General features: G+C 37.1%; 1 protein-coding gene across 2 annotated transcripts; it reads left to right on the top strand.

The window, feature by feature from the left end:
- Window positions 1-583: 583 nt before the first annotated feature.
- On the top strand, window positions 584-107,936 carry HERC2 (HECT and RLD domain containing E3 ubiquitin protein ligase 2). 2 transcript variants are annotated; one of them, XM_005151396.4, is made up of 93 exons: window positions 584-664; window positions 1,344-1,460; window positions 11,639-11,753; window positions 18,637-18,774; window positions 28,655-28,874; window positions 30,468-30,568; window positions 31,360-31,516; window positions 32,369-32,479; window positions 32,800-32,971; window positions 33,556-33,729; window positions 34,326-34,514; window positions 35,131-35,282; window positions 36,089-36,246; window positions 36,735-36,848; window positions 38,195-38,446; window positions 39,367-39,560; window positions 40,100-40,300; window positions 41,576-41,804; window positions 41,880-42,004; window positions 43,310-43,488; window positions 44,407-44,591; window positions 44,935-45,090; window positions 45,285-45,470; window positions 46,572-46,742; window positions 46,849-46,952; window positions 47,067-47,217; window positions 47,839-48,053; window positions 48,927-49,059; window positions 49,169-49,296; window positions 49,412-49,607; window positions 50,179-50,315; window positions 50,817-50,990; window positions 51,073-51,209; window positions 51,299-51,450; window positions 51,898-52,089; window positions 52,932-53,119; window positions 53,633-53,825; window positions 54,419-54,601; window positions 55,144-55,328; window positions 56,926-57,073; window positions 57,169-57,365; window positions 57,610-57,840; window positions 58,274-58,409; window positions 58,965-59,108; window positions 60,587-60,729; window positions 60,931-61,198; window positions 61,562-61,704; window positions 63,006-63,104; window positions 63,198-63,366; window positions 63,479-63,604; window positions 64,069-64,177; window positions 64,318-64,457; window positions 64,945-65,135; window positions 65,744-65,849; window positions 66,028-66,119; window positions 66,699-66,874; window positions 67,746-67,857; window positions 68,803-68,884; window positions 68,985-69,128; window positions 69,709-69,799; window positions 71,056-71,233; window positions 71,680-71,761; window positions 71,844-72,015; window positions 73,270-73,414; window positions 74,140-74,365; window positions 75,297-75,468; window positions 76,034-76,220; window positions 76,970-77,110; window positions 77,469-77,660; window positions 79,313-79,466; window positions 80,169-80,276; window positions 81,369-81,500; window positions 82,044-82,202; window positions 82,294-82,412; window positions 82,807-82,932; window positions 84,412-84,567; window positions 84,712-84,827; window positions 84,935-85,133; window positions 86,248-86,462; window positions 87,449-87,626; window positions 89,311-89,472; window positions 90,600-90,691; window positions 91,561-91,700; window positions 92,785-92,972; window positions 93,624-93,821; window positions 95,687-95,770; window positions 101,542-101,683; window positions 102,446-102,640; window positions 102,741-102,853; window positions 103,754-103,944; window positions 105,077-105,182; window positions 106,128-106,340; window positions 106,935-107,925. In XM_005151396.4, exons 2-93 carry the CDS (start codon window positions 1,389-1,391, stop codon window positions 107,205-107,207), a joined length of 14,520 nt encoding a protein of 4,839 aa, XP_005151453.2. In that variant the 5' UTR covers window positions 584-664; window positions 1,344-1,388; the 3' UTR covers window positions 107,208-107,925. The 2 variants fall into 2 exon arrangements, with proteins under 2 accessions (XP_005151453.2, XP_012985048.2); XM_013129594.2 differs by lacking the exon at window positions 584-664 and having other exon boundaries at window positions 1,389-1,460; window positions 106,935-107,936.
- The last annotated feature ends 2,653 nt before the right edge of the window (window positions 107,937-110,589 follow it).

Raw genomic sequence — 110,589 nt, 5'->3', positions numbered from 1 at the left:
TTCTCACCTGGGCGCTAACAGCTAGAAGCAATTGGCTCCAGTCTCCAGACATCTCCTGCCATTAGGCAGTTCCTGCTTTCTTCCTTAGCATCATTCTTGTGTGTAATAGCATCATGTCCCCTTTTCCAGCCTCGACTCCTTCAAGCTGTTTTTGACATTTTCTTTGCGTCTGAACTGCTCACTGTTGACCCTTCTGCACTGAAATATGTAAATGCCGCTTTTCTTTTTAGAAACGAACTCAACAGTATAGTTTGCAGATAGCCCCTAACGGGACTTACAAAAAACAACAACCCAACCCAAGGGTTTTTAATATCCGCATCCCACCCGAGCCCCTGCCGTTCCGCTGCCCACCGGTCCGGGCGCTGCCCTGAGGCACCCCGCAGCCCGCTGCTCCGGGACAGGATGTCCCGCCTCCCGCTCCTCTCTTGATTGGCCGAGCTCTTTGCTGGCGCACTGGGGGCTGAGTCGCGAATTGGCCGCGTTTCCCGTGTCTCCAGTACTGAGGGAGAGAGGGAGGGACCGGCGAGCGGCTCTGCCGGCGGAGGAGCGGGTGGGGGGTGGGCGGGCTAGGGAAGGAGGGGCGAGGATTAACCGGGACCGAGCGGGCGGCGGTACAGGGAGGCGAGAATCAAGAAGCTGCCGCCGCCGCTGTCGCGGCTGGCCGGTGAGTGCGAGGGAGCTTGGCGGTGGTGGGGGGCCGGCCGGCGCGCTTCCACCCCTCCCCGCCCCGTGTAGCTGGCCGCAGTAGGCGGCAGGGCGGCCCCCGCGCTGTGTGCAGGGACCCTTGCCTGGCGGGGCCCTCCGCCGCCCGGTGGCCCCCGCCCCGCGTTATCGCCGCGGCTGGGGGCCGTGTGGTGCGGTGACAGCGAAGCGTGAGAGAAGGCGGACGGGGGGTGCGCCTGGGAGAGAGGGTTGCCTGTGGCGAGGGGGAGCCCCCAGGCCTCGGCTGCTGCCGGAGAGAAGGGGGTGCGGGTGCCCCTGGTAATCGCTTTATGTTGGCCTGCGGCTTGCGTAATCTGCGATCAATTATTTATTTTATGCACCACTTACGGGTCTGAGGGACAGCGTTAGGCCTCTGATGTAGCTGAGCGCAGCGGAAGGGAGGTTTCCTTCCACGGGTGGTACAGGGAAGGGAAGGGAAGTGGAGGGGTATTTTTGGGGTTTAAATAGTGTTCTTAATGTATGTGCCTCTCCCTGTGGGATTTCGCAGGATATAATCGAGGAAGGTCCTTATTCACGATACATTCGTGAAGATCAAGTGCAAGACACCCTAGTCTGAGCAAAAATAACCTTGTGTGGTTTACTTCATGTGCTAGATTGGTATTTTTCTTATCCTGTGGCAGGTTGGGCTGCTCAGCCAGCCTGGAGAGAAGGCTGGAGAAGGAAACATGTCTTCTGAACCTTTTTGTCTGGCTGCTCAAGCAAGGTTTGACTCCAAATGGTTGAAGACAGACTTACAGGTAAGGGGTTATATAGTTGTGTTGCACTGTGACCTTTCAGGTGCAGATCAAGGATGCTTTTAGTGTAAGTAGCTGACAGAAAACGGCAGCATTGCTGTTGAGGTAGATGTGTAGAGTTTGGTTTTCTTTTGTTTTATTTTTGGGTTTTTTTTTGTCAGTATGCTGATTTAGAACTGATATTGCAGACACACTAACTTATTTTTTTGCTGCAAACAGATCTGTATTGTAAGGCCTACCCCTTTGGCTTAGAAACAAGTGGGACTACGTATGTATATTATCTTTGCAGAGTGTCAAGCCGCATAGTTGAACATGTGGCATTACTGCTAGATCTATAAATCCTTCATTTAGGTTGTTGCTAAACTTCTTTAGTGCATATGGGCTAGCAGCTTTAATGCACTGGACAACTGAAACAGAAGATGACGGAAATTAATTTATAGTTTGAAGAATTCAGATTAGGTTTTACTGTAGCTGTTCATATAATGGGTACAGGCTTCCTTTACATTTTGTCCTTTTTGAAGGGAGTTAATTTTTTGTTGCAGATACATGGTAGAAATGGGCCTTATCTTTGAAATGTGCTGGTGTTTGGTGAAAGTTTGGTTTTGTTTTTTTTTTTTCCTTAGAAAATGGTCTGTTCAGGTATCAAAGTTGTGTGATATGGGTATGAGCATGCTATTGTGTCTTCCTGATTCAGGTTTGAAAATTAAATGGAAAGTATAAAGAAGTAGAGAGTTTTGGGTCAGATATGTTTGTTTTAGATGAAACGGGTAACTAGGGTTAAGTCCTTGTCTTGTCAGTCTTCTTTCTACCTCCAGATGTTGCGTATAGAAACCTTACTTTGAATAACCTTTCCAAGTTCCTGCTCAAAACTTTGAAATTCTTGTTTGGATGGGCCAGCCAATGCTATTCTTTTGTTGCAGATTAATAATAGTAAAACATAAAAAAAACCCCATCCTGAGTGACTTTACTGTGGATTACATGCTGATAGTCTGAATAGTTGAGTTCAGCTGTTCTTCTGGTTAGGCAAGGGTCTTTGTCCTCATGCAGTTGTAATTCAGAAGCAGCCTTTCTCCAGTATTTTACATCAAACAAGATAAATCATAATCAGAAGTGGCAGATACAGAGTTAGAGACTGTATTATTTAGTGGGTCTTGTATATAAATGGTATGAAATGGCAGTTAATGCTCTTGATTTGGCTAGAATAGTTCTATTTTCATAATTTATTCTTACCAAAGTAAAAATTTTGATCCGACGTTGGCTGTTTTGGCTAATGTAGTAAATAAACGTAATAGAGACAAAGTTGAAACATAGTAAGAAATACAGAAATATATTTGTGTTCCCTGAAGCCTGACTTTTAAATTACAAATATGTTGCTTCACTGATTGTAGAATAGAGAAAAATTTTAGCTTTAAAAGTGGCAATCAGCTGCTGATTATGCACTGCCTATTTTTCTTCTCTATTATATAGGGTGAAAAATGTGACCATGTGATCTGTCAGATTTTTTCTGTCATTTGTAGTGCCTTTTTTCTACATCTCTTCTTCTGCTTGTGTAAACTCTTTGACAGCTTTCAGTTGTCATCCAATCTTTAAGGATTATTTTCAGCTGAGTGTGTATAAATGCAGTGAAATATTTGTCTTTTATGAGACTGTTGTTTAGTTAATGTGTTGTAATAATTCCTTTTAATAATAAAAATCTTAATTTGTAACAAATTTCTATGAATAAGCTCTAAGTAGGAGTTCTTTACAAGTAATAACAAGCTAGACTCTAATTGCAGGGGTACTCCCTTTGTTTTCTTCCAATCATGCTGTAGTCAAAATTAGGAGATTAATGAAATAAGAGAACAGTAATCATTTGTGATCTGCTGGACACAAACATCACTTCTGTGGAATCTGAAGAGTAGCCAGGCCTCCTGGGTATAATTTTCATATTAGGTTAACTGTTTTTGGTATGACACAGGTCCTTACCACAGAATTCTACTTGGATGTATGTGTTCAGTATTTTAAACAACATGTATATGAATCTTGAATTGCTCTTTTTTAATTTATTAAATGGCAGATATTTTCTGTCAAGTAAAGGGGTTTTGGGCTCTGGGGAATTTTTCTGTTGGATGATGGACTACTTTAGCTGCTGGTTGACTAGTGTGACCTAGCTACGTGTGAGATTTCTTTGTAGGTATAAATCCTATCTCTTGATCCTTGATCAGTTTTATGTGTACTGAATATACTGATTTCCTACAGTATATGCTTTTACCAGCTGACTGTAGAAGGGCTTTATTGGGGTTCAAGAGACTGTCAACAGGAATTGAAAAGATGAGCCTAGTACCTAGGAGAGGTTTAAAGAAAGACATTTCTTTGATTTATGTGAATCAAGCTGACTACAAATTAGGATTTGGAATCGGACACTGAAACTCTTAATATTGCAGCTAGATCCTTAAATTTTCACTGTACAGCAGTGCAAGAGTGGGTAAAAGTCCTTCAAGGACCAGAATTGTACTGGGGAATTCTTAGTTTAGGAGACATTAGTTTGATTAGTCTTTAGAACCGACTTTTTGGTTTTAAATGTTCTTTGTTCTGCACAATGTAGGGAGTATAGCTAGAATTATAAGTGAAATGTTTCATTTGATGGGCTAGCAGTTGCCTTTCTTTTTTTTGGTCACTGTTGCCAGAGAGTTAGTTTGCTTTTTAGAATTGATGGCTGTGGCAGTTATTGTGGATTAAGCCAGTGAAATCTCTCTGAAAATCATGGGATTCTTTTCTGCTTTAGTACAAGACAATGTAACATTAATAATGTAATATATGGTATTATAATACTATGTGTATTAATAAGTCTATAATATAGTGGTATTAGTATAATAAGAAGAGAATGACACGTGGATTTTAGCATGGATTGTGTTTAATCACCTGCATGCGTCACCATTCCAGCTGGCATCCAGGCCAAATTTAAATGTTCTTCCTCAGTTTTGGGATGTTGCTGTTCAGAGACAAAGCTAGCGTGATCTAGCATGTTATTACTGTTCTTAAGACAATATTGAAGACACAAGTCCTTTTGTAATAACAGTCAGCCTCTAGCCTGCAGAATTAACTGATGTGGAGTGTTAATGGAACTTTATTGTAACAATATATTCTTACTTATATAAATTTATCTGAAAGTAATCAAATTATTATAGGAATCCAGAATGATTTACAAAGACCCAAGTGGACACCATAACTATGCTGTGTCTTTTAACTAACTTGGTAATTATTAACCTAGTATTGTACGATTTAAGCTGCTAGTATAATTTTGAACTGAGAAGTAATTGCTTTATTAAAAATCTAAATTTCCTGGTGGAGCAAAGTTAAGATATATGAAGTTGTCTGACAAAAACACAAACTGTTGTAGCTGCTGAAAAATTAGGGTAATTCAACTCAATATGAAGTAACATCAGTAGTACAACATGTAACGTGTATAACATCTCCTATTAATAAAATAATCCTATGAAGTTATGGAACAGGTGAATTTTAGTGCAGGCCACTTTTTCACAGGTCATGTTTAATGTAGTTGTTAGAAAGGTTAGTGTATCACTTAAATTTCTAGTTTTATTTTCTTTAGATTTGAATTAACATATTTAAAAACACCTACCTATTTATGTCTGTTACTGGTAGAAACCATCACATTTATAGTGAAAGCTTTTGTGTAATGGGAGATCATGTTTTAATGGCTGTTTCTAAGGAAGACATTTTTTAAGAAAAGGAAAGCATGAAGAATCTAGAAATTCTTCAGGAAGAGAAGATTAAAATTGTTTACTTAAACCTAGATACCCACTTTGCTGAGTCAAACTGTGCTTAAAATAATTCCGATTCAGTAGATGTACTGTCCTACTAATTTAGAACCTTATGCAGAGAATTTTAATCAGTAACATCTAAATAACAAAAAACCTAGAATTGCTGTCAGTTAATGGAATGCATGTGTGCATTCAAATGGTGTTTAATTAGTTTGCCTATTCTAGATCCTGCAGGGAGCTGTGTTGTGCTTAATAGCAGGGGTTAGGGTGAAAAATTTTCATTTTCCTGTAATGTGGAAAAAAACTTTAAGCAACAGTCAAGGTGCCTGCGAGAGGACTATGATGCATTTTCATCAGTTTTAATTGAGTTCATGGTTGGCAGGCTATTTCTGTCATTTTTTTTTTGTCACAGAATGATAGTAACCTTTTTAAAATGAGACACCCACCTGTAGGAGTTGCATTGGTCTGAAATTGTTTTACCTTCAATTCAAAGTTACATTTGGTGTTTTAATTTTAATGGAAATTCCACTCTTCTGGCATCTAGATCACTGTCTTTGCTTTTAAGAAGATAATGTAAATAAATGCTTTCTTACCTATTAGAAAAACTTAGTGAAAGTTGCTTTCTCTGCTTTGTTGATTTCCTGTTAATTTTCTTCTTAATTTAGGCTTTCTGATAAAAAATTGAAGGGCTTATGTGGAAGTTCTTGTAGCAAACTGCAAATGAGAATTCCTACATTTCTAAAGGAAGTGAAGTTTGCAATAGAGATATTTTTCAGTTATTGAAAAAACAAAGTAATGCTGTTCCTCCAAAATAGTAATTTCCAGAAGGAGGTGTGAGGACCATATGTGGAGTAATAGGTTAGATAAATTAAATTACGCAAATATTTGGGCTCAGACAGAGTTACTGTTCTGCGGATGGAGAAAGAGAATTTATCTTCTAAGTTTGATGGAATTCCATTGTTTTTCTTTGTGTATGACCATTAACTGTTAGTAGACTTTGGAAGCAAGTGGAAGACCGGTAAACTGTTATTATAGAGACCTTGGTAGCTTAGCCTCAAATCCTTTGAAGTAATGTGGGGCTGCTGAACTTTTCTGTCTTTGCTATCAGAGTTTTAGAGCAATATGTTTAGATCTAATGATGTTTTACTGTGCTTCGCCTAGGTGCGATAAGCAGCTGTGGTTTCAGGGCATGTTTCAGCAGGGAAGGAAGGAAGCTAGGATGAAATGCTGAAGAAGACAACAATGAAAAAGGAAACAAGCTGAATGGATTCAAAAAGCAAAATCAACAGAGGGACTTGGGAAAAGACTGTTCTGTGATTTTCTTCACCATTACTGGTGGATTTTTTTTTTTTTAATCTATTTCTAAGGAAAAATGTTTTCATGTAGTCTTAAATACAGCCAGTGTCTAACGTAGAATTAACCAAGTGGAAGAACATATATTCTCTTCCCCAGCCCTTGTCCTTTTGTGTTATTTCCTTTTCTTGGCTTCATTTTTCTTGAGCTCAAGTTAACTTTTATGGAGTCTTCTGTTCTTTCTGCAGAAAAGTGTATGAACAAAATCACAGCTGCTGATTATTCTTAAAATGGTTTATTAAAAGCAAATTGTAGTGCTGCTTTTAGAATTCTCAGAAACTTAACTGGTTATGGTTGCAGGATTTACTTCTCTTCGCATGTAAGGAAATGTTAATGCCAATGTCTTATTCTCTGAATTTGATGGGGATGGATGGGAAATTCACTGCAAGCCCTTTTGGAAGATGGCTGCCGGATATGCCAGCAACCAGACTAGATATCCCTTTGACTTAAATGTTGTACCAGACAGAATAAATTACAGTTTAACTGCAAAGATCAAATTAGCAAAAGATTACATTGGGGGCTGCCCAGTTTACATTATAGTATAAGTCTGCTTAGATCCTTGCTCTTTTGGCTTGGGAGAAGTGAGCAGGGCTGAGGTCTCTGTGGGAAGTATGAATGTGGTGGTGTACATGCCTTACAAGCACAGAGATCTAGATGTTGTCTGGAGGTGCGAACGTTTAACAAATGGTGGAAGAAGACTCTTGGGGTTTGTGAAGGTGAGGTGCGTCGGAGATGAAGGTATATGGCTGTGGTCTTATCTGAGAGGAGGTCAGGAGACATCATGGGGAGAGCAAGGGAGATTTTGGGTATGGAGAATGATACTTGATTTGGTGGAACCTGAACACAGGTTAAGGTTGTAAGGTGGTGAGTAGTGCTGATGGAGCATAGAGCTGCTGTTGTCTCAGTCTTGGGAAGCCAGCGTATAGGTTGTGAGACCAGGAGGGACTTGAATCCTTGTGGGTTTTTACAGAGTGTACATCTCTGGCACTGTTGCTGGTTTCAAATGTTCAATGAAAACTCAATTATTCTTAATTTGTTAACTTACGGAGTTTGCCAAGTTCATCTCTTTAAACATTCACAAATGAAATTACTAAGTTATTAGGGGGAAGGATGTCCATATAAATCAGGCAATCTAATGGGAGAGTGCTAGACTTAACAAAGTACAGGTAGGTGCTCTTGTACTTGCAACCCCAGTATGTCAGAAATAATGACACCAAATGTGTTTTTCTTCTCTTGCACTGCACCATTGACTGCCTTCTGAACTTTCTTCAAAGAACTGAGTGGAAGAAGAGTCACTTTTTTTTTTTGAAAATAGAAACTAGAGAGATGTTTTCCAAATTTGTTCTGAGCAAAGTTCAGTCTTCTGTTGCAGCACTTGGATGTGTTGACAGACTCTTTGCAAATGACTGAATGCAGGAAGAGTTGGTGGTAGCAAAAGAAGGAAGTAATATGTGCTTATGCTGCCTAAGGTGGTCTTAAAACACTGTAGAAAGAAAGGAAAGTATGATTGTATAGTCAAAGTAGATATTTGACTTTTCTACCATACAGTTATTTTCAGCTGATGGTTTTACAGAATAACCAATGGTTGAGGTCAGAAGGTACATCTGAAGGTCATATAGTTTAACTACCCTGCTCAAGCAGATTGACTTAGTTGCCCAGGACTGTGTCTGAATGACTTTTTAATATTTTGAAAATGAGGACTCCACAGCCTCCCTGGGCAGCCTGTGCCACAGCTCTGGCACCCTTGCAGTGAGAAAGTGTTTCCTGATGTTCAGAGGGAACCTCTTATGTTTCAGCTTATGCCCATTGCCTATGATGTTTCCACTGGGCACAACTGAAAAAAGCCTGGCTCCATATTTTTTTATACCTTCCCTTTTGATATTTATATACAGTGATGAGTTCCCCTGCAAGCCTTCTCCAGGCTAAACATTCCCAGCTCTCTTGGCTTTTCCTCATAGGAGAGATGCTCCAGGCCCTTTATCATCTTTGTGGTCCTTTGTGCACTCTCTCCAGTATGCCTATGTCTCGCTTATACAGGGGAGCCCAGAACTGGACCCAGTACTCCAGGTGTGGCCTCACTAAAGATGAGTAGAGGGGAAGGATCACCTCCCTCAGCCTGCTGGCAACATTTCTTCTAATGCAGCCTAAGAACCCATTAACCTTCATGCCAAGGGCTCATGTTCGACTTGGTGCCCACCAGGACTCACAGGGTGTTTATTGCAAATTGCTTTCCAGCTGGAATGCCCTCAGCACTTGTTTTGGTGCCTGGGATTGTTCTCCCCATGTGTGGGATTGTTCAACTTCTCCTTGTTGAACTTCATGAAGTTCCTGTCATCCCATATCTCTAGGCTGTCAAGATCCCTCTTGATGGCAGCATGACTCTGGTATATCAACCACTCCTTCCTGTTTCTGTTGGTTAAGTGAAATATTTTCCTCTAGGGAGCTGTGAAGCTTCTATTACGGTTATAGAATTTAAGGATCATGAAAGTAAAATTGCTGGAATAATTTATCATTTAAAACCTCAGACTTTTCTTTCACTTGAGTATTGTAGTGGTGATTCACTGTTTAATATGTCTGCTCAATGTAAAGTAGATTAACAGTGAACTTGTTACAGTTAGAATCAAGTTGCACTCAGTTATGGCAGGAGTTGGTTGTAAATATTGTTTCTTAATTGTCCTTTCAGTGGGTTGCTTTGATTACTGCTACAAAAAAGCCCAGTTTCTTTACTTTCAGCATGTCTCCTTTTCTCCCTCCCCAACACATATACTACTGTCAAAATGTTAACTGCAACATGAAGAAAAGCAAAATAGTTTATCTGAAGGCTGCTCATGCTGTAAGCTTCCACAGAGGTATCTGGAGAAGGAGGAGGAGCTCCCTCTAACCTATGATCTTGGTGGTGGTTCTATCTTTATGCAACATACAGAAAATTTCTTTGATAAGAATTTGAACACAAACCCAAGGCAGAAAAAAATTGTTTACTTTTTCAGTTCTTAGCTGTTTGAAAGACTTGAGTACACTTTGTGCTATGTGAAAGGATTAGAGGTTAAAACCAAGAATATAATTGTTGATTCTGCTTTACAGCAGTGCTTGCAAAAGTAGGAAGTTTTCTGAAACAAACACTGCTGCATTATGAAGAACCTTGAATTCATAGCCTGCAGGCCTTGGGATTGTAAACTTAAAGGCTGTGACAATAATTTTCGATACAAATGTGATCTGAGAATGTAAAATAAAATGCTTGAAAAGATTGTTTATTGGACAAATATCTTAATTATATGAAAAGCACAATTTATTATGCAGCCCATCTGGAGGGTTGCCTCCCTCATTCTTTTTCAAGCTTGTATTTTAGCATATGTTAGCATTCAACAGGTGATTTTTTTTTTAAAAGTATCACATATGAGCCCAACATATTGGAACAGTTGTGTTTAGCTGTTTTTGTAAGAAAAAAAATCGTGAAAAATAAATTCCTTGGTCACAGTGTAATTCTAGTGCTGCACAATTGATAAACCACAGATAAGCTGAATAATTCCTACCTTGCACTGTCTTTTTCCTTTTATCTCCCCAAGTCTGGGAAATAGCAAGTGACAAGTACCTACAATGTGTTGGCTCTTATTTTATGCTGAAAGAAAAACAACTGAAATCACTAATACGTTTTAGAGTAAATTTCTGAAGTATACAATGTGAAGTCAAACTACGATAGTTTAGTGTGTTACAGTGATGTCAAAACAGGCAACTTGTCTGTATTCCTCCTGTTAACTGTGATCAGCTAGATCAGCAAAGGACTTCCTAGCGATTGTGACTCTTAAAACCTGTAATCCTTAATCATTAAATATCTTTAGGCCATAGATCAAAATAAAGTATAAGCGGACTTCTGCATATAATGATAAATATCTTACAGCAGTTGTGCAAATAGTATTTTTGTATTACCTGTCAGTTAAAACACTTTGTTTTTGAATGCTAGTTGCATAACACAAAGATGCTTTTCAATGAGCCTTCAGCAGGTTTTTGTTTTGTTTTGTTTTTTTTTAATGTCCACTGCACCACTTTGGTATGCTAAAGGTATTCTGTTTTTCAATTTCATGTATTCCCCTCCTCCCTTATGTGATATGTTTGAAAATTACAGCATGATTGTTATGGAGTTTGCTCAGGATGTTGATACTTGTTTTGCAGTGTTTTTGTAAAGTGGAGAACAGCATCAGTAGAAGACAAGTCACCCTGGTTGTTAGGATCCTTCAAGGGAGATAAAAATTCATAAGTCATTAGGGGAAATCATGTTGCAGCCTGTGGTTTCATGAGCCAATCCTGCCATTTGTTCTGTTGCGAGTATTTGTCCTGTTGCATGCATAATGTGTTGGGAAGTGTCTGGGGCGGCCCCTTGCTCTTCCCCCAGGTTTTTGTCTTGGTCGGTTGCATAGTCTGGTTCTGCATGCAACAGGAGGTGTTGTAGCAGCTGGAAGGAAGACGGATGGCTGAGAGAGATACTTTGCACAGCAGGACCAGCTTGAACTGATGAAAATATGTTTATGAATCTGTGCCTTGATGTCGTATGTTCTGGTTGAGTGCCCAGCTCTACAGTTGCTGGTTGGGAGAAGGGACTGTATTGACTTTCCTCACACTTCCTTATATAAAGTTTTGTGACTTTATATAGCTTGACTTTGTTTGGATATCTTTTCTTGAAGGGATAAAGGTGGACACTGCCCCATGTACCTGACCACTGCATGTTATCTTGAATGTGTGGATAAAATCCATGCTTTTGATGAGAGATTTTCACTGAGAGAAAGTTCATCTTGTATTTCTAAGCCTGTCTGAACCTATCTAAAAGTTACTGCTTTGTGTTTTTAGTCTGAAAATAGCATAGCTAGAGAATCAGACATCCTGAAGATTATTTACAGTCACTATCATACACACACCTATCATACACACACACACAATGAATATATGAGTGAGGTGGTATGCGTGTTTTCTTTCTTCTGGCTCCAAATGTAAAATCTGATGTATTAAATGTTAGCTTGAGTTGGCTTGAGATAAAATTGTTGTGTGTAACTGTATGTAATGTATTATTTTTAACAGCTGGCTTTTACACGAGATGGACTATGTGGCTTGTGGAATGAAATGGTAAAAGATGGGGAGATTGTATATCCTGGAACAGAGTTAACACAAAGTGGCGAACTACCTCCAAGAAAAGGTATGGATTTAAAAATTATTTTTTCCTTGTTAATTTTTCTTTTTTTGCATTGTAATGATGAAAATGGAATTCAGATTTCATGCTGTCACAAAACTTTGGTGTGTTGTCACCTATCTGTACAACTTGGAGGCGTTTATGTCTTGAATTAAATACAATTGAAACTGGTTTCTTAAAAGTGTACAGAAGGGTAATGTCTGAGCCTTCAAATGAAGGCTTAAAGGAAGGCTTAAATTTTGTTCCAGCCCTTTGAAATTAAACTTTGTAACTAGGCGTGTTGAGAGAGGCTTGGCAGTGTCCTTTTGTTTGGTATGGTTGGTGTGTATACAGCTGAAGCCTTTGTTTAAAGGAAGTGGACTGAGGAATGGGGTAGAGTAGATCCTACTATTTCTAATTTTGTTTACCATCTTCATAAAGTAGCTAAAAGGTCAGCTGAAAAAACTGTCCACAGTCTGTCTTGAGAGTGTAGTAGGGTTTTTTTGGGTTTCATTTTTCTTTTTTTTTTTGTTGTACTTGAGGGCAGCTCAAATGCTCCCAATCCTGCAAATGTGAGATTGATGCGTCTGTTCAGAGAGGTTACTTTGATGAAGGTGGATTTTGTTTCATGATGGACTATGCCAAAATGAAACAATTCTGCTCTTGCATTTTTTCTTTCTTCCTATTGTAATGCTTTTTTGACCCCTTTTTGAATAGGGAGTTAAACTGGTCAAAAAAGGAAAAGGTTTGTTTCCTAATCTGGCCGAAGTGAGCTCACCAAATGGTCAGATAAGTTTTGTCAGTAATTTATGTGGTCCCAAATAAAAGGCTCTGTCCAGGAGAAGAGTAGAAATACTGCCTTAAGCAGTGAGCTATTATTTCAGCTTCTGTTACTTCCTGAACTGTACTGCTGGATAGGCATGATATTTCAAACCAGTAATGCTCAATTCCTTGTGGAGAGAATTTTTTTGTACCTGTGGTTAGTGTTCCTTAAAATCTGGGGTGGAAGGGAAGTCTTTTTGACTAGAGGAAGTTACTTCTACAGGAAAGAAGCTATAATAAATATTTTGAGAGGAAAGTGAATTATCTGTTATGTTTATGAAGAGCATAAGCTTTGTAGGTTATGAGTAGCTGCATGCTGCAGTAAGGACAAGGATTATGCTTCTAACTGTTTTGGAGTTAAACTTTTTTGTTTTGTCCTGCTGCTGCTGGTCCTTTTGAGTATTGTTGCTGACACAGAACAAAAATATTGCTGATCTTATCAGAAAGGCTACTTCAATAGCTACTCATGAAATGAGTGGAGGTAGTGTAATATTTTTTCTTAGGGTTAGCTAGCTTTATGGATCTTACTAAAAGGCATCATACACCTGATGCAATGAAGGGAAGGGTTATCCCCTAAATGAAGTGTGGGAAATGCTTTCCCAGTCACTGACAGCTCATGAGAAAGGTGTTGTGATGGTCATGGTGTAATGATTCAACACACTCTACAAAAAGATAACAAACATCTGTAATAATATTTTGCTTTACAAAGGAAGTTGCTGCAGTTTCCTCTGGGATTTTTTTTGTGTCAGATACACATTGTATTTAGAGTTGTAGCCCTGCTGGTATTTGACAGAGAACTATTCTTCTTTGTAGCTAAGTAGCCACAGATAATTGGGATTTTTGTTAGTTATGGTATTATAGTGCTGTCAGAGATTCTGCAAGTCAGTCATCTGTGACTTCACATTCATCCACACTTGGGACTGAATAATGATGTGAATTTTTTGTTTTTAAATGCTGGATGTATGTGTGTACACATGACTTCTAAGAATCAAAAAGGTATAAAGTGCAAAAGCCTGTAGGGTGCTGCTGCTTTTCTGTAGAAATAAAGCATCAGTGGTACAAACTACGATGAGGCTTTCAAAAGCTTTCTGATGTCTGTGGTGGTGGTTGGTTGTTTTGTGTGTATATATTGTATTTTTGTAAATATTAAATTTTTTTTTGTTTTGTTAAAGGAAGACTGCTGTTTACTGTTTCCAGTACTGTACTGTGGTGTATTGACCTTAGCCAGCTGCCTGCCAAGCTTCTCGCTCGCAGTCCCTCCTCAACAGGAAAAAGGGAGAAAATGGAATGGAAAAGCTTGTGCATCCATTTCCAAAAGATAAAGCCAGGGAGATCACTTAGCAGTCACTGTCGTGGTCAAAACGGAACTTGAATTGTGGCTATATTTGGTCAATATTGATTAGGTTGTGGATTTGATTTAGATGGGCAGTAGTGAATCATGGAATGAGAAAATTTGGTCAGTTTTGCACATCTGAATATGCAGCTCAAATTGAGTTTTATGAAATTAAAATCTAGATATTTTAGTTTGCTTTGTTGGTAGTTACTTTTTCATAAATGATCTACAAATGTAATTCAAGAGGAGAGGGGAAAAGTACATATAAGTAATGAAATGTATATAAAGTACAGTGCTTTTATATCAACATTTTATATCTCAACATTCAGATTTTGCTGCTAAATTGACTAATTTGGAGATAAATAAGAGAGGTTGCTGTAAGTAGTCCGTTTTATTCAGTCTGTTTTCAGAAGTTCTAATTTATGTCCGTCCATCATGACTGCTTTTCTTTAGCAGTGCTCTAGCTCTCTGTTGGTACTGACTGAGCTGCTCACAAGAGGTACTTCATTCTTTCACTGGATATCAGCAGTGGCAATAGGCCACTGCTATTGATAGGGAAAAACGTTCCTTTTCTCTCTATAAAAATATGCAAATACTGTATTTTTTGTTGCCTGTTAGCAAGAATGTTTGGTTAGGAGTAGCCTCTGTTTTTTCTTTGTGGCACTTGCAGAAGAACTTGTTGATAATTGCCTTCAGCGGAACCTGTTTGTTTCAAAGTATCAGCTGAGGACATAGCTGTGACAGTAGTGATGTCCAAGTACAGGTGAACTTGCAGCATGATATATGATTAGAAGATAATCAGGCTGCCTTCAGGATGTTTGGATGAGATTATTGTCTTGTATACTGGAAGCTATGTACTGAAAATAGTAACGTATTAAATACTGTTATTCTTACTATATTTTTAAGTTACTTTACTGAACCATTACTGTAAATACAAAATCATCAGCTTCATGCCTCTGTCCTGCCTTTGGTAAACACTTCGGGCTTCCTCTTCTGTTCACCATTTCCTGAAAGCTCAACCTTTGTCAGCCTAGTGCAGTTGAATCCACAAAGCTTATTCTGTGTTGCACCTGCAGGTAATAAAGTCCAAATGCCACAAGCAATTCCAGGGAGGCTGACAGAAACTAAATGTTTATGATAAGAGTAACAGTATGTGAGAATTGGTTATGTTGGTTACTGTTCAGAGCATGTATGTATCAAACCGTTGTAGCAAGCAGGCATATAGGCAAGGCTCTGCTTTGAGCCTCCTTTTTTGTGTGAGAGAGAACTTGTTAGAAGTGAGAAGTGTGTCTTTTAGCTCCCTCTTTTCTGCTTCCCAAACCCGTGAATATTGGCTATATCCAGTAGCTCAAGTATTTAGTACTCAGCTGTGGGTTATCCTACTCTGTGTAGGGCAGAGAGGAGTCCTAGTTCTACCCCCTTGGACAGTTTAACTTCATAAGTGTAAAATGTATTGCATATTCAACAGATAATTTAAAGAATGCATTTTAAAATACAGTATACCAGGGAAGAAAAGAAACTTTATTTCCACTTAAGAAATTGGAATCTTCTGTCATCTGGACTTCTTACCTGGAAGCCATGTATAAACACGGCTTACAAATAGTTAGGCATGCATCCTTCCTTTACAAATAACTATCAATTGAAGTTTGTATATGTGTATATATATATATTATATATATTTATATACTATATATTTCTTTTATATATATATTAAAAAAAAACAGTTCTCTGACAGAAAACAGATTGTTTTGTACCGCAGCTGAAATACTTCCTGCATCTGGGGCTACCAAATACTATTTGGGAGTGGTTGTAAAATACAGCCCTTGCCAAAAGCACACACTAACTTTTTGCCTTGTGCATGACAATATCTATTGGGAAACTGTTACAGGGTTTTTCGTTCTACTGGGGGATTCCTAGCTATATCAGCTCATTGGCATTTAAAAGCAGCACAAATTACTACTGTAGCAGGTGCGGGAGGCAACTATGTGGTGTCGGTTATTTCTTAAATTGGATATGAAATGTAAGTTCCACCTTCAGTTGCTTCCTTTTTATCTTCTGTTTATATTGGATTAAGCTCTTGCTGTGCAAGACAGAGCACACTTGGTAAGCTATTGTGCTTTGGTTTGGGAGCTGACTTCTAACTGAGAATGGTTACTTAGTTGCTCTGTTTTGCCTGGCTGAGCATACCTACCTCAGCTTGGAGGTTTAAGCTTCTAAGCCAGAGCATAGTTAAAGAAAATTCTGTAAGGGAAATGCTACATGGTTATTTTTCCCCACCCCAACATTCAGGCTTCAGTCTAAGAAAAATGAATTTAAAACAGGTTGGCACACTGTAGCATGTTCCTGTGTGCATTGTTTTGAAAACTGTCTTATTGCTGGTTATTTTGGCCTGTGCTGACTTCACTCAAAATATCTTCCTCCCTGCCTCTCTTTCAGAAAAATCTTTGGAGTTCCCTGTTTAAAAATCCCTTTCATTAAGTGTAACTGAACTTCCACAGTTATGATGCCTGTGTTGCTGCTTTCAATCTAGAGAGATACCAACTTTGTACCTTACAGAGCAAGTGTTTGGCTTTTTGCAAGTATAGTGAAAAGTCTTTGTGGAACAATTTGACATGGGTTTTTAATGTTTTTTTTTCACATAATCTCCTTCTTGCTTTTTCTCTCATTGCTTCTCTTTTCTGTTCATACAGACCATGTAGAAAAGAAAATCCTCTTTGTGGATTTGCATGACAAGGTTGTTTTTATGCAATACAAAGCTCAAGTTCCCACCTGGATTGGGACCTTCTTTACTAGCCCTGAGGAGCTGGGCAAAATGATTTAGTTTGTAGCCCTTTGTTGTCCTTTGCTGAGGATCTGTTAAAAAATGTAACAGGCTCTCTTACAGCTGCCTGTGAAATGTGGTGTCTTGGCACACCACCCTTCACCCACTAAGTAAAATCCCAGACCCTTCAGAGTATGTCTCTAGATGTGTGGGTGAATGGAGAAACAGTGAGATTACTGTGAGAATATTCTGAACTACTGAGGCCAAACAGGGTCCTTAGTCACTGATTTAACTCTATGATGGAATCTTTATCTTTAGTATTATTTGCTTGTGACTTGGAATAGAAGCAGCTAGATTCAGTCACACTTTGTACATGTGTTATCATACTGATGACTGCTGTACTACTGGCTGTTACTTGGCATTTGAGAGAAATGGTTATACTCTCTCTGTGGTTGCCATGTACAAGTGACTTTGCTATCCCTTTCATAACCCACAATCTTAGCTGCAGCATGCATGCTGCAGTTATGTCTCCTTTTTCACCCTGTTCTCCCTCAGTCTTCATCTGCCACCTCCTGAGCAGTAGTGTTATAGGTAAGGAAACATTGGCTTTAATTTAAAACTTGTAAGTTAAGGCACGTTAAAAAGGTTTCTTTTGGGAGGTGCTATTGTCTACAGTCTGACAAATTTTTAACAAAGAGGCAATCACTGATCTGGTTACAACCAGATTAGGCAGTCATTTTTATTTTTTTTTCAGGCCAGATGGAAAGAATAGTTTAATGTTTTTGTACATTGTTGTATTTGTTTGTTTTGAGGCAGTAAGAGCCTTTTGATCTCCCAAGTGTGGGGTCATGGTGAGTCATATGTGCTGGATCTGGCAACAGCTATAAACCTCTTGCTTATTATTGTCTTCTGAAATATGCTGGTACAAATGCGTTTTGGGTGGGTGGGGTGGGACAGGAAAAAAAGACAAAATTCTAATGCTTATTTGTCTTCTTGTGACTGGGAAATTTTGCGTGTGTGTATGTGTTTAATGTCTATGTAGACTAGACTTGCAGATAGGAATAGAGTACCTGTCATTTTTAAAAGCCTGTTGGAAATGGATTTAAACTCTTAATGGGCGAGTTGCAAATGAGAAATTTTTGGGGATATTTTAGAAAAGAAGATCAAGGTGAGGAAAGGAGTTTCTACATTGGCCCTTAACTGCAAAGCAATCTTGTGTATTGAACTGATGGGGGAGGTATGGATATGGAGATCCATATCCCCAGTATGGATAAGGAGAGACTTCCAGCTGTGTAGTTCTACTGCATTTAGAAAATTGGGACTTTCATGCAGCCCTTGATTACAGAGATAAGTGACTGTGTGTTCTCTCTCTTTATGATGGTAATCTCAAAAACGTTGAAATGCTCTTTTGTTGATTGGGCAGAAAATGATTGTATTATTTTCTTTACTTGCTGGTAATGACAAAGATGTTAGATAAGATTACAGATGTTGAAATATGGGTGCATAAAATTAGTGTAAATGTCAATATATAGCTCCTTGTTTTTGATATTAAGGCAGTTGCCATCTTTTTTTTGTGTTGGAAATGGAATATGAAAACAAATAGTACAGAAATGCAGATAAGTTGGGAGCAAAATCTTACTTGAAGTGCATCCTTTGAAAGTGCATCCTTTGTGACACTGTGTATTGCAAATCCTTTGCAAGTCTTCCATGATGATATTGATATTAAACATACATCCTGCCTTGGAGGTTACAGCTGTGATTTGTGGATTATAAGGTCACTGTTTTATGAAATGTATCATGAGGCCTAGCACCTTTGACAGTTAACATGTTAAAATACTACTTCTCCACACCCTGTACTCTTAATGATAGAGAATATTGCTGTAAACTTGTTGGCTGGGCATTTCACCTGTACATTTCAAACCTACAACTAAATTCAAGGAGGAACTAGCTTAACTGGTCTTTTTTTCTTTCTTTCTTTTTTTTTTCCTCTTTAGATGATAGCACTGAATGCCAAACTGCATCAAAGAAAGAAGAGCAAAACGACAAAGAAAAGAAAGATGAAGAAGAGGCTCCACTGCCCACTTACAGGGCCAAATCAATTGTTGAGAGTTGGGTTTGGGGCAAACAACCAGGTACTGCAGTTGTTTCGGTTATTCTCACTGAAGCACTATGTATTCTATATAGATCACTACTTTTGTATCATCAAGAAGTAACTGGGTGACGTATACTTGCTGACAGATGTATCTGTTAGTGGAGTAAGTTGGATAAGTAGTTAACTGTGATTGAAGTTAAACATTTACTGTAATTACTTTCAGATTTCATTAGGCTTATGACTTGAGTCAATTTCTACCTTTCATCCTGCTTGAAGGAATGATACACTGATTTGGAACAGATGCAGTCATATGGTGAAATGTTATGATGTCTTCAGAATATTTCTTTTTCAGTTGCCGAGACTAAAAAGAAATTGCTTAGTTTTTGAAGCCTGAATTTTCTGCAGGTAATAAAGGTTTAATAGGTGATAGATCTTTTTGATTTCATGGTCTGGTAGCTTAGTTTGAGTGAATCATGGGAGGAAGGTTAAAATGGTTAGTTCAATTAATTGTCTGTCCTGACCTTTGCTGACAGTAGTATCTTGTGTGATGGCAGTGGAAAAATGGTTTTGTGTTCATGTCTTAATATCTTTGAGATACTGATTTTGATACTGAAGCCAGTTGAAGTTCATGACTGTTTATTACTGCAGAGCAGCAATTTGCAGTCTGCCCTTGTCTTTGTTAGAAATAGCAGAGAAGCTTCACTTCAGTGGTTTGTTTTATGCTTCTGGTGCATGACATAGCTCAATTCAGATGTTGGCATGTGCAAACTTTGGAGACATCTGTTGTGCCCCTTTTCTCTTTCCTTCACCCAGAACCTCTTGAAGATCCCTGAAAAAAGTATTGTCTCTTCAGTGCCAGAATCTGCATCTGTGTAGCCCTTTTTGCTAGGGAAGCTGTTTGTATCTGTTGAGCTGCAGGTCAGCTGCCAGTCTTCTGTCCTGTGCTCTGTGCCAGCCAGCTTGCTCCCTTTTCTTAAGGACAGGAGGACAGATGGGCTTGCTGTCACTCTAGACAGAATTTTGCAGTGTAGGAGGAATGAAAAGAATTACCATTACAGTTGCAGGGGGAGTGAGAATTTAATATGTTGAAGAGATGTAAGCTGAAGGTCACTTTATGTTTTTTTTCAGTGTTTGTTGCTGAAGAGTAAAATAAAACTAACAAATATAAATCTAAAGGCTGAATATCTTGCCAAATTTCTTCCAGCTGACCAAGATGCTGGGGACCTGCTCTTGCAGGGGAGGTTGGTCTAGATATCTTCCGAGGTCCCTTCCAACCCTTGGGATTCTGTGTGATTCTGTGACAGCAGCTGGCCTTCAAGCTCACTCTTCAATTATTTCTTAAAAGTTGAAAAAAAAACAGTTGTTTAGGAAAAAAAAAAGGATGTGTGTGTGTGTTTGAAGTTTTCAAGATAAATAACTTACTCCCGTGTATTTTTTTAATGCCTATATGTAGTGTGGTTTATTATCGCACAAATAGGTAATTATTGTAGAAATAACTTACAAAGACTTTGTCTAATAGATTTTTATTCCTTGTTGAAGTTTGCATCACCTAGCCATGACATACGAATCCTTAACACCATGAGCACACAGTTTATTTATAGAAACGTTACAGGTATCTTTCGTACATGATTGTAAGTAACTTTTTGTACTTGTCAGAGAGCTAACAGCTGCTATCGAGCCATTTTGGCTTTTGTGACTTGGTAATTAATTAAAAAAGATAAATGCAGGTAATCAATTTGGATACTTCATGTGTCTCATAAAATGTGGAAAACAGTTTTAAGCTTTTCTTTTGTCATCCTACATAAAAATAAAATGAATCTTTGAACACTTGCCTGTCAAAAGCATGAAGGAAATTTTAGAAAGAGGGATTTTTTCTTAAATATATTGTTGCTGGTCAAGTAAGAATTAAAGACTTACTGTGTTTTCATTACTATTTTATATATCTTTACAAGTAAGGTATAATTTGGACTTTTTTTATAAAAAGAACTGAAGAGGCGTCTGATGTGTTAGGGTGGTGAGGTACTGGAATGGGTTGCCCAGGGAGGTTGTGAATGCTCCATCCCTGGCAGTGTTCAAGACCAGGTTGGATGAAGCCTTGGGTGATATGATTTAGTGTGAGGTGTCCCTGCCCATGGCAGGGGGGTTGGAACTAGATGATTTTAAGGTCCTTTCCAACCCTAACTATTCTATGATTCTATGTCTGCATTTCAGGTCAATATCCTGAACTATTTCTACAGAGTTTAATGATTTACAGTCTTACATTGTGAGATCAATGTATAGACATTAGACAGTATGTGTTTTAGAAGTGCTGCAATACAATCTTACTTTGCCAAGAAGTGTGGAGGACCATGCTATTGCACTTCAGCAGGCTAATCCAGGTCAGTGGGTCTTGTGACATCCCTACCCCAGGAGGGCTGAGAGATTTTGAGATCACACACAAAAACCTGCTCATGAAATCATTGAATTGTGCTGTGAAGCAGTACTTTTTGTTCCCCCTCTTGAGCCTTGTGCTTGTTTTTTGTCATCCTGGCACAAATTCAGGGGAGCAAAATACTTTCCTTTAATTCTGATTTATGCTGAGATCACTGCTTTGCCATAACAGGGCAAAGGGGTCATAGTTTTTTTTGGGGTTTGATTTTGAATGGTCTTAGGCCAAGCACTGTAAAATTGCGTAAGTAGGAATAAATATATTGATAAGTTATTATATGGCTTTAAGTTGTTTTTCATTTTTTCTTGCATCTTAGTGTTCATCCATTTTGTATTCAGCTCCTAACCATCAGTGTTGACCTATTCAGGCATTATTTTTGACATTAATGATGCTTTAAAACATCTTCCCCCATCCTGTTCCTGCCAGGTTGTGTGTTCATTAGCCATTTCTTCTGATTCTTTACAAAATTTGGTTTACTGCTTTTACCAGTTTTCTTTTCTGAAAATGTTTGACTTTAGCATCTCACATGATCCTGAGAGAGTCTGGGTGTTCAACCTTGGATATGGGGAGATGAGAAGAAGAGGAAACTCCTGAAGCAGTTGTACAAAATGTACAGAAAATAGGGCAGTACTTAACTTGCATTTCTTAGTCATCATATGCTTAAGGTTGGTTCTATTGAGTCAAACCAAAGGACAGTCTAACCAACATTCCTCTTGCTGTCAGGAACATCCTGACAGCAACAGCATAAATAGTAGTAACCAAGTGGGTAGTTGGGTTCTGTGTTTATGTTACATTATTTTTAGCATATAGACTTAAGCCAGAGGTGGTGGTATGGTGGAATAAGAATGTGTGCTTAGATCCCCTCCCCTTTTATTTTGCTGAAGCATATGTGTGCATAGCATAACTTAACAGGCTTTAATAATTTCTGATGTTGATTTTTTTTTTTCCATTTTTTTGTCTAGTCCCTTTTTAAACTTTTTAAAATTTAGCATCCGCCGATGTATGTAGCAAGGAGCTTTGTAATTCAACTGCTTGTTACATGAATATTATCTCCTCTTAGTCCTTGACTTGATATTGGCATCTCTTGGTTTCACCTAATGTTCTGTTCTTACGCTGGAAGAGGCAGTGAGTCGTTGTTCCTTAACTTGTCTTCCCCAGCACTGGTGGGATGGGTTTTTTGTGTTTCAAGAATTCAGTCATAATCAGCTCCCAATTGTGTCTTTTCCTCACTGAAAATCTTATCTTATTAAACTTCTTTGCATACAGAAGGTTTTGTAAACACTTTTTTCTCAACCCCCTCTTTCCTCAACCCCCCCCGCCATTTTCTGCCAGGGAAGGTGGGCTTGGAACTAATGGTTACACAATTAAAAGCAGTCATGGCATTGAAAAAAAACTGGTTTTATTCTCCTTTATGGTGACATTTCCTTTTTTAAGAAAATTTCTTGATCAGTGCTTTTTAAATGTAGTTTTGGAAGGGCTAATAAGAGAATGGTTTAGTCAAAGGATGAAATTTGCCCTCTGCTTTGCTTTTTGCTTCTCAGAACTCCTTCATCCCTTTGTTTTACTTTCTTGCCACTTGGAGCAGATTTTAACTAGCCTCATACCCTGCCCCCAACTTGAAAGCTGCTGTCCAGCTCCAAGTATCTGTTTGGTTGCTGTTTATGTTCTTAAGAGATATGTGTATGTGTGTATTTTTATACACAAACATGAGTCTCCTTTCTTGCTACTTCTTTCTATGCACGAGTATTTGAGCATCAATTTAAACAAGTATTGCTCATGATACAAAACTTAGAAAGTTAAGTACCCAGCCATGTAGTGAGATGCAGTTGGAATGTGCGTGCAACTATTCATTATTGCTCCTGCTGAATACTAATAAGGTGACGTCTGCTGTTGGTCATCTTTTGAATAGGGGGGCAGACAGAAGGAAGCTGAAAGTTAAATGCCTTTTAGGAACTACATTCTTCGGTATGAAATAATTTTTGGAGCATATTTAGCCTTGTTTCTGAAGAAAAATGTGTGTATGTGATTATATTTTTGCCTTTCCCTCTGACATAGGAATCCACTCATTCTGTGCCAATGGCTTTTGCATGATCATTAAATGACTGTTAAGCCAAGCCAATTGCATCCTCTGTCTACTCTATGTACAGTGGAAATGACATGTAGTAGAAGGGGAAAGAAGAGACAAAATATAATAATCTCTAGGAAATTCAAGCACCTTAGTTATGCTGCTGGCAGGAATGTGTGCTCATTATAACAGTAGGTTCTTGCCAAATTCTGTTTCATATGTTTTTTGATTTTTGAAGTCTGAAATCTCCCCACACTGTAACATCTCTGTTTGCTTTTAATAAAGCTTGTGACTCAACCAAAGTTCTTGAAACTTTTCAGTTTGGTACTGGCATTTCTAAGGCCCTTAATTTACTAGTTACAAGCCTGTGCTGTTCCCTACAAGGGCTGATGAAATAAGTGTGAACAAACCATTAAGTATGGGCTAATTTTGGGTTTGTGTGTTTTCCTGTGTGTGGGTTTTGTTGTTTTTTTTTTTTAGCTGCTAAGACAGGAGCAAATGTGCTGTTGGACAGTCTACTTGTCTTAAGCTCATGTCAGGTTGGTGTTCTGGCTGTGGTTGAGATGGTTTAAGAAGCTACTGTCTTCAGCTGCTTGTTTTGTCCCCCCAGTTTTGCTGGCTTACCTAAATAACATGTCACTTCTTTACTCTGTTCTGTCAGATGACCTGGGTTAAACACTACTGGTATTTTTCCTTCTAACGCAGAGAACTTCTGGCAGGATGAATTAAGAAGTGAAGACATGTAGTTATGTTAGTTGCTGAGGGGAGGGAGAGATGTGATAAGTTATAACAGAAGATGTTAAAACCCCTCCGTATCTGTAGTGCAGCCAGAAACGTGCCTGACGGTATTTGTCAATTAACAAGTATTCTGCTAATGTTAGTTTGAGAGTTTAAACTTTTATGATACGACTTCAATGCTTCCATTCTGAGTACGGATTAAGTAAGTAATCTGGCTCCACCCTTTGTAAAATAACTGACAAAGCAAAACATTGCAAGGGATGGTTAGCATCAAGGGCTGGCATAGTGGCTTATGAACAATTTTGTGCAAAGGGTTCCCTGTAACCTTCTCAGATGAAATTTGAATCGTTACTATTAATAAACTATTCTCTCATTAGACTATTTAGCTCATTGGTAGTGTTGTTCATACTTGAGGGTTTATTGAAGTCAACTTCACTAAGTTGATTCCCAGATATATTTAAATCTTTCTAAAGATGAACTGGATTTTTGTAAGGATAAATTTACTTATGAAATAAGAGAAGATTTAAAGTGGGAAAATGTGTAGATAAATCTCATTTGGAAATAGTATTTCTTTTAATAAATCAAGACAGTCCTTGGTTCAATTTTGGAATGTCTGAGTTATAGGACTACTGTAACTTGTTCCAGCCTTTACTATGCTTTGCATATGAGCTTTCTTTTACGTTTTGAAATGCTAAATAAGTATGTATAAAATACATGAGTGGAATAATTTAATTTTGGTGGAAAGCTTTCCTGAAGTTGTAGCCATTTGAGATAGTGAAGGCAAAGTGAGAAGGGGGAAAGAAAAGATTTTTATTATAACTAAATTCATTAAAAGAGTTTGTTGTTCTTGCAGGTTATTTTTATATGGTTTGAATCTCATAGAGGGCAAATGATATTTTCCATTAGAAAAAAATATTTTTGCATGCGATTGTTAAGAATACAGTATATTGTAAGGAACAGTTCTTAATATTGCTAGTTTCTGAGTATAAAACATTTTGATTTTTAGGCCAGTGACTTGAGTATTGAGCTCTTTCTAGCCCTTTTTCTTCATAAGAAGTGAAGACAGTTTTGGTATTGTCTTAATTTGACTTTATTTGTTGATAGGAAAGCAAAATAACTTGCTTTTAAAATCGTTTACTTTAGAAAGTGCTATTGTGAGGTTTTGTTTAGTGAAGCATTCCATAGTTTGTGAAACTGAAGATTTTTGTATTAAAACAATTGAATCTTTGAGGTATTTGGAACCCACAATAATGTTAATTATTTTTTGTCAAATTAGCAAGTTGTGCTATCAGATCATTGAGTATGGTGTTGGGTATTTTACAGGCTCTGTCCTGTATATGCTCCTCTTAGGTGCTGCTATGAAACTGTTTTTTTTTTTTTTTTTTCTGCAGATACACAATATTGTGTGTGTATAAAAGGGCCAGCTTTCAATTGGTACTGCAGGATGTGTGCACATTCTGTGTGCTTCTGTAGGATTGTTTTGTAAGCATTCAGAGTTGTTACAGTGGTTTGTGTCATCTATTAGGAAGGTTGGAATGCTTATAATGGCAGTTCTGTGGCTGATCCAAAGTGATCTGAATGGTGCGTAGTTATAGACTTCTAGCGAAAGTTCCCTGTAAAGTAATTGCTGGAGAATTGTAGGTGGGCTCTGTCTGTCCCAAGTGTTTCTTTCTAGTAGTCCCCATGACGTGTTTAATAAGTGTGTTATTTTGAAATGAAGGACTTTTTTGTCTAATTCTTCAACTCTCAGAAATAAATTTAGAGTGTGTCCACATTTAGATTAGTTGCCAGCTAGAAAGGGATGATGAGTGCTGTGGCTCTGTGTTACCTTATAGACTGTGCTGAGTCTGGCACCTAGAGCTTGATTTCTTTAGCACCAAGTATAGACTCTCTCCCTCAAGTGTGTTAAATTGCCTTGTGATCCCCCCCCCATTTTTTATATGGATAGTGAAAAAATAGACCATAATGAATATGCAGAAAGAAATCGCTTGCCAAAAAGAACAATATTAAGAAAAGTCTCTTTGTAAAGCAGAAAGTATGGTCGTTTCTTACTTCATTGTATCCTCGTGGTACTTACAGGTTGATAGGGCTTTCGTGTTCACGGAGGGAAGAAAAAAAAACCCTGTTTTTTCTTTTTTCTGTTGGTTTGTTGAGAGTGAAACTGGCATGTCATATCCTTGGTATGTTCTGTTATGATACTCTGAGGTGCAAGATGATGTTTTTTTTTTTTTGTATTTTTACTTAGAAAATAAAGATTATGGCACACCTAAGATAAGAACAGCAGCCTGAGAACATGTAATTTGTATTTTGTAGAAGCTTTTACTCTGGTATTTTGAGTAATGCTGACACTTCACAATTCAGATTTTTTGCTCAAAATGGTGCTACTTAATGAAAAAAAATTCAGGTGGAACAACCTGGAGGTATACTGGAACTTCAGGAACTTCATTCAAAAGAATGTATCTCCCACGAGTTGAGATAAGAACAGTCCAGTAACTAACAATATATATAACACAAACCACTACTGCTACCACCAGCAATAATAATGGTAAGGGAAATAACAAGGGAAGAAAATACAGCTGCTCGCCGCCTGCCGACTGATACCCAGCTGTACTCAAGCAGATCTAGCCTTTCCAGGTAACTGCCCCCAGTTTATATATTGGGCATGATGCCATGCCAAGTGCAAGGTCCTACACCTGGGTCGGAGCAATCCCAGGCACAGCTACAGGTTGGGCAGAGAAGAGATTCAGAGCAGCCTTATGGAGAAGGATTTTGGGGTGTTGGTTGATGAGAAAATGAGCATGAGCCAGCTTCAGTGTACACTCACAGCCCAGAAAGCCAACCGTATCCTGGGCTGCATCAAAAGGAGTGTGACCAGCAGGTCAAAGGAAGTGATCCTGCCCCTCTGCTCTTGTGAGATCTCACTTGGAGTATTGTGTGCAGTTCTGGTGTCCTCAACATGAAAAGGACGTGGAGCTGTTGGAACAAGTCCAAAGGAGAGCCATGAGGATGATCAGGGGACTGGAGCACCTCCTGTATGAAGATAGGCTGAGAAAGTTGGGGCTGTTCAGCCTGGAGAAGAGAAGGTTTCATGGAAACCTTGTAGCAGCCTTCCAGTATCTGAAGAGGGCCTACAGGGGTGCTGGGGAGGGACTATTCATTAGGGACTGTAGTGACAGGACAAGGGGTAATGGGTTGAAACTTAAACAGCAGGGGTTTAGGTGGATATAAGGAAGAAATTCTTTACTGTGAGGGTGGTGAGGTACTGGAATGGGTTGCCCAGGGAGGTAGTGAATGCTCCATCCCTGACGGTGTTCAAGACCAGGTTGGATGAAGCCTTGGGTGATATGGTTTAGTGTGAGGTGTCCCTGCCCATGGCAGGGGGGTTGGAACTAGATGATCTTGAGGTCCTTTCCAACCCTACCTATTCTATGATTCTATGATGTGCTGTGGTATGGAATACCTCTTTGACTGGTTTGGGTCAGATGCCCTGTCTCTGCTTCCTTCTGGCTTTCCCTCCTCCTTGGCAGAGCATGAGACTAACAAAGTCCTTGGTTAGAGTAAGCATTACTTAGCAAGAACTGATACAGTCATCCTTTAAACTTTCTGAGCAGATTTCTGTGTGGCCATAATGCTAAGGGACATTATAAAAGCCAAATCAAACATGTTTTTGGCAAGCATCTGTTTTATTTATGGATTACTTTACATTGTGATTTGAAGTAGCTGTACATATGTAACTTGTTGATTTTTGACTGTTCTATAGAGTTCTTTAGGGAATTTTATAGGGCTTATCCTAAGGACCTCATAGTCAGGTGGAAAGATGTAAATGGCCTCAGGGAAAAGAATCTAGCATATTATAAAGTTGTGAAATGTGAGTAGCGATACAGAAAACAGGCTGGAGTGGTGGCTGACAACAAACTAAGTGGCTGTGCAATGCAATACAGTGACAGAGAACTCCATTTGAATTTTCTGCTCGGTATGCAGAGATGCATTGCATAGTGGGGACAAAACTTTGAAATACTTCATACAGGTAAAGTTGTTAGAGAGAATGTAAAAATAAATGATTTCCAAACTTTTGTTTTAAAATCTGTATGTTGAGTTGTTGACTGCTTTTTTTTTGGTTAGTGAAGAGTTGCTTCTCTAGTGTTGGAATGTAAGTCAGATCTTTTATTTGCTAATAGCACTTGCAAGCATTTTAAGTTTCTGACATTATTTGTTTCAGAAACTTAGCAGCTCTTGGCAGTGATCCTGGAGCTTCTCAGAGTAGTTTTATAACTTCTGAGCAAATTAAGATAATGTGTATCAGTGCAAAATGAAAGCATATCCTTGTGAGGATTTGCAAAGTTGTTGCCTGCACTTAAGAGAAGTCTGACTCTGAGCTTGGATGATAACAGTTTTGGTTTTTTTTTGAAAGTCATAAGTATTTCCTGTGATATTTTAATTGTAGGCAAGAAATATGGGGGTTCTGACGTGTTTTGATGATAACCTTTGCATAAACACTTTAGTGTGATTGTGATTATTAAATACTGTGGATTAGAAATGTGCACATTAAATATGGAAGCAGGGAGTTTCACTGGATTTTGAGCCTCAGACTTTTGGTTGGTTCACAGTTTTCAATTTGTCTTGATTTTCATGATACTGTGTATAACAAAGATGAGCACCCAGAAAATAATATCTGTCTTTGATTCTCAGACGTGAATGAATTGAAGGAGTGCCTTCAGGTACTAGTGAAGGAACAACAAACTCTGGCCACACAAACAGCTACAACAGCTCTTTCAGCTATGAGGCTAAAGCAGAGGCTAGTTATCCTGGAACGATATTTCATTGCATTGAACAGAACAGTTCTTCAGGAGAATGTCAAAGTTAAGTGGAAAAGCAGTAGTATTCCTCTGCCTGCTGCAGATAAGAAAAGGTAATGACACAAGCATGAACAAGTTAGTACATTAAGGAAAATTATAGAAAGGTGCTCAACCTGTGTGTGAGAGCTTAATGTGATTTATTTGTCCTTGTGAAACATTAGCAGTAAAGAAACTCTTCTTATTTCTTAAGATTGTTTTATGTGCTGTCACCTGCCGCACAGTTTTCCTCTTCAGCTCATGCTTGCTTATACTGTCTCTGTTCATACTAGTGGGTATTTCTTATAATACATTGCTGTAGATATTATTCTTTGAGCTATAGGTATACTTTATTGAGGTATTACTTTTGTTCTACTCAAAAAGTATGGAGAGGCTTATTTCAGAAATGATGCTGGTGGAGGTTATTTAGTTCTAATAACATTAATACATTTTTGTCAATATTCGTTCCATTAAGGCATATCATAAATTTGAAAATACAAATGCATGAAAGTTGAGCAGAGTTTTAGTTAGCTTGGGTGAGAAACTGTTTCAAGAGAACTAACTGAATAAGAAATCTTCTGATAGCTTATTGACCTAAAAATAGAAAAATCTGTCAGATGAGCCATAAAGAATGCTATTCAGTAGCTGAACAAGGTTGCTTGTCTGACAGAATAAGCAGTTCAGCCTGGGAAATTTTTATGTTAGATTGTCTCTAGCTTCTGAAAGGAAAGGAGACAGTAAGTTAATATCAATATTAGTTATTATGTAATTGAAGTTCTGACAATGATATTTTTCCCCTCAATAATCTATTATGTCTTTTTTTTTAGCTCTGATTAAAAAAAGAGCATTAGTATATTTAAGTTATCAGATGATTAAAAATACCAGTTAATTTTTTTTCTCTCTTGAAAAAGTCTTAAGCAGTTCACTTTCTTTTGATGTGAGATTAAAAAGCCAGAATTGTTGGTGTCCTTCTGAGAGGGAGCGGTAAGGAATCTCCTGTCATTACAAAAGAATGCTTACTTAAATGAATGGGATTGTTAGCATGAAAAGTTCAGAGAAAAATATGTGAGCCCAGTGGGTATTAATGAAAGTTCAAGCTATCTCTTCCTAACGCACACCAATACAGAAGCTGCAAAGAAAGATTAATAACTTGAATGGAAAGATAAGAAATGACAACATTGATGGAATTAATGATTTGTAATTGAAGCTTCATAAAGAAAGCCTGTAAGCATGATCTGTGCAGTCCAAATTATCTAGAAATATAAACTTCCTGAGTAGATAATGAGTACATGAAGTATCTTATGTCTCTGTATCTTAAATATATGATCATAATTTCACTCTGAAGAACTGTAGGCATCTTTCTGATGCCAATCAATTATGCCAGTCTAGTTTATTATTTCTCTGGAGCTTTTTAATATTGGGGGTTGAACTGGTTGTTCCTTCAGGCAGTTGAAGATAAGGTTTTGTTGTTGACATCTCGATGTTGATCACCTTCATTTTCAAGAGACAATTACAGTTCTTTAGAAATGAAAATTGTGTAATTATATATGCATGCGTATAGCTAAATTGTAAAACTGTTGAATATACAAATTATACAAATAGCTACTATATAAATATATATTATTATAATCTAAATTACACTAAGACAGTATATATATAATTTTATTTAGTCCAAGACCTGTAGGCAAAGGTGTAGAAGGACTTGCACGAGTCGGATCCCGAGCAGCACTTTCATTTGCATTTGCATTCCTTCGTAGAGCCTGGAGGTCAGGTAGGTCTGCTTTGTAGCTTATTGCTTATTTTCATTAGAAGACAGATGATTCATTAAAGCATCTGTGTCTATTAGGTATTTGCATGGAACTATACATTTGTAAATATTAGATTTACATAATTGTGTTTTATGTTTATGTAGTACTATGCCAAGCAATACCGTTGTTTATCAAAGCCATCGAAGCCACTACCAAGGCTATGTTGTGCTAGGATCCTTTTATGCTTATGAAGGCAAATTGGTATTTCATTAAGAGAATATATTTTTTAATGCCAGGTTCCAGAAAAGTGAGATTTATTATTCAGACAAGGTCGATCCACTAGATTACTTCATGACGGCAACAAAAAATATTTGGGAGCAGTAGTGTCAAACTTGTGTTTAATTAGTGTACTTGACAGTGATTGTCAAATTGCAGAGGTTGGCAGAATTATCATGTGTGTCACTCTATACTGTCTGCTTGTCTGATGGCAGGATGTTTGTCTGAACAAACACTATTTGTTCAGATGGCAGCTCGTTCTTTGTCCAGTCAGCCTTAGTTTCTCTTCCGATTTCCTTAGCAGATGCATAGTGGAATGAGCTGGTTTAAGAGTTGTCATCTTTTTGAATGTCTTTTGTGAAGCAGATAGCTGTTCAGAAATCTTGCAGTCACAATGTTTGTGTGAAATTTGAGAACTTTGTACATATTATCAAGGAACATGTATGCGTGATAAAAAAAAATCCACAAAACATTCTATACAAAAAATTGCATAACTTGTATGTTATGGAGATGTAACTAATATTACTGTGCTCTTTAGGTGAAGATGCAGACCTGTGCAGTGAATTGCTACAGGAATCACTTGATGCACTACGAGCTTTACCAGAGGCATCCCTATTTGATGAAGGGACTGTATCTTCTGTATGGCTGGAAGTGGTGGAAAGAGCTACTAAATTCCTAAGGTCTGTTGTGACTGGGTAAGTTTCTTTTTTTTGAGCATTGCTGAAGTAGCTGTTATATGGCAAACTTATATCTCATAGCAGCTGATGGTATAAGCGTAATAATTTATGTAAAATTAAAAAGATTGCTTTTGCTTTTGCTCATACATGAACTATGGAAATTATGTTCTTTAAATATGATTTAATTCATAGACTCATGGAGTGATTAGGGTTGGAAAGGACCTTAAGATCACTGAGTTCCAACCCCCCTGGCATGGGCAAGGACAATTCATGCTAGACCATGTCACCCAAGGCTTCACCTGTTTAAGAAAAATAAAAATTTGAATATTCTGAATCACTGCATGTAGACTTAACTGAAAAAGTGTTTCATTAGTGTAAACTGTATTTGCATGTAGAATTCTTTGGTAATACAGTATATGTGTACGCTTAATTGTTCCTTTCTAGTGTACTAAAATAATGCAAACTTCTATGAATGTGAGGGGGAAAAAACATTCCTGTTGGACTTAGAGCACTTCCCTGCTATTTCCCTGTTATTTGAGGAATCTTGAAGTTACATTTTTACAATAGCTGCCAGAAATTGTCTTTTGAATACTGGAACTACATTCTTTATGATATCCACTATAAGGATATTTTAATTTCACCTGTAAAAAAGTTTTTCATGTTTTCAACGTATTTAATAGAGCTTGGGCTGTCTCTCAAAAAATTGATCTTGTGTGCAATGTGTTAGCTTTTCTTCACACCTGCTTTCATTGCCAGTTTTATATTTTTCTGGAAGTTTAGTGGTTCTTGGTGTGTTGTAGGTGATTTTGGTAAGCAACCATGTATTGTTTCCAGTCACTTCTTCCTTAATACATACTGTTTGACTTCTAGAGATGTACATGGAGCTCCCAGTACCAAAGGGCCAGGAAACATTCCATTACAAGACCAGCACTTGGCACTTGCTATATTGCTAGAACTGGCAGTGCAGAGGGGTACATTAAGGTGAGAAACTGGTTTTTAAACATCCCTGTCTATTGGAATGGTCTGAGCAGCGCCTGTTTTCAGTTTTCATGTGTTTGGGATTAACGTAATAATTGTTGTTCAAAGCATATTAACTTTTTCAGTAATGCAGTGGTGGTCAAGATCTTATGTTAGCTAGATTGCAAAATCTCATTTTTGCTATACTGGTAATCTGCTTAAAAAGGAAAGCCATGGTGTCTGATATTGCTGAGCTTCAAAATGTGGAAAGTGAATTGTATGGATAACCAAAAAAATGTTTTTAGAAATGCTTATTAATACAATATGTGAACTTCCTCTTTCAGCCAAATGTTGTCAGCAGTTATGTTGTTGCTTCAACTTTGGGATAATGGAACAAGGGAAACGGACAATGAACGATCTGCACAGGGAACAAGTGCACCTCTTCTACCTTTGCTACAGAGATTTCAAAGTATAATATGTAATAAAGATGTGCCCAATACTGAGGAAGAGATTCAGGTACTTGCCCTTTCTAGATAATCTGACGTTATTATGTTGGTATCAAATTTAATTTGGCTGGCTAAAACAATATTAAAATTATCTGAACAAAGTTGGCAGTAGTGCTTTCCATGTACAATGTGTACACACCACTGTTGTTTGATTGTCATGCGTATGTTTTGAGTTTCTTGAGGTAGGAGGATGAATGTCACAGTATAATTAGAGGTAAGTGTTGTGTTTCAGAGTTAATGATTTTGTGATAATTAACTTGGATATGTAGCCAGTTAACTTTTCTGCATACTCATTTTTATTTAGCTGTGTTTGAAGTTAATTGAACTATGACTCTTGGTGAATATTATTGAGGTGGATAAAAGATAGTAAACTAGTTTTATTATGCTTGTAGGTTTCTGTTACATTCACAATCTGACTATATTTTCAATATATGTGTTTGGAATTTTCCTCTACTGCAAGCAAAAGATATACAGTTAATTTGTTTTCAGCTTGTGCAGATACTCAGCATGGCTAAAACATACTGTCTTATCTGTATGTGTAGTAGCATCAAAATACTTCGAGGGTTCTTCTGACTGCTCATTTTTCTCTTCTAGATCCTGACTTACCCTCTGAGTCCAAATGAAAGTTTTCTGAGGTATCTGACTTTACCACAGGATAATGAGCTAGCGATTGATCTGAGACAAACAGCTGTTGTGATCATGGCCCATTTAGATCGCCTAGCCACTCCATGTATGCCTCCACAGTGCAGCTCTCCTACGTCTCATAAGGTAACTGTTTGCAATGTCAAAGTTCGTAAGATATTTTTCCTAAAAGTGTAACTGATTTTCAGTTTTAAAGGAAAACAACTCCTGAGAGTCTTCAGATTTCCTTTTCAATTTTTACAGGGTAACCTTGAGTTGCCTATATTTGTCTTACTTGGATATCTTTTATTATATCCGTGTTCTTTCAGTCAGTCTTGGAATATAATTCTATGGTTTGTGAGCCATCCTTTCTTATGACAACACTGTGGCTAATTCTGCCATATTTTGGGCTGTTCTGTGTGTTTATCAGAGTAAATGCTCAAGGGTTTTATGTAGTTAAAAAAAAAAGTAACTGTTAATCTTCTCAACTTTGAAAACCTCTGAACACGTACTGTAGATATTTATAGCTTATTCAGTACCAGACTGAATAAACTGAATATGATGCATACAAGCTTTTATTTTTGATATCTTTTAATAGATAAGCTTTACTGACTGCTGGTAGTAATAACTATCACAGGTTTGAGTATGTTTGACATAAAAAGCTTTAAAAATAATCTACTCTATGCATTTTATTAAGTTGTATATTTCAGAATTAGTACTTACAGAATTTCTTAATTTTCTAGGGATCTCTGCAAGAGGTCATCGCTTGGGGTTTAATAGGTTGGAAATACTATGCTAATGTGAGTGGTCCGATTCAGTGTGAAGGACTTGCCAATCTTGGTGTTGTGCAGGTTGCCTGTGCAGAGAAACGTTTTCTAATACTATCTAGAAACGGACGAGTTTATACACAAGCATACAACAGTGATACTCTGGTGAGAGTTTTTATTATATGCATTCGAAAATGTGTTCCTTTTCTGTATTATTTCACAGCATAAGTCTGCTTCTTTAACTGTTTAGTTTCTTGGAAGAGTAGATGGAGATGCGCTGATTTTTGTGAGCTTCTGGGATGTTTTTGAGCTTTCAGTAATAGTGGTTTTGATATTTTTGCATTGATTTGATGAAATGCATCTGTTTTTGTAATTTTTATCAGGCTAGAGGTAATGAATACAGTTATAACCACTTTCATTGATACACTTGCCTTGATAACAATTTCAGAAATTGGCAGATGTGAAATGGGTTTTACTTCAGTGATGTAACACTGTGCCCAAACTGTGTAGTTATAGAAGATTTGTAAACTAAGATTTGCCTGTAAGATTAACACCATTCTCATGTATATTGAAGTCCTGATAAGAATGGAACAAAATAACTTCAAAGCATTGTTCCTATCAGGTTGAATAGTAGATTTGACCTTTTTTTTTTCCTTCTACCTTTTGCTTCATTAATTTGAGTGCAAGTTTTGATAAAGGAAAACTATACCTAGTTATTCTAGATAAGTGATGGAAAATATAAGCATTTTTTGTAAGTATATTGCTTTTTCTTGGCTCACAGGGACCACAGCTGGTGCAGAGTCTAGCTTCCAGAAATATTGTGAAGATAGCAGCACATTCAGATGGGCATCACTATCTTGCTTTGTCAGCAAATGGTGAAGTTTTCTCCTGGGGCTGTGGAGACGGTGGAAGACTAGGCCATGGAGATACAGTGTATGTAATAAAAATAATCATAGCAGTTATTTGCCAGTGTTCTGAATTAATAATAAAAACTCTTCTGTGAAGAAGCACGTTCATTATTTGACAGCAGTCTCTGCTATTGAACAGAAGTTGTATTCTCCCTGCATTTTTCCTCCTGGTTCTGTGTTAATGCTGCTTTCTGAGATACTTGCAGATAGAGGGTGCAGTAGTGGTTGCACTGTTATTAGGTCCTTTAATCATGGTTTTATGAATCCACAGCACATTTTCTCTAGAAACATTGACTCCAGTGTCAGAGTGGGGTCACAATTTCCTGTGCAGTCATGTTGCATGTATTTTTTTTCCCTTGTGTTAAACAGTAACGTTACTGTCCTACTTCTGTGTAGGAGCAGTCTTCTACATGGGTATTCTGTGGGGGTTGTACATTAATGTATTTTAGAGTTTGTGTCTTCCTCCAGTGCTGAATTCCCTATAAAAACAAAGCAGTCACTGCACAAGGGTTAGCGGTGTCATGAAATCAATTGTTAATTGTTCAGATAAAGTAATTAAAGATAATATTTATAATAGACAAATATTTGAGAAGACTGCATTAATTTAATTGGAAATAGAAGTCATAGTTGTCAGAAATTCCTTTAGTGGTTTGTATGTTGTTGAACTATCTGAACTTAATTTTTGGCTTATAGCTCTATTTATATCTTTCAACTTCAGACTAATAAGGTTTGTAGGTAGAATTGCAGCAATTGTTTTCTAACAAGCATGTCACTCCTTATATTATCTACTCATCAGATCACATTTTGTGAAATATCTTTTTCTTTAAATAGCCCTCTGGAGGAACCTAAGATGATATCTGCTTTATCGGGAAAGCAAGCTGGGAAACACGTTGTTCATATTGCATGTGGAAGCACCTATAGTGCGGCCATTACTGCTGAAGGAGAGCTATATACATGGGGACGAGGAAACTATGGCAGGCTTGGCCATGGTATGTTACCTGATACCATAAAGTAAATTGCTTGTCAAAGAATTATTTAGTGCCTGTCTCAAATGATCTTTTATCCAACTCACCTAAAGCTAATTTGAGAACTGTATGTGGCTTCAAATGAATTGAAATGATGAAGGGAGGGACTGTCTCAAAAACACTAAATTTCTATGAGCTATGTGAAAAAAAGCAATTAGATTGAGAAGAAAAATCTACTGTGTTCTGTTCCCTTCCTTGTGAAGCAAAGACTATCTCATAGGTTAAACCCGTATTAGATGCCTAAGAAACCTTATGGGAGCTTAAGCATGATGCTCCAGTCTGAAAACAAAACCAAACCAGCACCCTTCTCCCCCCACACAACAAAACACCCAAAAGCAAATAATAAACAAAAAATAAAAATCCAAACCCAAACAATAACCAAACAAGACAAAAACAAAGAACCTACCAGGTCTTCTTGGTATTACTTCTCATAGAACTACTTTGTTTTGAAGGTTCCAGTGAAGATCAGACCATCCCAATGCTGGTCACAGGGCTGAAAGGACTCAAAGTTATTGATGTGTCCTGTGGGAGTGGAGATGCTCAGACTCTTGCAGTTACTGAAAACGGTTAGTAGCAAAATATAGCATAACACTTTAAGCTTGCCTTTGCTTCCTTTCATTCTGAAGATATTTATACCTTAGATATGCTTTTTTCTAGTGGCTTGAATGACGTAAAAAGAAGAAACTGAAATTCCTTTTGGGGAAAGATAAATGCAAAATGTGGAATTGCACATATTATATATGCAGATATATTCCCATGCATAGATATGCAAGTTATTAATTATGAATCTGTATATGTATTTCCTTATATGGCATATATATGTAAAATTATTATGTAAATGTATAATATGCGCACAAAAATTACATACATGTATGTATACATCAAAGTTTTATTCACTATTATGTGAGTGCAAATAACTCATCTTGTCACAACAGCCAGAATTTTGAGGAAGAAAGTTGCCTGTGTTTACCTATGGGAAGTGCCAAAGAGAGACCGTATTGAAATTCTGCTTCCCCGCATCCCTGAATGAGGTGCCTAGGGTGAGACAGGTTCAAAACCTGAATTTCACTGTGTGAGGTTAAGCACCAGAGTTATCCTTGAGAAAGCAGATAGTGCTTGGAAGCTTTTTTAAAATGTAGCTGGTTATGTGGATGTGCAGAATTTAAAAGCTGCAAGATTTACTCATTCAGGAAATGGAAACCCAAATATCTACACCCTATCCCTGGTGTCCTCATTGCGAGCTTCCATTTCTTATCAGAGTACCTTAGGGACTAGCTTATGTAAGTGGGGAACATAAGTACATCAGAATATAAACCAAGACTTTCTTTTTGGACAAGCATATGTTTACCATTCTTGAACCATGATTTTATTCAATGCAGATGTAGAATGACTTGGACTATTTCAAAGTTCCTACATCAGGGCTTAGATTTAGTAGTGTGTTTCAAAAGTACATGATAGACAATGGTACTCTTAATTACGTTTTGTGAAATGGTTGAATGACAACAACTACAAATTAAAACAGGATTCACAGACTCTTTGGCCATTTAATGTGGAAAAAGATTTTGCAAGTTCTTGTAATGCCTTGTAATAAAAGAATTCAGTTTTGAACCACAGGCTTGATTTGCAGTAAGTCCTTACTTCGTATGTTTTTAAGAAGGAATTTCTGTACACAGATGAATTTTCAGTGCATGTTATGTGCTACCCTTAGTTCTGTCAACATGAAAACTTTTATAGTATTTTTCTTCATATATTCATGAAGAATTAAAATTAATTAATTTATAACTGCTATTCTTAAATTACAATTTGAAAATTCTGCTTATTATAGAATCTTATCTAAGAACTTGCTTGTCAAAACAGATAACTTCATTACATGAAAAAGCAATATTTTTGTTTTCTTTCTCTTGATTTAAAGGCCAAGTGTGGTCTTGGGGTGATGGAGATTATGGAAAACTGGGAAGAGGAGGCAGTGATGGTTGCAAGACTCCCAAGTTAATAGAAAAACTTCAAGATCTGGACATTGTGAAAGTACGCTGTGGGAGTCAGTTTTCTATTGCATTAACCAAAGATGGCCAGGTCTACACCTGGGGCAAAGGTGACAATCAGAGACTTGGGCATGGAACGGAAGAGCACGTTCGATATCCAAAACTGCTGGACGGCTTGAAAGGTAGTAACCAGAACTGAAAGTATTCCAAAGTTCTTTTTGCTGTTGTTGCAGTCTTTTATGGGACATTAATGACCTCAACTTTAAGAATGATGGTACCATGTACTCTGTCATGCTCTATGCTAGTTGCATTGAAAAAGATAATGCACATTTCCCAGGACTTCTGCATTTATGCCTTTAAAATTCTAGCAGACTTAGAGACACTATATTATGACTACTTTAAATGCTGCTTGTCTTTTAATCTTACTGCTTTTATTATGATTTAAGTGTTTATGTGAACCTGTACCTTTGCATTGTTATGCAAATGAATATATATTAAAAATACATATTTATGCTTAGATTAGGGCATGTGAATGGAATAAATGACAGTCACAGGCAACAAATAATGTTAAGACTGTGTTTGTGCCAGTAATTTTGACTATTTTGTATTAAAGTGGAGATTAATTCTTGCCTTTGAGACAAACCTGAGTTCTATAGGAGAAGATGAGTAAAAAAAGTCCTTTATTGCTCTGTCATTCCTAAAATTGTTATTCATATATGATGAATGGTCTAACAGAAAGTAACTTCTGAACTGATGACTACCATATAATTTTAGTCTCTGTTGAAAGATCCCCATCTATGTATAAACCTTTCCTGAAAAGCTATTAAGTAGAAGAGATACAAAACAGAAGATTTTTTTTTTTTAGCAAACTTGTCAACTTTTGTACTTAAGCTGTCTCTTAAGAATTTTTAAATATTTCCTTGGTTTTTCTTTTGCTGTACTCTTCCAACCCACTGCTAAGGCAAAGGTGAGACTTTTGTCATCCATAATGTGTTCATAGTGAAGTATGGTTGTAATTAGCACAGTTTTCCTTACCACTGATATTTTCCTGTTAATGATTGTAATCTTTAATTTATGTTTTCAATATTGACTTTCCTATCAGGGAAGAAGGTGATAGATGTGGCAGCTGGATCTACCCATTGTTTAGCACTGACTGAAGATAGTGAAGTGCACAGCTGGGGAAGCAATGATCAATGTCAACATTTTGATACTTTGCGGATCACCAAACCAGAGCCTGCAGCTCTCCCAGGATTAGACACAAAGCATATTGTTGGAATTGCCTGTGGGCCTGCCCAGGTAAGTTTTATTATTGATTTGTTAATGATGAATTGTCTTTGTCTCTGAGACTAGTTCTGTACACTAATCCCAGTCCTTCTTTCTGTGTTTACATGACTTTTTCTTATTATTTCTTATTCTGAATAAATGAGGGCTTGGAAAAAACAAGTCTTACGCAGTTCTTCTGCCAGAAAGGGGTGACTAGCTTTCCTTCTCTTTGGTGTTCTGAGAAGTAGCTATTTACCTGATGTGTTTTTAGTCTGATATAGGAATTGAAGAGTTGTCAGTAGAAGGTTTCTTGCAACAAAGATGGTGAGCTCTCTGGACTGGCATAACAGCAGTTTGGAAAATGTGATAAGAGATTTTTTTTTTCTGGCCTTGGTAGGATTTTGTATATGTTTACAAGGATGGAAGTGGAGGCTTCTCTTCAACAGATGTGCTGATATTATTTCTGCATCTTCTGTTATTGTTTGAAGACAGATGTTGGCTTTACACTCCTATCTGTAATCAGTGTTATGTTATCTTTGGGAAATAACTGTTGATTTTTTTTCTATTTATAGAGTTTTGCTTGGTCATCGTGTTCAGAATGGTCAATAGGTTTGCGGGTACCTTTTGTGGTGGATGTTTGCCCCATGACATTTGAACAGCTAGATCTGTTACTAAGACAAGTGACAGAGGGAATGGATGGCTCCTCTGACTGGCCCCCTCCTCAGGAGAAGGAGTGTATGGCTGTGGCAACATTAAACCTTCTAAGGCTTCAGGTACCTTCAATTTCTTACACATTGAGCAGTCCTTGAGCTAATTGTTTGAGTAATGGATGAAAATAGCAGACTTAATGTGCTTTAAAACGTTTTTATTGATTTTAAAAGTCAAGTAAGTACAGTATCACTTTCTACTTTTTGAAATTTGGCAGCTAATGGTTGGGTGTTTTTTCTTCTTGACAGCTTTTGGATCTCTTTAAAAATGAACCATAAAAATAAAATTTAAGTGGCTTAAGCATGGTATAGTTACACAATAAGCCAATATACTCAGATTTTGAGCATTTCTAGGAATTTTGAACAGCGTTTTTAAGAGTGATAGTCATAGAATCATAGAATCATAGAATAGTTAGGATTGGAAAGGACCTCAAGATCATCTAGTTCCAACCCCCCTGCCATGGGCAGGGACACCTCACACTAAACCATATCACCCAAGGCTTCATCCAACCTGGTCTTGAACACCGTCAGGGATGGAGCATTCACTACCTCCCTGGGCAACCCATTCCAGTACCTCACCACCCTCACAGTAAAGAATTTCTTCCTTATATCCACCTAAACCCCTGCTGTTTAAGTTTCAACCCATTACCCCTTGTCCTGTCACTACAGTCCCTAATGAAGTGTCCCTCCCCAGCATCCCTGTAGGCCCCTTCAGATACTGGAAGGCTGCTCTGAGGTCTCCACGCAGCCTTCTCTTCTCCAGGCTGAACAGCCCCAACTTTCTCAGCCTGTCTTCATATGGGAGGTGCTCCAGTCCCCTGATCATCCTCGTGGCCCTCCTCTGGACTTGTTCCAACAGCTCCATGTCCTTTTCATGTTGAGGACACCGGAACTGCACACAATACTCCAAGTGAGGTCTCACGAGATCAGAGTAGAGGGGCAGGATCACCTCCTTCGACATGATGGTCATGCTCCTCTTGATGCAGCCCAGGATACGGTTGGCTTTCTGGGCTTTACAGGGTATCTGACAGTCACTGAAGATGTGCTACTTTTCTTAGAATACTCTAGCAAAGTAGGAACAGTTTAGGTCATTCTTTAGGTTATTGCAGTTCAGAATTTAGGGTATATAATTAAATATAAGACAGAATATTTGGACATTGGTTTAAATTGAGTGTGTGTTTGGGCAAGGCAGCACTTTCCTTAATTTTATGAACTTACAGATGTGAAAGTTTGTGTCTTGGTCAGTGAACTTATTTTTTCCAGTTTTGATGACTTTCCCCTCCCAGAGTTCACATCTCTTCTTAATTAAAATTTACTTTCTTCCTCCCCCTTTTTTTTCAGCTTCATGCTGCCATTAGTCATCAGGTGGATCCGGAATGCCTTGGCTTAGGTTTGGGCAGTATTCTGCTCAATAGCCTGAAACAGACAGTGGTAACATTAGCAAGCAATGCTGGTGTTCTTAATACTGTGCAATCAGCTGCTCAAGCAGTCCTGCAGAGTGGATGGTCTGTGTTACTGCCAACAGCAGAAGAGCGGGCTAGAGCCCTCTCGGCGCTCTTACCCAGTGCAGGTTGGTCCTAATATTTAAACCCGTTTGTTTGGAGCTTTCATTTCTAGTTCATTAATAGCTTCTTCCATTCTTAAGTTTCAGGAAATGAAATGAATGTAAGTCCAGGCCGTAGATTTATGATTGACCTTTTGGTGGGCAGCTTGATGGCTGATGGAGGCTTAGAGTCTGCACTAAATGCTGCTATTACTGCAGAAATTCAGGTATGTTTCAGCAGCTTTGAAGGTCTGTATAAACAGAATAAGAATATGTATCAAGTGTTTTTTTGAGTTTGTAGATTGATGTTATCCTCTTTTGACCTGAAACTTGAGCCAGTGTTTGTATGGGAGCATGAATCACATTCTCCTTTTTAGTAGTGTGTTTCTTCTTGTTGCCTGGAGTGATGATATCAACAAAGGTAACAAACTTTTAATAAAGCTCTGTAATAGGAGCATAATTTTACAAAGTAGTTTGTACCTTTCTGTGGGATTCTTGAGTTCTTCATTTCCTTGATTTCACCTATGTCTCTTCAGCAGAAATTTCAGCCATAGTACTTGGGAATTCAAAGTGAATGAATTCTTTGCAGCATCTCAAATTTCCATGGGTTCCATTTCAGGCAGGTTTGAATGTGTAGTAGATGCTGACTAGTTATATAAAGGAAGAAAGAAACATTCTGTGTATACTGTCTTCTCCATTAGTTCCTCAGAGACAGGACATCCTCTGCAGAGACTACTTTAAATTGACATATTTATGTGTTGCTGTGAAAACAAAAGTGTGCTTTTCCCTTGCCTCTTTGCTTGTTTTATTCTTCCAAGTATATTTTCTTGGGTTTTTTTTCTCCACTGTTGGTAAATGGGGATGTTTATGATGAGAGGAAATGCATGTATTAATTTTTGGTTTACTGCATAGTCTAGCATGAGCATTTTCTGTTGTATTTGAAGACATGCAACGCCTCTTGATTTTTAACCAAGTCTACTAGGGCACATTTGTTATAGTGTGGGTTAGAGATGCCAGAGCCAACTTCAGGTATATGCTTAAAGTGATCTAGGGGGCAGCATATAGCTCTGCACAGGTTAATTTATGTTGTCTAAACCCTGGGTGGATATATTTCTGTAGAGTTCTGCATGCTATAGCTCAGTAGCAAATCTATTTCAGATTCTTCTGCAGTGGACTGGATTTGTTATTTTTATAGAGTAAACATGCCTTCCGTTTTGAACTGTGCACTAGCTATTGACATGGTTAAACATACGTCAAACAGAAAGCAATTGTTAACTTGGTTTGGTGGAAATTGAGTTTGGTAGCTGTCTGCTCTTTCTTACTTTCACCTCCCTTCCTTTCCTTTTATATATTTTTAAAAATGTATCCCCATGGACTTGTTATAGAATATTCAATACACATTTGTCTGTTAAGGATTGTTTCATTTCTGGCATAGGTAAAAATAACTCTATCATGTTAACATGAGTACTTGCTAGTAAAATGTTTCATAATCACAGTGGCAGTTTGCCCATTTTCTTTATATCCTTTTTTAGGATATTGAAGCAAAAAAAGAAGCACAGAAAGAAAAAGAAATTGATGAACAAGAAGCAAATGCATCAACGCTTCATAGGAGCAGGACTCCATTGGACAAAGACCTTATTAATACTGGAATTTATGAATCTGCAGGAAAGCAAAGTTTACCACTAGTTCAGTTAATTCAGCAATTACTAAGGTAGTTGCTTTGAATTTGTTTTTTACTCTTTTACAGAAGATCTGTTCAGAAGTTTTATGAACTAGTCAACTAAAGAATGACTAATTTTGGTTAGCAGATAGTCTCCTGCTAGCATTTTAGCTCCTCAGAATACAAAATATTGAGCATTCTCCTAGCTTTCCTATAGTTTTGCTATTTTATATTTGCTGAAGAGCAAAGTTCTATACTTAATGACTGATTTTAGGAAAACTTACTGCCTTGCTTTTATGATTTGTGTTCTTCTTCCTGTACCCTGAAAGTCTGTGTAACAAATAAAGGACAAACACTCAAAAGCCTGTTCTTATGAAGTGTGAGATTCAGCACACATTTATTTAGAATGGAATATTTTTCCTTAAGGAGACTGTAGTTGAGGCTGTATGTGGACAGAATTTTAAATTCTTGACACTGAGAATTGTGAATGCACAACCAACAGGGTGCTGAGAACAAAGCTTCTTTATGTCATCTACAGCAGAATTTCATATATAGTATATGTAGCAGGAAGTAATTATGAGACTACTAAGAGATATATTGTGCTTTTTCACTTTAGTTGTGCTGGTAACCAAGTAATTTAATCAGTACTGAGACTCTTCTGAGCTACATAATGTCATGACTTTCATTGCAGCCTTTCAGTAAAGTCAGATTGATTTTTGTAGTGAGTGATTGACAAAAGAACCAGAATTAATGTACTTTTTAGAAATCCTGTAAAATGGAATGCCTTCACAAAAACTGTTGACTTTTGGGGTACTATGATGCAAACAAGGGAACATCCTACAAAGAAACTTTGCGTAGGTTTCTTATATAGCTGTGTGAAACTCTAGACAAAGCTTAACGTGTGTTTCTGTGGACTGTGTTCACTACCAGCTCTCTTTAAGTACTTTACAATACTTTTATACCAATTAGGAACATCGCTTCACAGACAATAGTCAAACTAAAAGATGTTGCTCGTCGCATTTCTTCCTGCATGGACCATGAACATTGTAGCAAAGACAGATCTGCTTCTCTGGACCTGTTGCTTCGTTTTCAGCGGCTGCTTGTTAGTAAACTTTACCCAGGAGATTGTGTTGGGCAGGTCCCTAATACATACGGTAAGTTACTGTACAAAAATAAGCCCCCCTTCTTCCAGCATTTCTATAATATGTTTTTCAGAGGATATTTCTTTCTTTCTTTAACTTGTCTCATTTGTCAGCTTAGTTGCTGAATCTGTCTGAAAAATGTTTGAAAGTAGTTTTTTTTCTGTAAATTTCTTTTCTGAAGGCAACAGGATCTAGATAATAAATTTATGAACTTCTGAAGTTTTAAAAGGATGTAATTTCTAAATGCAGTGCTAATACCGAGTAGCTGCATTGCAGAAGCGTGACAGCTTTTGAAATCTGTCTCTCAAATATGACTATGTGATGGTTTTCTGTACTCTTCCTCCTTTTTACATAGGTCCTGACCTCTTAGGTGTTGGCTCTTTGCTGAAGAAATACACTGCTCTTTTGTGCACGCACATTGGCGATATACTTCCTGTGGCAACCAGCATTGCTTCTACTAGTCATAGGCATTTTGCAGAAGTATCTCGTGTCGTGGATGGGGATTTAACAGGTAGGTTTTTCTTTGCTATCCTCCTTTCCTTTCCTTCACAAATTATAAAGTTGTACTGTAGCTGTTCTTGAAAGCTGTAAATGACAAAGTCAAGAAGGGGAAATTTGGGGAAGGCAAGAGCTTTGTAATGAAGCAGTACTTGAAGGCAGAATGTATTGCTTGGTGATTTACTTCTGGGTTTTTTTGTGTTCTAGGCATTCTTCTTCCAGAATTGGTGGTTTCTGTAGTGCTACTTCTCAGTAAAAATGCTGGATTAATGCAGGAAGCTGGTGCTATCCCTCTGTTAGCTGGCTTGCTTGAACATCTAGATAGATTTAACCATTTAGCCCCTGGAAAGGAAAGAGATGACAATGAGGATTTAGCATGGCCAGGAATAATGGGTATGTACAAACCCATCTGGGTTGTTTATTTATGTTTTCATAAAATAGCTATATAAAATTGGTGACTGTTCATGGGCTGCTCTTGGGAAGGGAATTCTACTTTATAGTACAAATTTTTATTAATCAATTCATACATCAGTATTTATTTCTGCTTGTGAATTCTTAAGGAAGTTATATATAGAGATGAGATTAAGCAGAGTACAAATGCAATTTTTTAAATTAAGTAGTTCAGGTAATTTTGAGTGTGAAAAGTTGTAGTGAAAACAGGAGTGGTATATCTGTGCATCTTGTTACTAAATTCTATCTGTAATGTAAATGGAGAGTAATGTGAAAGCTTTGAAATAAGGAAGTTTTCTTTACCTAGGGCAGTTTAATATAGAGCTGTGTCTGGGATGAAAAGAGAAGTTAAAAATGAGCATTTCGGACTGTAAGCATTTTACTGGTGGAGAGAAGAATGAAATATGGTTGGCATAACTTAAGAGAGCCAAATGTCACACTGCTAGGCAGTAGCGTGTTGGGGAGAGCAAAAACTGAAAATTCAGTTACTGGTCTTAACAGAGAAAACTGATATAATGATGCGTGTGTGCAAACATGATTGTTTCTTGCCTGGATGAAACAACATTTGGTTTGAAATAGTTTACTTGTATGTAGATGGAAGGAGTTGTAACACGTATGTAACCTTCATTCTTTCATATAAAAAAATGATCCGGATTTAGACTAAAGATACGGCCAATGCCTTGTAGGCAAGCATATAATAAAACTGCAGTAGTTTGTTCTGCCAAATCACTGCCATAGTCTGTTGTCCCTTCAACGTTTGTTCTGCTATACGTCCAAACAAAACAGCTGTATAGTTTGGCATTGCTAGGTTTTTTTGATGATGTCACATTGGAGATTAGTTCATAAAAGAATACAGCATAAAGACAATTTAATTGCATGGTATGTAGACAGGAAAATATTAATAGCCCTTTGACTTCTGAGCATATTGAAAGCCTTCAGCCTTTGAACAGAAGTGAAGAATTTGGTTAGGCAACTATTTAAAGAATGTTCAAAAAAACTTTGTTTTTCTGCTGATAATTTCTCTATTCTGTTTCATACCTGTAGGTTCATTTTTTACTGGCCAGAGTTGCAGAAATAATGAGGAGGTGACACTTATACGTAAAGCTGATCTAGAGAACCATAACAAAGATGGAGGATTTTGGACAGTGATTGATGGGAAAGTGTATGATATAAAGGACTTCCAAACCCAGTCTTTAACTGGCAGTAGCATACTTGGTGAGAATCAGCATCTGAATTGAAAACACAGATTACTTCTGTTTCAAAACTAGATTAGATTAACAGCTTTTTAGATATTATACTGACTACCTCATTCTTGCATTAGCTCAGTTTGCAGGTGAGGACCCAGTTGTTGCTTTGGAAGCAGCTTTGCAGTTTGAAGACACACGGGAATCAATGCATGCCTTCTGTGTTGGCCACTATATGGAGGTAAAAATGTTATGTGTTAACGGATACATACCTTCCAAAGTAAAGTACTGCTTTGATATGAGAATCCTTGTTGGAGCTCAGTTCTAGCTTTCAACTAGTATTTCTTTTAATTAGTCTGACCAGGAAGTGATTACAACGCCAGATATCAGCACTTTGTCATCACCTCTAATAGACACTGAAAGGAATTTGGGTCTTCTCCTTGGACTGCATGCTTCCTACCTGGCAATGAGCACACCACTTTCGCCTCTGGAAGTTGAATGTGCCAGTAAGCAGAACCTCATTTTAAGCTTAAATAAGTGATAAATACTAGGGAAAGCATGCAATAAAAAGGCCAAATAAGTTAATTTGGAATCTATCACCTCTTCGGTCTTGCTGTCTTCTCCGGAAGTTCTTTATTTGTGATGTTAATTACCACACTCATCAAGGTCCACTAAGGTAGAAAGACTGAAATGGGGATTAGATAATTTTAAAGAGTTAAATACCCATATTTTTTGTCATATGGAAGATAGTATACTGTAAGAGACAGGAGACTGTATAGCACAGTTACCTCACAATCTGTGTTCAATTAAGAGTCCCTGAAGCATCTGGTGGTGGAGTCTATCTTGTTGGGTATCTTAGTTTGGTGAATAGATGGTATAATTCAATATTAATCACAGAAAAATAGCTAAGACCCTATTATCTCTGAACAGGTGATGGCTGCCCTGTTACTTAATTGTTTCTCAGTTGCAGGCCCCCCCTCCTTTTTTTTTTTTCTTCTTGTGAAAAATTTTCATCAAATGGAAGGGCTGCTAAACCTTGTTTGAAGGCTATTTTATTTGAGGGAATTGTTAAGTGTTGATAGCTTAGTCTTTCATCAGAATATACATGTGTGTTTCCTTTCTTTTAGAATGGTTGAAGTCATCTATCTTTTCTGGAGGCTTGCAAACTAGTCAGATTCATTATAGTTATAATGAGGAAAAAGATGAAGACCATTGCAGTTCACCTGGTAACACTACCCCAAACAAATCAAAACTATATACACATCGATTAACTTTGAGTGACCATTCACAGCCTTTTCTCCAAGCTATTGCAGATAATAATATTCAGGATCACACTGTAAAGGTAAGCCTTCAGTAATTCTGTTCACAAAAAATGTTGCTGAAGGGTGACAATGACAGCCTGAAACAGTTTTGTCGGTCAAAATTTCCTTAAGTTATAGCAAAATAGTTGAAAAAGTTATTTCAGAATTACTTTTAGTGAAAGGAGTGGTTGAGTAATACTAATGGATAAAATTTGCCTATCTCACTTAGTACAGTTTCTTCTTATGAATTTTTGAGTGGTAGAACTAAAAAACATAAATGTATTCTTACAAAAAAAAAATTCATTACTTTCTATGTCAAGTTTTAGTAGTATTGACAGACCCTGCTCACCTTCAGTTGAACCAAGATGGAGTTTTCTTTGCCAAAGTTCAAATGTATTTTGTTTGTCAGGTACATGTACGCCCTGAAGTCCCTTTGTGCCTTAGGGTTCAGGTTTCACTTAGCTGGACTCACGGGCATTATGAAACCCACTAAAGTTTACATGATTGCCGTCTTCTATAGTACCTTCAGGTTTTTGAACCTGTTGAGTTCAGTTCCTTTATCAAAACCCTCAAATAAGTCATTGGGAAAATAACATAGCAATAAGATGAGCTAGAAGAGAATTAAAAATTGTCTTAGGTGACCTGACTATGTCAGAAAAATATAAAGGCAGTAGTAGCTTTATTGTTTGAGCCATGTTGTTCTTTGTACAAGAATGATAAAGGGTATTCTTTGCAATATTGAGTTGTAATTCCTGTGTATTAAAAAGCGCATAGTATGTGTTGTATCTCACTTCACCTGTTAGTTCAGATTATGGAGGTTATTCAGTGTTATTTAAATGCTGGCTGCAGTATTTTAGGTCATTTCATTTTACTTAAAACCAAAGTTAAACAGAAGCTGTTGTGTGTTTTTGTAGGACTTCTTGTGTCAAATAGAGAGATACTGTAAACAGTGTCACTTAACAACACCAATCACATTCCCTCCTGAGCATCCTGTGGAAGAAGTAGGACGTTTGTTATTATGTTGTCTTCTGAAGCATGAAGATTTGGGTAGGTAGGCTTGTGGTATAGCTGTCCCAGAATACATCTTGGACTAGTTTAAACTCTGCTATGGATGATTTTGGAAACGCATATTTAGAGATTGTCTTTTCCCATTAAGGTCACATAGCGCTGTCTCTTGTTCATCCTGGTACCCTTGGAGTTGACCAGGTAAAGCACAAAACCTTACCAAAATCTGTAGTGGATGTGTGTCGTGTTGTCTACCAAGCAAAATGCTCACTGATAAAGGTAAGCCTTGTAGCTGCTGAAGTTCAGATTGTTTTAAGTGTTTTATTAATAAGTTACATATTGTTCATTTTGTTGAATATTAAATGGTAACCTAATCTTTCAATGCCATTTCTAGACCCATCAAGAACAAGGACGTTCTTACAAGGAAGTTTGTGCTCCTGTCATTGAACGTTTGAGATTCTTATTCAATGAATTACGTCCTGCAGTTTGCAATGATCTCTCTATAATGTCTAAATTTAAACTTCTGAGTTCCTTGCCCCGATGGAGGAGGGTAGCTCAGAAAATAATTAGAGAAAAAAGGAAAAAAAGAGGTAAGGTGACATTAATGTATTTTCTTTGAAACAATGAAAATCAGTCTCATTCCAAGGTTTGCTGCGCTATATTTGAGGCTTGTTAGCTGAAGTATCAAAGCCGTTTGCTTTCTGATGCATTTTCATGAAGTTTTCTAAATCAATGGCTACGTGTCAGTTCCTAAGCAAGAACAGTCAGACAAGAGGTGAGGCAGCCTTCTTTGTGTTCCGACATATTAAAGATGATCCATCAGTATCAGTCCTTCTGAACTGGTTTTAGTAGAGTCTAACTAGAAATAGAATCTTATCAAATATTGTATTTTATTAAATGAGTGTAGTTGGAGAACTGTTTTAACTTGAAATAATATGGTGAACGTTCAGCAAAGTGCTTTTGAAGTTGTTTTTTTAGAGATAAAAGCATGTTGCAGATATTACAGAGCTAATTTAATAATAGTTGGACATATTGTTCACCAAGAGTACATTTCCATTTTATTACAGGCAGGTCTTAAATTAGGTTAATCATGCAAACCTAAAAATGTGACACTGTAAAATGTTATCAGATTACGTGAAAGAATGTAATTTTTGTTTATAGTGCCAAAAAAATCTGAATCTGCTGATGTGGAAGAATCCAAAATCGGAAATGAAGAGAGTGATTTAGAAGAATCCTGCGTGGTACCTCATAGTCCTGTACCTATAGATAAAAGACCCATACCAATCAAATCACCCAAGGTAGCATATCAGATACTGACTCAGTCTTGTGAATAAAATTAACAAGAGGAAAAAATATAAGCTAAAGCATGATTGTTATAACTTGACGTTTAACATTCTGATAATGGCGTTTAGGTTATATACTTAAATACGGTGCACTCTTTTAGTGAGACCTGGAATAATTCCTAAAACAATTCTATGTACTGCATATTTAGACTATGTAAGTATACTGTCTATAATTTTTAGGTAGTCTTAGAAGTTTCCAGATAAAGCTTAATTTCAAAATAAAAGATTTTGATGGGTTACTTCCTATTTTTTTGAGCATTAATGCACTCAAAATTTTATGAAGCAATAGTAAACAAGAGAATGAATTGCAAATAATACAAAGCTTTTTCCTGGCTTTGAAGAAGTTCCTCAACTGTTTTAAATTTGAATATGGCTTTACATGAAGTAACTTACATTTTCAGTTATTTAAAATTAAGTTGTTTAAAATGTTTAAGATTCTGCCTCCCTGTTTTGCAGGATAAGTGGCAGCCACTTCTGAGTACAGTTACAGGTGTCCACAAATACAAATGGCTGAAGCAGAATGTCCAAGGCTTGTATCCACAGTCTGCCCTTCTTAACACTATTGTTGAATTTGCGCTTAAAGAAGAGCCGGTGGATGTAGAAAAAATGAGAAAATGTTTATTAAAACAGGTAAAATGTATGAAAATGGGATTGCATGTGTTAGCGGTTTACATAAATATGACAATTTTCTTTTTTTTTCCCTCTTTTGCAGTTGGAAAGAGCAGAAGTTCGTCTGGAGGGAATAGATACTATTCTGAAATTGGCAGCAAAAAATTTTTTGCTTCCATCTGTGCAGTATGCTATGTTCTGTGGATGGCAGAGGCTTATTCCAGAAGGAGCCAATATAGGGTAAACCTTTTTGTTGCTTTTGCTTTCACAATTCTTCAGTAAGAAAAAAAACCCAAAACATATTTTGTTGTTGTTGTTTTTCTATGAAGAGAGCCTCTTACTGACTGCTTGAAGGATGTTGATCTGATCCCACCATTTAACAGAATGCTGCTAGAAGTAACTTTTGGGAAGTTGTATGCGTGGGCTATTCAGAATGTCCGGAACATCTTGCTAGATGCCAGTGCAAAATTTAAAGAACTAGGTAAATCTAATTTTTTGATGTTGGCTGGGGAGAAAAGTATTTTAAGTGAGTACTGTTGCAGTTTGTTGTTTTTTTTTTTTTTTTAAGTTCTTAATAGTTGGGATCCTAAAATCAGTTCCTTTGTTTTTTACTGAGGATTACTTTGACTTTCTGTCTGTCCGCGTGTCACTGTGTGCTCCCCTCCCCAACCTCCTTAACTCAGTTTTCAGTGTTTAAGAGTATTCCTGGTTTTCCAGCAGGAGGTGATTTATTACTCATTTGTAATATTTCACCATTAACATCTAAATTCTAAAAATTCAAAGTTTCTTGGAACTTCAGCTTGTAATTTCTTAAAGTGAAGCATGGAATTCAGATATTTCAAACCATCAATTAAGTTATTCCATAACCTATTTTACCATAGTTCCCAAATGTTAACTGACTTTGTTATTTGTATTACTCTTGAATTAGGTGTGCAGCCTGTTCCTCTACAAACAATTACTAATGAAAATCCAGCAGGACCAAGTCTTGGAACTATTCCACAAGCACGTTTTCTGCTGGTCATGCTCAACATGCTGACTCTGCAGCATGGTGCAAATACCTTGAGTCTCCTCCTTAATTCTGGCATGCTAGCATTGACACAAACAACTCTGCGGCTGATAGGTATGAGATCTTGTTTGGAAGAAAGCACATGTTTTGTAAATCTGTATTTTTTCCCTGTTGGTGTTCCCAAACTACATAATTACTTTGTTTCTGAAAGGTAGTACATAATGATGTTTACTTTTACCCCCAGTATAAAAACCGTATTTATCTGCATCTGTAAGCATGATTGAGAAGGAAGTTAATTTGACAATAGCCTTTATTCAGTCACAGTTTTCTTCCTAAACCTTTGCTTTAGCCATCCCTTGCTAGAATTTAGGAATGATAGTGTAATTTTGATGGAAACATTATAGATAAATTTAAAATGGAAAATTTTAAATTGAAACATTAGGAAGTGCCTACTCCCTACTCATTCAGGTTCATTTGTTCTACCTATTAAAGCCATTCCCAGTCTGCATTTTTAAGCTGGAAAACCCTTTGTTTGTTCTGCTATAAGAAGTTCTGTGATGTGTTTTGCTAGGATTCAAGTTACCCTATTTTTTTTTTTTTTTTTTTTGATAGTACCTTTGGTTATAACTTGTACTTAACTGGAATGCTCATAGGAAGATTTTACCAAAAAATTCTGTTAGTAGAACCATTTAGCCACTGGACTTGTTATTATAATATATCTACCTTATTTTGTTTCTTACTGTGTTTAAAATTAAGTATTTAGAGTCCTGTGTATTCAAAGCAATTACATCATAGTTTCCTAAAAGCTCATCTGACTGCATCACCTGTTAATTCAGCTTTCCTATTTGTTACTGCTTTTATATTGCAAACCTTATGTGCCTTAAAGTTTTGCATATGTATATATGCATATAAACACAGCTGGTTTTAAATTTTTTTTCATGCTTTTTCTTATTTAGGACCTAGTTCTGATAACATTGAAGAAGATATGATTGCCTCTTCTCATGGAGCTTCTGCCACAGTCCTGGAAGAATCAAGAAAGGAGACTACACCTGTTCAACTCCCTGTTTCTGGACCAGAGCTGGCAGCCATGATGAAAATTGGTACCAGAGTGGTGAGAGGGGTAGACTGGAAATGGGGTGATCAGGTACAACTTCCTTCATACAGATTTGGCTGTGTTAAAATCTAAAGTCTGTTCAGTGGAATGTATGTGAATTTAATGTTCAAACTTTAAAGGTCACTTTACCTTTCAAAGACTTGGAGAATTGACAGAAAATGTATTAATTATTTGTTTAACTTAATTTTCAGAGATGAAAATTCTTTTTAGTAAGACTGTTCTGATTAATGTTTTAAGAGGAAATTGAGTCACTTCTATGCTTCAGTAGTGTCATACACTTACAACTAGATGTGTGTGGCACCTACGTAGTACATAGTGAAACAGATCTAAACATTGAGTGTTGCTGTGGTTCACTGAGGTTGCTTCTTTTGAAGACTGTGAAGTGCTTTTCAGCTTTATGCTGGATTTTGAAACATTGTTGAATGTTTACTGCCTAACTATTAGTTTAGCAGCAAAAAAGAGTAACTGCATTATTATTTTACGAATTTTGAGTATGAATTAGTGTTGTTGATTGTGTAACTTTGAGCCCCTCTCTTTTGTCAGGATGGACCCACTCCAGGTTTGGGTCGTGTGATTGGAGAACTGGGAGAAGATGGCTGGATTAGAGTACAGTGGGACACCGGAAGTACAAATTCTTACAGAATGGGGAAGGAGGGAAAATATGATCTCAAACTAGCTGAGCCGCCACCAGCAACGCAGCCCACAACAGAGGATTCAGACACTGAAGACGATTCTGGTAAAAAAGCAATTTTTTTTATAAAAGTAGAGGCAGGATTTTAATTGAATTCCAAAATTGGTATCTTGTAATATCAAAAAGCTTCTTTCATAGGAAATTAATGCTTCACCAAAGACGATTAATTTAATAGGTGTATATTTCTGACCAGAATGTTTCTTAAGATAGCTTTACTCTGATAAAGGAGGGTAGAGAGCATGGTGTCACATTTGTTGCATATTCATGGGCTAGAGAAAACGGTATTACCCAACTGAAATAGTTTCAGTTACAGATACCAGGAGATATATGTTTTAGCATACATTAATGTCATTCTGCAGTGATTTTTTATATGGCCTAATTATACATCTAGTCACACTGCTTCCCTGGTTCTTGGCACTGCATTTCCTTTTAAGTTGTGTACTGCTAGAGAATAGCTTGAAAATCTCTGCACAAAATGTCTGGTTTATATTTTGCTGTTGCAGTTGGAGGTGAGGAATCTTCTTAATGTCAAATCATTTTAGAGGAAATATTTATAAAAAAATTCTTAGTTTCTTTTAAAAGTCTTTGTGAAATAGTTTAACTCAATACATTTCTTTGCCTTCTCTGTCTCTCTTCAGAAGGAGAACAAGTTGAAAGGAATCTCCATCCTACTTCCATGATGCTGACAAGTACTGTGAACCTGTTACAGACACTTTGTCTCTCTGCTGGTGTCCATGCTGAAGTCATGCAAAGTGATGCTACTAGGACTCTGTGTGGTCTACTCCGTATGCTTGTGGAAAGCGGAACAATAGATAAATCAGGTACATTATGTAGAAACAGTCTGATTCAGCTATGTGTTTCAGTTTTGTACTTTGTCTTGTAATTTTGTAAATCTTTTGTTACTAGTTTTTAATCCTTTAAGGCCAAAGGATAGAAAAGGCATTTTCAGAGCTTTTAAAATCTTAATTGTTAGCAAAGACAACATAAATGGTCTTGAGTATTATTATGACATAATTATAAAAGCAGGAGAAACACATGAGATGTGGAGCATCAGGATGTGTATGGTTAACTTGGACAATGTATTTCTTAACAGGTTTTTTTTTCCTGTTTAGGGACAACAATATGACTGGATATGCCTATTCATTTCCATAACTTCTTTGTTAATTTCAAAAGTAATGCTGTTAACTACTTTGAAATGAGGAAGCTGTATGAGTATGAGAATTGCTTTAAAGGCATTTCTAATAAAATTAATTACAGGCTCTAAAGCTTAGTGTTCTGATTTGTCCAAAAATTCCCCATGTAGTATATAGAGAATTATGTAGCTGATGGAAAAGTCAACCGTTATATGTATTTTTATTTTTAGCTTCCTTGCCAAATAAATTAGTTTATAAAGAACAGCATAGGAGTTGGTGCACGTTGGGATTCATTCGAAGTATAGCACTCATGCCTCAGATGTGCAGCACTCTTAGTACACCTCAGTGGATAACTTTGCTGATGAAAATTGTTGAGGGGCATGAATCTTTCACTGCTGCTTCACTACAGAGACAGGTAATGTGTGTATTTCTGAATTATTTTGATAGGTGATTAATTTAGTACACTTTATGTGTCTTTAAAAGTAGAAAAAAAGTGAATATTAAAAACATTAATTAATTGGGAAAAAGATAACCTGTTGTCTTGCATTTAGAATTCATTGTTTTAAAAAACATGTTAAGTTTCTGAGCCTTCAGGGCACTATAGGCTCCATGGTTCTAGTGAAAGCCTGAAAGTTTTGTACAGATGAGAGGTCAAAAAAAAGTGTTCCAAAAATGTATTCTAGAAACTCCCATATAATGTTTCCTAGAAGTTGCATAAAGAGAAGAATAACAGGAAGATGATTAGGAAAAATGTGCAATTTCATTTTACAGTTAACAAATTCTGTATTATTTACTGCCCTTCCTTCCATAACAAGCTGTTGTTATTGTTTAGTTACAGTCTTTCTTAAGAAGCTGCACCTTTGCATCTTATTTTGGTATTGTTTTTCTTTTGTCCCTTTTCCCCTTTTGTCTTCATTCTCTCTTTTTTTTTTTTTTTTTTTTTTTTACTTTCCTTAGCATCTTTTTCATGAGATTCAAAAGCAGCCTTATTATGGAATAACTCTTCCAGGTTTTAGGGCTTGGAGATCAAAAGGTCTTAGTCTTTTCCTTGATAAGACATTTTTTTAAAAGCCTTGTATCATAAAGGCCTGTAAACTTCTTGTGATCCTCCATCAAATTCTTGCCAGTATTTTTACTGTGATGAAACTTCTGTCATCATCCAGGCCCTAGTGCATTAGAGTTATCTGTGCTGTTCAGGGAATACTGGAGAGCAATGAGCATTCCTGATGTATCAGCATCTAACAGAGTAACAAGAAAAAGATGAGATGCTGAAGTTTAGAAAGACATGTTATTGACAGAGGTTTAGAAGAAGAGAGGTCTCTGTATTGGTCTTATGTGTAGAAGATGAGGAAGCTCCAAATGTGGAATACTTCTGTTCAGAACATGCAGCCCCCTCTGCTCTTTGATACTGCAGCACTGCACCTTCTCATGTTTGTCAGTCCTACACTGAGTGTCTAGGTTTAGAGATGCCAGCCAGTTCCTTCTGTACATGTCAGAGGCCCTTCTTTCACAGTAACTGCTCTTGGATATCACTGTGGTTGCTTTTTTGCCGCCTTATATTATTCAGCTTTATATCTCATAATTTTTGATTATCATACCTTTGTTGCAGAACAGTTGGAAACTTTCAGTCTGAAATACATCTTAGTACTAAGATCTGAGTCTGAAATATGAACAAACCTTTCCATTCTGTATTACTATCTTTCCTATGTGTTTCAGTCATTTATATTCTTTCTAACTGTGTATTTGTCTAATGTCCTGAGTATTGAAGAGGTTGGATTCACTAATGTGCCAATAAAATTGTTACTGACTTGGAACTGGCACAACTTCTTTTAGAATATTTCTTAGCAAACTGAATATCAGTAGCTCTTAATTTCCACAGCTGGAAAGAAATCAGCATTATAGAAATAATTACAAAGGAAAGCTAACCTTCTTCTGTACTTAATATGTTTTCAAGTTTCTTTAATATTTGGTGACTTAGAATGGAATAACACCGATTTTTGTTCTCTTTTTAGATACTTGCTGTACATTTATTGAAAGCAGTACTTCCATCCTGGGATAAAAATGAAAGGTCAAGAGACATGAAATTTCTTGTGGAAAAACTGTTTGGGTTTTTAGGCAGCCTGCTTAGTACTTGTTCTTCAGATATCCCGCTACTCAGAGGTAGAAAAATTTTCTGTTAGTGGCTTATTTTCATGTATAAAAAAAAATGTATGCATGAAATTCATAACTGTTGTGCAATTGTTTTGTCTTTACAGAATCTACTCTGAGAAGGAGAAAGGCCCGACCTCAAGCATCTCTAACTGCCACTCACAGTAGTACTTTAGCAGAAGAGATAGTGGCACTGCTGAGGACGCTCCATTCACTCGGCCAATGGAATGGACTCATAAACAAGTACATCAACTCTCAGCTAACCTCCATCACCCACATCTTTGCAGGAAAACAGTCAGAAGGGGTAGTTTCCACGTTTTAAAATAGCTCATTTTTTTTAGCATTATTTATTTTAAAATTATAAATATTAAATGTTTGTAAACAATATTAAACTTAATTTAAAAACCATTTTTCTATTTGTGTGTATATATATATGTATTTATGTGTTGTAACTTTTAAATTTAAGTATGTGTGATTAACTTTGTATTTTAAAGCAGGTAGAAGTATTATGTTTTCTCCCTACAGTTAATTTTATTGTTCTTTGTTAGGCTCTGTTGGATGACTACTTCCCTGACACTGAGAATCCAGAGGTGGGAGGCCTAATGGCAGTGCTAGCAGTGATTGGTGGCATAGACAGTCGCTTGAGACTGGGTGGACAAGTAGTTCATGATGAATTTGGAGAAGGCACAGTGACACGCATCACCCCAAAAGGGAAAATTACTGTACAGTTCTATGATATGCGAACATGTAGAGTGTGCCCTTTGAATCAGCTGAAACCAGTAAGTTCATTTTGTAGAGACTTTAATACAGGGAGGAGCATGGTTTAAGACTCTGATATGAAAGCAAAGAAAATATTTGTTGTTCATTCAGTAAATACGTCAACATCCAATGTGTACAATGCTCTGAATGAAAATCTAAGATGGTACTCATGGGAACCTCTGTAGGGCCTTTAAGGCATTTCCTCATTTGTTGAGGAGGTGAAAAGAAAAGGGATTTGAGCTGAAGTCATTTGACTTAAGGTAGAATCCCAAGTCATGACAATGTGATTTATAGCTGTTGTATGAGAGGAGCATATTTATTTGTGTTTAACTGAAGAAGAGAAAAAGTAGCATTTGTCAGTTAATAAACATTGAAACTTTGAATGATTTTGTAAAATTTTACAAAAATGCTTATCTAAACTTGTTTTTGTCTGGTTCTTCCCCCACTGTCCAGCTTCCAGTTGTGGCTTTTAACGTGAACAACTTGCCTTTCACTGAACCTATGCTATCCATTTGGGCTCAACTAGTAAACTTGGCTGGAAGTAAAGTAGAAAAACAAAGAATGAAGTCTCCCAATCAAGGTCTTTCAGGTACAGTATTTTTTTCCTTTTTTTGTTTCTTGTTTTGTTTTTAAATAGATGGATATGCTTTTGGAAAGATACCGCTAACAGCAAATGTACATAAGAAAGAGGGTTTTCTGGAACCTTGGCTTTTTCCTTAGTCAATATTGAATAATAGCATTTATGAGACAAGCTTAGCTAAGAGATGAATTACTCTGCACTGTAGGTGAAATACCATTTTACTTTGCTGACAAAATGTAAATAAGGTTTGGGGCTGGACTTCTTGTACTGAATTATTTAAAATCTGGGTCCATCTTTACTGCGCCTATTGTGCTGTGCATCAGCTCTGTGATTGTTCACAATATGAAAAGTAGGAAGGCAGTGTTTTTAGTATCATGGGTCACAGAATGTGTGCAGACTTTTTTTCCAGGTGCTTTTCGAACTGCCTCATATCATCAGTATTTCACAAGCTTTCACATAGTGAGTTAAGGTGTAAACTGATCTTTGGGCTGAGGTTGTATGAATGATAGCCTTCTCTAATACAAGAGATTCCTAGTGCTAACAGCTGTTTTATATTTTTGATAGGTCAAGTGGATTTGGATCTGCTACGATGCCAGCAATTAAAGCTGTACATACTGAAAGCAGGCCGAGCTCTGCTTTCTCACCAGGATACACTAAGGCAGATCTTGTCTCAGCCAGCTGTTCAGGAGTCTGTATTAAACCCTGCAGGTATTCTGAAATGCAACCTGAGTGTACTGCTGTTTGTTTAGGTGGTAGATAGAGTATGTGACAATAAGCCTTGCTAATGGCACTTGAAGGGTAGAAATTCAGTTTGCCCTCTAAAGAATAAAAATCAAAAATTCAAAATCAGGAATGTTTTAACCTTAGATATTAAAAGCATTTTGACTTTTTAACTTAGATATTAAAAGCATTTTGACTTTTTAACTTAGATATTAAAAGCATTTTGACTTTTTAACTTAGATATTAAAAGCATTTTGACTTTTTAACTTAGGTTTGGAAGTCTAAATGGATCAAGTGTTTGAAGCTTGAGATATTGGAGTTAGCTAAATTTGTAAGTCTTCTATAGTTAGTAAGCTTTGTAATTAATTTTAAAAATCTTAAATTTTTTTTTTGCAGTGGAGTCTTTTTCTTCCTCAGAGCTTAAAGTATGAGTTCTCAGTTGGCTATTCCGTTTATTCCAAATGTTTTGCAGTTTCCAGTGAAATGAATACCAGGTTACAGAGTCTTAAGTGTAATCTTAAAAAGGTTAAAAATTGTAGTTTTAATAATTTGAATTCATTCTATCTGTACATTCACTCTACATATCAAAGTAAATAAAATAGTTCTGTTGCCTTTCAAGATACCTACTAATGCCCTTATAGTTCATATTAATCTTTTAGGCATATGCAAAACCTATAATGTCTTTAAATATATTCAGTTTATTTGTATCTTTCTAAGGGTTGTTAAATTTTAAGTGAACAGAATGATCAGATTTATTTTCCAGGAGTGGAACTTTTTTTCTTAACCAGAACAGCATAAGTACATGAGGACTATTAACTGTTCTGTTACTGCTTCAAATATGAGAACTTCTTTTTGTTGGAGTTAGGTGAAGAATGAGCACACTTCCCTGAGACAGCCATGGTAAAGAGTTTGCCTGGAGTAAAGCCGGAGTACAGATCTAGGCAACATGAATATTTATGTCAAAAAGAACACAAAATCAAATATGAAGTTGCAGAATCATGAGCCAGTTGATTAAAAAAGGCGAATTATTTTGAAGGGACAGTGAATACCTACAGGGAGCTCTTCCCTAAGAGGTGTATTAGAAGAGGAAATTACTCAGTCTAGAAAGTATGCACCATGATTTGGGGGTCAGTGAAATTGTTGGTTGTTTGTATAAAGGACCTCTTCGTAATAGTCTTATTGTAAAGGGTGAACTCAGAAGATATTTGCACAAATTCACTGTTCACTGAGCAGTGTCTGCTAAACATGTTCTAGATGTATTTTAGTAAAAATATTGTTTATCTACAAATTGCTCATTTGCTTCTTTTTATGGGGACAGTGGTACACATGGTTTGATCTTAAACTGAGATTGCTGTGGAGAAGAAATACGGGATTGACAACAGTATCTTTGATCGACCAATAGACCCCAGAATAAATCTTGCAATTGATTTACATGGTTTTGGTTAAAATAATGTTTCTGTTTCAAGAGGATGGAGCAGTTGCCTCTCCTGACATTGGAGATATGTCACCTGAAGGACCACAGCCTCCAATGATTCTTCTACAGCAACTTTTGACAGCCGCTACACAACCATCACCTGTGAAAGCAATATTTGACAAACAAGAGCTTGAGGTAGAGTCTGTTTTCTGCCAAGTAACCTAATAAATAAATCTTTCTGATTCATATTACAGTTGAAACTTGTTAAGCTATAGGTTTTAAAATATGTCACTGAACTCCTCTTGGCAAGTAACCTAATTTCAGATGCACACATGCACAAAAACATTCTAAATACACTTTTTTTCAACTTGGACTGATTTATTTGTTCTCATTTAGGCTGCTGCTTTGGCAGTATGCCAGTATCTGGCTGTAGAGTCTACACATCCTTCAACTCCAGTGTTTGAAGACTGCAGCTCTAGTGAAGCTACAACACCCATCACAGTACAGCATATCCGACCCACAAAAGCCAAGAAACGCAAGCAGTCTCCAATTCCACCTCTCCCCATTGTAGTTCAACTTATGGAAATGGGATTTCCTAGGAAAAACATAGAATTTGCACTAAAATCTCTGTCTGGAACCTCTGGAAGTGCTTCTGGATTACCAGGTATTTCATTTAATTGAACATCAGGAAGAACTTCTTTACTGTGAGAGAGTACTGGAACAGGTTGCCCAGGGAGGTTGTGGAGTTTCCTACATTGGAGATATTCAAGGCCCGCCTGGACAAGTTCCTGTATGATGTACTCTATCTAGGTTACCCTGCTCTTGCAGGGGGGTTGGACTAGATGATCTTTCGAGGTCCCTTCCAACCCTTGGGATTCTGTGATTCTGTGGTTCTGTAAAAGGCAAGTTGTGAGCAGATTAAATGCTGCTTATAAGGGAGCAATTATTACTTCTCTTTCTGGATACTATCTTAAGAATGTTAGAGAACCCCTTAAAGACAGAATAAGTTCGTATTTTTCTGTATTAGGAGTGGAAGCCTTGGTTGGCTGGTTGTTGGATCACCCCGATGTTCAAATTACGGATCTCTCGGATGCTGATACTATCTCTGATGAATATTCAGATGAGGAGATAGTAGAGGAGGTGGAAGAAGCTGAAGCTGCTTGCCCTGTGGTAAGTATCAACTTATTAAAACCTAAGTCATGCTAGCTGGTTGCAAATTTTGTAGTTCTTTCCTTTTATGAACTTGGTTAGAGTACAAGGATGTTTTGCTGTTGCAAGCTTTCAAGGATGACATTTGCCATATGCTTCTAAGGCATATCATAAAAGAAGTCAAGCTATCCATAAATATGTATATAAGAGTAGCATAATGGAAGAGTGAAATCCGGATAGTTGTTTCAGTAATGGTAGCTATAAGTATCAATGATAGTTGGTCTCGGTTTCATCTCACGTAGTCAATGCTATAGTGTAATATTTGTAAAGGACTCTTCATTTTTATGTTTTTTTTTCATATCCTCCCTCCACCTTCCTTTGGCTTGAAAAGCAAATGTGTTATTAGCTGCAAGGAATGACCGAGCAATTAGTGAATAAATGGAACAAAGAAAGTCAGCTTTTTCTAAAAACTATTCTCATGTATTGGCGATAAAAAGACCTTTACAATGTCTGTTGAATGTGATGGCTTTAATTTATATTGGTCTTCTATTGTTGACTTTCAGGAAGTATTTCAGTAAGGTTTTGCCAATAAAATGAAAGGAGTTCTGTCTTTCTGTTTATTTTTTTAAGGAGGTTTAAGGAGATGTTGAGTTTTCTGGCACATGTGAGATTTTGTAATTGAAAGAAATGCATTATATTTTAGAGGAAATTAACTTGGCATTGCATTCTAATATATTTTTTTTTAAAAGTACTGGAGTGAGAAATTGTGTTGTATGATGACTCAAATGGAAAAAACATCCTCAAAGCAAGTGTTCTGTAAAGTCTCATTACAGCTGGAATGCAGTAGTTCTGTCTTTTTAAGTCTAGTTGTGAAAGGGATAATTCCTGATAACTGCAATCTTACTTTTTTTGTCAGCTTGTTTTTCTAAGGGAATACTTTGGATCCTGTTATATTATATAACAAAAAGTTTTGTAGTGTACTTTAGCTAGGAGTTACCATTTACCACTGTTTTTGCAGTTCCTCTTTGTTCTAATTTTCTTTGGCAAATGGATTTCATAAAAGCAACTTGCAGCTTGTTTCATGTGTTTTTAAGACTTGCAGCTACATTCCTGGACAAGTTATTTCAGAAACTAAACTTTTAAGTAGACCATTGATGTTAGCCATGTTGTGAGTTGACCTATTGAAGACATTTCTCATTTTGACATGCAACTTAGGTATTAAGTGTGTGTGTTTCTTGGTGGGTTATCTTCAGTCTCTACTAATAATTTTATTTATTAGTAATTTTGTAACTGTTTTACGTTTATTTTGGATTTTTTTCCAGCCAAGTGGTGCTGTTGTAACGGAGACCCAGACCTATAAGAAACGAGCTGATTTCTTAAGTAATGATGACTATGCTGTGTATGTAAGGGAGAATATTCAGGTAAGCATGATGTTCAAATGCCATATTGAAACTAATTTCCTTCTGGTACAAAAGTCTGTATAGCTATGGCATTCTGTTGTCCTTTTTCCCTAGGTGGGAATGATGGTTAGGTGCTGCAGAACCTATGAGGAGGTTTGTGAAGGAGATGTAGGCAAAGTTATTAAGTTGGATCGAGATGGATTGCATGACCTGAATGTACAGTGTGATTGGCAGCAGAAGGGTGGTACCTACTGGGTCAGATATATCCATGTTGAGCTGTTAGGTGAGTTCACTGCTAACTGCTTTCTAATAAAGAATTGAATGGTATGCTAAGGGAGACATATTTTTGGAGGGGAAAAAGCCACTCACCATGCGTTTATTCTTGGAATTGCTAGGATTCCCACCACAGAGTTCTGCCTCTCATATCAAGATAGGTGACAAAGTGCGTGTGAAAAGCTCTGTGACCACACCCAAATACAAATGGGGATCAGTTACTCACCGAAGTGTGGGAGTTGTCAAAGGTAATGTATATTCAAAATGGCGAGGCAATATAACTGGAAACAGACTTTCTGCAGCATTTAAGGAGAGAATCTTTTAGACACACTTATAAATCATAGTGATTTGTGGACTATTGCATGATGATAAAAGTAGAAAATATAGAAGTAGTCTGCTTAGCATAGATTCTTTGAAGAGGTACAGTTTTTTGTCATATTGGAAGTACTCTGTCCCTTTGGGAGGTGTTTTTTAATAAAAGAAAAAAATTAGAGTCAAGGAACTGAAGTAGAGTAATACATACCTTTAAAAAATCTATAGAACTCCCTTTACAGACTGACAAGATTCATACATAGTTCCACTGCAAAAAATGATTACTTTTGAAAATATTTTTTAATAAGTATTTCTGCTCTCTGATGTTGCACTGGACACTTTTTCTGCTTTATTTTATAGAGATTTGCAGCACTTTATTTTCCCCATGTTTTTATCACAGCTTTTAGTGCCAATGGAAAAGATGTCATTGTAGATTTTCCTCAGCAGTCTCATTGGACTGGCTTGTTGTCAGAAATGGAACTGGTTCCCAGCATTCATCCTGGAGTCACGTAAGTGATGATTTACATTTTTCTTAATGTATATGGGTTATCCTTTAGCCTTATTGTCTTGATTCCATTATCTTGACTTGTGTCTCTAATAACTTATACCACTGGAAATGCATTTACTCATTGTTCTTTTGTGAAATCAGGTGTGATGGCTGTCAGATGTTTCCTATCAATGGGCCTAGATTCAAATGCAGAAACTGTGATGATTTTGATTTCTGTGAAACTTGTTTTAAAACCAGGAAGCATAACACCCGGCATACTTTTGGCAGAATAAATGAGCCAGGTAAGTTTTTAAAAAAATCTAAGTGTTTCTTTGATTTAAAATGCATTGAATTTGTTTTTATGAAAAAAAAACCCTAGTTTAAATATTTCATGCCCCTGTAATATTTTATCATTCAATTTTATGTATTACTCTTAGTGTCCTACATTCCTGAAGAGAGTAGTTTTCCTTTTGTTTTTAATATTTTACTTAGTTTCTTGGTACAAATTAATCATAAGTGTAAGAAAAGAAAGCGTGACTATCCCCAGTGATTGCATTGAAAGCTTGTGGTCAGGTAAAGTGCTTGAAACTCGTTTAAAAATGCCCAAATCTTGAGCTGTGCCCTTTAAGCATGAGTAGTATTACTATACCTATGTGACATGCTTCTCTGCTTTCAGACTACATACCTGAAATGCTTGATTTGTTGTATTTCCTTTCACATTGGTTGTGGGTGTAATAGTAGCAGTTTTCTTTGTGAGCTGCATGCTTAATGTTTCACTTAAACATGCAGGTCAGTCTCCAGTGTTTTGTGGGCGTTCTGGAAAGCAGCTGAAGAGACGGCATAGTAGCCAGCGGGGAATGTTACTGGATGATTGGTCAAGAATAGTTAAGAATTTGAATGTCTCCTCCTCTGTGAATCAGGCTTCACGTCTTATTGATGGTAGTGAGCAGTGCTGGCAGTCTTCTGGTTCACAAGGAAAGGTAATTAAGCCATAACTAGTTTAATTTGGCATACTTTTTCTGAAGAGGAAAAATATTTAACTTAGTGAAATATACGTTACCTTTCTGTAAGATAGAAGAAGAGTAGTAAAAACAGACATCTGAAGTACAAAACTGTTTCTTTATATTTTTAAATGTGACTTTTTTTAAGCTTTATCTTTCTAATTATTTCATGTGAAGGAACTTTTGTGAACTATTTCATTATAAGGAACTTCTGTGATTTTTTTTGAAATAAGGGATAATTATTGTGTAGTTGGTTATATGATTACAGTTGCTGTTTCAAAGATTTACATCGTGTCCCAATTCTTGACCTCCAGTGGTATTGTGCTTTCTCAGTCTTATCAATGGTGTTGCTCTTGAGCTAAATAAATAATTTGCTGCAGCTGTTTCTCTTGCATTTGGAGGTTGGTCAAGTGAGAAGTTCACAAGGTCCTCTTCCTTTGGCCAGTCGCCATGCATTGGCAGCTGTTGTATACCATTCATAAATGTTTTTCATGCTTGCTTCAAAACCAGCACACACTTACTCTTGTCAACCATATGGTGTTCCTAGCAATACTACCTGAAAATGAAATTCTTTGTGTTTCCCCTAGCACTGGATTCGCTTGGAGATTTTTCCAGATGTTCTTGTTCACAGGCTAAAGATGATTGTGGACCCTGCAGACAGCAGTTACATGCCCTCTTTAGTTGTAGTTTCAGGTACGTGTACCTTCTCTGAGAAGTCTGAATTACTTTTTTTTTGTTGTTGTTGTACATCTAACAGTAGGTATTTATCAGGTTTCATTTAAAATAGCCATCTATTTCAAGTGCATTGTGCCTGTTTATGGAACAAACACTGTATCTGAAAATGTTTTTCTTTCTGTGTTTTGTTTTTTAGGGGGGAATTCCTTAAATAACCTTATAGAGCTAAAGACAATCAATATAAATCCGACAGACACCACAGTGCCTCTTCTCAATGATTGTACAGAAGTAAGTGGAGTTTGTGTGAGAATTACTCGTTATGTAATGAAAAATATTTTGCTGCAAGAAATGGATGAAAAACACTGTTGTGATTATTAAAGCATAGTATTTTACTTTTGTTCTAAATTAGTATTATTTCTGGAAGCTTACTAAAATGGATTATCCTGATAAGTTTTACCATAATCTCAGTGTAATTCTAATAGCTTTAATAGTAAAGCTACTTCAGGTCTTTCGATGTAAATCAGTATACCTATGAACCAAGAAGAAATCCCAATAAACATAAATTTGAGGATACATTTGGTGGGTGCTAAGGCTTATTTTGGATAATAGTTCTGATCTTTTTCAGTAAAAGCAAGGAGGAATGCATAATGACTTTTTAGGAGATTGGAAGTGAAATAATTCTGAAATTAATGAGGCCATATGTTTATCTCAGAGTGTGAATTTTGTAGGGTTGAAAAGCTGAGTATTTCCAGATTAATTTTGATAAGGTGGAAAATAAAGCAGAAGTTCTAATTCTTTTGCATGTTTTTATAAAGTTACACAGGATCCAAAAGATGGCAGTTTAGTGAGCTTTTTTTTTACTCTTAGTACCACAGGTATATTGAAATTGCAATCAAGCAGTGCAGAAGCTCTGGGATTGATTGCAAAATACATGGCCTCAGCATACTGGGACGTATACGAGCAGAGGATGAAGACTTGGCTGCAGTCCCATTCCTTGCTTCTGATAATGAGGAAGAGGATGATGATAAAGCTAACACTGGGAGGTAGGTAACTGCAGTGGCGAGGCGCGGGAAATAATAGAGAGCCTTAGTGTTGATATAGTCCTGTAATTTAGGAGATTATTGTAAGAAAAACTACTTTATTAGGTTGAATGGTAGTAAAGAGAAATTAGTATCTTAGTTTGTCGGAATTGTAAGTAGGTCATTTGTTGAGGTCTTGACATTTTGTACAGCTCTTAAGCTTCTGCAGCATGCTAAAAACTTTGTGTTTATGTTTGGAATGTGGTATATTTCATAGAATCATAGAATAGTTAGGGTTGGAAAGGACCTTAAGAACATCTAGTTCCAAACCCCCTGTCATGGGCTTGGACACCTCACACTAAACCATGTCACCCAAGGCTCTGTCCAACCTGGCCTTGAAGATGGCCAGCGATGGAGCCTTCACAGCCTCCCTGGGCAACCCATTCCGGTGTCTCACCACCCTCACAGTAAAGAACTTCTTCCTTATATCCAATCTAAACCTCTGCTGTTTAAGTTTCAATTTGTTACCCCTTGTCCTGTCACTACAGTCCCTAGTGAAGAGTCCCTCTCCAGCATCCCTATAGGCCCCCTTCAGATACTGGAAGGCTGCTATGAGGTCTCCACGCAGCCTTCTCTTCTCCAGGCTGAACAGTCCCAGCTTTCTCAGCCTATCTTCATACTTACCTCTGCTCAGCAAAACATTCTGGGTTTTGTTTGTTTTGCTTGTTTTGGTTTGTTTTTGTTTTCTTAAAGCCACCAATTAACTGTAGTAGTGGTGTTTGAGTAGTGAAATTCTTGTAAAATCAGTAATTACAGTAAAAAGATGCTTAGGCTATAGTTATGCATGTTGCTAAACTGATTTTTTTTTTTTTATTTTTCCCCTCAATATGTTCAGTCTTGTTAGAAAGAAGGCAGCTGGTCTTGAATCGGCAGCTACAATAAGAACTAAAGTTTTTGTTTGGGGATTGAATGACAAAGACCAGTTGGGAGGGCTGAAAGGCTCCAAGGTATGTTTGTTTTCATAATTCAGTACAAAATAAAGGGCACAAGTCCCACACAACTCAAAGTTAATTCAAACTTAATCAGGATTCTACAGTGTAGTATCAAACCTACAAATAATAGATTCTAATGGCTTTTTGCTTTGAGACATATTAGATGTCTGCTGGGTGGAAGATTGGAGAAAACTTGCATTTTGGTTGTTTCTCTCAAATCCAGTTTGATTTTTAGCAGCCACTTCATCATTTGTTTTAGATAACAGTGAACTAATTGTTCTAAAACTATGTAGCCCTCTATACACATTCTGCTCCTTTTGGGTTTGTGTGCATACAGTTAAGGTAGTGGTGACCCTTTCTGTGTATTCCTTGGACCTGGTACACTCATCAGAAAGTTGAATTCTCATCTTTCGATGTAACTTGATTACAATTCAATGTAATTTGAAAGGAATTTTAGCCTTGTGTGCAGCTATTTATACATAATTTTTAAATGCAGTGCAGGTTCAGAGATAACATGGTGAATGTTTACTCAATTTAAGATGTTAATGTGAAAAGTATGTTGAGAGCATTTATTTATTTTATGTTGTAAATAAAATGTATATTGTTATATCCATAGAGTGCCTTTCAAGAAACAAAAAATCAACTGTTCCTGTATCCTGTGGATTTCTCAAGAAAACTTTACTTAAAGGAAACTTCTTTTTTATATCACATTTATTTTTTTCCCAGGCTTTGTATTTATCATGGTTTGAGTGTTAAATGCTTTTTCTTGTTTTTTTTGTGTTTTGCCTGGTGTATATTACTGGTATGCGTGAAGTGTCTGAATAATGCGGAGATTTTCATATATTTAAAAAAGGAAAAGTACCTGTTAGATTACATGGTTTATGATTTAAGAATAGTTCTTCTTTTGAAAGTATAAAACTTCAGTGAATTGTAGTGAGTTTCATTTCCCATCTGCTCTAGATAAAGGTCCCTTCCTTTTCTGAAACCCTGTCTGCCTTGAATGTTGTACAAGTAGCTGGAGGATCCAAAAGCCTTTTTGCAGGTAATATAAGTTTGAAATAAATATAAATATGTTAAGGGCAGAAATGAATTTTCAATTGTGAAACTTTAATGATGTTTCAAACTTTATTTCTTCATTTTAGTGACTGTAGAGGGTAAAGTATATGCTTGTGGAGAAGCCACAAATGGAAGGCTGGGTTTAGGAATATCTAGTGGAACTGTGCCTATTCCACGACAGATTACAGCTCTCAGTAACTATGTGGTAAAGAAGGTGGCTGTTCACTCAGGTACTGACTATTACAATTTTTAGATACATAAACATAACATGTTAAGCCTAAAAATAGTTGCTTTGCAATTTTGTTGGGTGCCATGATGCCCCAGCATAACTGATGTTTTTAAAAACTTAGTAAAAAATAAATACAGGTTATTAAGTTCTATCTGTTGCATACAATGTCAAATGAAAGCTAATGTTTCTGTTGTCAAAATCTATAATTTTAGACCGTACACAGTTTCTTACTTGCTGGAAGTTAAATTTGATAACTTCTTAATAGTTCAGTCTGATCCAAAGAAAATGGTTTCGAGTATTGATAAATGGTGGGTTTAGATTTGCTTTTTTCCTTGCGGCACTGAAAATAGTGAATTGTGTGATTTTTTTTTTTTTTAACATGCCAGGAAACCTACTCTCACAAAAGCTTTGTATTTTAAATTAAATCACGTAGGGCCGAAGAAAATAAGTAGTGCATATTGGGTTGAAAGGCTCATACAATTACATTATTAAAGCACAGCAGTGTCGATATTCTGAGATTTTTGCTAGACCTGCTCCCCACTTGAAAGATTGAAAATTTAAATTTCTATTTACACTTTTAGGTGGCCGGCATGCTATGGCATTAACTGTTGATGGAAAGGTATTTTCATGGGGTGAAGGAGATGATGGAAAACTTGGTCACTTCAGTCGAATGTAAGTATGCCAAATTTGTCTCTATTTCAGTAAGAGAACATTTGTGTTTTCTGTTGCAAGACAGCTGACCACAACTAGTGACAATGACAGCATTTTTATTACAATGGGAACAAAAAATTAGGTTGTGAAAAAGGTGGGTTTTTTTTTTCACAGCAAATGTCAATTTATGGTGCAGCACTTGAAGTGGTCTCCATTTAAAAAGGAGACAATACAATCCTTGGAAACATAATTGGTGGATAAAGTTTTTAATAGTATTTTTAATGTCACTGATGAAATGGCACACATTTGGTTACTCTTATAAAGCAGGGTTTACAGTGGTGCTTTGAGGTGTAAACCATAGCAATTTTACATTCCTGAGCTGTAGCAGTTCATAGTGTAAGCCTGATGGAGCATTTTATAGCCCTTTTCTTTAGACATCTGTTCACAGACTTGTTAACCAGAAATAAATTTCTTATACTTTCCAGAAACACATAATTGAATCCTCCACAGGACAGCTTTGAGGAAAATTTGAGTTGTCTTGGGATTTTTTCTTGTAGGCACCGGAGAAAATGTTTTAAAAAGAGCAGAAAAAAGTGAAGTCCAGATTAAAGCAATATTGTTTATTGTTCAACTGTCTTGTGTTTTCTGTAATTTTATTAAAAATGAGACTTGATACTCTTGGGCGTTTCATGGATGCAAATATTCCAGAGGCCATGTTAATTTGATAAAACTTTAATAGTGGTTCTGATACAAGCCTTGAGTTGAAACTCTTCCCTGAGTTTAGAGAATATTGTAGTTATGTGAATAGTGAATATGAAAAGTTTCCAGTTCTCTCACAAAAAGTCTAACAGTAAATCCAAGTTCTAATTTCTCTCTTGTAAAGAGCAAAGTTGGGATGGGAGTATCGTCTCTTAATCTTACTACCTGGCTCTGTGTCCACAGCTAACAAATTTCTCAACTTTGGGTAATGACAGGATATCAGTTTTCACTTTGTATTATACGTTTCTTAACTGATTCATCACTTTGGATCTTGGCTTTGTCACCCAAGTGTTGCAGCATATGCACAAAATATTCTTTAAAAAAAACTTCGAAGTACATTTAAATAGTGTAAATTTTAGATTTATGGCACTAATACAGCGTATGTCTTGGAATCATAATGTGGCTTCTTCTAGGCTGATGTTAGTTATTGCACAAAACTGTCTGGATTATGAAGATGGGTGTATATTTTGCAATTCTTTCATAATTGATGCAATTAATTCCTTATTCTTTTTCTGTAGGAACTGTGATAAACCCAGATTGATAGAAGCATTGAAAACCAAACGCATCCGTGATATTGCTTGTGGCAGTTCCCACAGTGCTGCCATTACCTCTAGTGGTGAATTGTATACATGGGGTCTTGGAGAATATGGAAGGCTAGGACATGGAGATAATACCACACAGCTGAAACCTAAGATGGTAAATCTCTCTTGTCTCTGAAATGTGAATGTATTTGTTTAATAAATGATAAATAAAAACTAAAGTAAACCCAAAAAACATGGAAACACTGTGAAGACATCATTTTGGAGTGATCCAAATTAGGTTTTGGTACACATACCTCTAACAGGCAAGCTATTTCAGAAAGGCCAGAAAAATCCAACCTTTTTTGTATTCTTGGAAAGTGAGGTGAAATGGCTACTGCTGTTTTGAAAATTCATGTCATGCTTCTTTGATACATAGGTGGAAACTACTACTGTGATTGAATGATGTTTGATCCTGAGTAAGGAGGGTTAGATAATCCTGTGCTAACTGGCATGCTCAGGCTGGGCATGATGACCAAGGTTGGTCAGAAAAGCATGAAACTGTCTGTAAGGTTTTAAAACATAATTTCTCTGAAACTTCCTGCTTACTTTTCTGTTTTGTAGGTTAAAGTGCTCCTTGGCCACCGAGTCATTCAGGTTGCTTGTGGAAGCAGAGATGCTCAGACTCTTGCTTTGACAGATGAAGGTAGGAATATCTTGTTCCAGAAGATTTCTAGCCCAAGGGAATACCATGATCATTGTTTGACCTGCAATTTGGTGTTTGTTAGGTTTGGTGTTTTCTTGGGGTGATGGTGATTTTGGAAAACTGGGCCGAGGAGGAAGTGAAGGATGCAACATTCCTCAGAACATTGAAAGACTGAATGGCCAGGGCGTCTGTCAGATTGAATGTGGTGCACAGTTCTCATTGGCACTGACCAAGTCAGGAGTGGTGTGGACATGGTATGTTACATTTGCCAGAAAGTATTAACGAAGCAATTGCTACATATGTGTTGTATTTATTACTGTTTGACTGTCTTAAGTCCATTGTACCTTATCTGTTTGCTTTGCCTTTGAATTGGCAAGTCTTAAAGGCAAGCTCTGATGTGTTCCAATTGCTCCAACACTGTCTTGTAGTATGCTCACTTGTGTATTGTACTCTGATAGGATGCCTGGTTCTTACTGAATTAATGGAAGAAGGGGAAGATCATTCCCTCTCTTGGGAGCAATGGAGCCTCTAAAGGAATGTTAATTCAAGACTTTGGAGTGGCAAAAAGGGAACATGATTATCAAAGTTTGGAGTATGTAGCCTACAGCTGCAGTAGACACTGTGAGAGTAAGGATGTAGTAGAGTAAGGAAGTAAGCTAAAGTTCAGAGGAGATGGGAAGAATTTCCTTGGGAACACAGGGTTTTTATAGAGCTCTTTGTTGCTCAGAAAGCCACTGAGTTGTCAGTAGTGCTACCTCAAAGCAAGAACTGATATGAAATTATCACCTAGAGTTATTCCAAAACCCTTTTTATTTCTTCTATTTGCTTGCTTCTGTTTTGAACACAAACCTGGCTTTTTGAGTTGTTTATAAACCTTTCTGTAAAATTTGAGAATTTATTGTGGGGCACATGAGCTTCAGAGCTCTAACAAGATCAAGGTCTAACTGCCATCCTTGTGTAATAAGGCCATGACCTTCTTGACATATATCAAAGCTAAGAAGACTTAAAATAGTCAGTTTTGTTGTATTATTTGCCACCAGCTGATGAATACTATGAAGAGGAATCCTCAGAACTTTAATTTTTGTAAGTTACTTCTTAAGAAAAATTTAGCAGAGATGTCATTTCTCAGAGTGGCCACTGGAAACTATTTCTCTCTTTTGCTTTCACCCTTCTAAATTCTTCTTTTGGTAGTGATGAAGGGAGTTAGAGGAAACGGAATTTGTCAGTCTCTAAGAACTCTTTACAAAATTCTGGTTCATTCTTTCTTTACCCCAGTTTGTCTTGACACTGTTACATCTAGTCACAAAATCTACAGCTATTTTATGACGTTACAGGTCTACAGGGGGAGTTTTTGGGTCTGTTTCAACTCTGCATGTCTGCACTTCAGGATGGCTGACTTGCTTCTAAACTTTTCATCGTCTTGAATTTGTACTAGCCTGAGGGAAAAATGACAACTTCTGTGTAAACAATATAATTTTTTTGAATTTTACATTTACTGTCTGTTGCAGGGGTAAGGGTGACTACTTCAGACTAGGCCATGGCACAGATGTGCATGTACGAAAGCCACAGGTTGTGGAAGGACTGAGGGGTAAAAAGATTGTGCATGTGGCTGTAGGTGCACTCCATTGTCTAGCAGTTACCGACACTGGACAGGTATGTTGTACATCACACTTCTTTTCCCTTTTTTCTTGATCCAGAAAGGAATGAACTAAACTGTTGAAGAAGAATGTAATAGCATTGGTGCTGATTAAATAGGATAGAAATTTCTAATGATATTTATTTGCTTTTCAAATAAATAATATTTTATGAATAAATAATAAGTACAAGCATGATTGTAATTTAAAATATATTAACTTTTATATTAACTTTTATATTATAATTGGAGTTTGAATGTTGTTGTCATAGTAGCTTTTGTAATATTTTCCTAGTTGATGTATATCTCAAGATCAGTTTTCTTCTTCTCAATCTTGAAATACAGAAGCAGTAATCTAGATAAATTTTTCTGCTGTGATCCGGCATTATGATTATCACAGTATTGATTCAGATCCCCAATAAAATTACTAAGCAACTAACTCTTCCAGCTTATTGTTCACTGTGAACATTGACTAATTTATGAATCAACTGATAAGCTATGAATTGACAATAATTTATGAATTATCTGACTAAAATGCCTATATGATTTTATGTTTTCTTTAGTATATGCTAATGCCTGCCTTATTTAGTGGGGCATGGGGGGGATGATGTTATGACAATTGCTTCTCTAAGGGGTCCTACGTTAATAATGAAAATTGCTAAAATTCCTTTGGGGGAATTTTTAAGAAAGGGTTAAATGAGGCAACCAGTGAAGCAAAGTAATATATGGAAATGTTTACTGGCAGGTTTATGCATGGGGCGACAATGACCATGGACAACAAGGAAATGGAACTACTACAGTCAATAGGAAGCCCACTCTTGTCCAGGGTTTGGAAGGCCAGAAAATCACCCGGGTTGCTTGTGGGTCTTCTCACAGTGTAGCATGGACAACTGTGGATGTAGCTACACCATCTGTTCATGAACCAGTACTTTTCCAGACAGCGAGGGACCCTTTAGGTGCTTCTTATCTTGGTTGGTATTTATTATCTTATGTTGGTTTGGTCATTGTTGTTTTTTTGGGGGGTGGGGGTTTGTGTTTTTTTTGGTTGGGTTTTGTATGCCATTTGAGAGCTGTGTGTGTGGTTTAATAGGTGATAGAAGAGTGCAAAACGAAAACTGTCTTAAAAAAAAAATCACCACAAAAAAAAACCAACAAAAAACACACAACTCTCAACCTCAACAAAACCTCTTTTTGAAAGTGGAAATTGCAAAGCACTTGTTCAGAAGTAGCATTAGTTTAAACTTCTATTGTTCTTCAGGAAATAAAAATGCAACATGTTTCACCAAACACTTCAAAGACTGTCTCTAATATGGGATAGAGCTTGATGGAGGAAATGGTAAATGGATGCTACTGTAATGTTGGTGATATTACATGTTACCTTTTGCTGTAATTCCTGATTCTACTGTTACCTTTTGTTTAAGGCCGGTGACTAAACATTGCTGTTTTGTCTTCTTAATTCTTTAGTATCAAATACAAAAGCACCAAACATTTTGCTGATTAAACTTTTTATGAACAAGGCAATGTACTTAAAAAAAGAGCAAGAACTACACATATAGAATATTTCATTAATATTTTTAAGAGTACCTAATAAATATTCTTGCTATTTGAGAAATTTGTGTGCAAGTAAAACTTGTTTCAGATGTCGATCACCAAAATATTCTTATTTGTATTACCTTATTCTTTTTGATGAAGTAACAAGGTGGAACAGTACTTTATGAAAGCCCTTGCTGCAAAGCTTCAGTATTGACTTTAATGTTGTAACTTTAGGCATTGTGATTTAAGAATCTACTGTAGAGTTGGTTTTACAGTCTCCTGACTTAACTGGATCTGATTTATCTGATTTCTTGTTATGTATTACACCATTAAAGAATGCTTGGCTTCTCTTTTTCTCCCCTACCCCAGGTGTTCCTTCAGATGCAGATTCTTCTGCTGCCAGTAATAAAATTAGCGGGGCAAATAGTTCCAAGCCGAATCGCCCTTCCCTTGCTAAGATTCTCCTATCACTTGATGGGAATGTCGCCAAGCAGCAGGCATTATCTCATATACTAATGGCACTGCAAATCATGTATGCCAGGTAGGCATGCAGGCATTCTGTTCTTCTGCAGAGCAAAAAATGGCATCTGTCAGGGTTACTTACCTTCTATCAGAGTCTCTTTGAGTTGGGTATAAATTGCTTGGACTTCTCAGGATAGACATGCGCTTCATTTAATTATTTTTTAATGTTGGTGTTAGCTTTGTACTGTTTTCTTTACAGAAGCTCCCAGTGCCTGGGAAAAGTTGTTTATTTAGGAATGCTCAATGAAATTGTGTAAAAGGCATGTAAATAAATCATGATAGATGATGTTGAGGAAGCAGTGGGAGGCAGGATTGAAAGAACAATAAAACTTTGCAGTGCCCTTCTTGTTGGTGGAGAACAGAGTATTTGTGCTGAAATTTATGAAAAGGAACTCGCATAAAATAGTGGCCTTAAAACACAGTATTTAAGCATTGGACCCAAAGGAGACCAGAGATAAATGACTCTAAATTCCAGAGTGTGGGAACCTTTCCTTATTTTATTAAGACAAGTTAGTAAATTTTTCTTCTAAGTTCAGGAAGGAAATATAATCAGGTATATGTTAATCTGTCCTAAATGATTTCAGGGATGCAGTTGTTGGAGCACTGATGCCTGCAAGTATGATTGCACCAGTAGAATGTCCCTCTTCATCACCACCGCCTCCATCAGATGCTACTTCTACAGGAAGCCCTGTGAATGGAGATGAATGCATGTTTGTAGGAGATATAGAAGAGAGGCTGAGCCCAAACCCATGGCAGGACAGGAGAGGGGAGGTAAAGTGTCAGAAGAATTTTTCCATCTGTGTTTGATGGTAAAGCTGAAAAATATTGTCTTGTTTAATTTGATAATAGCAGAGATTAAGCATTTCTTTCTTTCCCTAAAGTTATTCTGTCAGATTTAAAACAACTTAAATTTTAGAGCTTAAATCAGTTTTGAACTTTCAGAATGAACTGTTAAATGCTGAATGAAATGCAGTTGTGGTGACTTCTAGTAGTATTTTAGAGTTAACATGAACATATTAACCATTCAACCAGATACTAATTTTACAGAAGTGATCTTTTTCAAAGAAAACAAACATTAAAACTAAGGGAATATTGACTGTTATGACATGTAATTGTAAACTTCTACCAACTAATGTATGCAGGAAAGTATGGGTGGAATTCTACTCTTTTGATACCCAGCTGGTAACAGAAGCATTAAAAAGAAAAGTCTTGATGCTGAAGAGATCTTTTCTTTTAACAAACTATTAATTTGGCTTGTATTGGTAGGGCTTGTTTTCTACATTGTAGGCTTTTCTGACGTTTTGTACATTTTGTAGCAGCTGGCATTGGTAGGGGGTGTTGGCTGGTTTGCCATCCTAGGAACATCAAATAGAAGCTATAAATACAGGCAGTGAATCTGTTTTTTTTTAATTTATGGCTGTTTTTAAATTGCTGCTGTCTTTGACCATAAGCCCTTAGACTCTTAGAGGTCTTACAATATCTTATTGCAGCTTCTGTTAGTTATTGTCTGTTTTGGCCAGGTTGTTTCTTCAGAAGATGCTGTGACACCATCTGCTGTAACTCCTTCAGCTGCTGCTGCCTCTTCCCGTCCTTTCATTCCAGTCACAGATGATCCTGGAGCTGCCAGTATTATTGCAGAAACCATGACAAAAACCAAAGAAGTAATGTCATCAATATCTTCCTTAAAACTTAACTCATTACCATGCTTTTATCAAGCAGTTTTGCTTTATTTTTGTGTTTTTAAAGTTAACCTATAAATGACCGCATTCTTAAAATATATCCAAAGGCAGAAGATTTTTTGTTTGCTTTTTCTGAAGTTAAAGTAGGTTAGTTTCAGGAAAGCTTTTTCTCTAGAGAAATGGGTTTAACAGTAGGTTAACTTTGGGGCTGTGTATTCCTGTAGTTATGAATTGTGTTTTAAACTACCTTTTGAACCTCTTCAAGTTAACTTGTTTGGATTTGGTGAAATTCTTCTTTAATCTTCACTGTCTTAAGTATTTCTGCAATTCCATTTTGTAGGATGTAGAAAGTCAAAGTAAAGTATCTGGCCCAGAACCACAGTACTTGGATGAATTTACTAGTCTCTTAGTACCTGATGACACACGAGTCATGGTTGACTTGCTAAAGCTTGCTGTGTCCAACCGAGCGGGTGAAAAAGGAAGAGATGTTCTTTCAGCTGTGCTGTCTGGTATGGGCACAGCTTACCCACAGGTCAGGTTTTGTTTCTGTTGTATTTTAACTGTGTCCTTTTCATTAGTAGCTTACTAGAATATTGTATTTGAAGTACAGTTCATCATACTGAGAAACTAATAAATATGAAAATTTGAGTTGAACTTAAATGCAAGTGAACCTTAATGATTTTAATGGAAATATTAAGTGAATATATGCATGTGCTACACGTCAATAACAAACTATTTCCTTGATTTGTCATGTTCCAACTAGATGTTAAAATAGAAGCTTAATGAACTGTATTTATGTGTAAGACAAGCGCCTGTGGTTATTGGAATGTAGCTGACTTTACAAAGCTGACTTTACTTGTTACATCTGCAGAATGCTAGTTTAAAAACTTGCGTGTTGACTTCGGTTTGCCTCTGAGTTTATTTTTCAAATTGCTAAAAATACTGTTGATACATTGTTGGTGATTTAGTAATTCTTAATTTTTAAGATATATGTTTCATGCATTGAAGTTCAGCTATTTACAAAGTATCCATGGGTATGTTTTATTGCTTTTTTGTTTGTTGGGTTTTTTTTCCCTTGGGGATAACTGACAAACAGAATCAATGAATGCTGCAGTATTGGTTACCAGCAGCTATATAAAAGAATGTTACAAATCATAAATTATTTATAAAATATCTACTTACAGGAATGAAATGAAAGTTGTTAATTTTTGGTAGCTTTATCCTTCAAATATTTTTTTCCCTAATGAGTAACTGCGTTTCTTTAAGATGGTCATATGATGTAGTCGATTTCTGTCTTTGCACAGCTTAAAGACTGATTTGAAACATCAGAAGGGATTATGCAAAGCTGATTTTTGTATTCCTCTGTGAAACTTGGCTTCACTGACCAAAAAGATGAATAATAACTTTTCTAAGGAGAATGCATTGAAATAATAGAAATTTTACTTACTAATGACAAGGCAGCTTCAGTTTTAAACAATTAAATCTTCTGGTATCTCAGTTTGAGTAAACTAGGATTGTGGAAAAGCCTAACTGGTGCTATTCATGTGGAGACAATTGTGTGCTATTTCTCAATTTGTTAATATCCCAATTTTCAGTGATCAGCTAGGTGTACCCATAATCTGTAGATGTAGTTGTCGTCCTCCAACCTAACTAGATGCATGCTATATATACACTTATACATTAATTTTGGTGTTTTGCTTCCAGAATTCAGTGGCTGAATAATTTTGTCTTTGTGGGTTGTTTTTCTGCTTAGTTTTTTTAAGAGTCAGAATTTTTATTTGAAACAGCTCTTTAAAAATTAGTACCATTAGATTTTTCTCTCTAAAGTGTGTTTTGCATTTTAAATGCAAATCCTGTTAAATATTTACACCTTTCGTTAAGTGCTTGGCCTATGCTTTGCAGTTCAGATTTTACAGGTTATTTTTCTCTGTAAGGGAAAACAATTTCTTGTGTTGTCCTTTACTTGCTGGAAACTTACATAGTTTGGCTTTTAGTTTTAAGAGTTTTTCTAGCTTTGACCATGAAAAATAGTATTTTTGAATTAATATGATGGTTTATGAATTAGAACGTTGAAAACAAGGGATTTATTTATTTATTTAGGATTTGTGAAGAATGGTAGTTGGCTTAGATTTCTTGGACTAATCAAGCTTACTTTTCATAAAGTGTATGGTTTTTGTCCCTTAGGTTGCTGATATGTTGTTGGAGCTGTGTGTTACTGAACTCGAAGATGTAGCAACTGATTCACAAAGCGGTCGCCTCTCTTCACAACCTGTTGTGGTAGAAAGCAGCCATCCATATACTGATGATACATCTTCTAGTGGCACAGTTAAAATACCAGGTATATAATTCTTAAGGTTATGTTAGTAAAATTTCATTTATTTCAAGCCTGCATGCATAATTTTTTCATTTGCTTGTGAAAATGTGCATTGAACTTTTAAAGCCATGTGTATCCTGTCACTGTAAAAAGTATTTCTTAAATTTCACTTATGTACTAAATTAACATCTTGATTCTGTGAAATATGCATGTTTAGGTTCACTGGCTGTGCCTGTGGCTTTTTATCGTTGCTTTTTTCTGTTTAGTTACAAAACTGAGAAGGACTGAGTCTTTTTCAGGGTCAGTAATTGAACACCTACCTTCTAATCTTGAGCATTTGGGAAATACTTTTTGTTTTAACACTGTCTTTTCACTTAGTACTTCTCTCAGTATGTTACCTAATACTTATCAAAAGGTACGGGCAACAAAGAGCTATTTGCCTTAACTGTAAGTAGACATTTTTTGTCTGTTGCAAATTTAGTTTGGAATGTTTTGAATATAGTCATCTTACTGCTAGCCCCCGCTCATGTGAGCTTGCTATGATATAAGCTTCTCAAAGAGAAGAAATTACAGACAAATAATGTCATTAAAAGAAAGGAAGTTACTTTTTTTAATGAGCGCTATGGCTTCCAAACAATTGTGATTTCATGTGGATTTCTAAAATACTGCATTTGTTGTGGTATTGATTGCTCTGTAGCAATGTGTAAATTCTTTGTTGCTGTTTAGGTGCTGAGGGACTGAGGGTAGAATTTGATCGCCAGTGTTCTACAGAGCGGCGTCATGATCCACTCACCATAATGGATGGTGTCAACAGAATTGTTTCTGTCCGATCAGGTTATGAGAACTAGTGCTTTTCAAAAATGTCTTGTGTGATTTACTGTTAAATGCTGAATGAAATGTATCACTGTCTGTGACCAACTTATTGTGAGGGATATGCCAGGAAAAAAACAGGGAAGACTATGTAAATTGATACTGTGTTTTAAACAAGATGTAGGATCTAGGCACAGACATGCAAGAGTGATCTTGTGTCTTTGAATACAGAGAATCTCTGAGAAGAGCATGTTGTCCTGCTCTTCATAAGAGAAGTTACAGTGTAAAAAGTTGGTGTTCAGCACCCCTATCAACGCGTGTATTTCTGTATAATCAAAGTATGTTTTAACAAATTGGAACACGGTTGGAAAGGGATACTTCTTTTGTTAGCTTTTTTTCTTTTTCAAGTAGTGCTGACAGAATTTTAGGCTTTCATACAGTCAAGACAAAAGCTCTTCTGCTGTCAAATGCCCAAAATAATAGCTAGGTTTTCTCTTTCTGTTTTCTACTCTGACCTGTGTATGTGACACTACATGAAATCTTCACATCTTTTATCTGGTTTTCTCTGTTTTCATTTTTAAGTGCTATAAATTCGCAGGAGGTTTTAGAGGAAAATTTTTAATCTCATCAGATTTTACATTGAGCCTACCTGTACATGACATCATGTGCAAGGGTCTCTGAGCAGTTAGGATGTGGCTTTTTACTGTTGACCCATTTTTCCCCAGACTGTTTCAGGTGCACATTGTTTCATTATTGAAATATTCCGGACTGGATTCCTGGTTAGAAAAAGCTGTAAAGGTTAATTTAATGTATATGGTGTTACATGATTTTGTAATATGAAAAGGTAATTTGAGAATAGGACAGTGGATTTTATTAAGATCTCATAATTGTCTTTTGACTGTGGTATTAAAAGTGCTATCTGTTAGCAGTGCTAACTGAACTGTTAGAAGACTTAATTTATGAAAATCTTTGTAGTTACATTCATGTGATTTATGTAGCTTTTTTTATGTAGCTTGAATGTGTTTATAACCATGAAGGGAAGTTGCTGTTGGTGATTGGCTTCCATATTGGCTCAGACAATATAGATGAACATGTTCATAATGCCTACTGTAACAGGTCGTGAGTGGTCAGATTGGTCTAGTGAACTGCGAATTCCAGGGGATGAACTAAAGTGGAAGTTCATCAGTGATGGATCTGTGAATGGATGGGGATGGCGGTTCACTGTTTACCCTATCATGCCAGCTGCAGGTAAGATAGTGTACATAATGTTTACAGAAGAGCAAGAAAGTACGTTTACATTCTGTTTTTTACAGTTGTATTTATTGAATGATATTTACATGCCAAAATTCTAGAGTTCATTGTAGTTCATATTAAGAAGATATTGCAATTCATACTAAGAAAATATTTTCATTCATACTTAGAAAACATTTTCAACAAAGTCATGAGAGGTGCACTTGTACACAGGGAAGAGATAAAAAATTGTAGTTACTCTAATTGGCCTCTTCATCAGTGAAGAGAGGATACTTTTGAAGCACAATTAATCTGAAGTTATTATTATTGTTTTTTAAATGTAAAATGTTTTGGGATTAGTTTGAATTATATCATGGAAGTGCCTCTTTCTTCCAGTCCCTTTAAAGGGAGGTAGAATGCGCCAGCTGAAATGCAGGCTGGTGTTCTAACCTGCTGTGTTTGGTCAGCTAAATCCTGCCTATGTTCTATTCTCATTTCAGTCTGAGGACAAACCTTCCCTACCTTTTAAACTTTTTAATTCTTTTTTTTTGTTTCTTTCAGGTCCTAAAGACCTTCTTTCAGATCGTTGCATTCTTTCATGTCCTTCAATGGATTTGGTTACATGTTTGTTGGATTTTCGCTTAAATTTTGCTTCCAACAGGAGTATAGTTCCTCGCTTGGCAGCTTCTCTTGCAGCTTGTGCTCAACTGAGTGCTTTAGGTAGGTGTGGTCTTAAAATTAAGTCATTTTTTTTGAAGTTAAAATGACTATTTTAAATAATTACTGTCTTTGTGTGCTTATGTTTCCTTAGCTGCTGGCCACAGAATGTGGGCCTTGCAGAGACTACGGAAACTGCTCACAACAGAGTTTGGCCAGTCTATTAACATCAACCGAATTCTAGGGGATAACGAAGGAGAAACACGAGCTCTGGTAAGAAGACACTAGTGCTTTTCTCTTCACATTTTGCACATTAAGATGTATAAAAAGCATTAAAATACCAGTCCTGATGTACAACTGTTTTGTTGCTGATGACAAAATGGAAAATGTGCAAATGAATAGCCTTCTTGCACAGGTCTGCAAGTCTGTAAACATACTTCATCTTAGAAAAAAGATATGGTTAATTCCAGTACTGTATAGTTGTGCTTTTGGAATTGGCCAAAAGTGGTGTAGAAATACTTCTGTAATAGGAAATGGATGGAAGTGATACTTCATATAGCTAACTGTAATTTGGGTAATTATTAACACTTTGTCATGTTCATCTAAATAATCTACTTTTTGTACTACATACAGTAAGACTAACTTTCTAGTTCTGTGGTTTCTCTAGAGTTTCACAGGGAGTGCATTAGCTGCTTTGGTTAAAGGTCTTCCAGAAGCTTTGCAGAGACAGTTTGACTATGAAGACCCCATTGTGAGAGGTGGCAAACAACTGCTCCACAGCCCTTTCTTTAAGGTAATGAGGTACAATCATTAAAGAATTCATGAGTATAGTTCTGATTTTTTTTGTGAGACTTGGTAAGCTCACGTAGCCTTGTATCAGAAATGTTTTCTGACAAAATCAGAATATTACTACTAAAAGGAGAATCAAATACACAAATAAAATGAGGAGCACCTAGCTACGCAGAGGTAAGTAGGTCAGTAAAACAGCTTGAAAGTACAGTAAACTCCAGTTTTTGGAAGTGATTTCTGAGTCATCCTTATAGGACAGTTGTGTTATTGATTTGTTTAAATATTCTGAAGGCTTTATTTATGTCTAGCTGGAAAAAGTAAGAATGTCTTTAAAGGAGGTTATTCAGTTTTGGATCCTGTACTTAAAGATAAACAAGCTGAGGAACTCTAGAAACAAGCAACAAGAATAAAAGGCTGAAAAAACCTATGCAGTAGAAGTTAAATTGAGAGGACTTGTCTGTCTTAAGGAAAAGAAATTCTTAAAATATGTAGAAGTTTATATAGGGAAGAAATAATCCATTGTTGTCATGGGTTAAGCCCAGTCAGCCACACAGTTTCTACTCTCCCCATTCTTTCTTTCCTTCTCCTCCCCCCCACCCACTGCTCCTGGAGGGATGGGGAGGAGCATCTAAAGAATGTAACTCCCATGTGTTGAGATAAGAACAGTTCCGTAGCTGAGGTATAACACAAATCGCTGCTGCTACCACCAATAATAATAATGATAAGAGAAATAACAAGGGAAGAGGGTATGAAACCACCTGCCAAAATGAGCCTGACTGAGAAGAGAGTGCCCTTCCGGGTAACTCCCAGTTACCTCCCAGGCATCACATGCTGTGGTATGGAATACCTCTTTGGCTAGTTTGGGTCAGCTGTCCTGTCTCTGCTTTCTCCTGGCTTCCCCTCCTCCCTGGCAGATCATGAGACTCACAAAGTCCTATGGCCAGTCTAAACATTTGAGTAGTAACTAAAAACATCGATGTTATCAGCTCCATTCCCAGGCTGAAAATCAAAAACACAGCACTGCACCAGATAGTAAGAAGGAGAAAAAAAATGACTGCTTCTGCTAAACCCAGGACAATTGTTCACAATCTTCATTGGTAATATTGATTTGAAATTGAATCAAATTGAAAATCAGTTGAAAATTTATTTAGTTCTAGAAAGGAGACTTAGTTTAGAAATGCAAGATAAGAAGGAGGTTCAGCACATGGTATTTGATACGGAAAAGTTGATTAGTCTAGGGGTGTTTTTTGTGGCACAGGGGTGAAATTTTCTGGGTTGGAAGAGAAGATAGTGTGGGTACACTTGATGCTGCCCCACCAATGACAGTAGCAAAGATGGCTTTTAATATCCCTTGCACTTTACTCATCTTTGAGGCTGTGTTCAGGCTCTACTGGTCTATGAGCTGTTCAGCTACATCATACGTGTATAACTTTCTGTTACACACTTTTGATACACCTCTAAAATGTTTTCTTACTGTCTACAGGTGCTTGTGGCTCTTGCTTGTGATCTGGAGTTGGACACTCTCCCTTGCTGTGCAGAGACACACAAATGGGCTTGGTTCAGGAGATACTGTATGGCATCCAGGGTTGCTGTGGCTCTTGATAAAAGGACGTCATTACCTCGCCTTTTCCTTGATGAGGTACTGCAGAAATATTTTAAATGTTCATGGAACATAAGATAGTGTTTTATTTGAAAGCTATACTGAGTTTGAAGTATTTTATGCCAACTGAGATAGGAGTAACTGGTATTTTTGATAATTTGATTAATCCAAAATATTTTCCAGGTGGCAAAGAAAATCCGAGAATTAATGGCAGATAATGAAAATATGGATGTTCTTCATGAGTGCCATCATATCTTTAAGAGAGAACAAGATGAGCAGCTTGTCCAGTGGATGAACAGGTTATTTCTTTCAGCTGTCATTGGTTTGGTCTTGTGATGCTTTATTATACAACAATAAAATGCATTTCTTGTGACTTCTAAAATTGTTTGTTTTGCGTTTTCTGCAGACGACCTGATGATTGGACACTTTCAGCTGGAGGGAGTGGAACTATTTATGGTTGGGGTCATAATCACAGAGGACAACTTGGTGGGATTGAAGGGGCAAAAGTCAAAGTCCCAACTCCATGTGAAGCTCTTGCTACCCTTAGACCAGTGCAATTAATTGGTGGTGAACAGACTCTATTTGCAGTGACTGCTGATGGGAAAGTAAGGATACAACAAATGATTGTTAGACTCCCTTGAAATATTTTATCCTCAGTCAGAACATGTTTGTCTAAATAAAAAGTGACGTGTATAGCACAGATTTATTATAATTATTTTACTTTTTCAAGGAAACTGAACTATACCAACTCTACCAGTGCAGTCTAGGAATTTGGTGTACTATAGCATTAAATGCATGAAATAATGCACGTATTTTAATTCTCATTTCAAACTGTGATGAGATTTTGGAATACAAGTAATGTGCTCACAGAGTCCTATAAGCCAGGGTAAACAGTAAAATGTGGTGGTGATTATGTCTCACTGACAGGACAGAGGTGTAAGTGGAATCTGAGATTGTTGGCAGTTGGCTATATGCCTCTTAAGTTAGATACTGGAGGATCTAATTTGCAGATGCTTAAATCCTGAGTGAAAAGGAGCATCTATGCAGAGGCTTAGTGGAAGGTATAGGAGAAAAAAGTTCACAAATTTGAAAAAGTATTTTATATAGTTTGCAGCTTTGTGTAAAGGATTTGATCAAGAACTTTAACTTGAGCTTTTTCTAAGTTACATTCATACAGTGAGATACTGTAATGATTCTGCAGCAGTCAGTATCATCCTTGTTAAGGATTCACAGAAAAGGACAGGTTACTGATATTGCTTGAAATCATTCTGTTCAGAGAAATTACTTTCAGATAGACAAAGAGAATGAAAAGCAGTACTTAAAACTGTACTTATGGGATGTAAGGGGAAGAAGCAGCTGTGTTCAGGTGTGTGCAATCCCCAGAAGAAAGAAAACAAGGCTAGTGCTGCTTGAAAGAGACCCACATGTGATACATAATTTTGTGCCATTATCACACAATGCTATGATTTTCTCATACTTTTACAGAATCAGCCTTAGGATTTAAAACAAAACCCATTAAGTCAGTAATGGTTTGTATGGTCTTGAATCTAGCCGTGTTTTCACAGGGTTTTTTTTTTTTTGTGAAATACTTCAAAATATTTCTTACTTCCCAGGAGAGAGAAACTTCTTTTTCTTTAGCTGTATTCTAGTATACGTTCATTAAGAATTCTTCTCTACAGCTCTCGTGAGTGTTCTTCAATTTTATTCTTCATTTTAAAGCTGTATGCCACTGGATATGGAGCAGGTGGCAGGCTTGGAATTGGAGGAACAGAGTCAGTTTCTACTCCAACTTTACTGGAATCCATTCAACATGTGTTTATAAAGAAAGTTGCTGTGAACTCAGGAGGAAAACACTGTTTGGCATTGTCTTCTGAGGGAGAAGTTTATTCCTGGGGTGAAGCAGAAGATGGTAAACTTGGCCATGGAAATCGAAGGTAAGTAACACTTTGAAATGTGATTTTTAAAAATTGTTAATGGATACTTATTATAGTTGTTATGTATTTGAAGTGTCATACGAGTACTGCCTATATATATGCAGTGTATATATATATACTGTATTCTCTCTTAATATAGTATATGTAGTATATACTATATATATATATATATACTTATATATACATATATAAGTGAGTGTTAAAGTAGTGGTGTGGAAATTTACATCTTTAAATGAGAGAATCGAAGTATTTTCAAATAAATGGTTACTCTGATTTCTGCAATTCGATATTGTGTTGTAACATATCTGTTAAAATATACCTATGCTAACATACCTATGAATGCTAAAGTCCAGTGATTTTCCTTTGGCATCTTTCTTGTAGGTATGCAGAACTTCAGTACAGTTCAGAGAGCTAAACTGCCATCCTGCTTCTGATTTCCACATGCATTGTTGCCTCTGTTAATGGAGAAGTTCTGTTGTGTTAGAGGCAGCAATGTTAGAGACATGTTAGAGTCAGCAATGTTAGAGACAGCTAACATTGTTAGTCAATGTTAGAGACAGCAATCCCCAATCCAAAGGGGATTCTGAAGTCCCTGGGGGGCAGCAGTGCATTTTATGCTAGGAATTTTTATAATCTATATTAAATTGGTTAAATTGATAATCTATATTGGATTATATACCAGATTTTTCCAGGATAAATAGTTAGCTTTTACTTGATTTTAATGGAAGCGCTTTTGTAGTTTCAGCTTGCCTGTAATGTTGTAGTTCAGTAGATGATAAAATATATCTAGCTTTTATCGTTCTCTAAAAATACTTCTGCATGACTAATTAAACAAATCTGTATGATATTAAACTGAAATAGAAGCAAATACTCGGTTATTTTAGGTGTCCTTGTACTTATTTTAACTCTCCCCTCTCCTCCCATATTTTTTGGAACATGAATGGTTTGTTCTAAAAGTCTTGTCAAGACAACTATTTTTATTCCAGCCCTTGTGATCGTCCTCGTGTAATTGAATCTCTGAGAGGTATAGAAGTGGTTGACATTGCAGCTGGGGGAGCACACAGCGCATGTATTACAGCTGCAGGAGACCTTTTCACATGGGGAAAGGGAAGATATGGACGCCTGGGTCATGGAGACAGTGAGGACCAGCTGAAACCTAAACTGGTAAGAAGCCTTTGGAGTTTCATACAGTCTTAGTCCAGTTCTCACCTTCTGATTATTAACTTTTTGCATTTCTGCATATAAAGAAATGAAAGGGCAAAATGGTGGCATGTATTTGCAAGAAATTAACAGTTGCTTTAGAAAACAGGAATGGATTGGATGGAGTAGAGCTGTAAAACTTTGCTAGATGTCACTAAACAGCTTATAAGGAATTAGTTTTAGAGAAGACTTACAGGAAAACCCCAAATCAAACACCCCACCCCTCCATAAGTAAATTCTACACCTTCATAAGAGTAGTTTGCACTGAAAGTAACAAGTGAGCTCTTTATCTGCTGAGTACCTCCATTATTTACCACCTGGAAAACATACCAGTGATGACAGCGATACTCGCTTAGTCACTTGAAACTGTTTCCTTCCTGATGTTACTGTACTCTTTAATTAATCATTAATGAATACTGGGATTTTACTGAACTATATACTAAGTTAGTAAGAATTTAACCTAAGTAATTATGAAGTATTTAATTGTTATTTGCTAAAAACACTTAAGCAGTCACTGAAGATAGCTGAAATGGTAGATTTGAGAACCAGGGCAGAATGGAATGTAGGAAGAATGAGTAAACTGATTTTTCTGTCGAGTTATAATTCAACCATCATGTTTCTGGGAGCTGGACTGTAAAACTTAAGGTAGTAATATTAAGACAACTGCCCTGACTTTGAAATCTGAGATCATTTTGTTACCTGTGTTCTCTTGCTGAAAATACAGCCAAGGGTGAGATTACTGTAGTTGAATCAAGCTGAATGTTAGCTTGCTATTTTTAGTCAAGGCTCTCTGCATATATTTTCTGTTCATGCAAGCATTAAGGTTTTTTTCAGTGCTTGAAACTGCCTACATATATAGAAGTGAGTGTTAAAGTAGATAAATGTATGATGAGAATGTATGGTGAGATATCATACGTTCTTTGTCCAGTTTGGGACCTTATCACTTGTATCTGCATGTTCTTGTTCCCCTGCCTCCAAAACCACAAGGTCTGTCCATCTTCTTATACATTTTTCCTCCCCTTTATGTTCTTGGTTACTTTGAAAATAGATAATCTGTGAATAAGTTGAAGTATGTGAAGTTCTGTACAGCTTTGGACTATGCTGCCTATAACCTGTTTCAAGTAATGGTGAGGGTTGGGAGGATGTGGTGGTAATGTGGGTTACGATCCCTTTACTTTGTGAATCCAGATCCCATACTTTATCACTAGATGGCAGCATTTCAAAAGATGTTAATTAAATTCAGATTATGCTGCAAGTGCTAGAAAATTGTAACCTAATACGGGATTATTTAAAAAGAAGATTTTTTTTCCCTTACTATATGCAACACTCACCCATAGAGCTTGAAATAATTTCAAGAGAATATAGTCTTTGATAACCTTACGTGTTTTGTATGAATTGTTTTCCCTGACTTTTTAGGTCAAAAAATGTAACTAGTTCACCAATTAAAAAGAATGATCCATAACTAGTTTTTGTTTTGCTGAGTTGAAAACAGCAAAGCCCTTCGAGTTGCATTTGTTTTTTTGTTACCACTATGTTTCAGACTTGACGTTCCAGTGAAGCATGTCTCCAAGCTGGGTTTTATCATCTTTTCTGAAAGTAAATCACTTAAGCCTTTTATTGTGAACAAAAATGGGGTATTTCTTTACAGGTGGAAGCTCTCCAGGGCTGCCGTGTGATCGACATAGCCTGTGGCAGTGGAGATGCACAGACATTGTGCCTGACTGATGATGATACAGTCTGGTCTTGGGGTGATGGAGATTATGGAAAGCTTGGGAGAGGAGGCAGTGATGGATGTAAAGTACCAATGAAGGTATTTGAATATAATTTGTTCATTGTTTTAGAAGCCATGAGATTGATGTCGAACACTGAAGACAAATTTGCCAATATGTGCAAACTTACATTCATCCTGAGACATTAGGAGCTTTCCGATTGTTGTTAAGAATGAACTTGGTAGGCTGCAATGATGACTCTTTAAATTTTGTGCTGGCTGTTGAAGCTGCACTTGAAGGTTTTTTCTTTGGAGAACATTGCTGGTTCCAGCAATATTTCTCATTTTAACTTTGGTTCCTGTCAAAACATTAGATTTTGCCAAGAAATTTTTGTATTTCCTTGTGTTAAAAAATTTCCATAACACTGTTGAAGTCATAATTTTGTTCCAGAAAGGGGTAATCAATTAATTAAAAAGTAATCTTATTTTAAATTAAACATTTCATGTGAATGCATGTTTGACTTGGAATTTCTTCATATGTTACAAATGGAATCCATGTAGCCATCTAATTTGAATACCAGCTTTTGTTATGGAGGTGAATATTATTTGTGTTAGAGAAATGTGTAAGCGTCACTGTGTATACCAGTGCACAGTGGATTTTAGATTCTTAGAACAGAATCACACTTTACTACCTGGATACAGGTGTCCCCATTCTGTTTCCAAATAGACAAGGTCTAACAGCTAGTCCCAAATAAGTTTTTGTTTCATCATGTAAAACAAAATGGAAATAGCTTGTTTATGTTTCATTAATCATCAGTCTCGTAGAATTGATGGTAAAGTGGTGTAAGACCTACACAGAATAGACTGTACAGGAGATTTAGATATTTTCCCTGTGTTGGCAGAATCACTTTGATGTGCTGTGAGCTAGGGGTGATTAATGTTGAGTATTTGGAGACAGCCTTACTGTGTCTACTGAGGGGCAATTGCTGAGTAATTATTGGCAAAACATACTAGAGATGATCTTCAACAGTTCACCAAATCTAAGCTTCTTTTTAATGTATAAGTAGTAAATAGTAGAAAGATGAAAGTAGAATTCTGCTATTCATGTACGTAATTTATAAATACATGTATAGACACACACTTGTATGTTATGTTTTACTTAAGACAGTGCAGTATGAAACTATAGCTTCCTTAATTAACTTTGATTTCATTTGATATTATTTTCCTAGATTGATTCCCTCACAGGCCTTGGAGTAGTTAAAGTAGAATGTGGATCACAATTTTCTGTGGCTCTTACCAAATCTGGAGCAGTATATACGTGGTAAGTATTTTGTATTAGGTATTCTGATAGTGTGAGATGCAACCTTGTCAGCGATAGGCATTAATTAGAGTTATACTGCCTTCACTGCTTTGATTTCCTCTCCCGTTCCCCCCCCCCCCCCCCCCCCCATCAAAAAGTTCTTTGATTCCCTCTGTCTTGACTAGTAATAAAATTTACCATTTTGGTTAATATTTTATGCCATTTGAATGAAAAATCAAAGCATTTTTTCTTGGAGACCTAAGCACAGAGTTGACATCTCAGGCATTGACCCCACTGCAAGATGCATAAGTTCCAAGGAGGTCAACAGAAGAATAAGCATGAAGTATCATGTAGGGTGGAAGATGATAGTCTAAATAATATTCTTGTGTATTATCGAAGTTGTGTGTAACTTGTGGTGGCTGTAGTCTCAGAATGTGATTTTACTTCATTGTTTTAATTTTCCTATGCCATTCCAAATTTTGTAGCTTAAGGTACTAAAATGTTTAAAAAGACTAAGCAAAGTACCTTTCCAACATCCTTCTGCTCCCTTGTTTGCATGGCATTACAGATACCCTTAAACTGTACAAGATTCCAGTCACTGATGTCAGTAAACATACAGATGAATGCTTCTAATACTTGGTACAGATAACAAATAACCCCCACAAAAGGGGTAAAAAGTCGTACACAGAGTAAGTAGGAGCAGCATATTGGAGGTTTAAGAGTTTTTACTGTATTGGCAGAAGCACATAAATGTTGCACAAGCTAGGGATGTGATTAATGTTCAGCATTGGGTTATTTCATGTACAGATCAAACACCAGACACAGTCTGTCATTCTGTTTTTTTCCACAATTAAAACACAGTTTTGAAATGCTTTATATTCTCTGTGTAGGGGCAAAGGAGATTACCATCGGTTAGGCCATGGATCTGATGACCATGTGAGAAGACCGCGGCAAGTACAGGGACTACAAGGAAAGAAAGTCATTGCAATTGCTACTGGGTCTTTGCACTGCGTTTGCTGCACTGAAGATGGTATAAAAATCAAATTTACTTACTTCTCAGTACTGAATTTGAAATAAACAAAACTTTATTAGTTAGCTATTGGTAGGTTGTCCTTGCTGAAAATCCTGGTCCTCTGTGTGCATTGGGTTATCTTGTGTTTGCATGTGTTGCATATTTATTGAGCAACAAGCATGTTACTGATTTGAAATGATCACATAAATCCAGCTGGAAGTTTATAATTAATAAAAAATAGAGTATAAATCTTGGTGGTCAAAGGAAAACACAGAGCAGTAAAAGTAATTACTTTTAGTAACTTTCTGGTCAAGCAATAAAATGAATGGATTTTGCTTTTTTGACAGGGTCTTTCTGAGCCTGCTGAGGTGTTTAACTTGCTAAATGAAGCACTGCACAAACAATATTGCTTCATACAGAGCAGACTGAGATACCAAATACTCTTTGTAGCAGATTCACTCCTACATTTAATGAAGTTTGCACAATAACTGAGTGTTTTATAGGAGCAAGGGGCTGCATGGTACTTAGTTGCCAGCTGGGGTTAAACCACCACCGAGTGAAATAGGGTATAGCTGCAGAAGATGAATGCTCAGAAACAAGGTTGCTATTTTAAAAGTATTTTCCAATTATTTTGCAACAGTAAGTACCCATTTTAATGTCCTCTATAGTAATACAGTTTATTACAAGATACTTTATTTCATCTCATGTGAAATGTTAAGCCTTTTAAAACTGTTCTTTAATATCAGCATTTTTTGATATCAGACTGTCAAATGATGGTTTCTAGTGTATCCATTGTTAATTCTTATGCTCCACCATTTCCTTCTGTTCTGGAACAAAACTTTTAATTTATACAGACTATAAGAAAATACATGCATCTCATGCTAGCTGCACTGTTTAGACCATGGGTCTAACTTTGTCACTTAGGATCCATCTGCACTGAAGAGTGGATTTCAGGGTGGCCATCAGTCCTAGAAGTCTTGATCACAGTCCAGGGCCTCATTCAATGATTCTATAAATGCTAATTAAAAAGGCGGGGAGGGGGAGGGCTTGGCAAAAAGCTTTTGTCTTACCTTTAGAACAATTAATTTTTTTATTGGTTTAGGGGAAGTGTATACATGGGGAGATAATGATGAAGGCCAACTTGGAGATGGAACAACTAATGCTATTCAAAGACCACGCTTGGTTGCAGCACTTCAGGGTAAGAAGATCAACAGAGTAGCCTGTGGCTCAGCACATACTTTGGCTTGGTCAACCAGTAAACCTGCTAATGCTGGCAAGCTCCCTACACAGGTAATACTTTTTTGTCTTGTTACGTTCAGATTTTAAACATACATAGTACACTTATTGCTGATCTTCCAGTAAACATACTTATTTTCTAAATTCCCACATAAGCTTAGTGCTTTGCTTTGACTTAAGTTTGAGCCAGTTATTTGGTTTACTTCCCTATTTCCAAAGAAGGATTCCAATTTTCTGAAGTGAGAAAGCCTCTTCATTGTGTTGTTAATCCAGTGCAGAACAGTAACTCAGTTTGCAAGTCTGTATGAATTTTAATTCCAGCTGTGAAAATCGGACGCCTTCCAAGGGAATTCTTCATTGCTTGCCTTACATTGAGAAAATTTTGAGTATTGTGACTTTCAGCTATAATGCCTAGGTGTAGTGATGACAGGATGTAAAATATATCGCTTTATGGATAAAGAGGATTGTAAAATAGGGAATAGCAAGAATAGTCCCAACTGTCGTGTTTCTAATACTTGTTTCAATTTAGATACTACTGGTATCCTTGATAAACAACTGAACTCTGTGTATTAAGTTTTGACAGTGTGAATAAGCAAATATCTGAATTTCTAATACAAATTTACCTATAAATTTATAAATTGTTCTGTTTAATAAAATTATGTATACAATAGTTTTAAATAACATTTGGATATCATTTTATCATAGGTTCCTATGGAATACAATCATCTGCAGGAAATTCCCATCATTTCATTGAGGAACAGGCTTCTGCTGTTGCATCACATTTCTGAACTCTTCTGTCCTTGCATTCCAATGTTTGATCTTGAAGGAAGACTTGATGAAACCGGCCAAGGACCCTCTGTTGGGTTTGACACATTACGGGGAATACTGATATCACAGGGAAAGGTATTTATCAGAACGTTTTTAAAGCAGAGATTTGTAACTGTAAGTGAAATGTACTGTTTAACTGTTTCTGAAGAAAATAGAACTAGATGTCTCGATTTGTGTTCTGATTATGCAAACTGCTTTCTTTGTGTGATCTTTTCATTATGTTTCCCTCAGTTCTTCATCGTAGTGCTTTTTTTGTGTTGATCTTGAAAATAACTTTACACTGTAAATCTTCAGTTTGCTGTATAGCTGAATTCTCCTAGATTATTCAGTAGATGCTATCCTGGAAAAAAAGATAAGATGGGTATGAAATGGGCATTTTCTGCTTTCCATATTTCAGTTGTTATGATCAGGTGATACACTAGTTGATCCAAAGCTCTATGCAGGTACAGACTTGATTTAGACTGGGTTAAAAGTCTAAAGAAGACAGAATACCTAAGAGTTCAGTCTCAAATTGATAAAAGAAAATGGATTTTTATATAGTTCTAAGTAAAGTCAGTCATGAGAAACTCTGGATAATTACAGTGCTTCAAGGATACAACACTTATTAAAAACTTCAGAAGTGGAAAGTCTTTAAAAACATGACTTGCCTTCAGTATGATCATCAGTTCTGGATCTGAATTTTCTCAATGTCATAGTAATTTGTCTCAAGAAAAATTATAAATTTATATAAATAGACATAATCTGCTGGGACATATATTTGAAGAGAGAAGCAATTATATTTCCCTCTGCAGTGCTGTTCTGTGTCCTTAAATAAGGCATGACTATAACTACACTCCTTAGCGCATACTGTCTCAAATTCTCTTTCTTAAGACTCCAGTGAGACTGTGTAGTAGAGCAAACCAGCAGAATACATGCATGCTTCACAGACCAAGAGAAGATCGCACAATTTCCATCAAGAACTAAACTGAAAAAAAAGGAAAATGAAATCCTAGCTAATTCTGTTCATGACCATTTCAAATGTTAGTGCTATTGATAAGGGAGTCTTTAGGTGTATGATGTTAAGTATAGGAATGGCTGTGCAGGAGGCCCATTCAACATAATTTACTTAAGAGTTTGCAGAACAGTTACAGAAAGTCTTTGGGTGTAAGATTAAATGTCATATCAGGCATATTTTATGTTGAAAACATTCAACACTGACACCAGAATTTGTGATGCCGTATTCATGTCTAGGCATTTAAGGCAAGTTTACCTTCAGAGATTCTAAAGACTTGAAAATCTTTTTAATGCCTGCTTGAAACTGACCATAAAATTTGATCCAAGTATTTAGTGAGAGAACCTCAGATACTTGAATTTGCATGAAGAGTTTATTTTTTTATTTTATCTAAACTTCATCTTTTTGATTGTTTTTCTCTGGCATTAACTATTCTCCATATGCATGTATTATTCTGGTACAAACTAATTTATATCTGTACTTAGCGGCATGTTAGTTGCTTAGTAATAACTGACTCTGGGTGCAGTACAGCACCCAGCTTTCCAGCCATGGTTTTGAGGGATACAGGAGAGACTTTTTTCTTTACTTTAGTATTCCAGCTGTTCCAGGCTTGAATTGTATTAGCACAAATAACATGATCCTTAAGTAACATATCACAGCTTTATCTTATGTTGCTTTTTGGTTTTCTTTAGTATTTCAAAATTGTTTGATGCTTGTTTGCATTTCTTCTAAAATAAAACTAGAGGTACTGTGCTCTTTCTAGTGTTTTGTGACTTAGAAGGAAATTGCTGAAGGATGGATAGTATAGCAGAATCAGTTTATCTGTTTTGCTTGAAAAATCTTTTTTTTTTTTTTCCCTCCCTGTTCTCCCCTTCTCAAGTTGAACTAAGTATGTGTTTATCTGTGAAGCTTTCTTCTTTGATTGCAATTTTGTATTTTCCTTTTATAGGAAGCAGCCTTCAGAAAAGTTGTGCAAGCAACTATGGTGAGAGATCGTCAGCATGGGCCAGTTGTAGAGCTCAACAGAATACAGGTATCTTAAGCTGAAGTTTAGATTTTAGTATCTTTATATTGTCTGCAGTTCCATACATTTATCCAGTCAATTTGTTGTAGATATTTGGTGTCCAAATACTGAAGAGTTGAATTTTCATCAGAATCAAACAATGAAAAAATGAATGAAGCAAGGGCTGATTGTTTTCTTTATAATATGTTTTCATCCATGCTCTAATTGTTTGCAAGGGAGCAGGACTCTTGTTGAAATATTAAGTGAATGATTTAGATTCTCATGAGCAAAGTATGTCCAGCTTGACAAAGGACCACTTTTTCAAAACTTGCTACATTAGATAGTCTTAAGATAGTAGCAATTCTCGTGCCTTTCTTACTTTTCCAAATGGTCAGATGAATGAATCAGCTGTTGCATTCATAACAGAGAACATGAAGGGTGAAAAAAAAGGGCAAGAAAAAAAGTGCCTTTGAATATAATTAAAAATCAGGCTGATAAATTGTTCTTTGCTGGTTATCATGTGGTCGTATTGATTGTAGAACTCTTTTGATACAAAAAGGCTTTTTGCCTTGTCATTGACATTGGAAAATGGAATGTTGTGCGTTAGGCCAGAGGAGTCTTTTTTTTCAGAGATATTTCTGTAACATAGAGTAATAAAACATTGTTTTTGTTTAAATGGACTGATGCCTTATCTTACAAAGTCCTCCTGCATTTCTTTCCATTAGTGGGGTTTTTTTGTTTGTTTTTTTTTTTTTAATTTTGCGTTATAAAAAGTAAAAAACATCCTGCTCTTTTTAAGGTTAGAATGGAGAAATTGTGTAAAAATTTTGACTAGTTTTCTGTTAGCAAACGGAAATACATGCTGTTGTGGCTGGACTACCCTGTCTCTTCTGCTTTGCCATTTTTTGTGGACACTTGAAATTTCTGCAACTCACCCAGGTGCTAGACTGCTATTTCTCTAGCACAAAATTGAGGATAGGTATTTTATGCTTTGAGGTGTAGCATGAAGGCAGGTTTGAATGCACAGCGACAGTCTGGGACACTATTGGAGAGCTGCATAGGGCAGAAGAAAACAAACTTGGTGCAGTTTTATCTATGCTACTTTTTGGGAATAGTCATTAAGTTAAATTTTCCAAAATGGCACCTGGACATTTTAAGTTGCCTAGTATTTAAGAGAGCAGAGTTACCTAGTATTTAAGTAGCAGTGTACCTCATGTGGCATCAGACAGCGTGTTATGACCTATAAGCAGACACATTCGTAGTGCTGTTAAATCATATCTTTGCTTTTAGATGGAAAAGATTATTACAGCAGTTGAAAAGAATTTCCCCCTATTACAAGGGGAACAAATTTCAGTTATTAAGGAGGATGTCTACTTTCAGGAATGTAATACTGCAGAGGATCTCCTGGTCTTGTGTTGTCTGCTCTTGTGAGAGGAATGTCATACATATGAAAATACAAAATCCTATTTTAAGATTTTTTTTTTCCCTCTTACTAGGACTCCTTTCTAAATTTGGGTTACGGGAATCTCACTGTCGTGATGGTTAAAAGTTATCTGATCTTAAAGTAGGCACAGCATATCAATGAATGAATTATTTGTTCTTTTGTGAGTGTTATACTTCAGTTTAAATCATGTTCTTCTGTCCTTGTTACTGGCTTCTGCCTTATCAAATGTGCCTTTAAAGAATGCTCATTCAATGAAAGTCTTCATTTTCCTACACTGATCAGGCTACACTATTTTTGTCTGCTTATGTAGAATGGTCTTTCTCTACCCCTCATCTTTTTATACTGTATTTTTCTGTGTAGCATTTCAGTTTGAGCATAGATAAGTGGAACTTCAAGGTACAGATGAGACGGTGCCTGTGCTTTTGCAATTATCACAGTGATACTTCCTCTTCTGGAGATTGAGTTCATGAGATCTCCTTGAATTCTATTTGTTTTCTTCATAGTCTCATTTTCTCTGTTAACAATACATATTTATCTTTCTTAGCTGTTTCCAGCTCATAAGCTGTCATCTTTTTGAAAACTTCATTATTAATCTCTAAGTGTATGGCTTTATGTAATAAGTTCCACTGGGTTGGACAGAGTTCCACCGAATGGTCAGTATTTCAGTGGGCAGTCTCAGTCTGCTTGAGGCAAATACAAGGTTTTGTTCTTCAGATTCAGAGAAAGAACTTAAGTTTTGGTCTTCGTCCTTTCACAATGATTTAATGAGATCACAGATTAATTTGATCGTCTCTCCCCCTTTGTTGCAGTGTTTCTCATCACAATAAGTGATTATTCACTGGAGAAAGTTCTTGAATTTCATTTTTCCACAGTTCACTGTATGCTGCTTTTAAGCTGATGCATTTCTCTTTGGTCCAGGAAGAGTTGATCTTCCACAAGCTGGTATCTTCTGATGGCAGACTGTTTTATGAAAATCCCTCTTGGGTTCTAATCAGTGTATGAACATGTTTTGTGCTACAAATTTATCAGCAAGAAGGCTTGAACTGTATTTTAAAAAGCTTGAGATACTGCATAATCTGTGTTTAATAAAGCATGTATTAAATCAGGGTTATATCTGACCCAGTTCAGCCTAGTCAGCCAAATAGATTTCACAGGATACTTATTATGCCTCTAAAAGGGATGCTTTGGAAACATGAGCCAGATGCTGTGTTCCAGGCTTGTACAATAAAAAGCTAAAATACCTGTGTGGTAATCATGGCCTAAGTATATTTGTATGAATTTTTGCCATTTTTCAGTAAAGTGTTTTTGCTACTAAGCAAATAAATTCTAATATGGGCATCTGTCTTTGTCAGCAAGCAGTATATTAAAGTGCTGGCAGAAATACCAATAATCCTTCGTGATGTTCTTACATTGCTTTGTTAAATGTCAAATTGTAACCATTCCTGCATCTAAATGATCAGATTAAATGAAAATTTTGTGTTGCTAGTAAATGAATACTAAATTAAATGTGTAATAACAAATCTGCATGCCAACCTATTCAGTTCAGGCAGGATTGCTTGTCTTTTTGTTGTCACTTGATTAATTCCTATTTTAGGTCTGAGGTTTGGAAAAACAGTGAATTAACTACTGCTTTCATAGACCTTCTACTCATACTTTCCTCTTTTTAAGAGAAGACTCAGTGAGCTCTCAACTTAAAACTTCTTGGGCATACAAATTTCTTAGAGTTCCATTGGATTAAAACCAGCTTGCACTGATACAGAACATCTTATACTGGGGGAGAGCTTGAGTGTGTCAGCTTTTCAATAAAACCTGGAAGAAATCTGGTGGATGTTTTATCCAAAGCACCAGAACAACTTGATTTTTGAGATGCACTGTAGCTTGGAATAAGACCAAGCACAGATTAGTGGGATGAGTCTGGTTTATTTCTGAATGAGCAATCCCATGGAAACTCGTGAACTGCATGCACTGTAGGAGTTCCTTTGCGGACAGGGGAGATTAAGAATATGAACTGCAGAACATGAAGAGGAGGGAAGAAAATCTTGTGTTTCTCCAGCTTTCTGTTTACTTTCCATTTCTTTCCTCTCTATACTGGTGAAATGCTTTTTGTATTTTTAGCCACTTAGTGTTCATCTCTTGCAGCAAAACCCATGGGAATTTCATTGTATGCTGTTTCTTATAAATCTTCATAAAATCTTAAAATCCATTTTTTCTGTAAGAGCCTAAGCAGAGTAAAATGTTACTCTGTGTATATGTATTTTGGTAAAGCTTACCCATTTTTCGAGATTCCTAGTAAGTCTCTGTCTGGGTGTATGCAGATGTATATATACATATATCTATATGATGGTATATTGAAAATGTGGGATCTGAGCATGACGTGAATGGTATGGAATAAGGGGTGGATAATGTCATGGGTTCAGCAGTAGCAGTCATTTTTTCTCCCTCTTGGTGGCTGGTGCAGTGCTGTGTTTTGACTTTCGGGCTGGAAGCGGTTACTGGTGGCACATACGTTTTTGAGTTACTGCTTAAATGTTTGTTTTTTGTCCAAGGCCTTTTCTAAGCTCATGCTCTGCCAGGGAGGAGGGAGAGATAGGGCGCCTGGCCTGGGCTAGTCAGGGAGGTATTCCATACCACAGCACGTCCTGCTCGGGGAGGTAACTGGAAGTTGGCCGGAAGGGGGGGAGTTAGCTCTTCCAGGTTGGGCTCATTTCGGCGGGTGGTATCGTATTCTCTCTCCTTGTTTATTTCCTCTAACACTGATTTATTAGTGGTAGCAGTAGTGATTTGGGTTATACCTTAATTGCTGGATTGGTTTTATCTCAATCCATGGGAGTTGTATTCCTCTGGCTCTCCTCCCCATCCCTCTGGGAGTGGGGAGGTGGGGGGGGGAAAGGGTTGTGTGGTACTGCGGGACACTGAGGTGGGGTTTTAAACCACAACAGTCTCATAGATTCATATTAAAGTATCATCATTAATGAATATAAGAACAATATGTATTCAATTTTTTGGCCAACACAGCCGCTTCTGATATGTTTTATGCATGGAAAACTTATTCAGATTTGACAGTTGAATGTGTGGGAGACAGGATGCATTATCTAAGTGGATTGCAGTCCAGAAAAACTAATTTTACCACGGCATTGGCTGCTTCTTCAGAATGAGGAAAGAAAGCTTTATCAACAGATTTTATCACTGATATCCCTTGGTCTTTCCATTTTTCTTTAAAGGTGAATGATATAATGCTGAGTAGAGACAGGTAAACAGTGAACTGTTTGAAATAATGATAACTAAAGTGTCGGTGGTTGTGGGAATGTAAAATTAATTATCTAGGAAAGAAAGCCCATGGCACTGTCAACTGAACTAGTGAGAATCATTCTGTCTAGCCGCAATGAGCACACCTATTGTTTTTCCAGCTGTAACAGTATGTTAAAATTGCTAAGGCTGAATCAACCTCCAAAGTTTTTAGTTTAATTAAAAAAAAAGAAAATAAAAAATTGCCATTTTGGTCAAGGGAGGTGATCCTTCCCCTCTACTCAGCACCAGTGAGGACACACCTGGAGTGCTGGGTCCAGTACTGGGCTCCTAAGTACAAGAGATGTGAACATAGAAGAGAGGGTCCAGGGAAAGGCCAAGAAGATGCTGAAGGCACTGAAACATCTCTCCTGTGAGGAGAAGCTGAGAGAGTTGGGACTGTTCCGCTGGAGAAGAGAAAGCTCAGGGGGCATTGCATTAACACATATGTTTGAATACTTGATGAGAGGGTAAAAGAAGATGGAGTCAGGCTTTGCTCAGTGGAGTGGCCTTGCCCAGCAGCAGGACCCTAGGCAATGGGGCAAACTGAAACATGGGAGGGTTCCTGACCATCAGGAAACACTTTCTCACTGTGAGGGCAGCCAGGCACTGGCACAGGCTGCCCAGGGAGGCTTTGGACTCTATCCTCGGAGATACTTGAAAGCCATCTGCCAATGGTCTTGGGCAGCTGGCTCTAGTTGGCCCTGCTTGAGAAGGAGAGTTGGGTCAGATGGCTTTCAGACATAGCTTCCAACCTTAACCATCCTGTGATTCTGAAATAGTTCTGGGCTTGCTAACAGCCTGAGATTTAACGTCCTTTTGTTCTCCAGAAGAGGATTGGGATGTAATAGAAGTCTGATACCTCTTTCTAAGAATGGATACTGAAAAATACTGTAATGTTGAATTTGAAATTTGTTCTTTTGTATATATCACAAGATACACCGTGGACTTCTGCAAATGTTTCACTGAACACACTAGTATTTTATAAGCATTAATCTTACAGTCTGATCTGCACAGTGATGCCAGCTGAAATACATTCTTCCTTGACTTTTACAATGTGCTTACTCAATAGGTAAAACGTTCCAGGAGTAAAGGAGGACTGGCTGGGCCTGATGGCACAAAGTCAGTATTTGGACAGATGTGTGCTAAAATGAGTTCCTTTAGCCCTGACAGCCTTCTGCTTCCTCATCGCGTTTGGAAAGTCAAGTTTGTTGGTAAGAGGATTCTTTACTCCCCAGCTATTTTGTACTTTACAGTTCTGTTCAGGTTTACTTTTTTGGAGGACCTGAAGAAGGAAGGGATATAGGAAAACAATGCATGTGTGTAGGCAGAGGAAGGTGCTTGAAATGTTAGAAAGTAAAAAAACCTTTTAAAATGATGTTATAAAAAGCCCTCAAGATTAGCAGAAAAGTCTATAATTCTCCTCAAATTCCAGGAGCAACTGTTCTGCTTGCAACAAACATTCTGCAAAACCTAAACCTGCTTTTCAGCTGTCTGAATTGGTAAATAATCCTGGCTAGCCAGTTTTACTGGTAGGTTTGTTTCTACAATTCACACATCACTTTGAGTTTTTTTGATGAAAAATATTTTAGATTGATGAGCCATTCTATCTACTGTATATAAGATATGCAAAATACATCTGGTTTAATGTGTCATTGCTTGCTTTGATTCCCCTTCCCTGCGCCCCTTCTTATTTTGGTTAGTGTATATGGCAAAAATGCTAGTTATACACTGGTAAAACAGTGGTTTTGACACTCTGACATGCTGTATAGTCTTCTAAATAATACGATGTACAATGAATTGGAAATATCCAAATCAAAAGCAAAGTATAAAGGGTTTTTTATATGAACAGGTATGACAGTGTACTTTTAGTAAACTGTTGTTTGTTCAGTCACCTCTGTAGAAAGAAATATGATTTATTTCAGTATGTATTTTTGAAAGAACATTTAATTTTGAGCCTTTTTTTCTTCTCCAAGGTGAATCTGTGGATGATTGCGGTGGAGGTTATAGTGAATCAATAGCAGAAATGTGCGAAGAGCTTCAGAATGGGCTGACCCCTCTGTTAATTGTGACACCAAATGGAAGAGATGAATCTGGAGCAAACAGAGATTGTTTCCTGTTAAATCCTGCTGCAAAGTCACTCTTGCATATGAACATGTTTCGTTTTCTTGGTAAATTAGTGGCAACACTGTAACGTTCTACTTGCTGTTAGATCCTATATTCAGAATATTGGGAATCTAACATTTAAAAAACCTATGTTTAAACTTACAGGTGTACTTTTGGGCATTGCTATCCGGACTGGCAGCCCTCTGAGCCTCAATCTGGCTGAGCCAGTATGGAAACAGCTTGCAGGAATGAACTTAACAATTGCTGATCTCAGTGAGGTAAGTGTGAAGTTCCTGAGTACAATGTCATGTACAGAAGGCAAACAGACTTTAGCATAATTTTTTCCCCAGTGATTTGCTTCCCTGGTTTCTATATTCTTGCATTTTGACTAGCCTTTTACATTTTGATCCAGTTATACAGGAATGACTTGTATTCACTATTAAAAATATAAATTTAAGTAATTCAAAAGTAGTTAAATAAACTACTTGAATTCTAGAACATTCACAAATCCTCTCATGGATTTGACTAGTTGAATGTTTGTAGTCCCACTCCAACCTTCCAGTAGACCTTTCTGTAGCTGTTACTGTCTGTTGTGCCAAGATGCAGTAACTGATTAGGTGCACACATCTACTTTGTTTTGAAGTAAAAGACTGCTACTGAAAATATTTTGTGCCTACATACCGAAGACATCAGACTTTCAATTTCTGTTTGCTGAGCTCAGTAAATGTGGAGTAAGAGTTAGGTCTTCATTATGAAGAGGAGTTTCTTCTCAAATGCTGTTACGTAGAAATGCATTTACTGTAAAAGCACTGAGTCGTTTGTCAGTAAAGGGATTCCTTTTGTACCAAAACAAGCATTGGACTTTGTAGAGATTATTATGTTTTTAAGCTTTAAATATATTTTCCTGTGTAATGCAGTTTCTTGGCAAATGCTCCCCCAAAGGATTGAAATCTATAACACATGCACCCTCTCACATCAGAGTATAATGAAATTTTATGTAAAATACTAAGCCATTTTATGTCTTTGAAATTAAGTTAGATCAGTTGTGGTCAGAGATTGGACAGTACTTTTGGTAGATGAGACAGGATGGCTTTGGTATGAAAGAGATGCTTTTGGTATGAAAGATGATATATAGTGCTAGTAAACTGACTTTAACTTGGGCTTGTTATTTTCAAAAGGTTGATAAAGATTTTATTCCTGGCCTTATGTACATTCGAGACAATGAAGCTACTTCAGAAGAGTTTGAAGCTATGAGCCTCCCATTCACTGTGCCTAATGCAAGCGGTCAGGATATTCAGTTGAGTTCCAAGTACACCCATATTACACTGGATAACAGAGCTGAATATGTGAGGCTGGCAATAAACTACAGGTTTGTTGAATACGTCTTTTAAATTTTTGACATAAATAAGCTTTTTTGTTCAAAAAATATGTACGAACTTCTAAGTAATACAGTACTTTAATGTCTTGTATACAAGTATTTTAATATTTTCATATGATTACAGTGTTGATTTTCCTATTTATTTTAATCTATCCAAAGATTAAAGTTAATTTTTAGGAAACAAAATAAACTAGCAGATATGACTCTAAATTTGAATAGCTTTCCTGACAGCAGTTTTGTCAGCCAGTTGGAGGTGGAACCAGTCAGGTCAAGAAATGCCCCCTCCATCTAGTTCTTTACAGTAAAGTAATGGGCCTGATCATTAAGTTCTTTATGAAGAGAGCTCTAGATTTAGTACTAAATTTAGTAAATTGTTATGTTCCTTTGAAGAAGTGATTTTCTTCTCTTGCCATTTCTGGCTATCTTCAAAGGACAAAACTATCATCTGAATAGAATCCATGTGGAAAAGTGGATGCAAAAGAAAGATCAAGTTTGTCCTGACATCTTGCTTTATTTTGATGATGACAAGCCTAAGGACAGGATTTGTCAATGATGCAAATCTATGCTCTGGAAAGCTCTGTAAAACATGTCAGAAATGATTTGACAAGAAACCAAAAAGCAAGCCACAAATCATGGGTGGCAACAGAAGCAGCAGAGTCTTCTAACATTAGAAGATGTGAAATACTACTCCTGTCCCCTCAGAACATCATGTTTTAGTTCACACACATTTTTCTTTTAACATAATCTCTGTCTAGGGTTGGGAATGTTTGGGGTCAGAATTTCAAAACACAGCTATTCTCTTCCCAAGAACATCTTGCTTCCATATGGGGCACTTCTTCTTGCCAGGCCATATGGGGTTTGTTCTTCCCAGGCACAGCACGCAAATAATACTGGAAGTGAAATATCCTAAACATTTGGAGATACCTCTCCATACTGAGCTTGTTGTGCAATGAGTTGGTGTAAAAACCAGATAGTCAACTCTCTAGTGTGATAAATGCTTATTAATGTTCCTTAGCTTATAGCTGGAGACTTGAGGATGAAGTTTCCTTGATAGTACAGTAGTTGCTGGAAATAATTGCTAGAAATGGCATTCACAGAAACACTGAAAAATGTGTCTCTGCAGGCTTCACGAATTTGATGAACAAGTTGCAGCAGTTCGTGAGGGGATGGCCCGTGTTGTTCCAGTTCCTCTACTTTCACTCTTCACAGGATATGAACTGGAAACTATGGTAACAATTTCTGCTTTACTACCTCTGCCAGGCTAATTTGGAGTGAGATTCTTTGCTTACATCTTACTAATCAAGCAACCTCTGTTCCCCAGCCTCCCCCCACTACTCCCCCTTTATATACTGTTTACAGTGATCACTGTGATTGCAAGCATTTTGTCCAAGGGTAGACTAGAAAATGTTTACTTGCTCTCTTGGTATTAATAAGATTGTGAGGATTGCTTAGGCTGGAGAAGAGAAGGCTTGGAGGGGGCTTTATCACTCTCTAGAACTACCTGAAAGGGGGTGGAGCAAGAAGGTGGCTGGTCTCCTATCTAACAAGTGAATGGAAAGAGGTAATGGCCTCAAGCTGCACCAGTGAAAGTTTAGATTGTATATTAGGAAAAATTTCTTCACCAAAAGGGAGGTCAGGCATTGGCACAGGCTGCCCAGGGAAGTGGTAGAATCACAGTTCCTGGAAGTGTTCAGAAACCATGTAGATGAGGCCCTCATTGACATGGTTTAGTGGTGGTCTCAGCAGTCCTGGGGTAAAGGTTAGACTTGATGATCTTACAGATCTTTTCCAACCTAGCTGATTCTTTGATTCTGTGATTTTGATGTAGCTGAGCAGTGATGTAATTAATTATTTCTGGATTATCATTTGTTAAACAAAACCAAAAAACCCACGAAGTGTGGACCTGGGAGGTAAATTGGAGATCTTCATCCCAAGTAAAATGTTTAATTCTTTGTGATTCAGGGAAATGAAAGAAGGTTCATTATTGTCCCCTGATGAGAAGATTTGTATTTAGTGTTATTGTAATAGGAGACTGTACACAGCACTGCAAATATTTGAATGTTCATTTTATCGGTGTAAAAGCTGATCAAATATTTTAGAGGATGGAGGGAGCAAATCACATGTAGTTGATTTGTTCAGAATTTTGTAGCTGATCATTACGTTTTATTTTTCAGGTATGTGGAAGCCCAGATATTCCACTTCACCTTCTGAAATCTGTAGCAACTTACAAAGGCATCGAGCCAACTGCTTCCTTGATACAGTGGTTCTGGGAAGTGATGGAATCCTTCTCCAATACAGAGAGATCTCTCTTCCTTCGTTTTGTGTGGGGCAGAACAAGGCTGCCCAGGACTATTGCAGACTTCAGAGGGAGGGACTTTGTTGTTCAGGTGATGCATATGGGATGGGCCTATGGGAATTCTATTTTAAAAAGCTGGGAGTGGAGAACTAATAGCATAACATAGCAAAACCAGGCGGATTTAATGAAAATGTTTATGCCACATTACATTGTAGATTTCAGTGCAACAGGGACCTATAATGTATCTAAATACTTTTCTCTGTTGACTTGGGCAACTAGATGTTCATTTCCTGACCATTTGCTTCTCTGGATTTTGATAGCTTTCCACTGTCATCAACTGTTTTTGCTGCCATTTGTTTAGCGTTTGATGCAGCTCAGTTAATCATTTCAGCTGGATTAAAACGCCCCACAATCTTCAAATCATATTTTGGTATTTGCTGAAGTAATAGAATCTTTTTTAGATTGTTCCCAACCACACAGTCATAATCAAAGAAGCTCATATATGCCTGGTTTTATTTATTTACTCAGTGTAGAGAAAATGGATTTGGCCTTTTCATTGTTCTTTTAAGAAAGTTCAACATCTGAATCACAAATCTAACATGCTGTTTAAAAAAAATCTCAATTGTGATATTTATTTGTGGTTTGGACAGTGAACCAAAACTATTTTGTTTTTTGTTTTCAACAGGTATTGGATAAATACAACCCTCCAGACCACTTCCTTCCTGAGTCGTACACTTGCTTTTTTCTCCTGAAACTGCCCAGGTATTCCTGTAAGCAAGTATTGGAGGAAAAACTGAAGTATGCCATTCACTTCTGCAAGTCTATAGACACTGATGATTATGCTCGGATAGCGCTGACAGGAGAGCCAGCAGCTGATGACAGTAGTGATGATTCTGATAATGAAGATGCGGATTCTTTTGCCTCAGATTCTACACAGGACTACTTAACAGGACATTAAAAGAAAAAAATAAGGGATAGTTGTCACAAGCACTGAGGCAAAATGCCAAAATGACAATGAAGCCAAGGACAGTTTAGGTCTCAGAATATAAACTAAATAGAGAGGGGATGGTAATCTTCTGAACATGGAGAAAGTGTTTGCTACTCACAATAGGAATTAAGGGTCACAGCTTAAACCATCAGCTTAGAATAAATGGCACAGTATATGGGCATTTAACATTTATTTTAAGAGCTGAAAGTGGCCCCCCATAATGCTGCACTACATTTAGAACCTTTGTGTTTACTGAAGTGTTGTAAATGTTTATATAAATATGGTAGTGCAGCATCCAAAAGGCAGTGAAACCTTTTAAGTTGTGGGTGCAATAGGTTTTTTCATATTAAGTGTTGTGTTCTGTGCATCTTCTTGATTGTATATTGGAAATACTGTGCAACAACTGAATAGTATTATAAATATTTCAATTAACTTTACTAGAAGTTTGTTAAAGATTTTTGAACATTGAATTAACATTATTCCTTGAAATTCTTCTATAGATAATAAAAATGGCCAATAGTTTCACCTCCACCCCTCGTTTGTATATTTTAGCTTATGCATTATTTATCTCAAATTTGATACCTTTCTGTGAACAGCATCATAATTCTTATCATGGAAAGTGTACTGTATATAATTTGTGCCATGTAAATGCAAAAGTTATAATTTCCCTCCAAATAAAAGTTCTGCCACAGAAGAAAATGCAATGTGGTTTTTAATGGTAATGCAGCTGTTACATAGGATGAATATTGCAATGGCTCTAAGAGATGTTTCTGCAACTTACAGTTGTTGACCAAGTGTGATGCTCCACCAGTAATTATATGCATTGACATAGGCAGAACATGAGCTACAGTAAACTCAGAGCAAGTCTTTCCAGCACGTTAGTGGTAGCGATTACGATTTCATATCTGTAGGACATAGAGCAAAGCAGGAGCTACCTGGGGTCTGGACTCAAACTGATCTAATACTTGAGATTTAAACACAGTTTCCACAGAACTGATTAGAGCTGGATGGTAAACCAGGCTTCGTCCTGGTTTTATTATCTGTCTTTTCAGAGCAAAACCTGGTTTTCCAACATCCCCTGTAAAGGCTTTTATGGACAAAATTCTGGTTTGGAAGTTAACTAAATACATAGATAAAAAAGATCATAGCCCATGCAGTCTGAACAAGTCCCCAGTCTAGAGGTGGAGGAAAGACTTGTTTCTCAGTCAGAAATGAAGTGCCTGCAAACAGCCTGGCCGTTGTGTGAGACTCTGCATCTCAGACCAGCAAAGAGGGGCTTTCACATTCCTGACAGGCTTTCCAGGCGGGAGAGTGTTGCCCGCTCAGCCCTGCAGGCTGAGGGTGGAGGGGAGTGGTGAGGGGGCACACAGTAAGTACTCTCCACTCGTGACAGGAGCAACTCCTCCACCCACCATCTCGTCCCCTTCCACTGTGCTGCCATTGCTGTGTGATAGCTGTGTGTCCAACCTAACCGCTTTCCTATGCTTTATAGTACAGTACAGGCACCTCTAGTGGACAAATCATCCCAGCCCAAAGTATAGAGGGGTTTGTTTGTCCTGGCAAATTCTAGGTGTCTACAAGAAAACCAGAGGTCTAAACTCCCACTTGTCGTTCCTGGAGACAAAGGGTCAATGCAGTCAGCATAGAACCATGGAATGGTTTGGGTTGGAAGGAGCCATAAAGATTATCAAGTTCCAACTCCCCTGCCATGAGCAGGGTCATCTTCCACTAGAGCAGGTTGCTCAAAGGCCCATCCAGCCTGCCCTTGAACACTGCCAGGGATGGGGCAGCAACAGCTTCTCTGGGCAACCTCTGCCAGTTCCTCACCACCCTCAAAGTTTCTTCTTTATATCCAATCTAAATCTCCATGTTCAAGTTTTAACCCATTGCTCCTTGTGCTATCGCTACAGTCTTTAATGAATAGTCCCTCTCCAGCATCCCTGTAGGCCCCCTTCAGATACTGGAAGGCTGCTATGAGGTCTCCACGCAGCCTTCTCTTCTCCAGGCTGAACAGCCCCAACTTTCTCAGCCTGTCTTCATATGGGAGGTGCTCCAGTCCCCTGATCATCCTCGTGGCCCTCCTATGGACTTGTTCCAACAGCATCATGTCCTTTCTATGTTGAGGACACCAGAACTGCACACAATACTCCAAGTGAGGTCTCACGAGAGCAGAGTAGAGGGGCAGGATCACCTCCTTCCACTATACTGACCACAGCCAGCTGTCCACTGCAGGATGAGATTAAAATCCTCCAGGCTCTTACCAACTGTATTAAACCTCTGCATTCCAAAATGGGGAGAATAGACAACTTCACCTTAAATGCTGAGATTTAGGTGACAGTTTAGCAGTCTTCCAGAGGCAGATGCCTTTGCAAGCAGTTTTTCTAACCATGAACAATTTTTTCCCCTAAGGCAAGGGTCCACACACAACCATCATGCAGCCATATTGCATTTCTGTGCTTCCCAGAGCTGCACTGAGCAAGTACATGCCAGGCTCAGACAAGTCTGAGATCAGCTGTGGGTGAACTCTTTCCTTATCTGTCTCTTCTGTCTCTTTCTCTTCTAGTTGCCATTTTCCCTCTTATATGCTCCTGTCTCTTCCTCTTGTTTCCTGTTGCTGTGAGAGCCTGTCTGCAACAGAAAGGAGATCTGGAGGGGGGAAGGATTGTGAGAGGAGTGGCAGTGAGCAGAACTGGTGAGAACACAGGGGAAGAAAACCCATTTGCTTGAATGGGTTTTCTGAAACAGCATTCAGGCTTGAATGCCTGAAACAGCATAACTTTTTCAGAAGAAAAGTCAAAAGGTAAAAGGCTTGGGGATGGGGGCCAGGGGAATCCAGTCTATACCAGCAAATCAAATCATTTAGCTGCAGTGGGTGTGAAAACTGGCTGGTTGCCTCTGCAGTTACTGAACAGGAACAACACAGTTTTCCAGCAACACAGCCTGCTGAGTGACAAGTTAATACCTGGATATTGATTTACCATCTTGAACTGCCCATCTGAGAAGCCTGTGCCAATGTATGCCAGAGGTGAACAAACCAAATTCAATTAACTAGCAAACTTAAACAAAAGATTCATCTTCTGGAGCACACAGAAACAAGCAGCCTTCCCAGGCACGGCTGCAGCAAGGAAAACCAGAGGAAATCCATCTCTGGCAGACAATCCTCTGACCATTTTCTAAGGCTAAGACAGAGCTGGTGGTCCTGCGTTTAGGCCCCAGTGATACTAAATGAGACTACCCTGCACTCTCTACAGGAGATTGCTGAGTGTTTCACATATCAAGCTACAGTTTTCATCGCACTGGTCAGCCCTGCCCCTATTATGCCTCACCAGCAGCAGGAGGACCCACAGGGAAG

The sequence above is a fragment of the Melopsittacus undulatus genome, chromosome 2 (assembly GCF_012275295.1).
Source record: "Melopsittacus undulatus isolate bMelUnd1 chromosome 2, bMelUnd1.mat.Z, whole genome shotgun sequence".
Classification (NCBI taxonomy): Eukaryota; Metazoa; Chordata; class Aves; order Psittaciformes; family Psittaculidae; genus Melopsittacus; species Melopsittacus undulatus.
The sequence above is the reverse complement of the archived record's forward strand: the minus strand, read 5'-3'. Positions and strand labels throughout refer to the sequence as shown.

Excerpts from the sequence above, each read along its gene's own strand:
- HERC2 (XM_013129594.2), top strand. The coding sequence starts at position 1,389 with ATGTCTTCTGAACCTTTTTGTCTGGCTGCTCAAGCAAGGTTTGACTCC. Across the intron at positions 43,489-44,406 it reads TTAATTCAGCAATTACTAAG|GAACATCGCTTCACAGACAA; the intron begins GTAGTTGCTTTG and ends TATACCAATTAG. Across the intron at positions 73,415-74,139 it reads CAGTTACCGACACTGGACAG|GTTTATGCATGGGGCGACAA; the intron begins GTATGTTGTACA and ends GTTTACTGGCAG.